The following is a 144,179-nucleotide window of genomic DNA, read 5'->3' on the forward strand; positions in this document are numbered from 1 at the left end:
CCTTTTGTTTTAAATCATGCTGTTTTGCCAGAATGGTTAGTCTCATTGACCAGAAATTTGGCACTCGTTAATTATCTCAAATCAACAACCTAAAAGGAGCTTCAGTCTCCCAAAAGGGGACTCCTCTTCCTTTGTTCAGTGAAAGGGGCCACAGGACACAGCTGAGAGATTTTCGGCACCAAATGTATAGATTCATAGATTTATGGCCTGGAAAGGCCCTAAGGTTATTCCTCCAAAAGGTTCCACTTATTTGCTTTGTGTGTCCTTTGCAATGTTTGCTGCCTGGTACACTTAAAGGCACCATCTTTGGCATCAGTCTCTTCGTTTTATGGCTTTGAGGAATTTCCAGGATTAAAAGGTTGGGTTTTCCTGGATTCTAGTCATTTTGCATAGCAATTGTTCGTTCTTCTACATATACTACAGGCCACTATAAATAAAATATGGTTAAAAATGACACAGCACTGATTAATCGTCTACGAGTTTTAATTCCCTTGTTAAGTGATGTGGAACACATTTACAACACATTTATTTTTTAGTATGAGACTATATATTCAGCACATTTAATTCATATTTGCTTACTGATGACAATGATGCTCATGCTAACTTTAAATGAAAAATATAAATCTAAAATAAGGGCATAAGGGTCTCTACAACTAGACTTCTACAAAAATGGATGGAGACTCTTACAAATCAACAATTCAAACTGCTTTTCAAAGGTCTTGTTTAAGTTGTTCTAGTTCAAGTTAGTTTGCCAAAAAATGACAAGTCAGTCATCAATTACCCTCATGTTGTTCCAAACCCATATGTCTGTCTTCCATAGACAACAAAAAGAAATGTTAGGATGAATGTTCATGCTGCTGTTTTCCGTACGATGAAAGTGAACGGGGACAGAGGACAAATCCAAATCCAATGAAATCCAAAAAAGCACCTCAAAAGTACCATAACAGTAGTTCATATGACTTCTATGCTACTGTACATTTCAAGTCTTCTAAAGTCATACAATAGCTTGGTGTGAGAAAGAGACAGAAAAGTTGTTATTCACTGAAAATTCTCCCCTCCGCTATACCTGTCAAATCTCATGTGTGGTTTGAATATGTGGATATTCAAATTTGGCATGATGATCAAATGGTTGTTTATGAGACACCTATGAGATTCACCATCATTGACATTAAACGTAGCTTAACGTGGTGATGTGCCATATTTGAATATTTGTGAATGTGAATTTGAGAACTGTGGTAGAGGACAAGACAAAATTTTTGATCTTTTCTCATGATAAAGAAATTGTATGGCTTCAGAAGACTTGTACTGTATATAGTGCATGAGTTTTCTGGACAACTTTTATGGAGCTTTTTGTAATTTTGAGGAGCTTGGCAGCCACTGGTCACCATTCATTTTCACAGTATGGAAAAGAATAGTGGAAACATTCTGCTAAACTTCTCACTTTGCATTTCAAGGAAGAAAGTCATTCAGGTTTGGATGACATACGGGTGAGAAAATGTGATGAAATCATTGATGTTTCACTCCACACAAAGCACTCAAAATTATCTGAAGTCAAACGCCATGGCTCTTCATGTGTCGTTTCAAGTGTGTGCGACACGTATAAGCCTTCGGACACAGGGGGCATGGAAAGGGCCTCTTTCCAATATGAGTGTACATGTGTTTGCTCAAGTCATATCGTCGAATGAATCTTTTCCCACACTGTAAGCAGCAGTGTGGACGCTCTCCAGTGTGAAAGCACATATGTGCCGTCAGGTGACTCGAAACCACAAATTTCTTGCCGCAGATTTTGCACTGATATGGTTTTTCTCCTGTATGAGAGCGTATATGCACTTGCAAGCATCCGGTGGATACGAATCCCTTTCCGCACTGGCGGCAAACATACGGCTTCTCTCCAGTGTGAATTCTGATGTGGATCTTCAAATTCCCAGACAAGGTAAACTGCTTCTCGCAGTAAGGACAGATGTGCGGCCGTTCACCCGAATGACATCTCATATGCGATTTCAATTGGATCTTGCTATAAAAACGTTTTCCGCATTGCGAACAAAGGAGAGGTTTCTCACCCGTGTGGTTGGAGAGGTGGGCGAGTAGACTGCTGTTTGTGGAAAAGCACTTTCCACACTGATCACATATATATGGCCGGAATTCCGCATGAATTTTGAGATGGCTACGTAATTCGCTGTCAACGCTGAATGTTAAGTCACAAAAGCGACACTTTCCTGGCTGGCGTTCCGGTTTAGATGTTTGAGCATCTTTAGAGTTATGGATCTTCTGGTGGATTAAACTATCTCGATATGACCCAAACGTCTCGTCGCATTCTTTACAATCGTAGCTCTTTTTAACGGCAGGAGCTCTGTGAGTTCGCCGGTGACTGACCAGTTGTGATAGACTTGTGAAAATCCGTCCACATTCAGGGCATTTGTGGGTGGTTTTCTCTTTGTGTACTCTATTGTGTCTGTACAGGGTCTTGAGAGAAGTGAAGTGGGCTGAACACTTGAGGCATTTAAAAACTCTGGACTTACAGCCTTTGCTGTGTGATGCCGGTTGAGTTGAGTTATCAAAAGCAAGCCCGCACTGAGGACACTTGTGTGCCTTTGCCGGGGTGTGAGTTTCTTGGTGCTTTAGAAGATCAGAGCGATAGATGAAATATTTGGTACACTGTTGACATTTGTGGATGGTCCTGCCAGCATAGTGGAAGCCTTTAGAAGGCATCTTTAGAAAGGTGTCTATACTGGGGTGCTGGATGGGCACAGCTGCCTTAAAAATGTAATCTCCTAAAAAGGAAACATGGGACAAAGAAACAGATTCAGTCTAAAGATGAGGCAAAATAAGAATGTTGACAGAAATGTTGAGAGGCTGTACCTCCGTGGGCATCGCTGGCTGATGAGGGTACACTTGGTTCTTCTGAGTTACTACTGTAAAAAGAATAAAGAACATATTTACATATGCTCATATGCAAATATTTACATATTTAGCATATAAAACTTAAGGATGCACAATTAATTAATAATAAATTGAGATGTGTAATTTCCGAGTTACCAAAAATGCAAAAAATAATCACCTATTTGAAACTGATTCCAGAATGAGATAGTACCCACATTCAAAGGAGCAAATGTGTTTTCATAGTCCGGATACAATTACATAAGCAGTGAATTATGTTATGAGGTTAGGCCACAGTCAACTGTTGTTAAAGCGCTGTGTTGCGGGTTCTGATCGCATCTCTCTTTTGAGAGTGGGACTTTTATCCAGAGAAAAATGCTTGATACTTTAATATCTTACAGATAGATGCCAATTGTTAGGTTATTGTTTTGACAAAGGGGCAGCTTTTTCCAGAGATGTTAACCTGGAGCTTCCAGAGATAGGTTCAGTAAAGTGTTGTCACAATACCAAAATTTCAGTAGTTGGTACCGAAACCGGTGAAATTTCATGGTTCTCGATACCAATTTTGATACCACAGCAAAAATTTGCTAATATGGTAATGTGCTATTGAACAATCCTTTAGCCTATTTAAAGTTACATTTCAAAGTATATAATACATTAAAAGAAATGCATGTTTCCTTTATGTGTTTCTCAATTCATTGCTTAAGTGTTTTTAAGCAGGGCCCAAGTGAAATCTGTTTTATTTTTTCCTGTTTTATATTATGAGTTCCTTGTTTTAAAGTTTAATTTAATTTCATCATCAAAATGGTGTCTAATCAAATTAATTCCTAAAACTTTTAACAAGTAAAAACAGAACAAATACTTTAACATGGCATTGTATTTTTAACAAACATTTATTCACTAAAAATGCACTCTTGCTTGTGATATATTGCTTTATTATTATTATTATTATTATTATTATTATTATATCATTATTTTTATTAACATTACTACAGTGAACATTACATTTTACTTTACAGATGTAATATATTTGCGTTGCAATTTCTTCAAATTCAGATGCCTAGCTTTTACTTTGAATTCTGCTTTTATTTTGACGTGTGGTTTTGATGGAAGCTTCAATTCTTCTGATGGATAAACTGTTTGCTTCATGGCACAGTGTGATCGTTAAAGCATAAATAATGGGAGTATAAAATATATAGTCTACATGCAATATGCGCTTCACAGGCTCTGTCATCTCGTTCAATGCAAATGATTATCAATGTTTGTGAAGTTTTCAGTGTATGAGCTTGAATAAAGACTAAGACTGCAGCAAAAAATGTGATCTCATCTTCATCAAAGTCACAAGAATAGAGAAAACAAAATGTGCTTAAGCTGACAACACAAACAATTATAATCTTTCATGTCTTTATTGAACACATCCCATTAAACATTGAGTGCTGTGGAAAAAGTAAGTGAACCCTTGGATTTAATAACTGGTTGATCCTCCTTTAACAGCAATAAACTCAACCAAGCGTGTCCGGTAGCTGCGGATTAGATCTGCACAGCGTTCAGAAGGAATTCTGGACCATTCTTCCTTTCAGCTATTTTCTATTTAAGCCCTCAGAGCAATGCACAATGAGCACTTCACACAAACAAAATCTCAGATGTAGATGCTCAATAGTTTGTTAAATAACGCACTTGGAACAGCTCCAGAGGAGCATTTCACCAGACGTGAACTAACCTACATATAGACACTTACAGGACTTCCTGGAATATTCCAACTGTCAAAATAAAAGGGTTTTAAAGTCAAAGGTGCATGACTTGTTCAGAACTGGTTCCATTCTTTAAAAAATACTGGAATCGTATGATCTTCGTGACTTTCGATTCCGTTAACGGTTCTCCAGCGTGCAATTTTCCGCCAATGTGGCTGGAACACCATTCTGAAATACTCTGACAGTGTTTCCAGCAGCACATCTCTGCAGCAGCGCTGACCTCTACTGTCTCTACAGCATAAAACACACAGCTCTACCAGTGCCGGCTCTTTTGGATCTACAGGATGAAACATACATGCTTCCAGTATAGTTAGATTCCAAAAAGAATTTGTCATGGGAGGATTCATTCTGTCGGTTTGTTTCTGTGTGTCTCCCTCGTGTTGTTGCAGGCACGGGATTAATCACTCCGTTGCTCAGCAACGCTTATTCCCAGCTGCTGCTTGATTAGCTCGGCATCTGCACACTATTTGCTCTTCCCTTTATAAGCAGTCCTTTTGTGTGAGTTCAGTATCGGATCGTTCTCGTGTTGTGTGCTTTGTTACTCATGTTTCTCACGCTATTCTTTTGTATTTTTCTAGTCTGGATATTTTTGCCTATTTTTCCTGTGCTCCAGGCATTATAATCTCCTGTTTCTCTTTGCTCCAGTCGCCGCCATCTCACACCACTCCTTGGAATATATTATCTCTACTCTCTCCCTGCTGCAGCTATCGCCGTCAGAGTCCTCCACTATCATCTTCACCCACCTCATCTCTGGACTGATCTGTTGTTGTGCTACTACATATTTTCATCAGTTACCTGAACTTCTCATTCATTAAACATTGTTATATTTTACTCCTGTGTCTGGGACCTATTAATCACAACAATTATTCAAAGGAGCTGGGTTTTTTTTAATCTACAGCGCAAAACATACGGTGCTTCCAGTATAGTCAGATCCTGAAAGAACCATTCTAATGAGTCGGTTCTTTTGAATCTACAGTGCGAAACATACAGCAATTCCATTTATAGACCAGTATACAAGTAATCTTATATTGATGTTTAAGTTATGAATGTCCAACAAAAAAATTAAATAAGAACTGTTGAAGTCTCACAAGCCTGAAGTATAACATTAGGCTACATGACAGTCTAAACTGTCTCTGGAACTCTTACTGTTTATTTAATGATGACCTGTGTCTCTGTTAAATCAAGCAGAGCTGCATTTCCCAAAAGCATCACAAACTTAAGTTGATTGTAGAGACCATTGGCACCAATGGTTTCTATGATCTACTTAGGCTTACGATGCTTTTGGGAAACGCAGCCCAGGGCAGTTACTGACTGGTTGTACATATGACAGTGTATAATTAAAGATACACAAGTTTTGTTGTAATAAGTGGAATTTTATAAAATAATAAATGTATTAATGAAATATGCCATCACATTTCTTGTTGGTTTAGATTTGTTTATTTAAAACAGTTATGATATAATTTATGTATCTAAAAAGTCTGCAAACACACCTTTTACATGAACTGTATTAAACTTATTTCTGATTTGTTATATCTGCTCTGTAGGAATCTGAAATGATCTCATTATTTGGTAACAGACAGCAGAGGGTAGTAAATGCAGTATAAGAATTGCATTTCTCATTTCCAAATAATTATAAAAAAATAAATTAAAAAAAAGTACTAAAAGAATTACTGGATTCGTTACTGGAACCGTTAAGGAACTGGAATCGTTAAGAGGAATTGGAATCGTAAAATTCCTTATGATTCTCAACCCTATGCATGATTGAAATATATTACTATTGTTTTATAAAATTCTAAAAGTCAATAATAATAATTTATTATTATCATTATTATTTGTTTACAAATTACAACAATATTTAAGTTTACTGGGTTCCAAAAAATAACTGTGTGAATGTGAATAAAAAGTGGACTGATATATTACAAGTAAGTGAAGAAAAAAAGAGATCTGAATCCTTTAATGTCCAGATACAAGTTGAAAAAAAAAAAAGTGCAAAGAAAACTGGCTTCTTTTCTACTGAAGACTTTCACTGGAATTTCTGTTAATTTTGCTGCTACAGTATCCAGTAGACTAGTTAACAATAAAGTTTTGCTTAATAGGCTATTCATTTATATTGAAATAATGTGTAGTTAAAGGTTTGTGTTTCTTTACATGTAAAAGACTACCCCCAGTTAGTATCACAGAGTGAGGTATAGATATTGTAAACTGATTATGAAAAAAACAAAAAAAAAAACAACAACACTGGTAATGGATAAGGATCGGTACTGGCCAATGCTGAGATTTAAGGTATCAGAATCAGATCGGAAGAGAAAAAGTGGTATTGGTGCATCCCTAGTCCTGCCTGTTTAATGTTTTCTGTATAGTAGACTTAAGAACAGATATGTTAACCGTTCCAGTGATTGCTTTGAGAAATTAGCTGTCACTCTCAGGCAGGGTTTCTCAGCTGGGGGTCCGCTGACCCCTAGTGGTCCGTGGTGTAATTGCATGGGCTCCGTAGAATCATCTAAAATATATTAGAAAATGGCATTGTTCAGAGAGGGGAAAAAAACTAAAAGGCCAAAACATACTTCACACAAGTACGCAAACACAGATGCAAGTGCTTGGCCAACGCATGGATATCCATAGCTAGTTGTGGCATCTCCTCTGCGGATGCCTTTCCATTTCTTCCTAGCTCGGAAAAAATCGGTGCTGTAGTTGTTTAAATTTTCTCTTTACAGTGTCGTTATAAGAATTTAGGGAAGCTGCAATTTCTTGCCAAGCAATTTCAATCGCTGTTTTATTTGAATGGAGAGGGGACGAGGGGTCTTAAATATGTTTGTATAACTTGATCAGCAAGACTCTCCTCAAATTGCTGCTCCGCCAATGACAGTTGTTGACTGAAAACAGAAAATCCATTCTTGCACCCCTTGCGGCAATGCAGAGAATGCAGTGCGTACTTGTGTTGGGTTATGAATTGAACACTGACACATTTCACAATGCAATGACGCGTGAAATTGAGATTGCGTAGCAAGGTGCATCTGCATACTTGCGTGAAGTATGTTTGGGCCTTAAAGTGTTAGTTCACCCAAAAATGAAAATTATCTCATACTTTACTCACCCTCAAGCCATCCTAAGTGTATATGACTTTCTTCTTTCAGCCAAACACAATCTGAGTTATATTAAAAAATATCCTGGCTCTTCCAAGCTTTATAATGAGAGTGAATGGTACCTTAGATTTTGAAGCCCAAAAAAGCACATCCATCCATCATAAAAGTAATCCATACTGCTCCAGGGTGTTAATAAAGGCCTTCTGAAGCGAAGAGATGCATTTTTGTAAGAAAAATATTCATATTTATAACTTTATAAACTATAATCAATGGCTTCCAGTAACGGCCCGTCTGCGCGTTCACGAGAGAGTCGAGTTTCGGCGTATGACATAGGTGTAGCGTAAGCTCCGGTGAGAAGTGACGAACGCGGAAGCGCACATTGTTTACAGCAAAGGAAAATGCGCGGACAGCCGTTACCGGAAGCCAGAGATTATATTATAATGTTTGTGTATAAGCATGTTGTGTGCAGCGTGTTTGAGCGGCTGACATCAATTATAGTTCGAATCATATAAATAAGTAGCTTTGGACTATATTGTAAGTCGCAGGACCTTAACGAAATAAGGATGATGAAAGTAAATAAAATAGACTAAAAACGGAAAATATGGTACCTAGGCCTATATTTTTTTTACCATGGCAATATTATTTTCAAAAATAGATGGGGCCTTGAAACTGGTTTGAGATATGATGGGGGTCCATTACTCAAAAAAAGGTTATGAACAACTGCTCTAGGATTCTTTTTTACCTCATTGAGCATTCTGCAATGTGTCATTTTAGTCATTTTGGCTGGACAGCCACTTCTAGGCAAAGTAGCCACAGCACTAAATAATCTGATGACAGATGAATATCTAAGCTCTTTGAGATAACTTTGCAACCCTTTCCATTTTTGTGCAAAGCAACAATTCTCTTTTTTGGGAGGCATGGTCAAAATCATTAGATGCTTCTTGTGAATAGCAAACTCACAATGTTTGAGTACTTTTTATAAATCAGAGTAGCTCTAATCCACACCTCCAATCTCATTTAATTCATTGGATGGCAGGTTTGCCAACTCCTGACTCTAACTACTAGCTTTTGTTGATGTCATTAGCCTTAGGGTTCACATACTTTTTCCAACATACACTGAGAATGTTTGAATGATGTATTCAATATATACAAGAACAATACAATAATTTGTGTTTCTTCATTATTGTCACTAAAATGAAGATCAAACCAGATTTTAAGACAAATTTATACATAAATGCAGGTAATTCCAAATGGTTCACATACTTTTTCTTGCCACTGTATTTATTTTTCTTCAATTTAGTTAACATTGGTTTTATGTTGAAAAAAAGTTTAATATACAGGTGCATCTCAATAAATTAGAATGTCGTGGAAAAGTTCATTTATTTCAGTAATTCAGCTCAAATTGTGAAACTCGTGTATTAAATAAATTCAATGCACACAGACTGAAGTTGTTTAAGTCTTTGGTTCTTTTAATTGTGATGATTTTGGCTCACATTTAACAAAAACCCACCAATTCACTATCTCAAAAAATTAGAATATGGTGACATGCCAATCAGCTAATCAACTCAAAACACCTGCAAAGGTTTCCTGAGCCTTCAAAATGGTCTCTCAGTTTGGTTCACTAGGCAACACAATCATGGGGAAGACTGCTGATCTGAAAGTTGTCCAGAAGACAATCATTGACACCCTTCACAAGGAGGGTAAGCCACAAACATTCATTGCCAAAGAAGCTGGCTGTTCACAGAGTGCTGTATCCAAGCATGTTAACAGAAATTTGAGTGGAAGGAATAAATGTGGAAGAAAAAGATGCACAACCAACCGAGAGAACCGCAGCCTTATGATTGTCCAGCAAAATCGATTCAGGAATTTGGGTGAACTTCACAAGGAATGGACTGAGGCTGGGGTCAAGGCATCAAGAGCCACCACACACAGACGTGTCAAGAAATTTGGCTACAGTTGTCGTATTCCTCTTGTTAAGCCACTCCTGAACCACAGACAACGTCAGAGGCGTCTTACCTGGGCTAAGGAGAAGAAGAACTGGACTGTTGCCCAGTGGTCCAAAGTCCTCTTTTCAGATGAGAGCAAGTTTTGTATTTCATTTGGAAACCAAGGTCCTAGAGTCTGGAGGAAGGGTGGAGAAGCTCATAGCCCAAGTTGCTTGAAGTCCAGTGTTAAGTTTCCACAGTCTGTGATGATTTGGGGTGCAATGTCATCTGCTGGTGTTGGTCCATTGTGTTTTTTGAAAACCAAAGTCACTGCACCCGTTTACCAAGAAATTTTGGAGCACTTCATGCTTCCTTCTGCTGACCAGCTTTTTAAAGATGCTGATTTCATTTTCCAGCAGGATTTGGCACCTGCCCACACTGCCAAAAGCACCAAAAGTTGGTTAAATGACCATGGTGTTGGTGTGCTTGACTGGCCAGCAAACTCACCAGACCTGAACCCCATAGAGAATCTATGGGGTATTGTCAAGAGGAAAATGAGAAACAAGAGACCAAAAAATGCAGATGAGCTGAAGGCCACTGTCAAAGAAACCTGGGCTTCCATACCACCTCAGCAGTGCCACAAACTGATCACCTCCATGCCACGCCGAATTGAGGCAGTAATTAAAGCAAAAGGAGCCCCTACCAAGTATTGAGTACATATACAGTAAATGAACATACTTTCCAGAAGGCCAACAATTCACTAAAAATGTTTTTTTTTATTGGTCTTATGATGTATTCTAATTTTTTGAGATAGTGAATTGGTGGGTTTTTGTTAAATGTGAGCTAAAATCATCACAATTAAAAGAACCAAAGACTTAAACTACTTCAGTCTGTGTGCATTGAATTTATTTAATACACGAGTTTCACAATTTGAGTTGAATTACTGAAATAAATGAACTTTTCCACGACATTCTAATTTATTGAGATGCACCTGTATAACATGTGAGAACTGCTCAAGGGTCTCAATACCTTTGCAAGGCACTGTATACCGTGATGGAAGATTTTGGTCAAAGTGTAAACATGCATTACTGTAAGTGAATTTTTCAGTGATAATAATCTATTCTAAATGTTAATAACAAATTAGATTTTAATGCTGTTAAGAGGACCTATGTGAAGTTGACCATTAGGCTCTTTCTTGATTTATTTATGTAGAAAATTGCAAATAAGTAACTCTGAAATCCAGTTTATGTTTTGGATGATTAGCCTACATAAAGAAAATTACATCAAATTGCTCACAAAATAAGTACATTAGGCACTTTGAGTGCAGTGTCAGAAAAGCACAACGTCTAAAATTAATTAATTAATGTAACTTATATGTAAAATACTAAATTCAATAAATACGATTATAATATCAAGGGAAAAAGGAAAAATTCCGATTTTTAATTTAGAAAGAGTAATAAACAAATGTTATGTGGTAACTTACTGTTGCAGTTCATCTACATTAATGTCTTTTTCTCCATCACTATCTCTTTCTGATGAGTCATTGGAGCTGCAATCCACATCCTGGACATTTTGATCTTCTGTCTCAGTCTGCTTGACCACACTGGGTTCCGGGATTGGCAGGTTTTCAGAATCAACAAGCAGCTGTAACTTGTCATCATCGCTGTGCTGGTTTATAATGGCTAAGTCACCAAGAGGAGGCAGCAACAATGAGGACACGATTCGATCCTCCACTATTGATGGAAGAACTTGGAGGAAAATGTAAAACATTTTGAAATGAATAAACAAAAAAACATTTTTTATTGTGCACAACTATATTTCTGTAGAATTTTAATTAATTTTAACTTGTTAATTGAATTGTGTACAACAGTATTTTTCTAATATTTTTCTATAATAGATCTGGGTCCTGATCTTTAAGCATTGGTTAGCTGAAGTTTCGGCATACTGCCTCTTGGCATAAATGTGGGATTTTCTGTTCTTCAAAGCAAATCTTAAATGGATAGTTCACACAAAAATGAAAATTCTCTCATCATTTACTCATCCTCATGCCATCCCATATGTGTATGACTTTCTTCTGCAGAACACAAATTATGATTTTTTGAAGAATATTTGAGCTCTGTAGGTCCATACAATGTAAGTGAATGGGTGCCAAAATTTTGATGCTCAAAAAAGCTCATAAAGGCATCATAAAATTAATCCTTATTACTCCAGTGTTTTACTCCATATCTTCAGAAGTGATATGATAAACAGATCAATATTAAAGTTATTTTCTGCAAGAAATTGTTCAACCTGCCCAGTAGGGGGTGATATGCATGAAGAACGTGAATCACCAAAAACACAAGAAAAATGTGAAAGTCAAGTCATTTTTATTTGTGTAGCGCTTTTCATAACACACATTGTTTCAAAACAGCATTAAAATCATGCATTAACAGAAAATGAAACTGTAATATCTATAAATTCTTAGAGTCATCATTGTGTAGTTTGATTACATATGACTGAAAATTGTGTTTAAAAATAAACAATTAAATAATTAAATAATAATTGTATTTGGAACCCCAGTGCGCAAGCCAAAGGCTACTGTGGCAAGGAACACAAAACTCCATAAGATGTTGGTGAAATATAACCTTGGGAGAAACCAGGCTCACTGTGGGGGCCAGTTCCCCTCTGACTAAACAGCATGAAAATAATGCCAATATTAGTTATTTATGTGCAGTGCAAGTCATGGTTTAAAATGAGTAAACTAAGTAAGTGTTAAGGTCCAGTGTTTAAACAAAGATTTTGTATGAACTGTAAGATTGTTAAAGTTAAAGTGGATATTTACTGAGCAGGGAGGAGTAAAAAGGACTTAAATTTTTATCTGTTTCTTACCCACACCTATCATATCGCTTCTGAATACACTGATTTAACCACTGGAGTCCTATGGTTACTTTTATGTCACGGTCCTGCCACTATGTCAGTCTGGGTCTTGGTCTGACGGGACCGTGGCATTATCGTCCCATGTCTGTCACTGTGTCTTTGGTCTGTCTTGTTTCATGTCGGGATTGTGGTGTCTGGATCCTGACTTCCTGTCTGGTTCAGTTTCGGTCGGTGTTGGGAGTCATGCTCCATGTCTGTCTGTCTGTCTATTGACGTAGGTGCATCGCATTTATGTCATCGTGGCAGCATGTACTCACGTCAATAGTTTGTCTGTCTCTTGCGAACATAGCTGCACTTTGTGCTCGCGTTGCACACCCAGGTCACGAGCTGTCTTCATGTTGTGCTGAGGTTCGGTCACTTCGGTAAGGTGTTGGGTGTGTGTGTGGCCGAACTCTCACACAGGTGTCCTGTCTTGTTGTCGCCTGTTGCGTGCATCATGTGGCATTTGCCTTGAGATGTACCCTCAAGTTCTCATAAGTGTGAGAATACGTGGCATCGCTTTGTTTGGCATTGCTACGCATTCTCTCGTCTTGTTTGTCAGTTGGCATGGGCGTATACTGCCTTATTTTCTTGGCGATGCGCACTCATGCCATTCGGGTGTTTTATTGTCTTGTGAGAGCACGTGGCTTTGTTGTGTTTGTTTCGCCACGTGTCTCTCTGTTTTACATCATATCCTGCCTCCTTGTTTGCCCATTATTAGTTCATTTGTTACACCTGCCCTGTGTTAACCCATTTTATTTCTCTCCCTATTTTAGTCTCCTCGTGTTTGCTGTCCAGGGCCAGTTCCTCTTGTTTCCAGTCTTGTGTGTATTCCAGACGGTTCTGTTGGTTAGTCTTGTTGCCCAACTCATGTTGTTTCCGTTTATCATCCCATCCCTTCCCGGTCGGTCCTATATCATTGTGCCCTGTTTTCCCTACCCCAGCCTGGATACCCTTTTTCCCCTTCAGGTTAGTTTATGTTTATTGTTTTTCCCCCTTGCGGGAGTTTGAGTTATTTTCCTTTTTTTGTATTCAATAAATTCCCTTTTTTGAACTCTGCTATTGGGTCCTGCCTCTACATCTCTGACACTTTTATGCTAACTTAAGTGATTTTTGGAGCTTCAAAATTTTGGCACCCATTCACTTGCATTATTTGGACCAAAAGAGCTGAAATATTCTTCTAAATATCTTCATTTGAGTTCAGCAGATGAAAGAAAGTCATGCACTACTGGGATGGCATTAGGGTGAGTATACAATGAGAGAATTAAAATTTTTGGGTGAACTATTTCTTTAATGTTTATCCAGCTATGTTAAAAGAGCAATATCGGTCTTCTCAACCCGTTTGCTGGCGGATAAACTATTCCAGTATATATCTCAGGCTTTTTATGGGAAGTTGTTCTAACTAAGTCAAGTTCATTACTGAAGTTCAAGAACAACATTTTACCGATGTACAACAATGTATTACAAAATGCTGGTCATTGGGTAAATGCCACAGAACGTATCCATAGACGTGCATATGAAATCTTTTTAGGAAGATTTTAGGTTAAAAATGTTATGAATGTATATGGGAAAGTGTATATCTTAGATCTTGTATATCTTTATACCATTTTTAATCACCCATTGGCCTTCATTAATTTATTTAAAGCCCTGCAAAATAGTACAAATAGTCATTGGTAACAATCATTTAAAAACGTTCATTAATAAATCATTAACAAGCATTATACAATGCTTAAATTTCATTAGTTAATATATAATTAAATAGTTAGAAATATGAGATAATGTGCTTGCTACTGTTCACTAATGAATTTAATCTAACATTAACTAATGATCTGTTAAGATTTAGGTAATGTCAATTCAAATATTTATGTTAATAAAATTTAATTCCTAAATAGCTTTGCACTTTTTAACATCTACAAATGATTTTAACAAATGTTTTATAATGATTAGTAGATCATTTGTTAATTTACATTTGAATGCTTACACATGTGATTACACTTTTTCATAAATGAGCTCATGCACTTTTTTTTTTTTTTTTTGCATTTACAAATGTTTTCAGAAATTATTCATATTTTTCACCACTTCACACACTATCCATGTTTACAAATTATTCATTAATGTCCAGCTAATTAGTATCCAAGGTCTGTCAAAGTCACACATTTGCTGTTTGTTTGTTGATGTAAGCATTGTTTTTTTGTTTTTTTACTATTTACACATTTCTACAAATAATTAATTAATTATTTGCTTATACTTTTGAAGTACCCAAACTAAATTTGAAACTATTAATCTATTGTAAATGCTTATAAAGGATTACAAATAATTATTTAGTACCTTTATGGGCATTGGACTTCAAGCTACTGTAACTAAGTTTGTGTGAGGGGTGGTTTGTTATATTTAGTTGTATAATTGCTAAAGACATCAACAACAACATTAAGGGGGAAACTGTGTATTGCCTCAATAACAGATTTGTGATTTAAAAACAAAAAAACAAACAAAAAAACAACAGGACTCAATTGTGCCTAAGGTTGCTACTTTGGGTGGATAATGTTTTCAGATGGTCCTTACTACACCCTCCACAGTTTTAGCATGTTTTAGCACAATTTGTGAACTTTGAGATGGCCTCTTACCCACCGTAGGTAAAATTAAATACAGGATAAATCATGTCCTGTATCATTTCGATACGGGACGGGTGTCAATCCTAATTGTTCCAGGGTTGATGGGTGATCAGGCCTGGATGTGTCTAGTCCAGCAGAACTCCATTATGAATGCAGTTTCATAGATTCGGGGATTTAGTAACTAAGGGGCTAATACCTTTTCACAAAGGCTCAGTTGGTATTGGATAAATGTTCTTTGCTTCAGTAAATAACTATCATTTACAAACTGTATTTTGTGTTTACTCAGACTGCCTTTATGTTTTGAATGTTATGAATGTTTGAAAATTTAATATGAGAAAAAACATATAGTCAGGATATAGTCATATAGTCACAAATACAGAAGAAATCAGGATCAGGGCAAATACATTTTCACAGCACTGTGTGTGTGTGTGTATATGTATATATATATATATATATATACACACACACACACACACACACACACACACACACACTGTTGAAGTCAGAAGTTTACATACACCTTAGCCAAATACATTTAAACTTTCATCATTCACAAATCCTGACATTTAATCGTAGAAAACATTCACTCTCTTAGGTCAGTTATCACTACTTTATTTTAAGAATGTGAAATGTCAGAATAATTGTAGAGCGAATTATTTATTTCAGCTTTTATTTCTTTCATCACATTCCCAGTGGGTCAGAAGTTTACATACACTTTGTTAGTATTTGGTAGCATTGTCTTTAAATTGTTTAACCTGGGTCAAACTTTTTGGGTAGCCTTCCACAAGCTTCTCACAATAAGTTGCTGGAATTTTGGCCCATTCCTTCAGACAGAACTGGTGTAACTGTGTCAGGTTTGTAGGCCTCCTTGCTCGCACATGCTTTTTCAGTTCTGCCCAGACATTTTCTAATGGACTGAGGTCAGTGCTTTATGATGGCCACTCCAATACCTTGACTTTGTTGTCCTTAAGCCATTTTGCCACAACTTTGAGGTCATTGTCCATTTGGAAGACCCATTTGCGACCAAGCTTTAACTTCTGGCTGATGTACTGAGATGTTGCTTCAATATATCCACATCATTTTCCTTCCTCATGATGCAATCTATTTTGTAAAGTGCACCAGTCCCCCCTGCAGCAAAGCACCCCCACAACACCCCCATGCTTCATGGTTGGGATGGTGTTCTTCGGCTTGCAAGCCTCACCCTTTTTCCTCCAAACATAACAATGGTCATTATGGCCAAACAGTTCAATTTTTGTTTCATCAGACCAGAGGATATTTCTTCAGAAAGTAAGATATTTGTCCCCATGTGTACTTGCAAACTGCAGTCTGGCTTTTTTTTATTGCAGTTTTGGAGCAGTGGCTTCTTCCTGGCTGAGCAGCCTTTCGGGTTATGTTGATATAGGACTCGTTTTACTGGGAATATAGATCCTTGGCTACCTGTTTCCTCTAGCATCTTCACAAGGTCCTTTGCTGTTGTTCTGGGATTGATTTGCACATTTCGCACCAAGCTACGTTCAGGCGTTTGGAAATTGCTTCCAAGGATGAACCAGACTTGTGGAGGTCCATGATTTTTTTTTCTGAGGTCTTTGCTGATTTCTTTTGATTTTCCCATGATGTCAAGCAAAGAGGCACCGAGTTTGAAGGTATGCCTTAAAATAAATCTACAGTTACACCTCCAACTGACTCCAATTAGCCAATTGCCTAAAGGCTTGACATAATTTTCTGGAATTGTCCAAGCTGCTTAAAAGGCACAGTTAACTTAAGTGTATGTAAACTTTTGACACACTGGAATTGTGATATAGTCAATTAAAAGTGAAACAATCTGTCTGTAAACAATTGTTGGAAAAATTACTTGTGTCATGCACAAAGTAGATGTCCTAAACGACTTACCAAAACTAGTTTGCTAATATGGAATCTGTGAAGTGGTTAAAAATTAGTTTGAATGACTTCAACATAAGTGTATATATATATATATATATATATATATAAAATATATAAAATAAATACAGTATATAATACAGATTGAAATTCAGTTGAAATAAATTGCAATATTGTGGCAGATGAATAAAGCATTGATTAGAAATACAAAAAGTGGCTTAAGAACTGTTTTGCAAAGAGTTTGTCCAGTTCTCACAGTATGTGTTCTTGCCAAAGCCCGATCTCTGTTCTTGCGTTCTATCTGCGCTCTTTAAATTGTTGCTCTAAGTATATGTGCATGATTTTGGAGTATCTCACTGGTATTCCACATCTTAAACTCTGCATTTTTAGGACGCTGTGTCAAGTTAAAAGTAGGGGAAACTTTAAAAAAAATCGCATCTCAAGATTCCTGTATTCTGTTGTGCTTCCTCAGTGAGTAGTTCTCATTCTCTTGCTGTGCTGCTTGTGAGATTTGAGGTTTCAGATATGAAAGGAAAATCCATACTTTTATTACAGAATGTACGTACTTATCAGGGGGCACGATTAATTGCGTTATTTGTTATACAATCAATTGCACTAAATTAACGCTTAAAATTTGCACACACACACACACACACACACACACACACACAGTGGATATAAAAAGTCTACACACCCGTTATAACAGTAGGTTTTTGTGATGTAAAAAATGTACGATAAATCATGTCACAATTTTTGCACCTTTAATGTAAAAATTACAACCTATGCAATGCCACTGAAAACCAAAGTGACATTTAAAAAAAAAAAACTAAGAATAACCTAACTGCATAAGTGTGCACATACCTGAACTAATACTTAGTTGAAGCACCCTTTGATTTTATTACAGCACTCAGTCTATTTGGATAAAAGTCTATTATCTTAGCACATCTTGACTTGAGAAAATTTTCCCACTCTTCTTTGCAAAAACGTTCCAGATCTGTCAAATTGCGAGGGCATCTCCTGTGTATGGCCCTCTTAATGTCCCCCCACAGATTTTCTATAGGAGTCAGGTCTGGGCTCTGGCTGGGCCATTCCAAAACATTAATCTTTTTTTGCTGAAGCCATTCTTTTGTTGATTTGGATGTGTGCTTTGGATCATTGTCATGCTGAAAGGTGAAAAGCTCTTCATTTTCAGCTTTCTAGCAGATGCCAGAAGGTTCTGTGACAAAATTGACTGGTACTTGGAGCTATTCATGATTCCCTCCACCTTAACTAAAGCCCCATTCCAGCTGAAGAAAAGCAGCCCCAAGCATGATGCTGCCACCACCATGCTTCACCGTTTGTATGGTGTTCTTTTGCTGATGTGCCGTGTTGTTTTTGCACCAAATATACCTTTTACAATTTTGGGCAAAAAGTTCAATCTTGGACTCATCAGACCATAACACATTTTTCCACATGGTTTTGGGAGACTGAATATAGGTTTTTGCTGGGTTTGGGTGTTTTTTTTTCCATCAGAAAAGGCTTGGTCTTGCCACCATGCCCCATAGCCCATACAGATGAAGAATACGGGAGATAGTTGTCACATGTAGGGAGCAACCAGTACTTGCCAGAAAGAGCTGCAGCTCCTTTAATATTGCTGTAGGCCTCTTGACAGCCTCCCTGACCAGTTTTCTCTGTCTCTTCTCATCAATTTTGGAGGGACATCCTGTTCTTGATAATGTCACTGTTGTGCCATACTTTCTCCACTTGTTGATGACTGTCTTTACTGTGTTCCATGGTATATCTAATGCCTTGGAAATTTTTTTGTAGCCCTCACCTGAGGGATACCTTTCAACAATGAGATCCCGTTGATGCTTTGTAAGCTCTTATATGGCTCTTGTAGTAGCATGCAACCAAGAAGATGTCAGAAAAATCCTACAAGAACAGCTGAGATTTATTTGGAGTTAATCAGAGTCACTTCAGGTGAAGACAGGTGTGTACTATTTCACATGAGCTTGATGATTGGTTGATTCTGAACACAGCCACATACCCAATTATAAAAGGGCGTGCACACTTATGCAGTTAAGTTATTCTAAGTTTTTTTGTTTTTTCTCACTTTTCTCACTCACTATGGTTTTCAGTGGCATTGCATATGTTGTAATTTTTACATTAAAGGTGCAAAAAGTCTGATTTGATTTATCTTTGTTTAATTTTGTACATCACAAAAACCTGCTGTTTTAACATGGGTGTATACTTTATATCCACTGTATATTTATATTTATTTATATTTAAGCAATATCAAATGAGCAAGAATGCGATATGGCCCTACATCAGCACTGCTGTGATTCAGCCGCAGGCAAGTGGCCGCGGGCCGAGTTCCGTAGGTAATCACAGCAATGCTGATTTAGGGCCATATTGCACGATTGCGAGTGTGATATTGCTACTATACAACAGTTCAATGAACAATTACATTTTTAAGAATTACAAAAACGCATTTGTGCAAGGAACTACTTCATTATGCGATGGATCAGAATCTGCCATTGCTGGTTCAAACCAAATGATGCGTACAAGCCTCTCAAAAACATTACTTCAGAACTACTAGTATTAAAGCTTGGGCTGTTTCTAACATGTTATTGGAGAAACAATGACATGTGTGTGTTCTAGATTTTAAATTCTAGAGACTGTAGTGTGAATATACCAGGAAATCCCAGTTACAGAAATACTCAAACCAGCTCACCTGGCACCAACAATCATGCCACGGTCCAAATCACAAATTAATTCTGATGGTTGATATGAACATTAACTGAAGCTCCTGACCTGTATCTGCCTGATTTTATGCACTGCTGCCACATGATTGACTGATTAGATAATCGCATGGATGATTGTTGGTGCCAGACATGCTGGTTTGAGTATTTCTGTAACTGGGATTTCCACACACAACAGTCTCTAGAATTTACTTAGAATGGTGCCAAAAACTTCCAGTGAGCGGCATTTCTGTGGACGGGGGGGTTCTACAGTCTGAACTCCTTGGTTCTACCGTATAACAGCGCCCTCTAGAGGTTAAATAAAAAAAAACAATCACTGACCCCGCCTGGAGTTTGTTGTGCAACATGACAAGGCTATTTATAGAGACGGACGTTTTAAATGCCAATTTAAAACATGGACAGAGCAAAGGCTAGGTATGTATACAATGCACGTTATTATCATCATGGTACAATAAATCAGTAAATTAAGACAACCAGTTTTAATGTGGTTTGATAATTAATTTGTTTATAACTAATCACTGCACTGGAGAATTGCATCAATCAATCAATCAATGTATTTTTATATAGCACATTTAAAAACATCTTTGTTGACCAAAGTGCTTCACAATCAAGAATCTAGAAACAGTTAAGAGATTAAGAATAAAGGAAACATCACCACTCATAACATACATATAAACAATATAGATTCCACAGGAAAGAATATATATTAAAAAGGACAGCATATGTGCATATAACTCCAGTTTAAGTTTCCCTATATTCAAAAGCAAGAGAAAAGAGATACCTTTTCAATTGACACTTGAAGACCTCAACAGATGGGGCCAAACGAATATAAAGGGGAAGATTATTCCATAGTTTAGGGGCAACTACCGAAAAAGCTCGATCCCCCTTAGATTTTTGCTTGGACCAAGGGACAGCCAACAGCATTTGGTTTGAAGATCTCAGTAGCCTAGAAGATTTGTGGTGGCTTAGGAGATCACTAATGTACTGAGGAGATTGTGTAGTGCTTTAAAACCAATAATAAAATCTTAAAATCAATTCTGTAGAGGATACCATAGGAGTAATATGCTCCCTTTTTTTTTGGTGTCAGTCAGTAGCCTGGCTGCAGCATTCTGCACGAGTTGCAGATGGGATAGTTGCAGCTGACAGACCCCTGCGTAGTGTTACAATAGTCTAGTCTCTAGAAAATAAAAGCATGAAGATCTGTCTCTAAATCTTTTAAACTAAGCAAGGGTTTTGGCCTAGAAATCACTGAGCTGGTAAAAGCTGTTATTAACAACAGAATTTATCTGATTCTCAAAGCAGAAGTGCAGAATCAATTATGACACCGAGATTTCTCACCTTATCTTTCACAGTTATCACCAAGGGAGCAAGAATACCTGCCATCCTCTCAGTATTTAGGAGGCCCAAATATAATAATCTCTGACTTGTTTTCATTTAGCTGGAGAAAATTATTAGACAACCAACTTTTAACCCCTTCCAGACAGACCATCAGGGAATTAAGGGACTGATCATTCCCAATATTCAGAGGTAGATACAGCTGTGTGTTGTCTGCATAAATATGATAAGAAATGGCATGTCGGTGGCAAATAGAGCCTAGAGGTGGTATGTATAATGAAAACAGAATTGGGCCCAAGATAGAGCTTTGAGGGAGGCCATATTTCAGGGTAACAGAGGAGGATGAACAGTTTCCAATGTTCACAGAAAATGGACCCATCATGAAGATATTAATCAAACCACTTCAGTGCAGTCCCTCGGATGCCAATATCACACTCCATGCGATCCAAGAGAATCAAGTGATTGACAGAGTTGAATGCTGCACTGAGGTCTAACATAATCAACACTACAGCCATCCCAGAGTCAACAGCTACTAATAAATCATTTGTAACTTTTAACAGGGCAGTCTCTGTGCCATGACCGGCTCTAAATCCAGACTGGAATATGTCTAGGATGTCATTTTCTGATTTAAAAAAAATGGGTGATTTGAGATAAAACAACTTTCTCTAACACTTTTGATAAAAATGGTAACTTTGAGATTGGATGAAAATTTTCCAGCACTGTGGGGTAAAGACCTGTTTTTTTGTTTGTTTTTTTATTAAAGGATGAACCGCTGATTGTTTAAAACAAGGCAGGACAATACCATTAGTCAAAGAGCTGTTTACAATGGACTGAACACTAGGGCCTATAATGTCAAACAGGTCTTTCACAAATCGAGGAGGGATAGCATCCAAAGGACTGGATGTCAGTTTCATATGTTTAATTATGAGAGACAGGATCAAAATGGTTGAATATCCAAGAACTTGAAATGGGAGACGATAATTCAATATTAGATGAAGTAATGTGTGATCTGATAAGATCAATCTTATTTCCAATAAGTTTAAAAAGTCTTCACAGGCATTTGGAGTTGAATTTAATGGTGTGATAGCCGGGTTTAGCACCTTGTTTATGTGCAAAGCAGGACTTTTTGGCAGTGAGCATTTCTATTTATTAAGTCTGAGAAGTATTTTGTTCTTGGAGCTTTGGCCACACACTGATAATTACTGAGTGAGTCTCTTAAAATTTCATAAGAAATCTGAAGCTTGTCTCTCTTCCACCAGTGTTCAGTTTTCCTACAGATCTGCCTAAGAGCACATGTCTCATTATTGAACCATGGTTGAGGTTGAGAAGTGGGGCACCACCATTCATAATGTCCAGGCATGAACAGTACAGTCAACTCCTCTGTACCTAGAGAGGGCTCTGGGGTCTCAATAATATTGAGCTCAGAATAAGCTCAGAATAAGCTCACCTTTAAACGAGAGGCAGTGGAACATGCTTTTACATCAATGAAAGTTGGTGTACAGATGTAACAACGTTAAAGAGGATGTGCTGTCCTAATTTGGAAGCGCTCTTTATTAACTGTAAGCCTTTCTACTCGCCGCGGGAGTTTTCCTCGTTTATTCTGGTGAGTGTGTATATCACGCCAAACGCGTGTTTGAACACAGCGCTGCAACAGTTGGCTAATCAAATCACAGACACAGAACAACAATACCTGGACTCAGTTATTATTCTTGGGGATTTTAACAAAGCAAATCTCACACGTGAACTGCCCAAATACAAACAGCACATTACATGCCCCACCAGAGACAGGAACATACTGGATCATTGTTACACAACAATAAAGGATGCATATCGCTCTGTCCCTAGAGCAGCTTTGGGACTCTCTGATCACTGTCTGGTTCATCTTCTTCCAACCTACAGGCAGAAATTAAAATCAACCAAGCCAGTAGTAAGGACTGTAAAGAGATGGACCAATGAATCAGAGCGAGAACTACAAGCCTGCTTCGATTGCATGGCTTGGAGTGTTTTTGAGGCTGCAGCCACAGACCTGGACGAGCTCACAGATACTGTAACATCATATATCAGTTTCTGTGAGAATATGTGCATTCCTACTAGGACTTATTTAAAGTTCAACAATGACAAACCGTGGTTTACAGCAGAGCTCAGGCAGCTTCGTCAGGCCAAAGAGAATGCTCACAAGGGTGGGGATAAAGTCTTGTACATTCAAGCCAGGAACACACTGAACAAGGAAATCAGAGTGACTAAAAGAAGATACTCTGAGAAGCTGAAAAACAAGTTTTCAGCTAATGACCCTGCATCAGTGTGGAGTGGTATGAAACAACTCACAAATTACAGGACTCCTACCCCAAACCAGTAGGGAATCAACAACTAGCTGATGACCTGAATGTGTTCTACTGCAGATCTGAAAGGCTCAATCTCACACCCCACACCCACTCTGACCTTCACTTCACACAAACACCAACACCTCCTGCAACCCCCCTCCTGCTACTCAACCTGCACTTAAGATCTGTGAAGATGATGTGAGCCGTGTCTTTCGGAAACAAAAGACGAGGAAGGCTTCAGGCCCAGATGGCATCTCACCAGCATGTCTTCGATCCTGTGGTAACCAGCTGGCCCCCATCTTCACACAGATCTTCAATAGATCACTGGAGCAGTGTAAAGTCCCATGCTGCTTAAAACGCTCAATCATTATTCCTGTCTCAAAGAAACCAAAAATCACTGGACTTAATGACTACAGACCTGTCGCCCTGACGTCTGTGGTCATGAAATCATTTGAGAGACTGGTGTTGGCCCACCTGAAGAACATCACTGGACCCTTTCTAAATCCCCTTCAATTTGCTTATCGAGCAAACAGGTCTGTGGATGATGCAGTCAACATGGGATTGCATCATATCCTGCAACATTTGGACAGACCAGGGACATATGCAAGGATCCTTTTTGTGGACTTCATTTCGGCTTTAAACACCATCATACCAGCTATACTCCAGAATAAATTACACCAACTCTCTGTACCCATGTCTATCTGTCGGTGGATTACCAGCTTTCTGACGGACAGTCAGCAGCTTGTGAGACAGGGGAAACTCACTTCTAGCACCTGTACAATCAGCACTGGTGCCCCCCAGGGATGTGAGCTCTCCCCACTACTCTTCTCCCTCTACACCAATGACTGCATCGCCAAGGACCCCTCTGTCAAGCTCCTGAAGTTTGCAGACGACGCCACTGTCATCGGCCTCATCGGAGGTTGAACAGCTGGGTGTCTGGTGCAGTCAAAACAACCTTGAGATGAACACGCTCAAAATGGTGGAGATCATTGTGGACTTTAGGAGGAACACCCCAACATTGACCCCCCTCACCATTCTAAACAGCACTGTGGCAGCAGTGGAGTCGTTCAGGTTCCTGGGCACTACCATCTCACAGGACCTGGAGTGGGAGGCACACATTGACTCCATTGTGAAAAAGGCCCAGCAGAGATTGTACTTCCTTCGCCAGTTGAGGAAATTCAACCTGCCACAGGCGCTGCTGATACAGTTTAACTCAGCAGTCATTGAGTCTGTCCTCTGCACTTCAGTAACTGTCTGGTTTGGTTCAGCTAAGAAATCAGACATCAGAAGACTATAAAGGACAGTTCGGACTGCTGAGAGGATTATTGGTTGCCCCCTGCCCCCCCTTCAAGAACTATACACTTCCAGAATGAGGAAAAAGGCTGGAAAAATCACTCTGGACCCCACTCACCCTGCCCACTACATTTTTTAACTGTTGCCTTCTGGCCGATGATTCAGAGCTCTGAGCACCAGAACCGTCAGGCACAGGAACAGTTTTTTCCCTCAGGCTATCCATCTCATGAACAGTTAAGCTGCCCCATTGAGCAATAACTATGTGCAATACACAGTTTAGTCTTTTTTATATTTATCCAACACATCCAACCTCTTCTGCTATTTCATTCCTCTGGAAAAAAAATAAAAAATAAAAAAAAACATTTGCACTGTACATAACAGATAACAGATTGTAATAGATTTGCACTACCTATGTGTATGTACGTATGTGTATAATTTTTTTAAAATTATTATTATTATCTACAGTGCATCCGGAAAGTATTCACAGCGCTTCACTTTTTCCACATTTTGTTATGTTACAGCCTTATTCCAAAATGGATTAAATTCATTATTTTCCTCAAAATTCTACAAACAATACCCCATAATGACAACGTGAAAGAAGTTTTTTTGAAATCTTTGCAAATTTATTAAAAATAAAAAACAAAAACAAAAATCACATGCACATAAGTATTCACAGCCTTTGCCATGACACTCAAAATTGAGCTCAGGTGCATCCTGTTTCTACTGATCATCCTTGAGATGTTTCTACAACTTGATTGGAGTCCACCTGTGGTAAATTCAGTTGATTGGACACGATTTGGAAAGGTACACACCTGTCTATATAAGGTCCCACAGTTAACAGTGCATGTCAGAGCACAAACCAAGCCATGAAGACCAAGAAATTGTCTGTAGACCTCCGAGACAGGATTGTATCGAGGCACAGATCTGGGGAAGGGTACAGAAAAATTTCTGCAGCATTGAAGGTCCCAGTGAGCACAGTGGCCTCCATCATCCGTAAATGGAAGAAGTTTGGAACCACCAGGACTCTTCCTAGAGCTGGCCGCCTGGCCAAACTGACCGATCAGGGGAGAATGGCCTTAGTCAGGGAGGTGACCAAGAACCCGATGGTCACTGACAGAGGTCCAGCATTTCTCTGTGGAGAGAGGAGAACCTTCCAGAAGAACAACCATCTCTGCAGCACTCCACCAATCAGGCCTGTATGGTAGAGTGGCCAGACGGAAGCCACTCAGTAAAAGGTACATGACAGCCGCCTGGAGTTTGCCAAAAGGCACCTGAAGGACTCTCAGACCATGAGAAACAAAGATTGAACTCTTTGGCCTGAATAGCAAGCGTCATGTCTGGAGGAAACCAGGCACCGCTCATCACCTGGCCAATACCATCCCTACAGTGAAGCATGGTGGTGGCAGCATCATGCTGTGGGGATGTTTTTCAGCGGCAGGAACTGGGAGACTAGTCAGGATTGAGGGAAAGATGACTGCAGCAATGTACAGAGACATCCTTGATGAAAACCTGCTCTAGAGTGCTCTGGACCTCAGACTGGAGCAAAGGTTCATCTTCCAACAGGACAACGACCCTAAGCACACAGCCAAGATAACAAAGGAGTGGCTACGGGACAACTCTGTGAATGTCCTTGAGTGGCCCAGCCAGAGCCCAGACTTGAACCCGATTGAACATCTCTGGAGAGATCTGAAAATGGCTGTGCACCGACGCTCCCCATCCAACCTGATGGAGCTTGAGAGGTCCTGCAAAGAAGAATGGGAGAAACTGCCCAAAAATAGGTGTGCCAAGCTTGTAGCATCATACTCAAAAAGACTTGAGGCTGTAATTGGTGCCAAAGGTGCTTCAACAAAGTACTGAGCAAAGGCTGTGAATACTTATGTACATGTGATTTTTTTTTTTTTTTTAATAAATTAAAAAAAAGCAAAAAGCAAAGATTTCAAACAAACTTCTTTCATGTTGTCATTATGGGGTATTGTTTGTAGAATTTTGAGGAAAATAATGAATTTAATCTATTTTGGAATAAGGCTGTAACATAACAAAAAGTGGAAAAAGTGAAGCATTGTGAATACATCCGGATGCACTGTATGTCTTGCTGCTGTTTTTGTATTGTTTTTGTATTGTTGTACACTTGAAGCTCCTGTCACCAAGACAAATTCCTTGTATGTGTAAGCATACTTGGCAATAAAGCTGATTCTGATTCTGATATGTCACTGTTACAAAAGCAAGGGCATAACAAAAAAATACATTTGCAAAGTTCAAATATTGTTAGTCAATTAGTTGGTCCAAAACGAGTACTTGACTAGTCAATTATGAGTACACATCCTTAATACACATAGCACCTTTAAAAATGTAAAATAAATTTTGTTGAAAAGATTCATCTCCGGTAAGCACACTTAAGACATCTGAGAAAGACCGCATCATGTGAAAGCATCACATTCTGTTTTAAAGGCCCCCATATACTAAGAGAGAAATCAAAGAATGAATGAGTGTGACATCATTTAAACAAAATCTGGACAAAACGAAGGAGTCTGAGTTTGTTTTGGTAGTTTGAAACAGGTCGCCAGCGTGAACTCTCAGGAAAACTTCATACTGGCTGCTAAACACCTTTTTAATATTATATATTTATTTTCTCCCATTTTTCTCCCCAATTTGGAATGCCCAATTCCCAATGCGCTCTAAGTCCTCTTGGTGGCATAGTGACTCAATCTGGGTGGCGAAGGACGAATCTCAGTTGCCTCCGCATCTGAGACCGTCAACCCATGCATCTTATCATGTGGCTTGTTGAGCACGTTACCGTGGAGACATAGCGCCACGTGCCCCACCGAGAGCGAGAACCACATTATAGCAACCACGAGGAGGTTACTCCATGTGACTTTGGTTGCTTAGGAGACCTGGCTGGAGTCACTCAGCATGCCCTGGATTTGAACTCGTGACTCGTGACTCCAGGTGTGGTAGTCAGCGTCTTTACTCGCTGAGCTATCCAGGCCCCCGCTAAACACCTTCTTACCACCATTGGTCCATGTCATCGCTGATGTGACCTGGTGCACCACATACCTTGAAGCAAAATCCCTTTCAAGGCAAGTCAGTCCACTTGGCTGCCATCTTGGGAACGCTCCTGGGCAGCTAATTTCTATGGATACAAGCGGCATCTATCTACTCCAATGGAGAAAGACCAAAATATCCAAAATGGTTGGTCAAGATAACGACAATAAGGACATATTTCAAAGCAGCAGTAAAATCTGATAACAACGGTATCATAAATTGTGCGGCTTTAGCTCAAATCATGCTAAAAAAAGCACTATTTGTCAGGCTGGCCCAACTAATGTGCATATGTGTTCTCAAGCTGATTGAAAGTTAATGTCTGCATCTAAAAGGCTCTTTTACCTGTAAGGCGGGACTTCCTTTTCTGCATTTGCCATATTGGGTGATCCAATTTTTCCCATTAATTTTAATATCAGTGCTCCGTTTGGGCTAAATATTCTCTGCTCGAGGCCAACAGCTAATTCTGGTTTCATTCTATAGTCAGTCAAGATTAGTCAACATGAACTCACTGGCATGCAAACTTTCCTACATCTGTACAATAGAGACATTGAGTCATTTCCAAGACCATGTTGTTTAACTTTTTTTATTAGTCTACAAAAGGAACCAAATCTACTCAAATACTCTTATGTACCCAATCATTTAATGCTGATATGACTCAGGCAGGTTTGTGACAGGACAAGTTAACGTGGTGCCTACAATGTTTTTTGTTTTTTACTTCCACCGTCTAAATTTAGCTTCATTACTCAGCATGTTACGAGCCTTTCATAATAAACTGATCTTTGTTCTAATTTTGTGAAAATTAAAGATGTCAATTTCTGGCATGGACGGCAAAGACAACCAAAACTTTGAAATTACTAGTTATCTTAGTAGAGTTCTCTGCTGTTGAAAAAGTTTCCATTATTTCATAGTCAGCCTATTTATACCTACAGCCTATATATCAATATATATCAAACCGTATGTTTATGCTTCACTGTTATGTAAATTGTTTGTGTTAGTAGATTGTCACTTTAAGGAATATATAAAAATGGTCCCTTCAGACTTAAATTTTATACATTTTCTTTCAGGGAACACCCCTGAACCCCCATACAGTATTTTATGTTCTATCAAAAGGCATCCTATGTCCCATACATACAGAAGGTATGTATTCTGTATGTAAAAAAAAATATATTCAAACACAAAAACTGGACTGCTGTCATTAAGATTAAAAACAAACTGCTGATCTTATCTTTTAATCAGGGACTAAAAACTAAATGTTTTTCATTTTGGTTCGTTCTGAGCAAAAACAGTATTTTTTCGTTCCGGTTCAAAAGTTCCACAACCTCCTTTCCAAATGGTTACCGGATAGAACAATATAGAAGAATGGTTAATAATGTTCTTTTTAAAATTACAGCGCTAAGGGGTGGGTGAAATACAAATTGCAGTGTTGCCAGATCTCAATCTGGCAACGCAATCTGGTCTGGAAAAACAAGCTCAAAATAAGCCACAAACAAAAACAAAAAAAATGCAATTTATCACAATAGAAATCGTAACAAGCATACAGTTAATAAACAGTTAAGTAAAATGTAATTAAAAATCTGTTTCTCAGTCTAAACTGGGAAGCATCATACCTGTATTAATGCATCATATCTAACAATAATTCAGTGAACACTTGGAAACAACTGAGAAAATTACCTTTTACATCTAATAATGTTTTCATTGTATCTGAATTAGCCGTGCATGTATATGTAGTAATTATACATAGCTGTCAAAAAAAGGTCTTCATTCACGGAATATGGTATCCACAATTAACAATTAGACAAAGAGATGTGTGATGCAGAAGTTTCCTTCAGGTTCAAAGCACGTTTCATTTTTTCGGGCAACATGAAGTGGTGTAGTTCCAAAAATATACTGTGATAAACCCTTTGGCCTTTAGTTTCATGAAAAAATTATCAGAACAAAATTAACAACACTTTGGCTGCTCTGGGCCCCCCCAATGTCCTTATCCCCGCACAGTTTTGAAGAGGCTATTGTGAATGTTTAGGATTTTTTTTTTTTTTTTTTTTTACAGAGTGTTATTGCTGCCAAGTGCCAACGTAAAGTTATAATAACTATTTAAAATAAATATTTTACTTTGCTGGGAAGGAAATGGAGAGATCGGTCCTCATGGAACTTTAATTGAATATCCCTGCAATAGAGTATAATTCAATAAGAACCAAAATATTACAAGGATTGCCACTTGGCTTTGCTTTCAAAAGCACAGACGCAATTCGAGATGCACTGATATGGAATTTCTGGGCCATTACAGCTAATCAATAATTCACAGCTCATTGTAGCTGATACCAATAACCAATTTTTTTCTTTTATTTTTAATTTTTAATCCTTTAACCTAGAACTGCTAGCAAATACATTAAAAGCTAATTCTATTTAAAGCTTTATTTGGACTTACATTCCAGAAATTTGGACAGCCTGCAATTTAAGGTTTACTTTGCTGGCGTAACATGAATCAGACGTAACATGAATCAGAAATGTGCCTATATTACAGATATATGCTGATTTGAATGAGGAATAAATGACAATACATTTGCATAAATGGTATGGTGCACATTTACATGAGTGTTGTATTTACAACATTTACAACAGCTGTAATAATGTATTAAAGGGGTCATGACATATGAATATTTGATTCCTCGATCTTTTCACATATAAGACAGGGCTCGACATTAAGCATTGTCATGAGCTTGTCCTTCGGACAAGTAAACTGGTCATTCACTTGTCCAAGTAAAAAAGTGACTTGCCCGGAGAAGAAAAAAAGGATGAAAGAAAGAAAAAAAAGCCTCCATCACAATTATTACAGCTTGTAGGGATCACATTAAGAACAAAGTGCAGAAAGACGGTTAAATTATTACTCGCCCTCAAGCCTGTATGAATGTCTCTCTTCTGAGGAACACAAACTTAGATTTTTGTCAGAATATTAGTCACAGCCACTATTCACTGTGACTGCATCTTTACAATAAGGTTACATTCAAGGTGCACTCAGTAGCTTTTGTCTTTGTATCATCTTGGACTTACAATGACACCTAGCGGCTTGGATGCAGCATAATTTAAAATCAATAGTTTTCAGTTTCAGATGCCATTGTAGAAATGTAGTATTCACAGTCAGTCATGATTACTTTAATCAATGAGTAAAAGTGTCAAATAACAAGATGGTTACTGAAATCAAGCGAGTAGTTTTCGGCTGGTCGTGTGATTCTAACATGGCAACCCCCATGTGCGGACCCTATCCATGTAGAATAACACAGCTTTTATAAGGTTACACATATGACTGTGGTCTTCATTTTAATGTGAGTGGTCATGATTTCCTACATACAGTATATTGCAAAACTACAATTCATGTCTTTGAGCTAAACATTTTTTATGAGGAACAAATTACTGAGTGCACCTTTCATTAACATTAAATAATGCATTAGCAATTATGAACTTACAATGAACAAATATATATATATATATATATATATATATATATATATATATATATATATATATATATATATATATATATAAACACTCAGCAAAAAAAAGAAACATCCCTTTTTCAGGACACTGTATTTTAAAGATAATTTTGTAAAAATCCAAATAACTTTACAGCTCTTTATTGTAAAGGGTTTAAACAATATTTTCCATGCTTGTTCAATGAACCATAAACAAATAATGAACATGCACCTGTGGAACGGTCGTTAAGACACTAACAGCTTACAGACGGTAGGCAATTAAGGTCACAGTTATAAAAACTTAGGACATTAAAGAGACCTTTCTACTGACTCTGAAAAACACCAAGAGAAAGATGCCCAGGGTCCCTCCTCATCTGCGTGAACGTGCTTTAGGCATGCTGCATAGAGGCATGAGGACTGCAGATGTGGCCAGGGCAAAAAATTGCAATGTCCGTACTGTGAGTCGCATAAGACAGTACTACAGGGAGACAGCTGACCATCCTCGCAGCGGCAGACCACATGTAACAACACCTGCACAGGATCAGTACATCCGAATATCACACCTGCGGGACAGGTACAGGATGGCAACAACTGCCATAGTTACACCAGGAACACACATTCCCTGCATCAGTTCTCAGACTGTCCGCAATAGGCTGAGAGACGCTGGACTGAGGGCTTGTAGGCCTGTTGTAAGGCAGATCCTTACCAGACATCACCGGCAACAATGTCACCTATGGGCACAAACCAACCTTCGCTGGACCAGACAGGACAGGCAAAAAGTACTCTTCACTGACGAGTCGCGGTTTTGTCTCACCAGGGGTGATTGTCGGACTCACATTTATCATCGAAGGAATGAGCGTTACACCGAGGCCTGTACTCTGGAGCGGGATCGATTTGGAGGTGGAGGGTCCATCATGGTCTGGGGCGTGTGTCACAGCATCATCGGACTGAGCTTGTTGTCATTAGAGGCAATCTCACTGTGCATTACAGGGAAGACATCCTCCTCCCTCATGTGGTACCCTTCCTGCAGGCTCATCCTGACATGACCCTCCAGCATGACAATGCCACCAGCCATACTGCTCGTTCTGTGCGTGATTTCCTGCAAGACAGGAATGTCAGTGTTCTGCCATGGCCAGCGAAGAGCCCGGATCTCAATCCCATTGAGCACATCTGGGACCTGTTGGATCGGAGGGTGAGGGCTAGGGTCATTCCCCCCCAGATATATCCGGGAACTTGCAAGTGCCTTGGTGGAAGAATGGGGTAACATCTCACAGCAAGAACTGGCAAATCTGGTGCAGTCCATGAGGACGAGATGCACTGCAGTACTTAATGCAGCTGATGGCCACACCAGATACTGACCGTTACTTTTGATTTTGACCCCCCCCTTTGTTCAGGGACACATTATTCCATTTCTGTTAGTCGCATGTCTGTGAAACTTGTTCAGTTTATGTCTTAGTTGTTGAATCTTTTTATGTTCATAAAAACATTTACACATGTTAAGTTTGCTGAAAATAAAAGCAGTTGGAAGTGAGAGGATGTTTCTTTTTTGCTGAGTTTTATATATTATATATATATATATACACACACACACGCACACACACATATAAATACATACACAGCATTTACTAATATTTGTCAATGTTAGTTAGTAAAGAAATACAATTGTTCTTTATTTTTTCATAGTGCATTAACGTTAACATATAAAACTTTTTTTATTTTAAAAATGGATTAATATATGATGGAATTAACATTAAGATATAGTATAAGTAATAAGAGATAAGTACATTTTAGCCATCTGCATTAAAAATGGCTGTTTAAGATGGACAAAGTGCATTGAAAATGTTAACATAAAATCCTGAGAGAACCTTGCTGCTAAATCAGTTATGATGTATATTAAACACAGATATATATTAAGGACAGATAATATATTTAAATTGTATGTATTTTTAATGCTAAAGTACTAATGTAATTAGTTTGAAGGTCTTACAGTCAGACAGACAGAAGGAACATCATACAGATATACAGCCAGCTACAAAGAAGTCCTATGCAACCCTACCCCTTGCTTGTTTTTCTGAATGGCAAATTGGTTGCTAGGGTAACCCCATTTGGTTGCTAGGCAGTTACCAAGGTGATACTGCAAAGGCTCCTTGCTACCCTGAGTCCAACAAATGAAACCAGAAGTCTCTACGATGTTCTGGTGCAGAGATATCATTTGTTACTTGGTTGCTAGGGTAACCTCATCTGGTTGCAAGGCAGTTACCAAGGTGATACTCTAAAGGTTCCTTGCTACCCAAAGACAAATGAAAGAAACCCAAAGTCTCTACGATGTTCTGGTTCAGAGATATGTAATTTCATACTTGGTTGCTAGGGTAACCCCATATGGTTGTTAGGCAGTTACCAAGGTGATACTCAAAAGGTTCCTTGCTACCCTGAGTTAAATGAAAGAAACCCAAAGTCTCTATGATGTTCTGGTTCAGAGATATGTCATTTGTTACTTGGTTGCTAGGGTAACCCATCTGGTTGCTAGGCAGTTACCAAGGTGATACTTAATATGGCTCCTTGCCATCCTGAGTGAAATAAGTCAACCCGGAAGTCTCTACGATGTTCTGGTGCAGAGATATTTGATTTGTTACTTGGTTGCTAGGGTAAGCCCATGTGGTTGCTAGGCAGTTGCCACTGTGAAACCAAGAAGGCTGCTTACTGATCTGAGTCATACAAGCCAACAATGAAGTCTCTACGACATTCTGATCCTGAGATACCATCTAAGCAATTTTACATGGAAGTCAGTGGGGTTTGGTTGCTAGGGTGCTCTAAATGGTTGCTAGGGCATGGCTAAGTAGTTTCCATGATTATACTTGAAGACTGATTGCTCACCCAATTCAAACAAGCCAACTCATGTCTGTAGGACATTCTGATCTAAAGATATCCATCTAAGCCTTTTTGAATGGCAGTCAATGGGTTTTGGTTGCTAGGGTGCACTAAATGGTTGCTAGGTTGTATGCAGTTGCTAGGGTGTTAAAGTGATGGAGTGAAAGAAAGAATAAAAAGAGTGGAGTGATGGAAAGATAGAAAAGAGAGTGATAGAAAGTATGAGTGGTAGAGTGATAGTAAGTAGATTGAATCCTCTAAAGGAGTTATTACAAGGAAAAGTTTTCACACCTTGAATGGTCAATTTAGGTGATACTGAAGAATATTATTCTTCATTTAGCACAAGGCTTGCTTTTGGGAGTACATGTTCAGTACTTGTACAATAAACTGTGTAAAACATGCAATCACCAGCACGCAAGAAGAAGCGAAAGTGATCTCTCTTTGAGGCGTGTGCATTGTCTGAGACGCGACGCGGCACTCTGTGTCACACAAAACAGGTCGCGAACACTGAACTGAGTTGTTTTGCCTGTTGATGCGCTTGAATGGTGTAAAATCGCTTACCAACGGCCACGTACACGCTGCAAAGTTTCGGGAATTACATCCGCATATAAATGCGGGATTCACTCTTTAAATAATGACTGACATATTGATAACCACAGCATTGTTTGATCATGAATAAAGCAGCCTTTTTGACTGAATGGTTGAATAGTCTGCTGACTGACTCACTCATAACAGTCCCTTACCGCCACCTACTGACGTAACAATGTAACTGCACTGAAATCGTTGAAAAATGCCTGTCTTGTCACAATTTATATTTTTAATATCTAATAAACTAGTTTCATGCATTTAAACAAGTCTTTTGGAACAAACATTATTATCAAAAAGTGTCACATCAATCATCCTGTTGTTTTTAAGGTAGTAAATACTACATTGGTAAATAATGCTAGAATTATTCTGTTGAATGTACACTACTGTTCAAAAGTTCAAAAGTCTCTTCTGACTGTTCTTTTATGTAAGCCTGTTTTTAATAAATAGTATATAGTTATGCATATTATGATCAAATAAATATATTGTATATTTTGTATAAATTGTATATTACGAGACTAACCCCCCCCAACAACCAATAAAGATGTAGACAATCACAACACTGAAGCCATATCCTCTCTGTTTTCTAATATTATTACCATTAATGCAGATGATTACAAAAAAAAGACACACGAACAGGTGAGATGAAAGGGCAAGCTGCCCCATTTAAAGGAGACAAACGTGACCTTAATGTTACACTACAGATTACTATTGGTGCACGAGTGATGCTCACCAGAAATATAGATGTTGAAGATGGCCTGGTTAATGGTACTTTTGGCAATGTGGCTAAAATAACAACTCAGAACCGAGACAATGTTTCATATGTGCACTTAATTGGTCTGCATTTGGATAATGTAAATGCTGGACAGAAACATTGCAACAAAGCACCTGATGGAGATGACAACATTGTCTATACTGGAAGGTCAGAAGGACCGCTAAAAAGAAAGGCAACAGTTTGCAGACAATTTCCCATGAAGCCTGCTTTCATATGTACCATCCATAAAGTGCAAGGAATGACAACTGACTGTGCTGTTGTATCTATGGAGCGTATATTCGAACCAGGCATGGCATACGTTGCACTCAGCAGAACATCATCACTCAGCGGACTGCACATCGAGTTTGATGAAAAGAAAAATTTCTGTGATATGGAAATAAATGCCTCCTTACAGAACATGCCAAAAGATGACTTTAACAATGTCCAGCCCATCCTATACATATTACATGATTCAAGCCTAAACTCTTTAAACACATACAATTGACAAACTTTCGCGAGGACGCAAGCGAAAGTGATCTCTCATCGGGGCTCACGCGTTGTCAGAGACACGACGCGGCTTGCGCGTTGTCAGAGACACGACGCCGCTTGACGCTCTGTGTCTATGGCAAGCCAAAAGGCTCACAATACGCTACAGACTAATCGCGTATTCATCCAAAATTTAAACGACCTTGGCGCTGTAAAATACGCCGTAGTGACTGCAAACAGCGTAAAAAAAATAAATAAATAAATAAAAAAAAAAACGTACGAAAAACGTTAAAAACGCCGTATTTCACGCCGTTTTCCTGTGTGTGAAATGCGCCGCTTTAAACGCTTTTTGGATTGCCACACGACGCCTTTTAAAATGCCGTTTTGGTTGCACAAATACGCGCGTTATTTGCAGCGTTTTCCTCATAGTTGATTTCCACAGCCAGTAAGTTTGAACTGTTCTCATCCAATCTACAAAGAACTGAGTCAGACCAGACAAGTTAATCGCTGCCAAACAAATGTGTCTGTGTGAAGTAACTTTGATATAGCCTATTCACTTCTACTAACATGAAAAATATTGTTAGTCTGCTTTCCAAATGAAATGCTTGCACCTCTTTGTCAGGGACATTTCTTGGATTTCTTTAGTCTTAGGAAGTTTAGCCCCCAATGAGGGTATATGATGAAATTATTTAATATCCATTACAGTGTTCCACTTAAATGCATAGATTCACTTGTGAGCAGAGGCGAGTTTATGATTTCACCATAAGACTTGATAGACATGCTCGTTAAATGTAAAACGACTGTGGTTCAGGGGTTAAGTCCTATTCCTTTAGTGTGAGACTGTGCGAGAGCACAGGTATGAATCTAGCTTGACTTTTTTTTTATTATTATTAATAAATTACAGTGTTTGTCAGTTGATGTATATCGGTAAGCATTCTGTATTTGGTTGCATTTTATTTTGTGATTTTACTATAATGGAGAGCGTTAGAATAAGTGATAAAGAAATGAAGCAAACCGTTTCTGTTCCGAACATTTACTCATAGAGTGAAGGATAATAATCTAGGCTAATGACTTTGTAACATGTTTTTTTTTAACTAAGTAATATATTTTATATATATATATATATATATATATATATATATATATATATATATATATATATATATAATACAGGGTCTAATTTACTGTAGTCTCTGTTTTCAGCAAATGTGAAGAGAGAGATCACATAATCACAGCTTTTTAAGGGAGCTTACTGAAGAGCCCATCGCAGATTTTTAGGGATGCTAAGATGAAAAACAGGGCGGCAATAAAAAAAAAAAAAAAAAAAAAGGGGTCTAGCTACACCTATGAGCGCTAGGATTATTGAACTTGTTATACAGTTATACCCTATTGAAATTAGATATACATGCCAATAGAGGGAGCCAAAATGTTTTCACTGTATAACATTTATTACAGATAGGCTACTTATTGTTTTCAAACTTTCATTGTAATTCATATTACAAAAATGTATTGAATATAACCATTGTCGATAATTGTCTACCTTTTTTCGTATTTAGACCAAATGTTTAATGGACACTCATTTTTCTCAACTATCACAAACTTTTCTTAATTTAACACGAGTAGGCCATAGGAAGAATTAGAAATGTCAAAACCTCTTGTTTTGATTAGAAGTAAGAAAAAACATGAATTTATTAAATAAATAATCAAAACAATATCTAACCATGCATTTAAAGTAGCCAATAGCCTACATTTGGAAAATATCACTATTCTTACCCTCATTTCAGATTCAAATCCCCCAGTCCTTTTTACTGGATATGTGTGGTAAACGACTGGTCCGTTAAAAACAAGAATAATGGAATTTCAACAGGAACAAAACTTATGATGCTAAACTGCAGTTGGCACACTTTGTTTTAAAAATAATCCACAATTTTGGGGTCACGTGACGCCATGCAAGAAGCAGACGTGTGAGCGACGAGCTCTACGCACTTTGCAAAATTTTTTATTATTTTCATGTTATAATTTGGTGAATTTTGATACACCCTGTTACACAATTGCTCTTTGATGCAAAACATGGCAAAAAAAGTCAAAATCCTTGGGCTCTGGAGACATTACAAGACACTTACGTGTTCAGGATGAAAGCCCCGACAGGCCTACAGACCGGGGACTCAATTTGGATGGCGTGGCGGGAGAGGAGATCCAGCGTCAGTTGTCCAACATGTCGGTGATGTTGACGAAGGTTCTTGCTGACTTGGAAGATCTCGCTGTAATACGTCGATCGATTACGGCGATGGAAACAAAATTCTCTGAGCCAGTTACAAGAGTGACATATGTTGAGAGACGAATCGATTGTCTGGAATCTTCAGATTGGGAATTAACCGCTAATCCGCTCATGACTAAAGTTGATTTGGAACATCTCCTTGAAAAGCTTGAAGATCTTGAAAATAGAAGCTGCAGGAATAACATTTGAATTGTTGGAATTCCTGAGCATGAGGAGGGCAGAGATATGGTGAAATTTCTAGATGAGCTTTTCCCGAGTCTGCTCGACATAACAGGCCACAAGCTGGAAATCAAGCGAGCTCACAGAGTACCAGCTCACAGATTTGCTGAGGGAGGAAGGCCCTGATCGATTCTGGCCAGATTTCTGAGATCATCTGATAAAGATCTTGTGTTGCACCAGGCGAGGAGCAAAGGGAAGCTTTCTTGGACGAACCATAATATTTTCTTGTTCCCGGACTTTGCGAACTTGACGAGAGAAACGCGATCGGTTCAAGGAATGTAAGAAGCTCTTACAAGATCACTTTTGCTCTGATGTTTCCGGCCAAACTGAGAATAGAAACGAAGGTCTGTCGCAAAGTATTTACATGTGCCAATCAGGCAATATCTTTTATTGAATCAATGGGTGAGTAAACCATTGGGTGTTTCTCATGTGAGTGGGTCGACTCGCTGTACTTACTCTGGCTTTTGAGGAAGCTGGGCGTTTCTTTTTTCTTTTTGCGTTGGCTCCGCCGTGCGGCTGGAGCTTGTTTTGTGAATAACACTTTTCCTTAAAGAAACTTTTGCATTGACGAAAGATTACATTTGCATTGAAGTTCCCGGCCAGCTTGAGAGTGGACACTACAGATGACTGCAAAATATCTACATGCTCACACAAAGGATGTCTTTTATAAAGTTGACGGATTGTGTAAGTCATGGTATATACGTTTATGCGGCCTCCGAGTGAATTGACTCTCCATCCGGGGAACCGGGATGCCGGATTTGTTTCTTTTTGTATTGGTTCCGCCTAGCGGCTGGAGCTTGTTCTATTAAATAACAGTCCTTTGGAATAGCTGTGGATTAATCTGTTTGTTCTTCATGCTTATTCCTCCTGCTGGCTGTAGTTTTTTTTTTTTTTTTTTTTTTTTTAACGGGACATTGGAATAATTACGTCATCCGTTGAACTCATAACAGCCAGCTCACTGAACATATCTGAACGTTTTATATCAGCTGGAATTTGTTTTGTGGAAGATCACATCTTTGAGACAGTTCTGTGAATGAATCTACATGTTCTTTGTGTTCATTCTTCCTATTGACTGGGTTTATTTTACAAAGTATTTTCTGTTATGTAATTTTGCCTCACAAATTTGTGAGGCAAAATTGTGCAATCCGATGGCAAAATTGTTGTGGGGGCTCGTGGGCGTTCATGGACCTTTTGAGTTTAGAGGGATTGTCGCCGGTTGGCGCTGTCGTGCGCGGGGTTATTGCGCCCGTTTTTCTTTTTTCTGTTTGTTTTGTTCGGGGGGAAGTTCAGGGTTTGATTGTTTCACTAATGGGGAATGTGGTCTGTATAATTTTGTTTTTGACACAATTTATTTTTTCTACTATATCAAAATGTCAAATGTTAATATGAGTATACTATCTCTCTCCACATGGAATGTAAATGGGTTGGGGCACCCCATAAAAAGAAGGAAGGTTATTACTTTTCTTAAACGTAAGAAATATGATATAGTGTTTCTTCAAGAAACATTTCAAGAAACACTTCTCAAAAATTTGGGAAGATATGGGGTGGACATGTTTTTTTTAGTGCTGGCTCAAGTAAGAGCAAGGGAGTCATTATATTGGTAAATAAACATCTACAATTCAAATGTCTCAAACAGACTAAAGATAAATTAGGAAGAGTCATTATTTTAGCTGAAATTCAAGGGCAAAGGTTGATTTTGGCTAATATTTACGCACCTAACGCTGATGATCAGGGCTTTTTTTAATAGATCTTGAAGGGATGTTGCAAACTGCTGGCACTCCTCATGATATAATATTGGGAGGAAACTTTAATCTTTTGATGGATTCAGTCCTTGATCACAGTGAAGCAAAAGTGTGTAAACCCCCTAGAGCAACATTGACGCTTCACAGGATGTGTAAAAAATCTTGGTCTTATGGATATTTGGAGACTTTTGAACCCATCTGGTAGGGACTATAAATTTTTTTCATCAGTTCATAAGATTTATTCTAGAATAGATTTTTTTTTATATCCAAATATAATCTGTTGTGGATTGCTCAATTTGAAACATTTTAGTCTCAGATCACACCCTGGTGAGTTTAGAGGTGATGCCACATACAGAGAAAAAGAAATCATATAGTTGGCGCTTTAATGTATCCCTTTTGCAAAATCCTGATTTCCAAGAAATGTTAAAGACTGAAATCAATGTTTATATGGAGACCAACTGGTCCTCTGTATCCTCTGTGTGGCTTGGGAGGCACTTAAGGCAGTTCTTAGGGGCCGGATCATACAGTATGTCTCATTCATCAAAAAATCCAAAGCACGAGAACTCGTGGATTTGGAAGAATCAAACCACATGAAATCACAACGTTTACCCCCGAACATTCATGTGGTTTGATTCTGCATTTTCTGTCTATTTGATTTGCTGCATGGAATCAAGAAAAATTGTTAATAAAAATAAAAAAATTTTAAAAAAAAGAACCGCTCAAACTATTACATCACAAACATAATGTAAAAAGCATAACTTAATGAAGACTCAAGCACCGATATAAACTCCAAAAAAAATAAAAACATAATCCACAGTTTTGAAATTGAACAAAGTACTTGGTCTCCACAAATCTTTATTTCACTGTTAATATTATAGAACCTTTGTATTTTATTCAGAACACAATATATATCCATTTAAATCAGAAAATAATCTGAAATGGTTTTCTTTCTTTTGTTTATGCTCACTGCGGTACACACATGTGACACAAAACAGGAGAATGAGTCACTTTATCTATTCAAACTGACTGAAAACATAATTTTTATACTGCAGGCACTGTCAACTCACCACAGGTGAGTTCATTTCCAAAGTAAATGAGAATCACTAGAAAATTACTACTTCTAAAAGGTGCCAATTTAGTACATGCAGATGTTGTGGTTTGTTCAACTATACACCGAAGACACACATACCAAAATGTGTTTAATTTCAACAGTTTTCTGGAAGAAATTGTGTATTATATGAAAAAAGTGCAAGTGTATGGCAATACTTTTGGCCACGATTGTAGATAATAATGTCAAATCGACAATTAGCCTATGCATCTTGTAAGAACCTTAAATTTTCTTGATTTTAAAATATCTCGGTGGATCCTGCTCTTTTTGCTTTGGAGAATTACACAGACAAATATTATATATATATATACAGAGAGAGAGAGAAACATACATGAGGAATTGTTTATTTATTCATTTACTTTAAATGCGTTTAAAAGCAACATCTTGCGACAAAGAAATACATTTGCTATCATTATCTCTCACTTGCGTAGCCTATGCCATGCAAGCCAACACTATAGAGTGTTCATTATTAAATTATTACCCGTTTTCGGTAGACAAAACATTTTTATTCACTTTTCATCCAGCGTATATTTTTTGATTGCAACATTCCAACATTTCTTCACTTATTTCATATATTTATTTGTTTTATTTAGTCCTCTACATTTATTTCAAGGTGTATTTCATGTCGTATTTCATGAGGTTTTTCATTTTAAGCCATATCTCACGTGGCATTTCACATCCTTTTTCATGTTATATGAATAAATAAATACATTCAACTCCTTATTTATTTATTTAACAGGGTATGTACAGAGTCTTGAAAGTTTGAAAAATGCTTGATTTTAATCATTGTGCTTTCAAGGTGTGCTTGAATTTTTTTAATGCTTCTTGAACATGCTTTATTTATTTTGAATGTCCAGTTAACACTTCTAATTTATAATTTAGTTTATAATTATGAAATTATTTTACATTTCATATGTCAGCGATCCAGTTCTTATTTGTGGTTCGGTTGCATATCTCGTGAGTCCTTTTGTTGTGATGTATAAGCGCATGTAAGTATTTTTGCCATCTCTCAGATCACCACACCAAGAAATTTCTTCAATATTCATCAGCATACCAGGTAGCAATATCAAAAAACGACTGGCTGGAAGGGGAGATATATAAAATATGGTGGGGCCAAGTGCATAGATTTGGTTTGAACATGGGGGGGGGGGGGTTGTGTTGTATTTGTTCAATTGATCATAGTATAAATATTGGGGGGGGGGGGTTGCAATAGGTTATAATTGCTAGTTTTTATTGGGGGGGGGGGCTGAGTGGGGCCATATGATTTCATTTCTGTAGTGGAATCCATTAATAAAAATGGATTAGCTATAAAGCGCATCTTTTCGTGGAATGTGTGAATCAAAATTAACGAATCAAAATAGGCTGCAAAATGAATCGAACTTAAATCACGGTATGGACTGACTATACCGCAAAAGGCTGGGTTGTCTGTGCTTAATTATGATCAATTTGCAATCCCACACAAAGAGAAGTATTCCTGATCAGCAGGTACCAGCATGTAATGGTATAGCCTTAATTATAATTCATATAATTAATTATAATTCAACCACAAAATTATACACACACATACATACACACACACACTTCTACTCCCTCCCCATAGTATTTTCACCTAATATTTTGGGTCAAGATACCTCCGGGTGCCTTTTTTTTTACCCCAAGGGTACAACTCTAACTCTATATATTATATTATATATAGATATATATGATATATTTTTTCCTCAAATCTAACTTAATTATTCTGCCCTTAAGTCTCCAATGAACAAATATACATATACACTATATTGCCAAAAGTATTCGCTCATCTGCCTTTAGACGCATATGAACTTAAGTGACATCCCATTCTTAATCCATAGGGTTTAATATGACGTCGGCCCACCCTTTGCAGCTATAACAGCTTCAACTCTTCTGGGAAGGCTTTCCACAAGGTTTAGGAGTGTGTTTATGGGAATTTTTGACCATTCTTCCAGAAGCGCATTTGTGAGGTCAGACACTGATGTTGGACGAGAAGGCCTGGCTCGCAGTCTTCGCTCTAATTCATCCCAAAGGTGCTCTATCGGGTTGAGGTCAGGACTCTGTGCAGGCCAGTCAAGTTCTTCCACACCAAACTCGCTCATCCATGTCTTTATGGACCTTGCTTTGTGCACTGGTGCGCAGTCATGTTGGAACAGGAAGGGGCCATCCCCAAACTGTTCCTACAAAGTTGGGAGCATGGAATTGTCCAAAATCTCTTGGTATGCTGAAGCATTCAGAGTTCCTTTCACTGGAACTAAGGGGCCAAGCCCAGCTCCTGAAAAACAACCCCACACCATAATCCCCCCTCCACCAAACTTCACAGTTGGCACAATGCAGTCAGACAAGTACTGTTCTCCTGGCAACCGCCAAACCCAGACTCGTCCATCAGATTGCCAGATGGAGAAGCTTGATTCGTCACTCCAGAGAACGCGTCTCCACTGCTCTAGAGTCCAGTGGCGGCGTGCTTTACACCACTGCATCCGACACTTTGCATTGCACTTGGTGATGTATGGCTTGGATGCAGCTGCTCGGCCATGGAAACCCATTCCATGAAGCTCTCTACGCACTGTTCTTGAGCTAATCTGAAGGCCACATGAACTTTGGAGGTCTGTAGCGATCGACTCTGCAGAAAGTTGGCGACCTCTGCGCACTATGCGCCTCAGCATCCGCTGACCCCGCTCTGTCGTTTTACGTGGCCTACCACTTCGTGGCTGAGTTGCTGTCATTCCCAATCGCTTCCACTTTGTTATAATACCACTGACAGTTGACTGTGGAATATTTAGTAGCGAGGAAATTTCACGACTGGACTTGTTGCACAGGTGGCATCCTATCACAGTACCACGCTGGAATTCACTGAGCTCCTGAGAGCTGCCCATTCTTTCACAAATGTTTGTAGAAGCAGTCTGCATGCCTAGGTGCTTCATTTTATACACCTGTGGCCATGGAAGTGATTGGAACACCTGAATTCAATTATTTGGATGGGTGAGCGAATACTTTTGGCAATATAGTGTATGTTTTGCTATTTGAAAATGGTGAACTGTGTGTTTATATTACATTAAATGTTAAAAGTGAGATACTCACTTTTAATATTCAATGTAATATAAACACACAGTGTGAAATACGGAATGCTTACCGATATTCATCAACTGACAAACACTGTAATTTATTAATAATAATAATATATATATATATATATATATATATATATATATTAAAGTCAAGCAAGATTCAAACCTGTGCTTTCTCACAGTCTCACATTGAAGGGATAGGACTTAACCTCTGAGCCACAGTCATTCTACTCTTAGACTGCATGTCTATAAAGCCTTATCCCATCTAAGGTGAAATCAAAATCAGCTCTGCTCACAAGTGATTACCCATCTATGCATTTTAGTGGAATACTGCAATTAAATATTTTCATCTTATACCCTAATTGGGGGCTGAACTTCCTAAGACTGAAATCCTAGAATTGTCCCTGACAAAGAGGTGCAAGCATTTCATTTGGAAAGCAGACTAACAATGTTTTTCATTTTAGTAGTAGTGAATAGGCTATATCAAAGTTACTTCACACAGGCACATTTGTTTGGCAGCGATGAACTTGTCTGGTCTGACTCAGTTCATTGTTGATTGGGTGAGAAAAGTTCAAACTTACTGGCTGTGGAAATCAACGGGCGGGACTCATTATACTATAAGGAAAGCGGCGCAAATAACACGAGTATTTGCGCAACCAAAACAGCATTTTAAACGGCGTCGTGTGGCAATCCAAATGCCATTTAAAGCGGCGCTTTTCACACACAGAAAAACTGAGTGAAATACGCCGTTTTTAACATTTTTTGCGTGTCAAGCCAACATAATAATAATAATACGTTTAAATAGTATAACAATATGTTGGCTTTCTCAAGCCAACATAATAATATTATTTATGTATATTGGTACGCTTATTAAAACTGACTGTTTCACATGGCAGAGAAAATAGCTCAGATGCATACATCAGATGGAGCTTTAGAGAGATGAGAGGTGTAACAGGTCTTCAGGATGATGCATAGGTCTGTTTTAAGTGTTTCTCTTCACTCTACAGATGGTAACACAAAGCATTTTTGCAGTTTCTGCCTTTCTTGCTGTATTCTTAGGAAGCGCCACGATATAACGACAAAATTATCACTCCAATGTTGCGCACTGCGATGAAGACAGCTTTGTTTGTTTATAAACAGGAGCGATAGTTTTACCGCATCGCTCGCTTGTGTACAACACAATTCGCATGTCCAGTTAACAGGTTTATACCCATTAATATATGTAATATCTAAGGTATTACACGAGAGAAGGGGAGATGAAGAGACAGTGACACAATAGGGGAAATTCCCTGCATTATGAACATGAAATGGGAATTATTAAAATTGTGCTCAATCCCCTCAATCCTGCGCTAGAGCTAATTTTTGTTATTGAGGTTTAAATCAGGCAACTTGTCCGGTCGGGCAAGTAAATTTCTCTTTAACTTGCCCCTTCAAAATTCCACTTGTACCGGACAAGCTATAATGTTGAGCCCTGTAAGAGGTCATTGTACTATAAAAACCATACTGTAATTTTTAGAACACAAAACTCACTCCAAAAAAGGGCATTTGTTGAAACCAAGCTGCCAAAACGACTCAGATCAGCCAAGAGCAGAGAGCCAATCATAATAGTGGGCATTTACTGTCAAGTCTTAAAGGAGAAACAGCAACAAAACCAAATGTTTCTGATTCTGACAAAACTGATTCTGAGAGTCAGAATGAGGGTGGAAAATTATCATGTTTTACAATTATATGACACACAAAAAAAAAAAAAAAAAAAAAAAAAAACTTCAAGCAAAATTTTCAAATGATTAAAAAAAGGGCATGTCATGACCCCTTTAAACTAAAATGAGGAGATAAACAGCATGTAACAAACTTTAAAAAACAAAACAATACAAACCCTAATCACTGCAGATCTGGTGTAATATTGATGCAACAAAGTGGTAGCTCATTCAAATCATCAATCTGTTTCACACAGTAGATACTCTTTAATATCTTTCAAAGATTCAATGCCATAAACTTTGCAAATTTTAACAAATCTAATAAAAAGTTTTAGACTAGTTCTCCCGAGGTGCTCATTGTAACAGTCTGGTAACTTTTAAACAAACTTTGTTACCTGATGATAGGGCAGCACGATAATGGTGAAAACGATCATCACGATTATTTTGCTCAAAATTGTAATCATGATTAATAATCATAATTATTCTGTCATTTGAAAACCTTTTTTTTATTAAAGTGCTGCACAATTAAATATATATATATATAACTGTTGCCACTGATTAGATATCGATTCTAAAAGAACAAAAACATAAAATTACATTAAATAGTAGCTCTCAAGTTGAACAAGTTGTTAGAACTACAGACTAGTAAATTATTCCTTTTGACCAAAATTAAGTAATGTTTTGCCCATTCTTTACTGCTAATTGAAATAGTTACTCTGTAGGGTGTTTACACTCGAGTCCTCTTAAGATATATTTATGGGGCCAAGCATAGAAGGTGCTGGAACCCTATTGTATTTGTAAGGATTTTCTTATTATTAGGTGGCCAAGCAGCGAAGCTGCTGGAACCCTATTGTATTTGTACTGATTTTCTTTTTCTTATTTATTTTCTGCCCTAAAACTGTCTGAACCCAGAAGAACATTAAGGCTCATCTGAATTTTGCCAAAACACACCTTGTTGCTCCTCAAACCTTTTTGGAGAATATCCTGTGGACTGATGAGTCAAAAGTGGAACTGTTTGGAAGACAGGGGTCCCATTACATCTGGTGTAAATCAAACACAGAATTCCACAAAAAGAACAGTCATCACTGACCTACGGTCAAGCATGGTGGTGGTAGTGTGATGGTGTGGGAATGCTTTGCTGCTTCAGGGCCAGGGCAACTTGCAATAATTGAGGGAAACATGACATCTGCTCTCTACCAGAAACACAAAGTTCGTGAGTTGAAGCTCAAGTGCATTTGAGCTTCAACTCACGATTAAAATGTTTGGAGTGACCTAGTCAAAGTCCTGACTTGAACCCGATTGAGATGCTCTGGCAGGACCTTAAATGGGCAGTTCATGCTCGAAAACCCTCCAATGTGGCAAAACTAAAGCAGTTCTGCAAAGAAGAGTGTGCCAAAATTCCAACATAAGCATTGTGAAAGACTAATATCCTGTAATCGGAAGTGTTTGGTTGCAGTTGTTGCTGCTAAATGTGGCACAACCAGCTATTAAGTTTAAGGGGGCAGTTCATTTTTCACATGGGTGATATAAGTGTTGGATAACTTTTTTGCTTCAATAAAATATATCTATATATTTGAAAACTGTATTTTGTTTACTCAGGTTGCCTTTGTTTTATGTTATATCTCGTTTGAAGATCTAAAACCATTTAGTATGAAAAATACACAAAAACAGAAGAAATCAGGATGGAGGCAAATACTTTTCCACAGCACTGTATGGATATTTCTGATATTTGGAACCTTCTTCGATAAGCACTTATTATCCAGTTCACAGACATTATGCTTTTGATCTGGCTCAAGATGGCACCAAGTATGGCTGCTGCGTTGCGAGCTCCGACACAACAAAGTAGTGTTTTGTTTGTTTTGTTCACAATTCTTATGTTTTTTGTCTTGGATGTTGTCTGCCTTATTGTCTACGACAGACAAACACTTTTGGACATTGGTTCAGCAATTTCACACCGTAAACCGGACTTCAAATTTCTCAATGCCGACCCGCTGTTTACAAACACACAAGCGGAGCCCTTTGTCTGGGCAGCATGGCCGCGGAAACGCAAAAGGAAAAGGGGAAACAGAGCCGGCGTTCTCATCAGAGTAAGACGCCGTGCAAATCGACCCCCACTACTCACTATTCTACTGGCAAATGTTCAGTCTCTGGATAACAAGCTCTGCGAGCTGAAAGCACGGATCTCTTTCCAACGAGACACAAGGGACTTCTGCATTATCTGCCTTACAGAAACTTGGATGTCTCCGGAGATTCCAGACTCAGCCATTGAACCCGCGGGGTTCTCTGTGCAACGAGCGGACAGAGCGAAAGACCTCTCATGTAAAATAGAGGTGGTGGAGTATGTTTTATGATCAACAAATCCTGGTGTGATCAGAGGAACCTATATTCTATCAAGTCTTTCTGCTCTCCTGATCTGGAATTTCTCATGCTTCTGTGTCGACCATTCTAGCTACCGAGGGAGTTCACAGCGCTCATTATCACAGCTGTGTACATTCCCCCACAAGCCGACACACACAGGGCACTCAAGGAACTGTATGGGATTATAAGTGCCAGAACAATAAGGATCTATCCAAATCAGAAACCTTGGATTAATAGCGATGTTCGCGCGGCACTTACTGTGCAGACCTCCGCTTTTAATTCCGGGAACGCGGAGGAGCATAAACAAGCCAGTTATGCCCTCCGAAAAACAGCAAAACAGAACAGCAAAACGTCAGTACAGGAGCAAGATTGAAGGACAGTTTAACACCACCAAGTCTAGAAGCATGTGGCAGGGAATTAACATCATCACGGACTTTAAAGGGAATAAAAACTCCGTCAAGAATACCGCTGCCTCTCTCCTGGATGAGCTAAATACTTTTTATGCTCGTTTTGAGAGAAATAACACCGCCCTCGCGGAGAGAGCTCTCGCGGCTGTAGCTACAGAGGTTAGTTCACTCTCCGTCTCTGTAGCGGATGTAACACGATCCTTCCGACGGGTGAATATCCGCAAAGCCGCGTCATCAGAGCGTGCGCGAACCAGCTGGCTGGTGTTTTTACGGACATTTTCAACCTTTCCCTCTCTTTGTCTGTAGTCCCCACATGCTTTAAAACATCCACCGTTGTGCCTGTTCCAAAACAATCAAAAATAACTTGCTTAAATGACTGGCATCCTGTTGCTCTGACCCCCACAGATGCCATTGCATCTACAATACACACTGCTCTCTCCCACCTGGAAAAAAAGAACACTTATGTGAGAATGCTGTTTGTAGACTACAGCTCAGCATTCAACACCATAGTGCCCTCCAAGCTAGATGAGAAACTCCGGGCTCTGGGCTTAAACAGCTCGCTGTGCAGCTGGATCCTGGACTTCCTGTCAAGCAGACGCCAGGTGGTTAGAATGCGCAGCAACATCTCCTCATCACTGACCCTCAACACTGGAGCCCCGCAGGGCTGTGTTCTCAGCCCACTACTGTATTCCCTGTACACACATGACTGTGTGGCAACACATAGCTCCAATGCCATCATTAAGTTTGCTGATGACACGACGGTGGTAGGTCTGATCACTGACAATGATGAAACAGCCTACAGAGAGAAGGTGCACACTCTGACACACTGGTGTCAGGAGCACAACCTCTCCCTCAACGTCAGTAAGACAAAGGAGCTTGTGGTGGACTTCAGAAGAAAAGACAGAGAACACAGCCCCATCACCATCAATGGAGCACCGGTGGAGAGAGTCAGCAGCTTCAAGTTCCTGGGTGTCCACATCACTGAGGAACTCACATGGTCCATCCACACTGAAGTCGTTGTGAAGAAGGCTCATCAGCGCCTCTTCTTCCTGAGATGGCTGAGGAAGTTTGGAATGAACCGCCACATCCTCACACGGTTCTACACCTGCACTGTAGAGAGCATCCTGACTGGCTGCATCTCCACCTGGTATGGCAATAGCACCGCCCACAACCGCAAAGCACTGCAAAGGGTGGTGCGAACTGCCAGACATATCATCGGAGGTGAGCTTCCCTCCCTCCAGGAAATATATACAAGGCGGTGTGTGAAAAAAGCTCGGAGGATCATCAGAGACTCCAGCCACCCGAGCCATGAGCTATTCTCACTGCTACCATCAGGCAGGCGGTATCACAGCATCAGGACCCGCACCAGCCGACTCCATGATAGCTTCTTCCCCCAAGCAATCAGACTTCTGAACTCTGGATCTCCCACGATCAAAACACATCAGCACTGCACTTTATTACCCTTACTCTTATATCTCACACCGGACTGTCATAAATTATATCATTATTATATTATATTCTCTCTTAACAACTGACTATCAACGTACAGCCTGAATGTCAATACAGTACAATACTGTACATTCTATATATACTTTTTTATACATTTTTATTTTTTATTTTTATTGAATAATGTGTATCTATATAGTGCGTATTGTATACTGTACAGTGTATGTTATTATTTGTATATTGTTGAGTGTAATTATGTGTATATCAGATGTTTAAATTGTGCTGTGTTAATTTGATGTTATTGTAAATTGGTACTGTCTCATCACTGTCACGACTGCTATGTTGATCAGAACTGCACCCAAGAATTTCACACACCATTGCACTTGTGTATATGGCTGTGTGACAATAAAGTGATTTGATTTGATTTGAACACACCAACACATAACTATAAATGAAAACCACCATGTTGGCCACTATGCTGAACCTATAGCAAAGGTTCGATGCAGAAGTATAAACCAGCCTTATGGCCTACACTAATTACGCCCTATGTTGCTCAAATTTTTATTCGTAAAAAAATTGAATAAAGCTAACACTACATGTTATTAAAACATTTTTGTATAACTCCTACAAAATTAAATTTTTTATTTCATTTTAAAAACAAGTTTTTGAATGGATCTCAAAAAAGCCACTGACCTGAAAGAAGTGTTGTCTTTTGAAGGAGTCTTCCAGCAAGCTCAAGACAAGCTGAAGTACACTGTCCTGTAAACTCTCCATGTCTGAATCACTCACCTGACGACACAGTTAAAAGGACATTGCAATCATCTACTAATGTTCTCAACTTTTACTTGCAAACAAACCCCTGTCAAATTCAGTTGTAATAGTTTCAATAATAGGTCTGACTGGTTCATTATGGCTGACTGGAATGTGTGAATTAAAACCGTTTAATGCACAGGTAGTTCCAGTTAGGGCTGGGCGATATGGATCAAAAATCATATATCGGGGGGTCTGGGTAGCTCAGTGGTAAAATACACTGGCTACCACCCCTGGAGTTCGCTAGCTCAAATCCCAGGGCGTGCTGAGTGACTCCAGCCAGGTCTCCCATGCAACCAAATTGGCCCGGTTGCTAGGGAGGGTAACCTCCTCATGGTCGCTATAATGTGGTTCGTTCTCGGTGGGGCGCATGGCGAGTTGAGCGTGGTTGCCGCGGTGGATGGTGTGAAGCCTCCACACGTGCTATGTCTCCGTGGCAATGCGCTCAACAAGCCACGTGATAAGATGCACGGGTTGACTGTCTCAGACGCGGAGGCACCCGGACTGAGGCGAATCACTACGCAACCACGAGGACTTAGCGCGCATTGGGAACTGGGCATTCCAAATTGGGAGAAAAAGGGGAAAAATACAAAATAAATAAATAAATAAATAAATAAAAATCATATATTGGTATTTTTAGGCTGAATGGCCATACACGATATATATCTCTGTATTTTCTACAAAGTGGGCAAATGTTTAGTTGTAAGTCAAAGCTACAAGTGAGATGGTAAATAAAGCTTGCAACGTGCTTTGTTTCAGGGTAGAAGACTTTTTGGTCTACAGAGGCTTCGCGGCTGGGGTTGCAGCAGCAGCACAAAATGTAACATACTCTTCATACTGCAGTTTATGTTAGCTCCCTAAAAAATACCACAATACACTGTAAAAACCAGGGAGCATCATTGCTCACTATGGCTGCGTCCTCCGGAGGTCGCATTTGTCGGCCGCATACGTCATCGTGCTGTATCGTTTCAGAAAAGCGAGTAGGACACTTCGAATGCAGCCTTCAAATGCGACCTTCTTTTACAGGAATTCGGAGGATGCATGAGGGGTATCCTTCGTGGGCACTCACAATTCTTTGCTTCAGGAAATGTCTAAAAAAAATTACGTCAATTTGCCCGTAAATATGACGTTCAAACGCAAGGAATGTTAATTCCCAAGTTGAGGTACCTCAGTAGATGGGTGCAGAGTATATAATATGTATCATTATATTAATATATAATTAAAATAAATTATTAGACTAAAAGTACATCTGAAAAATCTATTTTCTTTTCTCTTTACATCATTATAACTCTCCTAAAATGTACCTCGTACATTCCCTTCCAAAGGGACTTTGTTCCCTTCTCACTCAAAGCACTTGTGCTTGTTAAAGAGTGGTGTGCTGTCATAACAACCATGTTATGTTCTGTTTGTCCTACGAAGGCCGTCTCGTTTAAACAAGACTTGTTTAAAGGAGGACACTCCGTATACTGCAGCCTTCAAAGGACGCATCCTACCTAGCATGCAGCCTTCCAAACGAGACACAGCCTATGTTCCCTTACCGGAAACGTCCTCGTGTCTTCTGAAGTCTCTCAAGTTGTTAGATGACGAGCACAAGTGTAAAACATTATTTCCTCTTAAAAAGAGATGCTGTTTGTAATGTCTTTCATAATTACCATGAAAGTGAAACAATCTTTTAAATATTTAAGTTGTTAAGAAAAGGTTTAAAATACACTCCTTTATATTTTTTATTTCTTTATGCCATTTATCCGTTTTAATAGACATTTTTCACAGACTGTGATGACGCATTTCCGCATTATTTAGAAGCATAAATCTCGCATTTTTTTTTATTATACATTTTTTAAATATTATGTAAAAAAAAAAAAACAACAACAACAAACAAAAACAAAAAAACATTATGCTTTGTGTTATATTACTCTGGAGTAATAGTTTTAAAAGATAAATTACCACAGCTGCTGAAAGAGTGACAGTAAATTTGGCTTCTACTCCCATTTTACTCTCTTAATCCACCTATCTCTATTTTTTATTTATTTTTTATTTTTGTTCTCTCTTCTGGAAAGTCATTCAAACGAAATAGTTGATTTTTTTCTTTTGGTCTTGGAGCAAATAGTTAAATGAAAAAAATATTTGATGTGATCTCCCATTCACCGCTGTCGAAGCTTACCCTGCAAACGTTTACTTCCGCATTCTAAACCCGGAGTGAACACTGTACGTTTGAATATCTTCAACGAAAATGAATGATTTATACAGCTATGGTACTGATTTATAACAGCTGCGCTACAATGCGCGAGCTCGTTAACGTGTCGCAGGTGTTTGAGTCATAGGTGTCGCAATATTCAGTGGATCAGTACCCTTAACAATTCGTGTTCACGATATACTGATTTACGACATAAGACCGGCGCTTTGTCTCCCTCCATGTTGCAGGAGAACTTGTGAGCGAGAAGGGCCGGGTTTGTGCGCAGACGCTGAGGCAGAGTGGGGGCGGGGTTGCGGAGAGTGTGAGAGAGGAGAGATGCAAACATTGGCACGGCTTTTCGGAAGAAACGGGTTATGTAGCCTAATGCAACATCAAACTATTTCGATATAAATGGTATTGTGTCATCCTATATCTCGTTTGAATATATATATCTTAAAAAGCTGATATACCGCCCAGCCCTAGTTCCAGTCAGTTTTAATTGCCATCAGTGGCGTCAATTCATTGATTTTTTTAATGCTTTATTGATTCAGTGCCACAAGAACAAGAGGTATTACATATCCACATAATCAAATTAACATTAGCTGCCAGAGAGAGAAAAAAAAAGGGAAGAAAATTACATAAATTTTAATGCTTTCAGAGCATTACATGTTTTCAGTGCTTTTTTGTTTTTTGTTTGTTCAAAGAGATTTACATATAATTTAAAGTCATTTATAAAATGTGCAAAATTTGGTTTACATTGAGCCCACTTCTTTTTATGTATATGGAATTTCCCTAACAAAATAAACAAATGTATAATATGTTGTTCTTTACAATTCAAATTTTCTTTTTCTGTATAAAAAAGTACATCAAATATACAAATTTCTATCATACACTCCATTTTTCACACAGAACAAAGAGCATTCCTTATCATCTTATTGCTACACTGTTGTTTTAAAACATCAGCATTTTCAATGAGAATGTTTCCACAAAGATTAACCATGCTGATTTCTTCTGATTTACAGTTTTTCACAAGTAACATCACACTCTTTGGAATTGCGTCAAAAACAATAGCAAATTCTCTTGGTTTAACTGGTAATTGAAATTTCTGAAGAAATTCAGTATATGACAGCAAGTACCCATGGGAATTAACTAACTGTCTTACTAAATGAATACCTTCCTTGAACCAAGTATGATAGAATAAAGATTTGTTTTTAAATAATATGTCCTTGTTATTCCATATGAAATAGTTGTGGGGTGAAAAATTGTGCTTATACACCAATTTCCATGCTAACAGGGCTTGTCTGTGAAAACCGGCCAATTTAACAGGAATTTGTCAACAGAAAAATTACATTTCAACAAAAAGTCTATGCCTCCAAGAGTATTAAATATATAATTAGGAAATGTATTCCAAGGACTTTCTCTATTCTTCATAAACTCTATCAACCATTTAATTTTAAAAGTGTCATTGAGAGTATTATAATCTAAGACCTCCAGTCCCCCTTGCTCTTTAGGATTACAAATTACCTCCTTTTTTAAATAATGTGTTTTTTTCCTCCAAATAAAGTTATAAAGAATCTGATCTAAATCTTTAATAGTCTTGGGAGGCACCTCTAACGATAATGACATATAGACAGATCTAGATATACCTTCCGCCTTTGACAATAATACCCTCCCAAATAATGAGATGTCCCTCATTAACCACAAATTAAATTTCTTTTTAGTTTTCTCAGTAATTGGTTCAAAATTTAATTGACTCCTTTGTTTTTCATTTTTACAAATTATTATACCTAAATATGTTAATTTATGTTTAACTGGAATGTTCTCTATTTCTGAAGAGGAGCAATCTTTGAGGGGAAATAATACAGATTTATCTATATTCATTTTTAGGCCTGAAACACCAGTGAATTCCTCAATATATCTAATTATTTTTGGTACACAGTGGCGTCAATTCACCAAAAGGCATGGCAAGTTCCGATGACGTCATCCAATCTTACTTCATCATGTGACAGCATCAGGTCAAGTCCCAAATATTTTAATTAATTCCTGACAATATCAAAACGTGCTACAAAACACAAAATCATGAAGTCATGCAGTGCTGTCTTTAAATCAACTGTGAAGTCCTACAGCACAAAAAAAACGGGGAAAACACCAGGTGTTCATCAGCCTTATTTTACTGACCTGGAGATAATTAGTAATGCTCCTGCACTTTCCCTTTATCCAGCTGAAGAAACTAATGTTCTAATTTGAGTTTTTAAAGGCAACTTGTTTGCACGTACCTTCAAGAGAAACATACACCGATCAGCCACAACAGTAAAACCACCTGTCTAATATTGTGTAGGTCCCTCTCATCCCACCAAAACAGCACCAACCTGCATCTATTCTTCTCATCACAATTGTACAGAGTGGTTATCTGAGTTACCATAGACTTTGTCAGCTCGAACCAGTCTGGCCATTCTCTGTTGACCTCTCTCATCAACAAGGCATTTCCATCCACAGAACTGCCGCTCACTTGATGTTTTTTTAATTTATTTTTTTGGCACCATTCTAAGTAAATTCTAGAGACTGTTGTGTTTGAAAATCCCAGGATATTAGCAGTTACAGAAATACTCAAACCAGCCTGTCTGGCACCAACAGAGATTCAATTATTTATTATGTTCGAAGAACACGGAGAGTGACAAAAGAGTGGTGAAGGATACGCTATTAAGGCTGCCAGCTGTCTTAACTGTCTCATGTTAGCAAGGACGTCCTGTATTTTGCCCGAAAAAACATGCCAGGACGCCCTTTGTCCCGTGATTAAGCAGCTATTCAATCATGGGAGACCCCCTCTCCGGGTCGACAAGGAAATTGATCACACGAGGGAATCCCCATCAGGCGAACATCTAGTATTTGTCAACATGGGAATAGTGTAAATGTGGAGAGAGACAGTGGAAATCCACAAATCCAGCATCTCTTGGAACTCTTTTTACAGTTGCAAACAGATTAATTAACCTTTCAAATACACCTTTTTGTCTGGACTATTTTCACTGTTGTCAGCTTTACATAGCATTATTTTATCACCAAATCTTGAATGCTTGATACTATAAGTATTGGGAAGCAACAGTGTACCGACTTTTTCAGTTATTCAACTGAACAACTGTTGTAATTTGATTGGGTGCTTTACATATATTGGGACTAGGGATGTGCGAGACTAGTCAACTAAACAGTACTGATGCTGCTAGTAGACACTGGAATTACTAGTTGGTTAATATTTTTCCCCATTGATCTGTTGAACATTTTTTACACATTTAAGTTTGAAAAATACAGTTCCACACTTGTAATGGCAGAAGGGCATTGCTCTGCAAAGATTTTAGCCAATCAGGAACGTGGGCATGTCTTAAAGCTGTTTTAGGAGTATAACAGAGCGTTTCAGACAGAGGTCTAAACACAGAGTAGAAAAAGGTCATGTAATACTACATTACAACTTTTTTTTCAAGAAAATTTTATTAGCATAATAAATGAACCTCAAGGAATAAAATAAAATAAAATCCATGACCCCTTTAACATCAAGGGATGATGTTCTGAAGCAGTCATTTTCTTGTTCTTTGTCTTTTGCTTGGTATAACTTATTAAACTTGTGCTGGTCAGACAAAGTCAGACTGATCATTGAGAAAGATGCAAAATTTTTACCCTGACTTTGTCTCCTGACTTCTGCTATATTTCCTGTTGACTCTGCCTAACTCTTGGGCTGGTAGAAGAGTGAGTTAACATAGGCTGTTTATCATTTTCCAATATCATGCATATTGCCTTTCGGCCATTTTGAATTTTCATATAAAGTGATATAAAGTCTTTTAAACCCTTTTTATTAAAAATGTATATTTGAATGCTTCATTCAGATCATGTCCTGAGGGTACCTGATCAGTTTGGAGACAGAATCACCTTTAGTTCATAAGAAAATGGTCTGTTTGGCATGATTTTCATGCTACATGCTATGAATCGATTAGCATGTTAACGCTGGGGTATTCCATCTTTAAAGGCAATCTGATCACAACGCTATCCATAGGTAGCATTAGCTTATCATGCTTATTGGTTAGCATGCTAACCAGCGCTTTTGTGTGCTCAATCTGAATCCATCATGCCTCTTTGGCAGTGTTCAGATGTGTCAACAAAATGGCCCAGTGGTTAAATCATAGGAATATGTCTCAAAATGTTATGAGTTCGAATCCAGCAAAGAATGTGTTTAAAATCTGTAATTCTGTTGACCACTGAGTCTTCATGCTGTGCGTCCTACTACATGGGCTGTATTACACTGCATAATTCCTGCTTGAATTCAAAACCACTTAGCGGTTCTGTTCTAAAAACTTTTCTCTTTGGCATAAATCCATTTTGTCGATCGAGTGGTGCAGTGATTAGAGCTCTGGGCTACATTTTCAAAGAATGTGAGTTCGACTCCAGCAAAGAACATTTTTAAAAATTGTACTTCTGTGTCCTGTGTCTGAGTCCTAATGTTGTGCTTACTATAATGTAGGCCATACTTCACTGCATTAATCCTGCTTCAATTCAAAACTTCTGTCTTTGTTTTTTACTGACGTTTTGAACTCTCAATTCAGAATGTCTCTTTTGTATCATGTAGTGTTGTCAGTTGTGTGGCGCTGTAGTCAATGCTCTTAATTGCAATACAGAAGGCTGCAACTTCAAGCACCAAATGGGCAAGTGCTTCTGTTGATCTAGAGCTCTCAGCATTGTTCTTAGTGAATCTGCCAAATAATTTTTTTCATTTCTAGAGAGCTACTCACAAAGCTATTCACAATCTGCTTTACAGAATATTGTACAGTAATGTCTTAAAGGAATGTTCCAGGTTCAATACAAGTTAAGCCAAATCAACAGCATTTGTGGCATAATGTTGATTTATTTGAAACAGAGTTCTCAATCAAACTGAGAGAGATAGACAGAGGAGGCTGAAGGCAGCTACAGTCACACTGTGCCCTAACCTGATGGCAAACGACACATAAAAAAAAGGTATATTGGAGTCGCGTGGCGCCATGCGAGGAGCAGAAATGTGAATGGCGAGCTCTGCGCACTTTGCTAGTTTTATTACTATTTGTGTCATAAACCGGTGAGATTCAATACACCCTGATTCTTAACTATTCTAGGAAGACAATATGTCAAAGAATTCAAAATCCTCTGGCTCTGGAGATATTAAAAGACACTTACGTTGATCCAGCGTCAACTGTCGAACATGACGGCAATGCTGATGACGGTCGTTGCAAACTTGGGAGGATCTTACTGTAATACGTCGATCGATCACTGCCATGGAGATGAAATTCACTGAGAAGAGTGTCGGATGTTGAGAAACGGATCGATTATCTGGAGTCATCGGAGAGGGAATTAGCTGCTAACCCGTTAACGACCAAGGTGGATTTGGGGAAGCACATCTGGAAAAACCGGAGGATTTGGAGAATTGTAATCGATGAAACAACGTCCAAATTGTTGTCCTGAGCATGAGGAAGGCCGCGATATGGTAAAATTCCTAGACGGGCTCTTTCCGAGTCTGCTCGACATAAGCCATAAGCTGGAAATCGATAAGCTGTAGAAGTTCACAGGGTTGTGGTTCGGGGATCCACTGAGGGAGACAGGCCCAGAGCAATTCTGGCCAAATTTGTGAGATCATCTGATAAAGGTCTCATGTTACGTGAGGCGAGAAGTAAAGGAAAACGTTCTTGGAAGAACCACAACATTTTCTTGTTCCCAGACTTTGCGAATTCCACAAGACAGAAACGTGAACGATTCAGGGAATGCAAGAATCTCTTACATCAATGCTTCTGCTCTGATGTTTCAGGCCAAACTGAGAATAGATACGAAGGATGGCCGTAGAGAATTTACATGCCCACAGCAATCATTGTCCTTCATAAAGACAATGGAGTGAGTAAGCCATTTGGTGATTTTCATGTTGCTGCCTAGTGGGCCTGACTCACTGAACATACACTTGACTGTCTGAGGAAGCTGGGCACCTTTTTTAGTTTCTTTTTGTGCTGGTTCAGCCTAGCGGCTGGAGTTTGTTTTGTGTAATATCATTTCTTCGGGACAGTTTGTGGATGAATCTGCACGTTTTTGGCATTTATGCCTCCTGTGGCCCGGAGTTTGTATTATGGAATATCTCTTGCAGGACATTGGAGTGACTGGATCTTTTGTTGCACTCATGTAGCAACCGAATGGGCTGGCTTACTGAACATTCGTTTAACTGCCCGAAGAACTGAACAGCCCTTTTTTTTTGGTTCTGCTAGCGGCTGGAGCTTGTTCTGTGGAGGAACACACCTTCGGGACAGTTATGTAGATGAATCTACAATCTTTTTTGTGTTTATTCCGCTTATTGGCTGGAGTTTGTTTTATAGATTCTTTTTTGCTGTGTGATTCTGTCTCACAAAATTTGCATAGAAGCACCGGACTTGAGCAATCCGATGGCAAAGTTGTCGCGGGGGCTCTCATAGGCGTACATGGACTGTTTGAGTTTAGAGGGATGGACATCGGTTGGCTCTGTCATGTGCGTGGTTAATGCGCATGTTTTTTTTTTCTGTTTGTTTGGTTCGGGGGGAAGTTTGGGGTTTGATTGTTACACAAATGTTGGAATGTGGTCTTTATAATCTTGTTTTTGACACACAATCTATTTTTTCTAATAGTCAAATATTAATATGAGTGGATTATCTCTCTCCACGTGGAATGTGATGGGCTGGGGCACACTATAAAAAGAAGGTTATTTATTTTCTAAAATGTAAGAAATGTGATATAGTGTTTCTTCAAGAAACGCATCTTTACCCGCAGAAAGCTGAAAAATTTGGGAAGATATGGGGTGGGAATGTTTTCTTTAGTGCTGGCTCAAGTAAGAGCAGGGGAGTCATTACATTGATAAGTAAACATCTACAATTCAAATTGAGTCATTATTGTTTTAGCAGAAATTCAGGGGCAAAGGTTGATTTTGGCTAATATTTACACACCTAACGCTGATGATCAGGGCTATTTTATAGATCTTGAAGTGATGTTGCAAGCCACTGGCCCTCCTCATGATATAATATTGGGAGGAGACTTTCATCTTTTGATGGACTCAGTCCTTGATCATAGTGAAGCAAAAGTGTGCAAGCCCCCTAGTGCAACATTGATGCTTCACAGGATGTGTAAAAATCTTGGCCTTACAGATATTTGGAGGCTTTTGAACCCATCTGGTAGGGACTATAAATTTTTTCATCAGTCCATAAGATTTATTCTAGAATCGATTTTTATTATATATAAGTCCCTCACGTCATCTGTTGTTGATTGCTCAATTGGAAACATCTTAGTCTCAGATTACACCCTGGTGAGTTTAGAGGTGTTGCCACATACGGAGAAAAAGAAATCATATAGTTGCCGCTTTAATGCATCCCTTTTGCAAAATCCTGAATTCCAACAAATGCTAAAGGCTGAAATCAATGTTTATATGGAGACTAACTGGTCCTTAGTATCTTCTGTAGACGTGGAATGGAAGGCACTTAAGGCAGTTCGTAGGGGTCAGATCATACAGTATGCCTCATTCATCAAAAAATCCCAAGCATGAGAACTCATGGAGTTTGAATGGAATATTAAAAATGCTGAGAACTGACCCGATTGAAATACAGATATAATACTATTTTGTCGCAGATGGTGGAGTTTTGGCTATTCAGGGCAAGACAGTCATACTTTGAGTCAGGGGACAAAGCAGGGAAGCTTTTGGCTAGATATATAAAGCAGACAGAGTCTTTTTCTACCATTCCCTCAGTGAAAAACTGTTAGTGGTGAAATATTTACCTCGGCCATTGATATTATTAATGCTTTTAAAGAATTCTATCTTGATCTCTATAGTTCCACGTCTTCGTCTACTGATACTGATCTCCCTAAACTGACGACTGAGCAAAAAAATTCTCTTGATTCTGAGATAACCTTGGAGGAGTTTGACGAGGTAATTAAGGCCTTACCTGCAGGCAAGGCTCCAGAGCCAGATGGCTTTACCGCTGAATTTTTTAGATCTTATGCTACAGAACTGGCTCCACTTTTGTTAGAAGTTTATACCGAACCATTAAAGAATGGAAAGCTTCCGTCAACCATGACACAAGCCCGAATCAGTCTGATTCTTAAAAAGGACAAAGATCCAAGCGAGTGTAAGAGTTACAGTCTAATTTCCATGATACAGCTAGACGTTAAAATTTTGTCAAAAATTTTGGCTAACCGATTAAATAAAGTTATGACATCTCTTATACATATAGATCAGGTGGGGTTTATTCGGGTCGTAGCTCTTTGATAACATTAGGTGTTTCATCAATATTATGTGGTCAGGGCGAATGATCAGACTCTGGTCACTGCCATCTCACTTGACACTGAATAGGCATTTGATATGGTAGAATGGGATTATTTTTTTAAGGTTTTGGAAATATACAGGTTCGGAAATACTTTTATTGAATGGATTAAGTTACTTTATAGACACCCGTTAGCGGCGGTACAAACAAATGGATTAATTTCAGATTATTTTACTCTGGATAGGGGCACTCGGCAGGGTTGCCCTCTTTCCCCATTATTGTTCTGTCTTGCCCTGGAACCATTAGCAGCCACGATAAGAGAGGATGATTTTCCAGGGGTGATGGCAGGAGGTGTGGGCCATAAGCTTTTGCTTTACGCAGATGATTTTGTTATTCATCTCTGACCCCATTAGATCTATGCCTTGCCTCCACAGGATTATTAATTCCTTCTCTAAATTCTCAGGATACATAGTCAATTGGTCTAAATCTGAAGCTTTGGCTCTGACAACGGCTTTTCAACCGGTTGCCTTCCAGTGGCCCAAACAGGGCATTAAGTATTTGGGGATTTTATTCCCAGCAAATATGTGTGACTTAGTTAGAGTTAATTTTGACCCTTTAATAAAAAGTTTTTCAAGTGATGCGAGTAGGTGGACGTCATTACATTTATCTATGATTGGGAATGTTAATGTTATTAAAATGCATTGTATTCCAAAATTCAACTACCTGCTACAGTCTCTCCCTGTAGATGTCTGCCTCTCTTACTTCAAGTAATTTGATAGCATAGCGAAGACCTTTATTTGGAATGGTAAACATCCCAGATTACATTTCAACAAGTTACATAGGCCGAATGACAAATGTGGGCTAGGCCTACCCAAGATTTTATTTTATTATTATGCATTCAGACTCAGACATTTGGCTCATTGCTCGCTTCCACCTGAGAGAGCCCCTCCCTGTTTTGTATTGAACAGGAAGTTCTGGCCCCTATTTTGCCATTGCAAAGCCTTTCTATCAAACTAACCGGAGAAGTTACACCCCGTTGTTGCGCATTTGCACTCGGTGTGGACAAAAGAGTCCAGAATGTTTAATTCGGACATTTATTTAAATGTTGCCTCGAGCATATGGCTGAACCCCAAATTATGTATCATCAAGTCCCCTTTGTGCTGGTCAGAGTGGATTGGAAGGGGGGTTACAACACTCTGTGACCTATATGAGAGTGGAGTGTTGAGATCCTTTGAAAATTTGGTTCAACATTTTGGGATTCCCAGATCGCAGTTCTGTAAGTATTTACAGCTGCGCCACCTGCTCTGTACTGTTTTTGGGAGTAGTTTATACCTCCCTAAAGCGGTGGATACTCTGGGAGTGGTGATTACTGTTTTTGGAAAAGGTCATGAGGCATCAGTGTATTACTGCCTGCTAATTCAGAGTCTGGGGGACGGAACTTCAAGTTCTCTCAAGAGATTATGGGAGAAAGATTTAAACTTGGTATTGGAGGAATGAGTGTGGCTAGGATTCTAAATAACATCAAGTCTGCATCTAGAGATGCAAGGGTGTGCCTTATGCAATTCAAGATTTTACATAGAGTCTATTGTAAATAGCCCCCAGATTGTATAGGCTTGGTTTTAAAGACACACCCACCTGCTGGCGATGTCAATCAGAAGATGGAGACACAACCCATGTCTTTTGGGGATGTGTTAAGATCCAAGAATTTTGGTGATGGGGTGGTCATTAATATGGAGAATAAGCACATAAAAAACTGGGTTCTAACTAGCGTTATGATTGCCAGACAGATAATTTTAAGGGGTTTGAAGTCGGCTGGAGTCCCCCCATTTCAGGAGTGGTGTTCGGAGATGGGCAGGGTGGCAGCTTTTGGAGAGGGGTCATCCAGAAGACTGGGGAATTTAGACTTGTTTGTGGGGAAATGGGGCAAATATCTGGCTTTTTTGGAGGGGTCGCGGAGAGGGACAGTGTAGAGAGAGGTGTAGTGGATGTGTGTAATTATTATAATTTTTTTTTGTTTTGTTTTGTTTTTTTGTTTGTTTGTGTGTCTATAATTATGTGACCACTGGGGTGCTGTTGGGGGTCAGGCTGGGGTTGGCAATAGTGAGGGTTATATATTGATTTTGTTTGTATATGTTTTGCTTTTCTTTGTTTAATAGATGACTCAATAAAAAAAATGTTAATCACAAATCCTTGTGGGTAAACTTGCGAAGAGCTTTTTACAGAAAGAAGAGTCAATGTTGTTCCACTCAATGCTGATGGCTTCAAACAGTTGATGAGACCAAATATTATCTATAGGGTTTAAATCTGGACTCTGACCAGGTCAAAACATTAGCCTGATGGGCTTGTTCTCAAGCCACTTCTTGGTGGTCTTTGCAGTTTGGGCAGGAGCATTGTCTTGTTGAAAAATAACATCTGATCGTTCCTCTTTAGAAAACAACTTTTCAATTGTGGGAAGCCTTTCTGTAATATTCTTCTGTACTCCAAAGCATTAATTTACTTTTCACAGGTAAGCAGCTCACCAGTACCAGCATCTGAAAAGGCTCCCCACCACACCATGACACCCTTTCCTCCATGCCTCACTGTGATAGAGATACATTCACTATTGTGTTTCTCACCAGATCTTTGAAGACACCTCTCTGGAGCATCACCATGCAACTCAAATTGTGATTCATCACTCCACACTCTGAACCATTCTGAATCAAACTTGTATATTCTGCCAAAAACTTAATTCTATCATTGATGTTTTTCTAAAACAGCAATGGCTATTTAACACATCTTCTAGACGTAAAACCTGCATTAGATAACCTTCTAGTTATTGTTCTTCTCGAAAGAGTCTTGTTTTCTGAGGTCTTGAATTCTGCTGACAGTTTTTGTAGGCTTTTTTTCCTGTCTTTGAGAACTGTAAATTTCAGCGGGTGGTCATTGCGCAACGAAGAGGCTTTGGGCCTTCCAGATCCTTTCTTTCTGGCAACATCACCTGTTGTTTCAAAGCGTTGACCTATTCTCTTAATAGCTGACATAGAAACAGGGATTTTCTCTGCCTTTAGGGTCTTGTAAACTTCCAGCTATGATACAACCCCTGCATGATATTTTTAAAATGTATACACTGCATTTATATTTTTTGGAGCAGATTTTCATTTCCATTAACATAGAGATCCCAGGATTCATCCTGGGAAAAGTCGTTCCTGCAACTGTTCTGGGGACTGCAAAATTTGTTCATTCACACTGCAAGAGCTTTCCCGTAATCTGTGCTCGCATTCATAAACATCCCAGGACATTCCCATAAAGACAAAAGTGGCATTGCTGTGTGACGTTTAATGTACAGCATCTTCAGTTTACTGATAACCTCGTCTTTTCCCTTGAGAAGCCTGCTCCATCCTCTTGTAAACAAATAAACTGCGTACGGTACAACTAAACTGATGTTTAATTTCATCATCTGCATGGATGGCAAGTATCTCCCTGGTCTCTGTGTGAGATTTGCATGATAATTTGATTGATTTTATTCTGGCAGTTAGGCCTACTTTAATTAATAGCTCAAAATAATTTTTGTTTTGTTCAATGTTAATTGTTTTTGTGTTATTAGCTGCTGTCTATCGACTGAAATGCCTCCTAAGGACAATAAAGTTTGAAAGTGATAACCGTCAAATAAAAAAAAATAAAAAAAACAGTATCAAGGTGCATTGCAATATTATGAATATTAAACAATACAGTACACCATATGAGGGGGAAAATAAAGTTCAAGCTCCGACATTCAGTGTGCTGTGGTCTGAATGAAAAATAAAATCCCTTTATTGTCACTCAACCATATACACAAGTGCAACAGTGGGTGAAAGTCTTGTGTGCGGTTCCAAGCAACATAGCAGTATGACAATTACAATAAATATCTGATTTACACATAACACAGTTTACACATCTTGTAACACAACACAATATACATCTAATAATATACAGTATACACAAAATAAGACTGTACACAATAAAAATACACTGTACCCCCTGCCCCCTCCCCCATGTAATCAGTGGAAATATGAAGTGTTGTGTTGACATTCAGCTGTCAGTTGATAGTCAGTTGCCAGTGTGTTATTAAGTGAATTATAAAATGTTGGTCCAGTCTGAGGCTAATAAAGTGTGGTGCTGATACATGTATCGTGAGCAATCAAGAGTTCAAAAGTCTGATTGCTTAGGGGAAGAAGCTGTCATGAAGTCGGCTGGTGCAGGTCCTGATGCTGCAATACCACCTGCCTGATGGTAGCAGTGAGAGCAGCCCATGGCTCGGGTGGCTGGAGTCTCGAGTCTCTGATGATCCTCTGAGCTTTTTTTCCAAACACCGCCTGGTATAGATGTCCTGGAGCGAGGGAACTCACCTCCACGTCAGGTTTGTAAAGCTGTAAATGTAGCTGATTGTTTTTATTATTATTATTATTTATTTAACTGATATTTACAATGGAAACATTAATTTATTTTATATTTTAAAAAATAAATAAATCAGAAAAAATCCTGACACAAAATGCCATGAATGTAAAAAATGGCAATGGTTTAAGACAGCCGTATGTTTTTTAAACCATTACACCGTTAAACTGTTGAATCTCTATTCTGATTCTAACTCTAACTTTCTCCTTCACATGATATGTCATCACTACAACACACTCTTTACGGTATCTGCTCTGCTTTTGTTCACACTGACACATCCCTGGATTGATCCCAGCAATGTTACAGGGTCTGATCATGGGATACAATTCTGGCATTCCGACACTGGCTTGCGTTCACACAGAAGGCTCCCGGCAATATGCTGGGATCAGATCCAGTGTGAATGAGGTTATTGTGTCTCTGTGGCACTATAAAATTCCTCTGTTTTAAGTGGCCCATCTCACAAAACACAACAACACTGACTCAACCAATGGCGTAAGTAGGGAACGGCACCGTTTCATTTTTCGTGGCACTGGTGGCACAGAAATTACACACTTCAGCTTTTAAAAAAAAGACTACATAGAAAAACATCATCCAGGCTTGGCATACCTTTAATAAATCAGTGGTCTGAAGGCGGTGAATGTGTGATTTGACAGTCTGAACGTCTACTGGAAGTTCACCTCGACACATCTCAAGAATCATCTAGATAAAGATTTATTGCAGTTAGTAGAGAGAACGCATGTCAGACTAAATCACTTCATGTGCCTTGATTGATTGGACTGCCATTTGATTGCAAATATAACTGGCAATTAGGGTTTTAAATTTTGCAGTTACTCGATTTGTCTCATCCACAGTTGCTCTTAAGTGTGGACTGTGGGGCTCCCAAACTGGCATATGCTGACATACAGTTGGTACTCATCCAGTTTTTTTGCTGCTGTGATTGCATTTAAGTCAGGGTTTCTCAAACTTTGTTGAACCAAGGACCCCCCTTTTGAACCCCTCTCATAACCTCAAATTCTTCACATACACCCGCCCTACCACCACCATCACAACAAATATGATATTATTTAATGAAAGTATAAAACTGATCTCAATAATGAGTTCCACTGAGTTTAAATATGTATGATTTGAAGCTTGCAGTACGGCCAAGCACTACTTATCTGTTGTGTGAAACTGAAATTGAAGCGTTTCAATTACACTGTCATTGTGGTCGATATAACTTAAAATACATGTTGTAAAACGAAAAACGTCTTTTTTACTGGATGAAGCAACAGCTCTGTGTCTCAATGTTTGTTTGCTACTGTCCAGTCATCCACAGAAACTCCCGTAAATAGCATGTGTAAGTAATACACCCCCCCCCCCCCACCACCACCAATCAGAGAAGTCACTGTGGCTGTAACCATGTGAATGAGCAGATTTTCCCACACCTAAATTTCCGGGCCAAAATCTTTTTTATATAGGCTGTTTGAATACAGTGGATATAAAAAGTCTACACTCTCCTGTTAAAACAGCAGGTTTTGAGGTCACGTGACGCCATGCAAAGGGCAGACGTGTGAGCAACGAGCTCTGCGCACTTTGCTAAATTTTTAATTATTTTCATGTTATAATCTGGTGAATTTTGATACACCCAGTTACACATTTGCTCTTTGATGCAAAACATGGCAAAGAAGTCAAAATCCTCGGGTTCTAGAGACATTAAAAGACATTTACGTGTTCAGGATGAAAGCCCCGACAGACCTACAGACCGGGGACTCGATTTGGATGGCACGGCGGGAGAAGGAATCCAGCGTCAGTTGTCCAACATGTCGGTGATGTTGACGAAGATTCTTGCTGACTTGGAGGATCTCACTGTAATACGTTGATTGATTACGGCGATGGAAACAAAATTCTCTGAGTTAGTTACAAGAGTATCTGATGTTGAGAAACGAATCGATTTTTTGGAATCTTCAGAGAGGGAATTAACCGCTAATCCACACGCGACCAAAGTTGATTTGGAACATCTCCTTGAAAAGCTTGAAGATCTTGAGAATAGAAGCCAAAGGAATAACGTTCGAATTGATGGAATTCCTGGGCATGAGGAGGGCAGAGATATGGTGAAATTCCTAGAGGAGCTTTTCCCGAGTCTGCTCGACATAACAGGCCACAAGCTGGAAATCGAGCGAGGTCCCAGCTCACAAATCTGCTGAGGGAGACAGGCCCCGACTGATTCTGGCCAGATTTCTGAGATCATCCGATAAAGATCTTGTGTTGCGCCAGGTGAGGAGCAAAGGGAAGCTTTCTTGGAAGAACCATAATATTTTCTTGTTCCCGGACTTTGCGAGCTCGACAAGAGAGAAATGCGATTAGTTCAAGGAATGTAAGAAACTCTTACATCGGCGAAAGATTACTTTTGCTCTGTTTCCGGCCAAACTGAGAATAGAAACGAAGGTCGGTCGCAAAGTATTTACATGTCCAAATCAGGCAATGTCTTTTAATGAATCAATGTCTGAGTAAACCATTGGATGTTTCTCATGTGAGTGGGTCGACTCCTGTACTTACTCTTGAGGAAGCTGGGCGTCATTTTGGTTTATTTTTTCTTTTTGCGTTGTTTTGTGAATAACACTTTTCCTTAAATAAATTTTGCATTGAAGTTCCCGGCCAGTTTGAGAGTGGACACTATGGATGACCGCAAAATATCTACATGCTCACACAAAGGATGTCTTTTATGAAGTTGCCGAATTGTGTAGTCATGGTATATACTTTTATGTGGCCTCCGAGTGAATTGACTCGACCACCCGGGGAACCGGGATGCCGGTTTTGTTTCTTTTTGTGTTGGTTCCGCCTAGCGGCTGGAGCTTGTTCTATTGAATAACACTTCTTTGGAACAGCTGTGGATTAATCTGTTCGTTCTTCATGCTTATTCCTAGTGCTGGCTGGAGTTTGTTTTGTTGAGTATTTTTACAGGACAATGGAATGATTACGTCATCCGCTGAACTCATAACAGTTGGCTCACTGAACATTTGTTTGTCTGTCCGAGGAATCTGAACAGTTTTATATCAGCGGAATTTGTTTTGTGGAAGATCACACCTTTGAGTCAGTTCTGTGAATGAATCTAAATGTTCTTTGTGTTCATTCTTCCTATTTGCTGAGTTTATTTTACAAAGTATTTTCTGTTATGTAATTTTGCCTCACAAATTTGTGAGGCAAAATTGTGCAATCCGATGGCAAAGTTGTCGTGGGGGCTCGTGGGCGTTCATGGACCTTTTGAGTTAAAAGGGATTGTCGCCGGTTGGCGCTTTCATGTGCAGGGTTAATGCGCACGTTTTTCTTTTTTCTATTTGTATTGTTCGGGGGGAAGTTTGGGGTTTGATTGTTTCACTAATGGGGAATGTGGTCTGTATAATTTTGTTTTTGACACAATTTATTTGTTCTACTTTATCAAAATGTCAAATGTTAATATAAGTGTACTATTTCTCTCCACATGGAATGTAAATGGGTTTGGGCACCCCATAAAAAGAAGGAAGGTTATTACTTTTCTTAAACGTAAGAAATATGATATAGTGTTTCTTCAAGAAACACATCTCTCCCCGCAGGAAGCTGAAAAATTTGGGAAGATATGGGCTGGACATGTTTTCTTTAGTGCTGGCTCAAGTAAGTAAGGTAAATAAACATCTACAATTCAAATGTCTCAAACAGATTAAAGATAAATTAGGGAGAGTAATTATTGTTTTAGCTTTAATTCAAGGGCAAAGTTTGAATATTTACACACCTAACGCTGATGATCAGGGCTTTTTTATAGATCTTGAAGGGATGCTGCAAACCGCTGGCACCCCTCATGATATAATATTGGGAGGAGACTTGAATCTTTTGATGGACTCAGTCCTTGATCATAGTGAAGCAAAAGTGTGTAAGCCCCCTAGAGCAACACTGACACTTCACAAGATGTGTAAAAATCTTGGTCTTACAGATATTTGGAGACTTTTGAACCCATCTGGTAGGGACTATAAAGTTTTTTCATCAGTCCATAAGATTTATTCTAGAATAGATTTTTTTTTTTTTATATCCAAATCCCTCATTTCATCTGTTGTTGATTGCTCAATTGGAAACATTTTAGTCTCAGATCATGCCCTGGTGAGTTTAGAGGTGTTGCCACATATAGAGAAAAATAAATGATATAGTTGGTGCCTTAATGTATCCCTTTTGCAGAATCCTGATTTCCAAGAAATGTTAAAGACTGAAATCAATGTTTATATGGAGACCAACTGGTCCTCAGTATCCTCTGTGGGCGTGGCTTCAGGAGGCACTTAAGGCAGTTCTTAGGGGTCAGATCATACAGTATGCCTCATTCATCAAAAAATCCAAAGCACAAGAACTTGTGGAGTTGGAAGGAAATATTAAAAGTGCAGAGGCGCTGTATGTCAATGGCCTCAGAGAATTGACCCGATTGAAATATAGATATAATACTATTTTGTTGCGGAAAGTTGAGTTTTGGTTATTCGGGGCAAGACAGTCATGCTTTGAGTCAGGTGACAAAGCAGGGAAGATTTTGGCTAGATATATAAAGCAGAGAGAGTCTTTTTCTACCATTCCCTCAGTGAAATCTGCTGGTGCTGAAATTTTTACCTCGGCCATTGATATTAATAATGCCTTTAAAGAATTCTATATTGATCTTTATAGTTCCATGTCTTCGTCTACTGATGAAGATATTAGAAACTTTGTGGAACCATTAGATCTTCCTAAACTGACAACTCTCTTGATTCTGAGATAAACTTGGAGGAGCTTGACGAGGTAATTAAGTCCCTACCTACTGGCAAAGCTCCGGGGCCAGATGGTTTTGCCGCAGAATTTTTAGATCCAATGCTACAGAACTGGCTCCACTTTTGTTAGAAGTTTATACTGGATCATTAAAGAATGGAAAGCTTCCTCCAACCATGACACAAGCCCAGATCAGTCTGATTCTTAAAAAGGACAAAGATCCAAGCGAGTGTAAAAGTTACCGTCCAATCTCCCTGATCCAACTAGATGTAAAAGTATTGTCAAAAATTTTGGCTAATTGATTAAGTAAAGGTATGACATCACTTATACATATAGATCAGGTGGGATTTATTTGGGGCCATAGCTCTTCTGATAACATCAGGCGTCTCATCAATATCATGTGGTCAGTAGCGAATGATCAATCTCCGATCGCTGCCATCTCACTTGACACTGAAAAGGCTTTTGATATGGTAGAATGGGTTTATCTTTTTAAGATTTTGGAAATGTATGGGTTCGGGAGTACATTTAATGGTTGGATTAAGTTACTTTATAGACACCCTGTAGCAGCGGTACAAACAAATGGATTCATTTCAGATTATTTTACTCTGAAAAGGGGCACCTGGCAGGGTTGCCCTCTTTCCCCATTATTGTTCTGTCTTGCCCTGGAACCGTTAGCAGCCGCGATAAGAAAGGAGGATGATTTTCCAGGGGTGGTGGCAGGAGGTGTGGCGCATAAGCTTCTGCTTTACACAGGTGATATTTTATTATTTGTCTTTGAACCTACTAGATCTATGCCTTGCCTCCACAGAATTATTCATTCCTTTTCTAAGTTCTCAGGATACATAGTCAATTGGGCTAAATCCAAAGCTTTGGCTCTGGCAGCGTACTGCCCAGTAACGGCTTTTCAGCCGGGCGCCTTCCAGTGGCCCAAACAGGGCATTAAGTATTTGGGCATTTTATTCCCAGCAAATTTGTCTGATTTAGTTAGTGTTAATTTTGACCCTACAATAAAAAGGTTTTCGAGCGATGTGGGCAGGTGGGCTTCATTACATTTATCGATGATTGGGAAGGTTAATGTTATTAAAATGAATTGAATTCCAAAATTTAACTACCTGCTACAATCTCTCCCTGTAGATGTCCCCCTCTCTTATTTCAAGGAATTTGATAGCATAATGAAGTCCTTCATTTGGAATGGTAAACCTCCCGGATTGCATTTTAATAAGTTACATAGGCCGATAGACAAAGGAGGGCTAGGCCTACCCAAGATTTTGTTTTATTACTATGCATTCAGTCTCAGACATTTGGCTCATTGGTCACTTTCACCTGAGAGAGCCCCTCCCTGGTTTGTTATTGACCAGGCAGTTATTGCCCCTATTTCGCCATTACAAAGCATCTCTATCAAACTAATCGTAAAAGTTAAGTTACACCCCGTTATTTCGCATTTACACTCGGTTTGGACTAAAGTGTCCAGATTGTTTAAATCGGACACTTATTTAAATGTTGCCTCGAGCATATGGCAGAACCCAAGACTGTGTATTGGCAAGTCGCCTTTCTGCTGGCCAGAGTGGATTGTGAGGGGGGTTGCTACACACGGTGACCTAAATGAAAGTGGTGTGTTGAGATCGTTTGAAAACTTGGTCCAACATTTTGGGATCCCCAGACCCCAGTTTTATAGGTATTTACAACTGCGCCACCTGCTTTGTACTATTTTTGGGAGTAGCACATATCCCCCTAAGGAGGCAGATGCTTTGGGAGAGGTGATTGCGGCTTTTGGAAAAGGTCATGAGGCATCAGTGTACTACTCCCTGTTAATTCAAAGTATGGGGGACGGAGCCTTAACTTCTCTCAAGAGAGTATGGGAGAAAGATTTAAACTTGGCATTGGAGGAAGGAGTGTGGGCTAAGATTCTTAAAAACGTTAAGTCTGCATCTAGTGATGGAAGGGTGCGTCTTATACAATTCAAAATGTTGCATAGATTTTATTGGACCCCCTCTAGACTGTATAGGCTTGGTCTTAAAGACACACCCACCTGCTGGAGATGCCAATCAGAGGATGGAGACATGGCCCATGTTTTTTGGTGGTGTGTTGAGATCCAGAAATTCTGGTCGAAGGTTCAGAATTTTGTGTGAGACGTGGTGGGCACTCAGGTTTCGTTTTGCCCCAGATTTTGTGTTCTGGGCGATGGGGCAGTCATCGATGTGGGGGATGGCCATATAGAGAACTGGGTTCTGACATGTGTGATGATTGCCAGGCAGGTTATTTTGAGGGGTTGGAGGTCAGCTGGTGCGCCCCCATATCTGGAGTGGTGCACGGAGGTGGGGAGGGTGGCAGCTTATGAGGAGGTGTCATCGGGAAGATGGGGTGGCTTGGATAAGTTTATTTGGAAATGGGGCAGGTATTTTGAGTTTTTGGAGGGCTCTGTTGAGAGAGTAGTGTATTATAATTAGTATGATTATTATGTGTGTGTATGTATGTGTGTAATATATATATATATATATATATATATATATATATATATATATATAAAATGTATTTATGTTTGTGTATATATATATTTATTTATTTTTTATTATTTTTTATTATATATATATGTATATATGTGTGTCGGTTGGATTTTTATTTCTATACATTTTCTTATGTTTGACCACAGGGTTGTTTTTTGGGGGGGCGGGGTCGGGGACGGGGGGTTGTGGGGTTTAAATGTTGATTTTATATATGTTTACATTTCATAGCTAGTGTATGATTGAATAAAAAATGTTAATTACAACAAAAAACAAAAAACAGCAGGTTTTTGTGATGTAAAAAATTAAACAAAGATAAATCATATCAGAATGTTTGCACCTTTAATGTAAAAATTACAACCTATGAAATGCCACTGAAAACCAAAGTGACATTTCAGAAAAAAAACCTTGCATAGGTTGTAATTTTTACATTAAAGGTGAAAAAGTCTGATATGTTTTATCTTTGTTTCATTTTTTACATCACAAAAACCTGCTGTTTTAACAGGGGTGTGTAGACTTTTTATATCCACTGTATGTTGTTCTAAACTTCTGTTATTTCTTATTTTTATTCTACTCAATAGCTTTATATTGAGTAATTTTTTATAGCTTTTTTTCATGCTTATTTGATAACAACATTGCAACACAACGGTCACGATTCAGGCATTTTCCACGGACCCCCTGGCGATTTGAAAAGGACCCCCGGGGGTCCCTGGATCCCAGTTTAAGACAAATTTAAGGAATAAGGCATGAGAGGCCATGCTATATTGTGAATATATTCACAGCTAAAGGGTCGACGTGAAGCCTTTGCCTTAGCGTTTAATCTTAATTGAGTTGCCTTAAATTTTTTATTTAATGAATATCGCAGCATCTTTGTCGTTGTATCACCATTTTTTAAAGAAACAACATTACAGCTCTCAAGAGTTTTTCTTCACCACACCTGCCAATGACGAGGACCAATGACAGTAATAAGGTGTTTAGCCGGTACAAGGTTTTCCTGAAATTTTGCACTGGGCAGCTGTTATGAACCACTGAAACAAACTCAAAGACACCTTTGTTTTGCACAGATTTTCTTTTAAGTTACTTCACACCCATTTGTTTTTCACATGAAGTATGCCTTTAGCAGTGGTTTTCACCTCACCACTTTTCCATGATGCCATTTTTGCACAGTGTCTTTCTGATAGTTATGAACAGTGACCTTAATTGAGATGAGAGAGGCCTGTAGTTCCTTGGATGTTGTCCTTGGCTCTTTTGTGACTTCCTGGATGAAGTCACTGGCTACTGGGTGAGACCTTTTGCAACTTCATGCTGCTAAAAAAGTTGTATTTAAAGGGATAGTTCAACAAAAATGGAAAATTCTCTCATCCTTTCATTCACCCTTATGCCATCCCAGATGTGTATGACTTTCTTTCTTCTGCTGAGCACAAACAAAGATATTTAGAAGAATGTATCAGCTCTATAGGTCCATACAATCCAAGTGAATGTGTACCAAAATGTTGAAGCTCCAAAAGCACATAAAGGTAGCATAAAATAATACATACGGCTCCAATGGTTAAATACATATCTTCAAAAGTGATATGATAAGTGTGGATGAGAAACAGATCAATATTCAAGTTCTTTCTTTACTATAAATCTCCACTTTCACATTCTTCTTCTTGTGTTTTTAGCAATTCTCATTCTTTGTGCATATCACTATAGAAGCGAACGTGACAATATTAAAAATAGATAAATATATTTTCAAAGAAATGTAAAAATTAAAAAAAAAAAAATTACTTAGAAATAAATAAATAAATATTTTAATCGGACATAAATAAGTATCTCTATTGAATGAATGAAATGGAGGTTGCAGAGCTTGCACTAGAAAAAGTCTGTATTTTTTACTTTGGCGGACTTGGATCTAAATATTCCGTCTTGCTCTTTAGCCGTCATTCTTGTTTTCGTTTCATAAGTACTGGGGCTACATCCATTGATGGCATATAAATGACAATGGATATATGTAATAAAAACAAATAAATAATAATACATCTTATGTTCAAATTTGATAAAACCAATGTGACAGACAAAACTAGGGTGACAGTTCTATCTGTCAATCAACCGATGCTCTAAAACAGTGTTTCTCAACTGGTGGGTCACGACCCAAAAGTGTCGCAGGTCTATTCAGACTGGGTCACGGACAGCAGGGAAAGAACAATGCCATGGTTCTCCCTTGAAGATTTTTCGGCGGCTGCCCAAGTGATAGCCTATTTAGGACTGCCGAGGCAAATTTAATGATAATCTCGCAGCTAAAGGCTTTTCATCTGCACTGCGATATTTTCGAGGTGCGATTTATAGCTTTCGTGCGAATGTAACGGAACCAGCTTGCGATTATGATCTGCTCTGCTCTCTGGCACTCACGCAACAACTGTGCTTCTCTCGATATTGCGGTGCACAGACCTCAAAACTGATGAGATCAATTTCAATTCTAGCGAGACTTTTCTAGTTTAAAGCGTTACGGAGAAACTCAAGTCAAACCTCTCAAACAGTAAGCAGCCCGGACATGCCAAACAGCACTGAGGAGGAAAAGAGCAACACTGTGCTATGTTCTACTTTTTTTTTTTTCATTACACATCACCTTTACAAAATTGTTTTATGATTTTACATGAGTAAAAGTAACTGATATATTTTTACAAAATGTTATAGCTTCATATGAAATAAATCTATAGGTAGAATCTATTACACATCATTTTTATATCAACAGTGGCAGTTGTAGTTAAAGTTTCAATGTGTTTAAGCTAGTATGTTTTTCATATATACTACAGTTTATTATTATTATTATTATTATATATACACACAACAGTTAGTTCCAGTCCTCGAATCTGAGTGGACGAGAGACGTTCCATGAGCACTGATGGTCTCACACCATCAGCACTCGGACGCTTCACTGTGTGTATCACTCCGCTTGTGTTCGTGCTAAACTAAAGTGTAAGAGCAGTGCAGATGTGTTAAGAGCTACTGTATGTGTCTCTTTACATGTAGTATTTTTTTTTTTTTTTACATTGCATATGTTAGCCAGCAGGTGGTGGCAAAAGATAATGTTTGTGTGTAATATGAGCCAGTTAGGTGACGTGAAGTGAATCCATGTCAGTCAGTGTTTACATCCAACAGCACTCCATGATCGCTTGTATTACTACTACACTACTAAAGCTAGGAAATAGCTTTAAACGGCTTTAAACGAACAACTTCAGCATTAAGGCTCATCACAGCTGAGAGACACAACAGACTGATTAATTACACAACTCAAGGCGCTTACCTTTTATCTGACTTTCCACATTGGGGAGGACGTGCTGTTTTCTATAGTGAAAGACTTTTGTGCACCGGCTACCGCGAAATAGGGAGAAATACCCCCGCTTGGACGGCTACTTTTCCACTGAGAAAGCTGATCTTCAGAAAGCTGACAGCATCTCTGCTTGGGAGTGGCAACAGGTCTCTCTCTCTCTCTCACACACACACACGTATACATCCTTGTTTATCCAATAACTTGTTAGAAACAGCACAAGCCGTGACACTATTTCTGAAGTGACATTTTTGAATTACTAACGAAGGCTTGGATGCATCATTTGGTTTAAACCAGCAACGGCAGATTCTGATCCATCGCATAAGAATGTAGTTCCATGTGCAAATGCATTTTTATGACCGTACTCAGTTTTTCCCAATTTTTTACAATTTACTTGTTCATTGAACTGTTGTATATAAAAGCAATATCACACTCGCAATCGTGCTATATGGCCCTAAATCAGCATGACGAGGCCTGGAAATGGCAAAAACAGAGCAAAAATTGAGGAGAAAAATAAAAATGGCTGACTTCCTGTTGGGTTTAGGATATGGTTCTAAGAGACTTTTTTGTACGTGTTGACGTTACATACGTCTACCGATTTTCTCATGTGTAGGTGAAACGTGGCGCAAGGGCCCTTCGTTGAAATTGTGTAGGTGGCGCTATCGAGCCATTTTGCAACATTTAATTCTAAAACCTGCATCAGATGTACATTTTTGCCACTTTTGAGGTGTGTGCAAAGTTTCATGATCTTTCGAGCATGTTTAAGCCTCAAAAATATGATTCGCTTCACATCTAAATTTGTCAGGCCGCCACGGACATGCCCTTCAACAAAAACTCAAAAGCTTCGCAATTTATCATCACCAAGGCCTTTAGATTAAGACTGACCAAATATAATGTTGATCTGATTAAATCTCTGGGAGGAGTTTGTTAAAGTACAAGACTTGGAATTGGCTGTTGCCAGTAGGTGGCGCTATGACTAGAACAGAATATGGGCACGTAGATGTATTCAGATATGATGGCATTAATACAGACTTAATGCAGCCGGGTTTTGACTCAAAGGCAGATCTTTAATAAAAATTTTACTTAACTGTTAATTAACTGTATGCTTGTTAAGATTTCTATTGTGATAAATCTCAAATTTTTGAAAAATGTGGCTTATTTTGAGCTTGTTTTTCAAGACCAGGTTGCTTGCTTCTCTTGTGAGATCTGTCAACACTGCAATTGGTATTTCACCCACCCCTTAGCACAGAGTACTGTAATTTTAAAAAGAATGAAATTAACCGTTCTTTTAATTTGTTCTAACCGTTAACCATTTGGAAAGGAGGCTGCAGAACTTTTGAACCGGAAAGAAAAAACAGTACAAACCAAAACGAAAAACATTTTGGTTTTAGTCCCTGCTTCAGACAATGCACTGACTAGTCCATTGGTAGTTTTAAATTGATAGGTTTACACATCCCTACCTTTTACCTGCAAATTATACAGTGGATATAAAAAGTCTACACACCCCTGTTAAAACAGCGGATTTTTATGATGTAAAAAATTAAAGATAAATCATATCAGAATTTTTGCACCTTTAATGTAAAAATTACAACCTATGCAATGCCACTGAAAAACAAAATGACACATTTCAGAAAAAAAAAAGAAAGAAAAAAACACGTAGAATAACCTAACTGCATAAGTGTGCACATCCCTAATACTTATTTGAAGCACCCCCAGCAGTCTGTTTGGATAAGAGTCTATTAGCTTGGCACATCTTGACTTGGGAATATTATCCCACTCTTCTTTGCAAAAACGTTCCAGATCTGTCAAATTGTGAGGGCATCTCCTGTGTACGGCCCTCTTCAGGTCCCCCCACAGATTTTCTATAGGATTCAGGTCTGGGCTCTGGCTGGGCCATTCCAAAACATTAATCTTTTTTTGCTTTTGTTAATTTGAATGTGTGCATTGGATCATTGTCATGCTGAAAGGTGACAGATCTCTTCATTTTCAGCTTTCTAGTAGACGCCAGAAGGATCTGTGGCAAAATTGACTGGTACTTGGAGCTATTCATGATTCCCTCCACCTTCACTGAAGCCCCAGTTCCAGCTGAAGAAAAGCAGCCACAAAGCATGATGCTGCCACCACCATGCTTCACTGTAGGTATGGTGTTTTTTTGCTTATGTGCTGTGTTGTTTTTGCATCAAACATACAGACTGGATATATAGGTTTTTGCAAAGTTTAGCCGGGATTGGATGGTTTTTTTTTTCATCGGAAAAGGCTTGCATCTTGTAGGGATCAAACAGTACTTGCCAGAAAGAACTACAGCTCCTTTAATGTTGCTGTAGGCCTCTTGACAGCATCCCTGACCAGTTTTCTTTTGTCTTCTCATCAATTTTGGAGGGAAGTCCTGTTCTTGATAATGTCACTGTTGTGCCTTTCTCCACTTGTTGATGGCTGTCTTCACTGTGTTCCATGGTATATCTAATAACTTTTATTTTTTTATTTTGCAGCCCTCAACTGAGCGATACCTTTCAACAATGAGATCCCGTTGATGCTTTGTAAGCTCTTTGTGGCCCATGGTTCTTGTAGTAGCATGCAACCAAGAAGATGTCAGAAAAATCCTACAAGAACAGCTGAGATTTATTTGGAGTTAATCAGAGTCACTTCAGGTGAAGACAGGTGTGTACTATTTCACACACCTGCTTGATGATTGGTTGATTCTGAACACAGCCACATACCCAATTATAAAAGGATATTTTATGCACTTATGCAGTTAAATTATTCTAAGTTTTTTATTTTTTTTCTCTGAAATACAGAGAACACTCATTTAAAAACAAAAAGGAGTGATTTGTAAATTATATTCACCCTTTGCTACATTGAAAGCACCACAACTACACGTAATATGATGTTTTACCTTGTGAAATTTATTGTATTTTTGAAAATGTACAGTAATTTCAAATCAGATGACTGCAACACAAAAAAAGTTGAGACGGGCAATTTAAGACTAATAACAATTTGACCAGTTGAAATAACAAGGCGATGTGAAACAGGAGATGTTGAACAGGTGAGGCAACTGTGCCATAGTACTGTATATTGTATAAGGAGCCTCCAAAAACAGGATTCAAGGAATCTGGTCAAATCTCTGTGCGTAAAGGGCAAGACGAAAACCACTTCTGAATGTACGTGCTCTCTGATCCTTCAGACGTCACTGTCTTAAAAAATGTCATTCATCTCTAATGGATATCATGAACATGGGCTTGGTATAACTTTATTTAAGACACAGCCGTCGTGTTATCCGGGCCAAAGAGGAAAAGTTGTTATTTGCATCAGGTCTAAAAGCCAGTGTCAGTATGGGCCAGGGGTGTGTCAGTGCCCATGGCATGGGTAACTCGCAAATCTGTGAGAACACCATGAATGCAGACAGATATGTACAAATTTGGAGCAACCTATACTGCTATCCAGCACCACCTTTTCCAGGGACGTCCCTGCATTTTCCAGCAGGACAACTTCAAACCATGTACTGCCCGGATTACAAGTGCATGGCTGTGTAAGCAGAGCATGTGGGTGCTAGATTGGCCTGCCTGCAGTCCTGACCTGTCTGAAATGATAAGTCAACATTATCTTCAACGACAACAATAAAAAAATTGTCAACAAAAATGTTCATTGTCGAATAGTTGTTTTATCTAATTTAATGAAACATGGGATCATATGAAACTAATGATGCTGTGCAAGAGGAGCACTGCAGCTCGTGCCTGATTGAGCAGAGGAAGAAAACGCAGCTCACAGTCAAGACGCACTCCAAACTTTCCAAACAGCTTAAGGTGATATAGATTGCAAAGTATCAGGAAATTATACAAAAATACAAAATAAGTAAATACGGAAGCACTCTCGTTGTGAAAAAGCAGATCCGGAGCTGCCGTTTTGCTTAAGCAACACTTGCATGCTCGCATCTTTAAAGGAAAAACTCTGCCATTATATCTTTAATGCATCCTTTATTAAAGTTCAAAAGGAAGCAGGTCATGTAAATAAGTACAAGCTCTGAAACTGGCATTTCTGTGTGCTGTCAGCACTGCTTTTATGAGTCGCAAGAAGTGACCCGATTTAAGGGGAAGAGGAGAGATTGAAACTGCATCCCGGCTCATGCACATTCTGGCACGGGGACACTCGTCCCTCACTTACTGCAGATAGATTATTAAGTGATGGCTCACAACGTAGTGAATCATAATGCATGTGTTGCAGTGTGTATCTTATCATGAAGAAAATTGGCGATACGCAGCTCTATTAAGAAGAGAGAGTTTGTTTTTTGCGAGTTAAAGATGAATCAAAGTGAACAAAAAAGGTGAGAGAGGGTAGTCTCTTAGCCAGTTGTACACTGCAACAAAATACGTTTTTGATTTGTTTTGGCTTGTTTTCCAAATGTACATTTAATTTAGGAGCTACACTGCAGAAGAAAAATGTGTTATCTGAGAATGTTGAATATAAAAACATTTTAATAGTTTAAAATATCTAAAAATCTTATTCAGAAAAAGATATTTAGACTTGCTTTCAGAAAATAATATCTTGAATACAAGTATATTTTGTCTTTTTTTTTGTTTTGTTTTTTGTAATCAACACTTTTTATTGATTCCTTCAAAACATATATACAAGAGCAAAAAAAAACAAAAAAAAAACATATAAACTCAGCAAAAAATTAAATATCCCTTTTTCAGGACACTGTATTTTAAAGATAATTTGGTAAAAATCCAAATAACTTAACAGATCTTTATTGTAAAGGGTTTAAACAATGTTTTCCATGCTTGTTCAATGAATCATAAACAACTAATGAACATGCACCTGTGGAACGGTCGTTAAGACCCTAACAGCTTACAGACAGTAGGCAATTAAGGTCACAGTTATAAAAACTTAGGACACTAAAGAGACCTTTCTACTGACTCTGAAAAACACCAAAAGAAAGTGAGAGGACGTTTATTTTTTTGCTGAGTTTATATATGGAATCAATCAAACATTTAAACCCCACAACCACCCCTCCCCCTCCCAATCAACAACCCCGCCCTGACCCCCAACAAACATCCCTGTGGTCACATAAAAGTATATATACAGTTGTGCTCAAACGTTTGCATACCCTTGGAGAATTGGTAATATATGTACCATTTTTACAGAAAACATGAGTGAGCAGGCAAAACACATTTCTTTTATTTCTTATGGGATTCATATTCAACTGTAGGTTATAACAGAATGGCACAATCATAAATCAAAAAGTTGGGCCTCATGTATTCAGATTGAAGACAAAGGCAGGCCTAACACAGTCGTAAAAACATAACTCAAGCCCCCACCTACTAAGTCGTAAATTTTACTGATAAAAATCATGGCAAAATCAAACAAAGGGAGTCCAAAACAGACTACAGATCCATGAAGCCTTGCTCACTAAAGGATCGAGCTCTCAACTCCTATTGGATGAGGCACACAACAGAACGTCCCTCAAACATGACATCATCAGGAGTTGAAATAATTCTGAAATGCATCCAGAATTCGCTTCCAGCGACTTTGTTCATCGAATATAGACGTAGCTTTTTTTGCTGCTCTCCGGTGCAACCTCGTGGCACAAGGAAGTAACGTCCGTACAATCTCCATCTCACTGGACGAGCTGAGATTACTCTGTGTTCAACCAAACACTCTAACGGATCCGAAGGAGACCGCCGAGCAATTCGCATCTTCATCCGTTTGCCTACAGAAGTGAAGAGATTAAAGATTTCTCTTCCATCTTCAATCAAGTCGACATTTCTGAGTTCTCCGCCAGCCCGCCGAGAATCAACAGCCGTACCGCCCGCCGACAGAGCGAGGAAATGGCCTCCCGTCATCACACGAGCCTCAAGGAACCGGGTCAAAGTTAAAGGACGGAGGAAAACACATTCTACCTGTGTCCTCATGCGATTCAAGTAAGAGGTTACGTCTGGGCAGAGATAGAATATTATAGCGTGTTATTCTTGCGTTTCAAGGTTTTTGCTTGTACAGTTTACGGACCGCCATGTCCGCTCATTATTAATACTCGGGTATTAATTATCACAAATTTGTTTTGCTGTATTGTGGTCCAACTAAATTGGATTGTGCAATTTCGCCATCGTGGGTGAAACAGAAACTGAGTTCATCCATTAAAGAGTCAAATAACGCAGGACTTTTACGAGCCCCGCTCATAAAACCGCGTCTCTGAGTGATGAACACAGCTGCTTTCCCTCCCGCTATCGCGAAATCAGCTTTAGGGCAGTCACTTAATCGTCTCATCTCTCGCTCTCTCTTACTAATCACACACACACACACACACACACACACAGTCACACACACACCTTGTGTTATAGGATTATTTTATTTCCATATCTAATCATATCACTGTTTAGTTTGTAGTTGTAAGTCGGAAGTTTATTGACTTCATTGTATTAATTATAAATTGATATTACTGCATAAATAAACTTTGTTTATATTACAAAGAGAAATGTTTTGGTTTGTTTTGCATACGCCTGTGTCATGCTGATGGGATGTCAGTGCTCGGATTCAAACCTTCATTCATTGTTTTTTTTCTGAAAATCGATATTCTTCGGATGTCGATTTTCCTAAGAAAACAATCTAATATTGAGACTGTTTTACTATTTGGTTATTAGTCCCTAATTCCAGGGTGGTGCCCCGTCAATGTTAATCCTTATTAATATTCTATTGATTTTTGATAATTGATAATTATCTTTGATGATTGTTGAATCTGAATGATCAATAAGCTAGTGTTAATTTTAATTAATGTTTCATCGATGTTAACAATTAACAATTACTTTTGATAATTGTTGATTTAAAGGATAAAAAAAAAACTAACATTGATTCTCATCAATGTTCTATTGATTTTAATAATTAATCATTATCTTTGATAATGATTAATTATTGCTAATAACCAAACTTGCTCCTAAACGTAGCACACTACATTTACTGGAGTCCCATATGTGGTTTTAATGAGTTAGATCCACTAAATTAATTTAAATATTAGTTAATAATTACAGAAATAATTATTAATTATTTCTGATAGTAACACTGATCTAAACAACCGGTAAAGCCCTACAAAAATATGGCAACAAAGAAAAAAATGAAATGACCCCTGTTCAAAAGTCTGCATACCCTTAGTTCTTAATACTGTGTATTGCCTCCTTTAGCATCAATGACAGCATGCAGTCTTTTGTAATAGTTGTCTATGAGGCCCCAAATTCTTGCAAGAGGTATAGCTGCCCATTTGTCTTGGTAAATTGCCTCCAGGTCATGCAAAGTCTTTGGTCGACTTGCATGAACCGCACGTTTGAGTTCTCCCCAGAGTGGCTCGATGATATTAAGGTCAGGAGACTGTGATGGCCACTCCAGAACCTTCACCTTTTTCTGCTGTAACCACTGGAGGGTCAACTTGGCCTTGTGCTTAGGGTCATTGTCATGCTGGAAATTCCAAGAGCATCCCATGTGCAGCTTTCGTGCAGAAGAATGCAAATTGTCTGCCAGTATTTTCTGATAACATGCTTCATTCATCTTGCCATCATTTTTCACAAGATTGCCCATGCCTTTATAGCTTTATAGTTCTTTTCTGCTCCCCATGGCTCAGTATCTAGCCTGCTCAGTGCATCCATGTGAGAGCTAACAAACTCATTGACTATTTATACACAGACACTAATTGCAATTTTAAAAGCCACAGGTGTGGGAAATTAAACTTTAATTGCCATTTAAACCTGTGTGTGTCACCACTTGTCTGTAACAAGGCCAAACATTCAAGGGTATGTAAACTTTTGATCAGGGCCATTTGGGTGATTTCTGTTATCATTATGATTTAAAAAGGAGCCATACAACTATGTGATAATAAATGGCTTCATATGATCATTATCCTTAAATAAAAGACAGTTTTTTTGCATGATCAGTCATATTTTCAAAATCAATACCAAAATTTCACAGTTTCTGCCAGGGAATGCAAACTTTTGAGCACAACTGTACATGATTATAGACACACACACAAATAAAAAGATAAAAAAATAAAAAATAATAATAATAATAATAATTACACGTCTAGTTAATGTCAGGTATATGCCCCATTTATCTATAAACAAATTAAATTTTCCTAGCCTTCTAAACAACCCTTCTTCAAAGGCCACCACTCTCCCCATCTCTGAGCACCACTCATTAAAATGAGGGCACTCCAGCCGACCTCCAACCCCTTAAAAGAAACTGTCTGGTGATCATGACGTTAGTTAGGACCCAACTCTTTATGTGCCTATTCTCAATGTCGATGACTGCTCCATCACCCAAAATACAGAGTCTGGGGCAAAATGAAAGCCAAATGCCTAATACATCACATACAAGACTCTGAACCTTCAACCAAAACTCCTGGATCTTAACACCCCCCCCCCCGAGAGAAGTTGAAGCTCTGTCCCTCAGACTCTGAATTAGCAGGGAGTAATACACTGATGCCTCATGACCTTTTCCAAAAGCAGTAATCACCACTCCCAGAGTATCTGTCGCTTTAGGGGGGTGTATGCTACTCCCAAAAATAGTACATAGCAGGTGTCGCAGCTGTAAATACCTAAAGAACTGAGATCTGGGAATCCCAAAATGTTGAACCAGATTTTCAAAGGATCTCAACACTCCACTCTCATATAGGTCACCGAGTGTAGTAACCCCCCTCAAAATCCATTCTGACCAGCAGAAAGGGAACTTATTAATACATAATTTGGAGTTAAACCATAAGCTCGAGTCAACATTTAAATAAATGTCTGAAATAAACACTCTGGACACTTTTGTCCATACCGAGTGTAAATGTGAGAGAACGGGGTGTAACTTAACTTCCCCGGTTAGTTTGATAGAAAGGCTTTTCAGTGGTGAAATAGGGCAAGAACTTCCTGTTCAATACAAAACCAGGGAGGGGCTCTCTCAGGTGGAAGCAACCAATAAGCCAGATGTCCGAGACCGAATGCATAATAAAACTAAATCTTGGGTAGGCCTTGCACACCTTTGTCAATTGGCCTATGCAGCTTACTGAAATTTAATCTGGGACGTTTCCCTTTCCAAAAGCACTTTGCTATGCTATCAAACTGCTTGAAATAAGAGAGGGTGGACATCTATAGGGAGTGACTGTAGCAGGTAGTTGAATTTTGGAATACAATTCATTTTTATAACATTAACCTTCCCAATCATCGATAAACATAATGAAGCCCGCCTGCCCACATTGCTCGAAAACTTTTTTATTAAAGGGTCAAAATGAATTCTAACTAAATCACACAAATTTGCTGGAAATAAAATCCCCAAATACTTAATGCCCTGTTTGGGCCACTGGAAGGCGCCTGGCTGAAAAGCCATTATCGGGCAGTATACTGTCAGAGCCAAAGCGTCGGATTTAGACCAATTAACTCTGTAATCCCTTAGAAAAGGAATTAATAATTCTGTGGAGGCAAGGCATAGATCTCGTAGGGTCAGAGACGAATAATAACATATCATCTGCGTAAAGCCGAAGCTTATGCGCCATACCTCCTGCCATCACCCCTGGAAAATCATCCTCCTTTCTTATCGCAGCTGCTAATGGTTCCAGGGCAAGACAGAACAATAATAGGGAAAGAGGGAGTCACGTGGCGCCATGTGAGGGTCGGACTTGTGAACGACGATCTCTGCGCACTTTGCTAGTTTTTAATTATTTTTATGTTATAAACCGGTGAGATTCGATACACTGCAAAAAATTATTTTCAAGAAAAGTATCTTTGTCTTGTTTTCCTGTAAAATTATCTAAACATTCTTAAAACGTGAAAAAAAAAAAATCTGCCAATGGGGTAAGCAAAATAAACTTGTTTTCACTTTGAATTAAGTTTATTTTGCTTACCCCATTGGCAGATTTTTTTTCTTGTTTTAAGTCGTTCACAAATTTTGTCAGATTTATCTTAAAACAAGACTTAATATCTTATCCCATTTTGCTTGACAAGTAAATAAATCACGTTTTAAGAATGTTTAGATAATTTTACAGGAAGACAAAAATACTTGTCTTGAAAATCATTTTTTGCAGTGTATAACCTGCTACATAACTGTTCTAATAAGTCAACATTTCAAAGAATTTAAAATCCTCAGGCTCTGGAGATATTAAAAGACACTTTTAATACTGCAGACCAGGGACTCAATTTGGACAGTGCGGCGGGAGAAATCCAGCGGCAAATGGCGAGTATGTCCGTAATGCTGACGAAAGTCATAGCAGACCTGGAGGATCTTTCTGTAATACGTCGATCGATTGCGGCGATGGAGGCGAAATTCTCTGAACTGGTTACAAGAATTGGGGACGTTGAGAAACAGATCGATTATCTGGAGTCATCGGAGAGGGAATTAGCTGCTAATCCGCTAGCGACCAAAGTAGATTTCTAGCGCATTTGGGAAAAGCTGGAAGACCTTGACAATTGTAATCGACGAAACAACGTCTGAATTGTTGGAATTCCTGAGCATGAAGAAGGTCGAGATATGGTGAAATTCCTAGATGAGCTCTTGCCGAGTCTGCTCGACATAACAGGGCATAAGCTGGAAATCGAGCGAGCTCACAGAGTTCCGGCTCGCAGATCCACTGAGGGAATCAATTCTGGCCAAATTTCTGAGATCATCCAATAAAGATCTCGTGTTACGCGAGGCGAGGAGCAAAGGAAAGCTTTCTTGGAAAAACCACAGCATTTTCTTGTTCCCAGACTTTGCAAATTAGACGAGAGAAACGTTATCGATTCAAGGAATGCAAGCAACTCTTACATCAACGTAAGATCACTTTTGCACTGATGTTTCCGGCCAAACTGAGAATAGATACTAAGGATAGCCGCAAAATATTTACATGCAAGCATTGTCTTTCATAGAGACAATGGGGTGAGTAAGCCATTTGGTGTTTCTCATGTGGCCCTCAAGTGAACTTGAGTCACTGAACATACACTTGACTGTCTGAGGAAGCTGGGCGCCATTTTGTTTCTTTTTATATTGTTCCGCCTAGCAGCTGCTTCAGGGGCTCCTTCGGGACAGTTGTGGATGAATCTGCTCGTTCTTTGTGCTAATGCCTCCTACTGGCTGGAGTTTGTTTTGTGGAGTATTTTTTGCAGGACATTGGAAGGATTATGTCATCTGCTGCATTCATGAACTCACTGAATATTCGTTTGACTGTCCAAGGAAACTGAAGTTTTTTGTTGTTTTTTTTTTTTTTGTGCTGGAAGAGTCATTATTGTTTTAGCAGAAATTCAGGGGCAAAGGTTGATTTTGGCTAATATCAACGCACCTAACGCTGATGATCAGGGCTTTTTTTATAGATCTTGAAGGGATGTTGCAAGCCGTTGGCACCCCTCATGATATAATATTGGGAGGAGACTTTAATCTATTGATGGACTCAGTCCTTGATCATAGTGAAGCAAAAGTGTGTAAGCCCCCCAGAACAACACTGATGCTTCACAGGATGTGTAAAAATCTTGGTCTTACAGATATTTGGAGACTAGTTTCAGATCATGCCCTGGTGAGTTTAGAGGTGTTGCCACATACGGAGAAAAATAAATCATACAGATGGTGCTTTAATGTATCCCTTTTCCAAAATCCTGATTTCCAACAAATGTTAAAGACTGAAATCAGTGTTTATATGGAGACCAACTGGTCCTCAGTATCTTCTGTGGGCATGGCTTCGGAGCCACTTAAAGCAGTTCTTAGGGGTCGGATCGTAACAGTATGCCTCATTCATCAAAAAATCCAAAGCACGAGAACTCGTGGAGTTGGAGGGGAATATTAAAAGTGCAGAGGCAGAGCTGAAGCACATAATGTCACCTGACGGCCTCAGGGAATTGACCCGAATGAAATACAGATATAATACTATTTTGTCGCGGAAGGTGGAATTTTGGTTTTTCAGGGCATGACAGTCATACTTTGAGTCGAGGGACAAAGCAGGGAAGCTTTTGGCTAGATATATAAAGTAGAGAGAGTCTTTATCTACTATTCCCTCAGTAAAATCTGCTGGTGGTGAAATATTTACCTCGGCCATTGATATTAATAATGCTTTTAAAGAATTCTATCTTGATCTCTATAGTTTCACGTCTTTGTCTACTGATGAGGATATTAGAAAGTTTGTGGAACCATTAGAACTTCCTAAACTGATGACTGAGCAAAAAATTATCTTTATCTTTATCGGATAATCTCAGAAATTTGGCCAGAATTTGGCCTGTCTCCCTCAGTGGATCTGTGAGCAGGGACTCTGTGAGCTCACTCGATTTCCAGTTTATGGCCTGTTATGTTAACCAGACTCTGAGCCCGTCTAGGAATTTTACCATATCTTAGCCTTCCTCAAGCTCAGGAATTCCAACAATTCAGATGTTGTTTTGCCAATTATGATTCTCAAGGTTTTACAACTTTTCCCAAACACGTTCCAAATCTACTTTGGTCGCTAGCGTGTTAGCAGCTAATTCCCTCTCCGATGACTCCAGATAATCGATCCGTTTCTCAACATTCCCGATTCTTGTAACCAGTTTTTTCATCTCCATCGCAGTGATCGATCGACATATTACAGCAAGATCCTCCAAGTCCACCACGACCTTTGTCAGCATTACAGACATTCTGGACAGTTGACGCTGAATCTCTCCCACCGCACCGTCCAAACTGACTCCCTGGCCCCTGTCTGGGGCTTCAGCTTGAGCACGTAAGTGTCTTTTAACATCTCCAGAGCCCGAGGATTTTGAATTCTTTGACATGTTGATTCTTAGAACAGTTATGTAGCAAGGTGTATCGAATCTCACTGGTTTATGACATAAAAATAATTCACCACAAACTAAACTTTGACTATATAAATGTGATCAGTGAGCAGACATTTGCTTTGACTAAAATCACTCACTTGCTACTCCATACAGCTTTTGAATGCCAGATAGTGTTCTATTTAGGGATTGATTTTTCAGGCTGTTCTCAAGGGAACTAATGACAAAGAAGCTAAAACACTGCCTAAAACCTAAACAGAAAGTAAGTAGATTGGTTAGAAATAGGCAAATAACATGTTGATCTGGCAAATAATTCCAAAGGAATAGCTGTGCGTCTCTCTTTCTTCACCCTATTGCCTCCCTCGTTGGGCTGCTGCCCTACAGCTAGCCTATATGTACCTAACTGGCTCTGAATAAATGCAAGCTTTTATCACCAACATCCACTGAGTTTGGCCTCTTTTGCTGTTGTTTTGAACACAATTGTTTTAAAATAAATACTGTTACAAAAGTTAGGCAATGATGACATAGACATAACGATTGCTAGTCATATCAGACAAAGTCAAATGGTGGAAACTATTATAACTTAGCTAGAAGGCAAATACACCAAGGTAGTAACTACTTTAGAGATTGGCATTGTTACCAGTATAAAGTAAAAAAAATTCCATTGTCATTCCTTCCTTCCTCGAAAATGAAATTGAAAGCACTGCAGTACCACAATCCATAATATAACATTAGAGTGGCTAACGCGATCTAACGAACTACCATGCTAAGAGAGCTACTTGGCTAACTATCGGAAAAAAAAAATATCTTACATATCGAGCAAGAAAAACTATCTCTGGGTCAGTTTTAAATCCTTTGAGATCCCAGAGTTGTCGCCACCTCTGAAAAGCCAATCCAATGTTGTTTCATGTTTTATTACGGGCTCTGACACTTTCCCTTTTTGCTTGCAGACTCTTCTCAGTTCAAGGTTTCTTTATTTTGACTTTTTGAATGATCCATGGTCAATGTCGCTCATTTGTTGCGGCTACAATCTTTCAGCTTCAGACTACTACCACACCTTCCACCGCACATACACGGGTGCTGTAGCTGGACCTTCTGTTCTTTATATTTATGGACATGAAGTAAACAAAAAAAAAAAGCATGCAATTTCCTGCCAAATCCGTCCCGACAGCTCTAAAATATAAATCATTATTATAGGCTTACCATAGTGCATCGGGGTAAGGCAAAAACATGGTTTGGAAGACAGATTATTGGTGTACGTGCTTATTAATGAAATTTTGCTCATTTCTAAACAAAAATCTTACATAGTGTAGCTTTAAACTATATGTTGTCATATGAATGAACAGAAATTAACTCTGAGTCTCATGAGCCTTAAGTACACATAACACAGTAACAGCTCTTGGTTTACTTGGAGTGAGTCTATTTATTCAGTCAGCTCCAAGGAATTCATAAGTCTTTTTGATTCACTAAAAAGACCCAGCTCATAGAATCGTGCATTTGGGAATCAGGCAACAGTTGTTGATTCACTAAAAAGGAGTGGTGGTGACGTAGTGGGCTAAAGCATATAACTGGTAATCAGAAGGATTGATCCCAAAAGCCACCACCATTGTGACCTTGAGCAAGGCACTTAAATCCAGGTTGCTCCGGGGGGATTGTCCCTGTAATAATTGTATTGTAAGTCGCTTTGGATAAAAGCGTCTGCCAAATACATAAATGTAAATGTAAAAAGAACCGGCTAAAAAGAGTAATTTGTTTGGGAATCGGTCCCACTTTATGTCTCGTCTCACGCTTTAGATTCAGTAGCAGTGTTGCTGTGATGCGAAATAGTAACACAGGAAACACTGTATTTTAGTCCTGTTTTCTGTCCGCATCACCGGAAGACTAAATGTTCAAGAACCGTTAACGAAACCGAACGTCATGAAAATCACTCGGTTTGTATTATAATACAATCATTACCATATTTATTAACTGGAAATCCAAGAGTGGTCTTCCCTTCATCCCTTTGGCATGAACGCTCCTGAACATTACTTTCATCTTGCATCGAGATTTATTGCTAACTGTAGGTGTCCACTGGCGTGGAAGAAATCTGCTTTCTCAATAGAAAATTTACCCACATTTGGCACTTGACAGGTGTTAATTTTGGACCCTGGCTGAAATATTCTTCTAAAAATCTTTGTTTTTGAAATGATTAGAAAATGTTCACTTTTGGGTGAACTATTCCTTTGGTGATGATTTGATTGAACAGGACTGGCAGTAAACAGGCCTCTGTGTGTCTAGTCCAGCTGAACCCAGCAATGAATGCAGTTTCGTAGATTCAGGGATTTAGTAACTAATGGGGAAAAATACTTTTTCACATAGGCCCAGTTGGTATTTGATAAGTTTCTTGCTTCTATAAATAACATTACCGTTTAAAAGCTGTATTTTGTGTTTATCAGCTTGCCTTAGTTTTATATAAAATTTTGTTTGAATATCTGAAACAATTTAATATGAGATATGGCACACAAACATAGAAGAAATTAGGGTGGGGGCAAATACTTTATCACAGTACTGTAGGTATCGCCCATAACATTAATTAGTTATCAGTTATCTGTGTCTGCCAAGAAATTCCATATTGTTAGGATCGCAGACCAAAGCATCAAGAATGCATTTTACCTTTGCTCGCAGCCCTACTATCAGAGTTGCCCTCTGCCGTTTACTCAACAGTTCTGGCATCAGGTTTGTCATCACAGACACAAATTCCTCCAGTTTTCCAAACTGCTCCACATTCTGATCCTGAACAACTTGCCACATGAGTGCGGAAGTGAGACGCAGAGGAGGAACCAGCAGGCGTAGAGAAGAGAGCGGCAGGACAGACTCTGTACAAACATGAGCAAGTACACACACACACATGCTAATTTCAATTATGGACACTTTTGACCACAAGAAATCTTGGAAAACAATTAAACTACTTTAAACTGTTTCATCGTTTAATTTTTTTTTTAACTTTTACACTGTAATACAATTCTGATCAAGGCCTAGATCAACCTTCAAGTGGATTTATAGGCTTAAGCCTAAATGCTAAGTGTACTGTATGCATATATTCGAACTCTCAGCCTTTCAAAGTATCCTCCATTTGACTGTGCGTGCATACCCTGGATCTGGTGACCAGAACTCAGAACGTCCAAAAAGGACAAAGTCAGCATAAAAGTAATCCATATGACTCCAGTTGTTTAATCAATGTCTTCTGAAGAGAATCCATTTGGGTGAGAACAGACCAAAATGTTATTTCTTTGTCACTATAAATCTTGACAGCAGTCTCCTTGGCGATCATGATTTCAAGCTCCATTACTCTTCATATAGCAATATCTGGTGCTCTGTGCATGCGTTAAGCAGAAGTGTAATCGAACTTGAAATCATGATCGTGTCCAGACACTGCAATGGCAAGATGCACAGGGAAAAAGGAGTAATATTTTGGTTTGTTCTCACCCAAAACTGACTGGATCACTTCAGAAGACATTGAGACCCCTGGAGTGGTATGGATTATTTTTACGATGTCTTTGTGGTATTTGGACATTCAGAGTTCTGGCCACCATTCACTTGCATTGTGAGAACCAACAGAGCTGAAATATTACTTTAGAAATCTTAATATGTGTTCAGCAGAAGAAGAAAAAAGTCATACACATCTTGGATGGCATGAGGGTGACTAAATGACAGTGTTGTAGTACTTGAGACCGGACTCGATATTTTCATGGTCTTGGTCTTGTCATGGACTCGGCCTTGACTCGGACTCGAACAAGTGTAGACTCAGACTTAACCCCGAGTCCCTTTTCAAAAAATATACATTGACAGCTTCAACTTATGACAAATATTTTTGACTGACAATATTAGAGACCTTGACGTTTGTCACGCATTTCAGTCTGCTGCGTAGAATCAGAGCTAGTAATGGCCAGTTCACAAATAAATCATTCTATTGAGTCGGTTCTTTTCAGCGAATTGGCCAAACAGGTTAGCAAAAAGGTCTGAATCAATTAGTTTGGATTGTTATCTCACTTTATAATTTGCAGCAGTTTCTCACTCATTAAAACAGCATTGGGATATTTTAGAAAACGGAAAACAAAGAAATCATTGGATAAAATGGATATCTACCTACAGTCAACAAAAGACTGCTTTTTTAGATGTAACTTTGAGAAACTTCCAGTGGTGCTGTGTCTCGTTAGTAAGATGCTGTTCACACCACACACATTGTTGCATCCATCCATGCTATTTTCAGTTGTTTTTCAATGTAAACATGCTAAATGGATGTCTTTGACTGCTGCATTATATATTACTGTGTTTTTGGCGTCTCGTGCAGGAGTACCACCAATTTTAAGTTCTTTCGTCAAGTTATAAAGAACATCAACTGTAAAAAAAAATGTGTCTCGAGACACCTGTTATACTCTTCATTGCACTTGCGTTGGTCTGAACGGCCTCGCTTTTAGAAATGCTTTTGCCATTAGTTACATGAATGCTACACAAACCGAAAATGTATAAATACTTCTCTCAATGTCATCAGAATTAAATGTTTTCTAAAAAAAAAAAAAAACATTTCTGTGCATACCCTGAGATTAAATCTTGCAGGCAAAGTAGGCAGAAATGCTTACTTGACTTACAATTATTAAATATAGTAGTAAAAGAGGAAATTGTTAAATTGAATGTAAATGTTTATATTCACTTGCATAAACTCTGCATAAACAGTCACATTTAATACATTATTGTTTGGTTGTTAGGCCCATTTTAGTTATAGTACAGTAATACTGCATTTTGTAAAGCAGAAATGTTTACTTGAATGGAATATAATAATACACAGAAGCTGGTAGTTTGTATTTCCATGTTAAGTCTCATAGGCACTTTGAAGCTTTAATTTTAGTTTTTCACTGACATGTTGTAATTGTAATACCAATTTGTTCACTTAACCTGGGACGTGTCATTTATTTAAATTTTTATTCTCGACTGGTTTAACCAACAAAGCTTGAGAAAATAAATTAGGTTTATTTGATATATGAGCCTAGAGTCAATAGTTCTTTAAAATATACATTTAATACTTTCATATAAAAATCTTGTCTTAGTCTCAACTTTTACTGGTCTCGGTCTCTCCGGTCTTGGTCTTGACTCAGACTCAACCCTCTTCTGGTCTAGGTCTTGACTCGAACTCGACCTACTCTGGTCTTGGACTCAGATGAGCTGGTCTTGACTACAATCCTGCTAAATGATAGGTTCCATTTTTGGGTGAACTATTCATTTCAGGAGTTTAGACCCACAAAGATGTCTTTCTACAGGGCCTGAAAATTGGCGCGGGATTGCAGGGATTGTGCAAAATCTTTATAATTCCCGCAAGCTCCAAGTTCATAGCGCGGGAAATTCCCGCACACTTTTATTCACTTTACAGTGCAGCTGCAAATTATTAAACCAATAGATACAGATGAACAAATCAATTCACTTTTGTACCAAACTGTAATTCCAGAAGATGCGTGAGTAAATCCACTCTCTCTCCCTCTCTCCCAAGTGCAGCTGTCAGCAGCGCATTGAGCTCTTATTGAGTTTAGTGTAATCGCACGCAGTGAGGGAGCGCTTTGTACCATAGTTAGTGAACTTAAGATATTACAGACGTATAAACCTTTCTAAACCTGTTAATTCAATATTCAAATGCCGATATACTGTTCATAATAAACAAAGCTGTGAACATTGCAAGCGCGTGACGTTGGAGTGATCTATAATTTTTACGCCTTTCATATTTTGGCGCTCCATCATTAGTCATAATGCAGCACATTTGACAAGAAAGGCAGAAATAGCAAAAAGGCTTTGTGTACCAGCTGCATGAAGAGAGACAGTTAATCACCAGGGTAGGGTTGCACCAGCTGTGCGTAATTTCTCAGCGTAAATTGGGAGTAAAGTTCACACTAAGGGTTTAGTTACTACTAGTTCATTTGTAACTAAGTCAGTGCTTAATTTGTCTGCACCACCTGTTCTTAAGGCAAGACTTAACTAGTAGGTCGTAAGCTCTCCCTAAAGTAATCTGTAGTCGCATAATATGACGATTACCAGTATTTATCCAATAAGCAGCCTTCAAATTTGTACACAGAAGTGTTAAAATCAGCTTCAATTTGATCTTGTTACGGTTGATGTTCAAACATTGTTTGCTCACGTAACTGTCAGCTGTAATAAATTATATCCCCATTGAAATAACATTTAATTAATGGTATATTTAGCCTATGTAAATAACAATATTTAATAACTGTATCTAAAATGAATAAGGGGCAATAAATAAATAAGTACTAATACAACAGGCTGGAAAAATAGACATTTATTTATTTTAATATCTATTTCGTATGTTGAAATTTGACACCAGGCGGCGTACACAGGAAGTACACCGCTAGATTGGGTTCATGCTGAAGAAGTAAGTTTTTTACATGTTTTCTCCCGTAAATTTAAACGCGTTTTATATGTCGAGAAGCCTGTCAACCAAAACATGAGCTCATTGATGTCATTAAATGAGTCTGCTTGTTTATTCCATCCATTACTCTTGGTCGGAGGCTTCCATAAATATTTAGTTTATACGTAGGGTTAACTCCTTCCTAAGTTTAATGGTGCAACTCTCAAATATTTAGTAGTGCGTAAATTGTGACTTAGTGCCCATTTACGCCACCAACTAGGCTAAGTTGTAACTTACGTATAGCTGGTGCAACCAGCCCCTGTTACATCTCCATCTCTAGTGTTCCATCCAGGGTCAGAAATTAATGGGGGCTCTGGGCAAAAATGCCCCCGTAATTCAAAATATAGTGGCCGCAAAAATGCTTTATTAATAACATCTGATATAGGCCTAGTCCAAATACACACATCGCAATCTTCATTTGAATTTTCACTTAACATTATTTGTTTCGTGCCGTCCGTTGTGCAGATGTTGCCATGTCAGTGGTGGATGCTCGTGCCATAAATGTGCACAGACGGGTACTCCGCTTCTCATGCTCCGCATCAGTTCGGTGTCGTGCTCATGTGTTAAATCACGTGACAGTTTGGACTATTTATTCAAAATATTCTATCCTAGTGAGTAACACTATCACTCCCTGTGTTACTTCCCTGCCATCAGCTCATCTCACGTATCTGTCTGTTTGAAAAGCCTCCTCATCTGCTAGAAGCCAAAAGTGCGGGATGGATGTTAAACTGTATATTTATTAAGTTAATCAGGTCTGAGAGAACACAAAATCTAATGTAACCAAATGCTACAATGTAGTTCATAATAATCTTAACAAAAATAATATCTGGATAAATCATCAGAATGAGCTTTATTAACAAGTATGCATACATAAGGAATTTGTCATGGTGATAGAAGTTTCCAGTGCAAGACAATTCAGAATTCTGAAGCGTTGGCCAGAAGGCAACAGTTCAAAAAGGTAATGGGCAGGGTGAGTGGGGTCCAGAGTGATTTTTCCAGCCTTTTTCCTCACTCTGGAAGTGTATAGCTCTTGAAGGGGGGGCAGGGAGCAACCAATAATCCTCTCAGCAGTCCGAACTGTCTTTTGTAGTCTTCTGATGTCTGATTTCATAGCTGAACCAAACCAGACAGTTATTGAAGTGCAGAGGACAGACTCAGTGACTGCTGAGTAGAAATGTATCAGCAGCGCCTGTGGCAGGTTGAACTTCCTCAGCTGGCGAAGGAGTCAATGTATGTCTCCCACTTCAGGTCCTGTGAGATGGTAGTGCCCAGGAACCTGAATGACTCCACTGCTGCCACAGTGCTGTTTAGAATGGTGAGGGGGTTCAGTGTTGAGGTGTTCCTCCTAATGTCCACAATCATCTCCACAATTTTGAGCATGTTCAGCTCAAGGTTGTTTTGACTGCACCAGACAGCCAGCTGTTCAACCTCCCTTCTGTATGCAGACTCATCGTCATCTCGGATGAGGCCGGTGACAGTGGGGTCGTCTGCAAACTTCAGGAGCTTGACAGAGGGGTCCTTGGTGATGCAGTCATTGATGTGGAGGGAGAAGATTAGTGGGGAGAGCACACATCCCTGGGGGGCACCAGTGCTGATTGTACAGGTGCTGGAAGTGAGTTTCCCCTGCCTCACAAGCTGCTGCCTGTCCATCAGAAAGCTGGTAATCCACTGACAGATAGACATGGGAACAGAGAGTTGGTGTAATTTATTCTGGAGTATAGCTGGGATAATGGTGTTAAAAGCCGAACCGAAGTCCACAAAAAGGATCCTTGCATATGTCCCTGGTCTGTCCAGATGTTATAGGATAAGATGCAATCCCATGTTGACTGCAACATCCACAGACCTGTTTGCTCGATAAGCAAACTGAAGGGGATCTAGAAAGGGTCCAGTGATGTTCTTCAGGTGGGCCAACACCAGTCTCTCAAATGATTTCATGACCACAGACGTCAGGGTGACAGGTCTGCAGTCATTAAGTCCTGTGATTTTTTATTTCTTTGGGACAGGAATTATGATTGAGCGTTTGAAGCAGCATGGGACTTCACACTGCTCCAGTGATCTATTGAAGATCTGTGTGAAGATGGGGGCCAGCTGGTTAGCACAGGATCGAAGACACGCTGGCGAGATGCCATCTGGGCCTGAAGCTTTCCTCGTCTTTTGTTTCCGAAAGACCCAGCTCACATCATCTTCACAGATCTTAAGTGCAGGTTGAGCAGCAGGACGGGTGAGGAGGGGGGTTGCAGGAGGTATTGGTGTTTGTGTGAAGTGAAGGTCAGAGTGGGTGTGGGGTGTGAGATTGGGCCTTTCAAATCTGCAGTAGGACACATTCAGGTCATCAGCCAGTTGTTGGTCCACCACAGAGCTGGGGGTAGGAGTTCTGTAATTTGTGAGTTGTTTCATGCCACTCCACACTGATGCAGGGTCGTTAGATGAAAACTTGTTTTTCATCTTCTCAGAGTATCTTCTTTTAGCCACTCTGATTTCCTTGTTCAGTGTGTTCATGGCCTGATTGTACAAGACTTTATCCCCACCCCTGTAAGTATCCTCTTTGGCCTGACGAAGCTGCCTGAGCTCTGCTGTAAACCACGGTTTGTCGTTGTTGAACTTTAAATAAGTCCTAGTAGGAATGCACATATCCTCACAGAAACTGATATATGATGTAACAGTATCTGTGAGCTCGTCCAGGTCTGTGGCTGCAGCCTCAAAAACACTCCAATCCGTGCAAATCGAAGCAGGATTGTAGTTCCCGCTCTGCTTCATTGGTCCATCTCTTTACAGTCCTTTCTACTGGCTTGGTTGATTTTAATTTCTGCCTGTAGGTTGAAAGAAGATGAACCAGACAGTATCAGAGAGTCCCAAAGCTGCTCTAAGAACAGAGCGATATGCATCCTTTATTGTTGTGTAACAATGATCCAGTATGTTCCTGTCTCTGGTGGGTCAAGTAATGTGCTGTTTGTATTTGGGCAGTTCACGTGTGAGATTTGCTTTGTTAAAATCCCCAAGAATAATAATAACTGAGTCCGGGTATTGTTGTTCTGTGTCTGTGATTTGATCAGTCAGCTGTTGCAGCGCTGTGTTCACACACGCATTTGGCGCGATATACACACTTACCAGAATAAACGTGGAAAACTCCCATGGCGAGTAGAATGGCTTACAGTTAATAAAGAGCGCTTCCAAATTAGGACAGCACATCCTCTTTAACGTTGTTACATCTGTACACCAACTTTCAATTATGTAAAATCATGTTTTCCCCGTTAACTCCACGATGCGATCCACTCTGAACAACTGAAAGCCCGGCAGATGTAGCGCGCTGTCCGAAATGGCTTCACTCAGCCAGGTTTCTGTGAAGCACAAGGCAGCAGAGTTTGAAAAGTCCTTGTTTGTACAGGTGAGGAGATTCGCAAGATGAATACTCGGCAGCGCTGTTCGAAATCCATGCCAACGCAGCCTGACCAGCGTGCCTGCTCATCTCCCTCGCCTGCGTCTCCTAGCACATTTAAACAACACAGCTGCGCCTCCGACTAAAATGTCCAGCAAAACATCTGAATATTCAAAAACTGGGAAAAGGTTGTCTGGTATATGCTGCCGAATGTTCAGCAGTTCGTCCCTGCTAAAACTGACCGGAAAAATATTACTAAACACAGGACAAACAAACAAAAACAACAAAAGAACAGAAGAGTTACACACCGAGGCGGCCATCCGCGGCGCCATCTTGATGCAAAGATGATGCATCTTTTGCACTGATGTTTCCGGCCAAGCTGAGAATAGGTACTAAGGATGGCCGCAAAGTATTTACATGTCCCCAGCAAGCACTGTCTTTCACAGAGACAATGGGGTGAGTAAGCCATTTGGTGATTTTCATGTGGCCCTCAAGTGAGCTTGTCTCGCTGTACATACACTTGACTGTCTGAGGAAGCTGGGTGCCATTTTGTTTCTTTTTGTGTTGGTTCTGCCTAGCGACTGGAGTTTGTTTTGTGGAATAACACTCCTTCAAGAAACTTTTGCATTGACGGAGGATCGCTTTTGCACTGATGTTCCCGGCCAAATTGAGAATGGATACCAAGGATGGCTGCAGGGTATTTGCATGCCCACAGCAAGCGATGTCTTTCATAAAATTGATAGACTGAGGAAGTCATGGTGTGTTTCTCACATTGCCTCCAAGTGAGCTTGTCTCGCTGAACATACACTTGACCGTCCGAGGAAGCTGGGTGCCTGTTTCGTTTCTTTTTGTGCTGGTTCCGCCTAGTGGCTGGAGTTTGTTTTGTGGAATAACACTCCTTCGGGACAGTTGTGGATGAATCTGCTCGTTCTTTGTACTTATGCCTCCTATTGGATGGAGTTTGTTTGTGGAATATTTTGTGCAGGTCGTTGGAAGGATTAGGTCATCTGCTGCACTTGTGAAACAGCCAGCTCACTTTACATTTGTTTGACTGCCGAGGAAACTGAAAGGCCCTTTTTTTTCCTATTCCTTTTTTGTGCTGGTTCTGCTAGAGGCTGGAGCTTGTTTTGTGGAGGAACACACCTTCGAGACAGTTCTGTGAATGAATCTACACATTCTTTGTGTTTATTCTGCCTATTGGCTGGAGTATGTTTTATAGATTATTTTCTGTCGTGTAATTATGCCTCACAAAATTTGCACAAAAGCACTGCACTTGAGCAATCCGATGGCGAAGTTGTCACGGGCTCTCTCATAGGCGTACATGGACTGTTTGAGTTTAGAGGGATGGACGCCGGTTGGCGCAGTGGCGCACGTTTTTTTCTTTTTTCTGTTTGTTCGGTTCGGGGAGGGAAGTTCAGGGTTTGATTGCTGCACTAATAGGGAATGTGTCTTTATAATCTTGTTTTTGACACACAATCTATTTTTTCTAATATGTCAAAATGTCAAATGTTAATATGAGTTGACTGTCTTTCTCCACATAAAATGTGAATGGGTTTGGGCACCCCATAAAAAGAAGGAAGGTTATTTCTTTTCTCAAGTATAAGAAATATGATATAATGTTTCCTCAAGAAATGCATCTTTCCCTGCAGGAAGCTGAAAAATTTGGGATGATATGGGGTGGACATGTTTTCTTTAGTGCTGGCTCAAGTAAGAGCAGAGGAGTCATTACACTGATAAATAAGCATCTACAATTCAAATGTCTCAAACAGAGTAAAGATAAATTAGGAAGAGTCATAATTGTTTTATCTGAAATTCAGGGGCAAAGGTTGATTTAGGCTAATATTTACGCATCTAACACTGATGATCAGGGCTTTTTATAGATCTTGAAGGCATGTTGCAAGCTGCTGGCTGCTGATATAATATTGGGCGGAGACTTTAATCTTTTGATGGACTCAGTCCTTGATCATAGTGAAGCAACAGTGTGTAAGCCCCCTAGAGCAACACTGAAGCTTCTCAGGATGTGTAAAAATCTTGGTCTTGCAGATATTTGGAGACTTCTGAACCCATCTGGTAGGGACTATACATTTTTTCCCATCAGTCCATAAGATTTATTCTAGAATAGTTTTTTTATATATATCTAAGTCCCTCATTTCATCTGTTGTTGACTGCTCAATTGGAAACATCTTAGTCTCAGATTACACCCTGGTGAGTTTAGAGGGGTTGCCACATATGGAGAAAAATAAATAATATAGTTGGTGCTTTAATGTATAACTTTTGCAAAATCCTGATTCCAACAAATGCTGAAATCAATGTCTATATGGAGACCAACTGGTCCTCAGTATCTTCTGTGGGCGTGGCTTGGGAGGCACTTAAGGCTGTTCTTAGGGGTCGGATCATACAGTATGCCTCATTCATCAAAAAAATCCAAAGTACGAGAACTCGTGGAGTCGGAAGGGAATATTAAAAGTGCAGAGGAAGAGCTGAAGTGCCGAATGTTGTCTGATGGCCTCAGAGAATTGACCCAATTAAAATACAGATATAATACTATTTTGTCGCGGAAAGTGGAGTTTTGGTTATTCAGGGCAAGACAGTCATACTTTGAGTCGGGTGACAAAGCAGGAAAACCTTTGGCTAGATATATAAAGCAGAGAGAGTCTTTTTCTACCACCATCTGCTGGTGGTGAAATATTTACCTCAGCCATTGATATTAATAATGCTTTTTAAAGAGTTCTATCTTGATCTTTATAGTTCCACGTCTTCGTCTACTGATGAAGATATTAGAAACTTTGTTGACCCTCTAGAACTCCCTAAATTGACAACTGAGCAAAAAATTATCTTGATTCTGAGATAAACTTGGAGGAGCTTGACGAGGTAATTAAGGCCCTGCCTACAGACAAGGCTCCGGGGCCAGATGGCTTTGCCGCTGAATTCTTTAGATCTTATGCTACAGAACTGGCTCCACATTTGTTAGAAGTTTATACGGAATCATTAAAGAATGGAAAGCTTCCGCCAACCATGACACAAGCGCAGATAAGTCTGATTCTTAAAAAGGATAAAGATCCAAGCGAGGGTAAGAGTTACTGTCCAATTTCCCTGATCCAGCTAGACGTTAAAATAATGTCAAAAACTCTGGCTAACCGATTAAGTGAAGTTATGACATCTCTTATACATATAGATCAGGTGGGGTTTATTAGGGGCCATAACTCTTCAGAGAACATTAGGCGTTTCATCAATATCATGTGGTCAGTGGCGAATGATCAGACTCTGGTCGCTGCCATCTCACTTGACGCCGAAAAGGCATTTGATATGGTAGAATGGGATTATCTTTTTAAGATTTTGGAAATATACGGGTTTGGGAATAATTTTATTGGATGGATTAAGTTATAGACACCCGGTAGCGACGGTACAAACAAATGGACTAATTTCAAATTATTTTACTCTGGATAGGGGCACCCGGCAGGGTTGTCCTCTTTCCCCATTATTGTTCTGTCTTGCCCTGGAACCATTAGCAGCCGCGATAAGAAAGGAGGATGATTTTCCAGGGGTAGTGGTGGGAGGTATGGCGCATAAACTCTTGCTTTACGCAGATGATTTTTTATTATTTGTCTCTGACCCCAGTAGATCTATGCCTTGCCTCCACAGAATTATTAATTCCTTTTCTACATTTTCTGGATATAGAGTCAGTTGGTCTAAATCCGAAGCTTTGGCTCTGACAGCGTACTGCCCAGAAACGGCTTTCCAGCTGGGTGCTTTCCAGTGGCCCAAACAGGGCATTAATTATTTGGGTATTTTATTTCCAGCAAATTTGTGTGATTTAGTTAGAGTTAATTTTGACCCCTTAATAAAACGGTTTTCGAGCGATGTGGGCAGGTGGACTTCATTACATTTATCTATGATTGGGAAGGTTAATGTTATTAAAATGAATTGTATTCCAAATTTCAATTACTTACTGCAGTCTCTCCCTGTAGATGTCCCCCTCTCTTATTTCAAGCAATTTGATAGCATAGCAAAGTCTTTCATTTGGAATAGTAAGCGTCCCAAATTACATTTCAATAAGTTACATAGGCCGATTGACAAAGGTGGGCTAGGCCTACCCAAGATTTTATTTTATTATTATGCATTCGTTCTCAGACATTAGGCTCATTGGTCACTTCTACCTAAGAGAGCCCCCCCCCGGTTCTGTATAGAACAGGAAGTTCTTGCCCCTATTTTGCCACTGCAGAGCCTTTCTATCAAATTAATCGGAGAAGCTAAGTTACATCCCGTTATCTCGCACTTGAAGGTATGCACAAAGGTGTCCAGACTGTTTAATTCTGACAATTTTTTTAAATGTTGCCTCGAGCATATGTGGCTGAACCCCACACTATGCACCAACAAGTCCTCTTTTTGCTGATCAGAGTGGATTGGGAGGGGGGTTACCACACTCTGTGACCTATATGAGAATGGAGTGTTGAGATCCTTTCAAAATTTGGTTCAACTTTTTTTCCTAGATCTCAGTTCTATAAGTATTTACAGCTGCGCCACCTGCTCTGTACTGTTTTTGGGAGTGGTTTACCCCCTCCTAAAGCTGCAGGTACTCTGGGAGTGGTGATTACTGCTTTTGGAAAAGGTCATGAGGCATCGGTGTATTACTCCCTACTAATTCAGAGTCTGGGAGACAGAACTTCAACTTCTCTTAAGAGATTATGGGAGAAAGATCTAAATTTGGTATTGGAGGAGGGAGAGTGGGCTGGGATTCTAAAAAATGTCAAATCTGCATCCAGAGATGCAAGGGTTCGCCTCATGCAATTTAAGATTTTACATAGAGTCTATTGGACCCCCTCTAGATTGCATAGGCTTGGTCTTAAAGACACACCCACCTGCTGGCGATGTCAATCAGAAGATAGAGACACAAGCCTGTCTTTTGGGGATGTGTTAAAATGCAAGAATTTTGGATGAGGATTCAGAGTTTTATGTGTGAGGTTTTGGCCTCTCAAATTTTATTTTGCCCCAGACTCTGTATCTTGGGAGATGGGGCAGTCATTAATTTGGAGAATAAGCACATGAAAAACTGGGTCCTAACTAGTGTTATGATCACCAGACAGATCACTTTGAGGAGTTGCCCGGGAACTTCATTGTAAAAGTGATCTTCCGTCAATGCAAAAGTTTCTTTAAGGAAAAGTGTTAATCCACAAAACAAAACAAACTCCAGCCGCTGGGCGGAGCCAACGCAAAAAGAAATAATCATTTTTAACTAAACGTTTCTATAAAAGGCGCCTGTGACCATGTTTAAGCTAAGGAAGCCTGCACCTTATATAAGACCCATCCATCCCATATTCCATGTTCATGTGAAAGTCTGTGTAAAGATGACATTAGACAAAGTTTGCTATTGAGATTTGATTTTCTTTATCACTTTTATTATGAATCATCTAGCATGTCATGTGTAATGTATGTACTCACATACAATCAGAATCAGAATGAGCTTTATTGCCAAGTACGCTTAAACATAAAAGGAATATTTCTTGGTGACAGAAGCTTCCAGTGCACAAACAATAAAACAACAAGAAAGAGATAAAAAAAAAAACACAAAAAATAAAATATAATAAAAATAAAAAGCAAATAGAAAATATAAGTATATATAGAAATACACAAACAATGATGTAATGTTTAATTTTGTAAGTCTATTATTTTCTCTATCCCACTATGCTCCCACATTGTCAAGAAAACTATTATTTTTTTAATTTAGAGCGTATGTATTTTGCTGCTAAGCGTATACTGTAATTAAATTGTATTGCTCTGTAGTTGATATCTTATGATAAAAGAAAGCCAATAATATAGGCATTGGCCAATATGTCTACGATGCTCTTGGGTTCATAACTAAAGTCATCTTAAAGCAAGTGTAATGGTAATATTATCTACATTTATCACATTTTCTACATCACAGCTTGGTGCCATATTTAATAAAGCCTTTAAAATAGCGTGGAAAAGTCGGAGTTAGTTACTGTATGTGAGTATTGTTACACATGATATGTTAGATGATTCATAATAAAAGTGATAAAGAAAATCAAATCTCAATCGCAAACTTTCTCTAATGTCATCTTTACACATACTTTCACATGAATATGGGATGGATGGGTCTTATATAAGGTGCAGGCTTCCTTAGCTTAAACATGGTCACAGCGCCTTTTATAGAAACGTTTAATTAAAAATGATGCTCTGAAAATAATTTTACAAATGTATGTCTATAGTCTATTCAAATACCTGCCGACCGCAGCCTCAGATTTTCAGTGCAGCTGTACCTTTAAAAAATACAGCCAATGAGATTAAGTGGGAGGTCCTACATGCCACCCACCATTTTTTTAAGGTGGAACGGTTATTTCAACTAATAAGGAGCTGGATTCAGCCTCGTCAATAACCTCTCAGATTATGATGTAAAATTCTTGATTACATTTCTGAACTCTGCAGATTTGCTCTCTTGTCACTTTTCATTTTCATTCTAAGAAAATATAAACTATTTTGGCAAAACTTTATAAATGCTTGGCGTGCTCATAATGGGGGGGGGGGGGGGGGGGGTGTAGTCTATCATTATTATCTAGAACGATTGCTTGTTTTTCAGGGTTTGGACAGAAATCCAAGGGGACGGTAAAGTTGATCAAACATTTGCACTTAAGTCACAGCTGATAATTACAACATTATATTTAATATATGTATGATGCATTTGTTTGTGTATGTGTAAAACATGTCATATGTATGATACAGTAGTGTACACAAACACACACCATACATGTATTAGATTATTATGTTATAAATATCAGCTGCAACAAAACACAACTACAAGCACAACTAATAACATGATAAAGATTAAAATAAATAATTTAGCAGTATCACATGACGTATGATGTATTTGTACATGTGTACATCACACCGATATTGTACATTAGCAGCCTATCTGAGCGAACATTAACTGTGGACATTAAAAATGAAACATCAAATCTTTGTTATGATTATAAGATATACCTGTACATACCCATTTCTTTCCTTTAAAATATTCGGCTTTACAAACAGTATTGCTTCCAACTTCGACCGTTGACTCGCTGAGCTCAACTTGTTTGCGCATGCGCTGTAACAGGCATAGAAATATACTGAGAAGTAGACTGGCAATAAGCGCGATCTGGACATCAAACAGGGCGGCGCTTATCGGTTCAGAAGTTGTCTCTAATTGGTCAGGTACGATGAGTCTAAATTAGGTATTTTGTAGTTTGGAATTTGTAATTTAGTTTTTATTTCAGTTTTATTTTCAGTTTGTCCTTTCCAGTTTCGTAATTTTCAGTCTATGACAGTTTTAGTTACGTTATAGTTTTTGATGTCTTGTAGTTCATTTTAGCTTTAGTTTTTAAGTACAGCCTATATAGTTTGTATTTTAGTTTTAGTATCTTATGGCTGCCACAGTTACATTAACTGATATCATATAAATAGCCTATGTTTAACACTGTTACATTTATCAGGGTTGTCATGTGTTTTTGCTATCTAGTGACATTTTCATGTTTAATCTTTATCTAAAACAAAAATTGTGTTTGTTTATTTTTATTTTAACAAAAATGTTTTCAGTTATTTTGCTTGTAAGTTTTATACATTTTTCTATCAATAATAACACTGGTCTAAATAATAGGCTTAATTGTTCTATTTTAACTTTTCACAGTGTAAAGTTTGTCAGTGTCATTCAGGCGCAATTGATGTGATGTCTGTTGCTTTTCTCAGAGCTGGTCATGATGGACCAATCACAGTCATCTGTAAATAATAGATGAGCATTATGGGCGCATTTAAACGAGTGTATCCTATAGATATTGCTTGGGCGGATATGCTTATGTTAGAGACAATTTCTTGCATGTATTTGATTTAAAATATTATACAGTGAATCTACAAATGTCTTAATGAGACAAAATCATCCTGAGATTTGATTGTGGTTCAGTGGAGGATCCAGTGGATTTTCTTTTTTAATAGATGTAAATCAAATAAACCAAATTTTACACACTTTAAAATAGAAATAGGTCAAACAGGAGTAAAAAAAAGCCAAAGCCATTAAGAGTGTGAATTTTTGTAAAGCCTTAATCTGCCTTTTTTAATCTTATTATTATTATGTATGCCTTGTATATTTTTTTATTTGAAAGCCTTCAATAGGCCAACAATTTTAAACATTTGAAAATGTTGATACACCCTTTTTCAAAGTTATTTTTTCTGTTTTTTTATTTTTTTATTTATGTTTTCTTTTAGTTCTTTTTGTCGTATGACTGTGCTGTCATGTTGTGCTTATTACAGCAAAAACAAATGGAGGATATGGCCTATGCTGCGTTCATTTATTGTTCAGTGGCGGTCTGTGGATTTTAAGTCTTTCAGGGCTTTCAGTGTGATTCATGCCATTAAGAAAACATAGTTTCACAATTAATAAGACACCGTATACCTCATATATTACGTGGCAGTCAACTAATGATACCAACTGACATTTTAAAAACACGTCCATGCAAGAAAGCCAGAACCAAGGAGGTCTAATACGAAGAAAAATCTCTCTAATAATATTTGCGATTTAAATGTTGCTTGCAATAAATTTTGTTTCGTAAGGTTACACAGTTACTTTTCAAAACTTGATCCGATACTGAATGCTCCAGCAGCCTAATTTACACTTATAAAACTCCTGATGTTGCTACAAGTCAAGTCATTTTTATTTTTATAACTCCTTTCACAACACACATTGTTTCAAAGCAGCTTTACAGAAAATCATGCATTAACAGAAAATGAAACTGTAATATCTATAATGTCTTAGAGTCATCATTGTGTAGTTTGATAAATTATGATTGTGAATTGTGTTTAAAAATTTGTAATTAAATAATAATTGTATTTAGAACCCCAGTGAGCAAACCAAAGGCGACTGTGGCAAGGAACACAAAACTCCATAAGATGTTGGTTAATGGAGAAAAATAGCCTTGGGAGAAACCAGATTCACTGTGGAGGCCAGTTCCCCTCTGGCTAACATCATGAATATAATTCCAAAATTACTTATGTATAGTGCATGTCATGGTTTAAAATGATTAAACTAAGTAAGTGTTAAGGGTCAGTGTTTAAATAAAGATTTTGTATGAACTGTAAGATTAATGACTGATGTCTTTGAAGTCCATCCTGGATTAACTGCAGAAGTTCACATAGATTCACTGTCCTTGTTAGTTGGCTGATGAAGGGTTTTGTTGGCAATTAATTGATAGTCTATGTATTCCATTTTAAGAGTGTAGTCCATCATTAGACCGAGGTGATGCAGGCAGAGATCAGTGAGTTGCATTGCAGTTCAACCAGCCCGTAATTTCAGTGAGGTCTATCCTAAATCCAAGTTTCAGGCAATGGCATATGATGTATCCCATGTCTTATGGTTGGAGTTGGCATCAGTTCATCCTCTGAAGTCCATAGTAATAGACTGAAGTGATGTTTGGCTGGCACCGGCTGCTATTAGTTGTCATCACTCAGAGACACATAGCAGTGGAGTCCAACACGAAGCAGTGGAGTGGAGCTGGATCCAGCCGGTTCTGGTGACTTCAGATTAGGAGTCCCGAGGTTGAGACAGGGAAACAAATAGAATAATTTTAGCATAGATGCCATTCAATTTATTGCAGAGTTATAGATCATGATCAATGTTTCTGGTTTCTGGTTCTGGCAGAACTAACTAAAGCAGCCTAATTGTGAGTTGAAGGATAAATTAGGTGTATGCCTGGCTAAATAGATGAGTCTTTAGTCTAGACTTAAACTGAGTGAGTGTGTCTGCATCCTGAACTGTGTTAGGGAGACTATTCCATAGTTTAGGAGTCAAATAGGAAAAGGATCTACCTCCTTTTGTGGATTTTGATATTCTAGGAACAATTAACAGACCAGAATTTTGTGATCATAATGAACGTGATGGAATATAGCGTGATAGAAGGTCACTTAAGTACTGCGGAGCAAGACCATTCAAAGCTTTGTATGTAGTTAACAGAATTTTAAAATTAATAAGAAATTTAACAGGTAGCCAATGTAACGATGATAAAATGGGGCTAATATGATCATATTTCTTGGTTCTAGTCAGCACTCTGGCTGCTGCGTTTTGAACCAATTTAAGTTTATCTATTGATCTTGCTGGACATCCTCCCAGTAATTCATTACAATAATCTAGTTTTGAGGTCATGAACACATGAATTAGTTTATCGGCATCAGCAACAGAGAGCATGTGTCGTAATTTAGCAATATTTCATGGGTGGAAGAATGCTGTTCTACAAACATTGGTAATTTGATTTTCAAAGGACAGATTGGCATAAAATATAACACCTATGTGCTTCGCTGTTGAAGACGACGTAACAGTACATTCATCGAGAGTCAAATTATATTTTAGCGGCTTGTTTTTAGAGGTTTTTGGTTCAATAATTAGTACCTCTGTTTTGTCGGAATTGAGTAGAAGGACATTTCTGGCCATCCAATCTTTTATTTAATAGATACACTGCTAATTTGAAGAATTGTGAAATTTCGTCAGGTTTTGAAGAAATATAAAGTTGGGTTTCGTCAGCATAACAGTGGAAACTTCTTCCACGATTCCTGATAATATCTCCCAGGGGAAGCATATTCAAGGGGAAATGCAGAGGCCCTAAATCTTATCCCTGTGGCACTCCATACTTTACTTTTGTTTGGTTTGACAATTCCTCATTTACATAGGCAAAGTGGTAGCGGTCTGCTAAATAGGACCTTAACCATGCTAAACAAGTCCACAAATGCCAATATAATTCTCTACCCTATTCAAGAGAATGTCATGATCTGTCGTGTCGAATGCAGCACTAAGATCTAAAAGCACTAGAAGTGAAATGCAGCCATGATCAGATGATAAGAGCAAGTCATTTGTAACTCTGATAAGTGCAGTCTCTGTACTGTGATGGGGCCTAAATCCTGACTGAAATTGTTAATATATACTATTTCTCTGTAGAACTGAACATAGTTGGGAGGATACTACCTTATTTTGTATTTTCGACATAAACAGGAGATTTGAAATCGGTCTATAATTAGCCAGTTCTCCAGGATCAAGTTGTGGTTTCTTAATAAGCGGTAAACTATAACATGACAACCAATGGAAAAACTGAACTAATAACAAGATAACTAGGCAATGAAACAAGAACCAATGATAAAACAGAACTGATAACAAGACTCATGAACATAAATCAATGAAAAGACAGGACTAATAAACATGGTGAAACAAGAGGGCCACATGACAGTCACATGGCAAGGAAACCATATGACATGAAACAGGAACAGGAAACAGTGATCTACTTTTCAAAATAAAAGACTTGAAATAACAAATGAACAAAAACACACAAAAACGTGACATGTAACATGCCTAATAAATAAATATTTTTCATCCTTTCATTCTCATTCAACCTTTTTGCCTGTGTATTTTAAATAGCTTTCCACTCCTAATTCATCTACAAATGAATAGCAAAAAAACGAAAAGTTTATCCAATCAGAATTAATCCCTTGATGCTTATAAGCAAAGCGTGTCAGCTGTTTTACAAATCGCATGTTCCTTAACCGAAGCACCACGTGAGTCTGAGCTCCACCCTGTTAAGCCTTCCCATTGGTTGTCATGGCTTAAATGAGCCTTTATGCTCCATGATGCCTGGAGGCTAAATTCAATGGAATCTGGCTCAGTTCATGGACTATGCCCTGGTGCTGAGCGGTTCGTCTTTCACTGTGGGAGTGGCTGATGAGGTACTCAGCACTCCCACAAAGGCTGCCACATCTGAGAGCTAGTTTCCGAAGCTGTGTCCATCACAGGGCCAGTGCCTGAAGCCTCGTCCGTCCCAGGGCCAGCGCCTGAGGCCTTGTCCGTCCCAGGGCCAGCACCTGAGGCCTCGTCCGCCACGTCTACCACATCATACCATGTTGCCACACCTGCCATTCCTACCTCATCATGCCATGTTGCCATGACTGCCACGTCATGCCATGTTACCACACCTGCCATGCCTAGTCAAGAGGCCCTGCCTTGCCATGTTGCCATATCATCTACGTCATGCCATGTAGCCACATCTGCCTTGTCATGCCATGCTGTCCCACCTGCCATGCCAAGCCATACCGCCACACCTGCCATGTTATCACGTTAGCCCCGCCTTGTCAAGTCGGCACACCTATCCCATCATGCCAAGTCGCCACGGTTCCGCCCTCAAAACCTGTCACAGCAGTGCTCCCGACCATGGAGATCATTCCCCAGTCACTGCCCGTGTTTCTGACCACGGAGGTCGTTCCCCAGTCACTGCCCATGCTCCCGACCATGGAGGTCATTCCCCAGTCACTGTCCGTGCTCCAGACCATGGAGGTCGTTCCCCTGTCACTGCCAGTGTTCATGGCCATGGAGGCCGTTCCCCTGTCACTGCCTGTGTCCACAGCCACATAGGCATTCCACTGACACTACCTGTGTCCACGACCACAGAGATCATCCCTCTGTCCCTTCCTGTACTCACAGCCACAAAGGCTGTTCCCCCGTCAATGCAAGTACCCAGGACCACGGAGGTCGTTCCCTCATCACTGTCTGTGCTCACGACCATGGAGACTGTTACTCTGCCACTGCCTGTGCTCACAGCCACTAAGACTGTTCCCCTGTCGTGGCCAATCCCTGAGACTTCCACAGCTCTGCCCTCTGAACCACTCTCTCCTGAACCCTGTCCAGCGGCCACAGCCCAGAACTCTGTCCTCTCTGCCTCATGGCCGCCTCCCAGGCCTCCTGACCCTGTCCCTGCCCTGTGGTCACCCCCCAAACCGCCGGACCCCGCTCACTTCCTGGAGCTGCCACCAAACCCACCACCGGCTCCGCCCTGGTCTCCTGCTCTACGCCCTGTCTCACCAGGCCATGCTCCATGCCCTGTCTCGCCAGGCCATGCCTCAAGGTCCCCACCTCCCGAGCTCCCTATTGAACTCTATTGGTAGTTTTGTTTATGTTTGGGCATCGGGAGCCACCCCTTGTGGGGGGGATATGTCACATTTTTGTGTGTCTTTGTTCATTTGTCTCAGACTCATTTCATGTCTTTATTTTGAAAAGTAGATCACTGTTTCCTGTTCCTGTTTCATGTCATGTGGTTTCCTTGTCATGTGACTGTGATGTCATTGTTTCACCATGTTTATTAGTCCTGTCTTTTCATTGATTTATGTTTATGAGTCTTGTTATCAGTTCTGTTTTATCATTGGTTCTTGTTTTATTGCATAGTTATCTTGTTATTAGTTCAGTTTTCCCATTGGTTGTCATATTACCCTTGTCTGTGTATTTAAGCATTAATGTTTGCCATTGTTTTTTGGTCAAGTATTGTGTTGCTGTAAGGTTGTGTCAGTTTTCATGCTGTCAAGTCATTTATGTTTGTTTTGGATTCACATGTTTGGATACCAGCACTTTGTAAATAAAACTGCTCTTGGGTTCTCACATCATCATCGTCCTCGTCCATTCCTGTGTTCAGCCTGTCCTGCCTTGCTATGTAACGTTACATTACACCAGCAGAGAAGGCTTTGCTGGCCCTGAGAAATCGCCACTGGTATTGTTATATGTACTCGTTTGTACAATTTGCATTGTTCTAAAAAATAAAATAAAAAGTTGCTTCAGAATTTCTACTCAGAGACTCATGTACAAAGGTGGCTCTGTTTGTTCCTGGCAGGAATTAGGTACCCTAACCCCGCCCCCACCCTAATCTTAACCATATGGAGCCTGTAGAGCTGAGTACCAGCAGCTTAGCTAGATCCTGGCTGATAGGGCTGAAGCTCCGTATCTTTTGTTAATAGTTCTGAATGTTTTTTTGTGATGAAAAAAGTAAGGCTTAATGTTCATTACAACAGGGTACAAAAGCAACAATGCAGGCTGCAATTCTGTCTTCAAATGTAAATTAATTCTGATCAGTGAGCTCAACAGTTCGCACTTTGACTTTTAACTGCTGTTCATGCTCAAGTTCACCAGACATATTATGAACGTCTCAAGTGGGAGCTTTCTGTTTTCTCTCATGGGGGTGCAGCATTTCTGTATCAGAGGCACTGAGATTTTATTATGCAAACCTTATTTCTATATATATACTGTATATATAATCTATAAGCCTCATTTCTAATCTTTATTTGTTTTTAAAAATCCACACACAAAGTAGATTTTAATGCATGCGCCAGTCAACTTGTTCAGTTATTCGGGTTTAGTCGAGAGTCGGGACGCAAGAATAAAGCCTGTTTATTGCAATGGAATTTATTTAAACGCAACTCAAAATAGCAGCACAGTGAGCTATAAGCATAAATAGCACTATACATAGGTCATAAAATGATACAGTAAATCTCACAAAAGTCAAACAAAACGTCAATCAAAAATGATCAAACTGTTACTGCTTGTATATGCTCTGCCCGTGCTGGTCCACATTTCCATGTCACGTGCGTGGAGTTAAACTGCTGCGTTTAAACTGCTTAGATTTTAAATGGTTTCAAATCAAATGACATTGAAGTTGTCTAATTATTGTATTTAAGTCTGCACACCAGAGCAAAAGGGGAAAAAACACTGTCTTACCATTTATCAAGTGTTGAAACTGTGCTTTGTTAAAAACAATCTGGAATCATGTTTAATAGCAGTCATGAAACCCAACGCAAGTGTTTCGAGATTTTTAACTTTACTTGGTGATCCCACGATGGCGTTTTATTGCCACGTTAAATAAAATGCAAAAAAAAAAAAAAAAAAAAGATTTAGACAATAAAGTAGTAATATTTTGCAAATAAAGTACAAATTACGAAAATAAAGTTGTAGCATTAAGAGATTAAATTTCATATGAGAATACAGTAAAAAATATTAGAATAAAGTCATAGCATTGTGAGAATAAAGTAGTAGCCTATATTGTGTGAATAAAGAAGAAATATTAGAGAAACTAATCTCAATATTAGGCTAAACAGAGCGTCATTATCACAACGATTGAACGGACGCAGAGCCAGCAGCTTCGTTAATGCAAGAGATGGATGTGGAGGATGTAGTTAAATCATACTGTAAGACTGGCACAAAATTGTCTGCATCACTTCCGGAAAAAGTCAAAGAACTCTGCGAGAACCAACATCATAAAACTCTCACACAGAATACATCTCCACCTGAGACAACACCCCCCACTGATTAGGAACCATAAAACACAAGTCACACTCACATCTGCTCTCTCTCTTTCTCACCTCAGGTCACTTTAAGGACACCAAAATCTATGTTATGACTTATCCTGTTCTGTAATGTAAAAGGTTTTTTGATCATGCATATTTGGTATCATTTGAAAGATCTCATTGTGACTGGTAGCACCGTCTCATTCCTTTCCACAAAATCAAGTCACTAGTAAGCTTTCAGAGTTTAGTAAAATTCTAAGTATCAGTATGTCCCTCCCACAGGAACCATATGGAATTCTTTGTAAACATAAATGCAAGCTTCAAAGAACTTGCTTGCAACCCCCCTAAATTGTAAAACCAGATCCTAAATAACATCAAACACACACATCTGAAATAACAATATAATTGTTTGGTATTTAGGGAGAGATGACAAAGGAATCAGGATCTCTGTAGCCAGATGACCCACACAGAAAACCTTGTGTGTAGTTACCAGGTAATTGCAATTTGAATTTCTTATGTTTTGATAAAATGTCTAAATTTGACTTATTATTGTCTAATTGGAATTGATGAATAAATTATTTTACCAGGTAAATACATTGTTTCATTTGAGTTTATTCTGATTTACTCTGAAACTATTGTCTTTAGTAGATTACGTTAAGTCCATGTTTCCGCAAATCTACGACCAGGTTAGTAGCAGACTAAAGCTCAGTTCTGAGTGGAGCATGGGGCACACCGACTGAGACTTTAGAGCGCCGACTAACAAATTGGCATTAGTTCAGATGTACTTAAGAGTGTACAGGCTTGTTATGGAATTTCCATTTAGGACAACATGAAGTTGTCGGCCAAGCCTAAATAGGGTGAAGTCTAAACCTGTGGTTATTGTAATATTTTCTAGCTAAGTGTACATAGGAAACTATGGCATGATCATATAAAGCTATTTTAACTTAGGTATTGTTGGTCTACCTTTGTAAATTTAGTGGTCATGACCTCTGTGTAGAGATAATGTTACTCTAATTAAGTGTTTACTATCTAAGGGGACTAAACATAATACTTTTAGATAAAAAGGCAAGCATGAGCAGCCATCTAATTAGTATTTAGTCAATTACTGTTTTAATGACCAATACTGGCGTATTTGTGACCGTGAGATCCGCGTACACGGCCGACGCGAGACTCTCTAAGCGACAGGAATCCGAATGAACGAGTATAATATAAAATAGAGTTAAATACGATGATCAAATGTTAAACCAAATTTAATAATAATAATTAAGATTTGAACAATAATATATCCTTGGAAACTTTTATAATTGGAGTAAGATAAAATAAACGGGGATCATAAAACAAATAATTAGTTATTTAATTGGAACAAAATAACTTAAACTTAATGCACACGAAAAGACAGAACACGCAGGAGACCTTCAGCCACATCATTGGATGCCGCCATTGGACCAGTGGGTGGCCCCTTACAATACTTTAGGATAGGATTTAGCAATAAAGAAATCCGGACTCTGCAGCGGTTATGTAAATTTTATTTATTCAGGAGAAAGAACCAGACAATTTCGCGCAGTCCCGATAGGCATTGGGTTTTCCTCTCTAAACAATACTGTAACCGAGGGGATGTTACCACATCTTGATATGGACTTACACTATATTGCCAAAAGTATTCGCTCATCTGCCTTTAGACGCATATGAACTTAAGTGACATCCCATTCTTAATCCATAGGGTTTAATATGACGTCGGCCCACCCTTTGCAGCTATAACAGCTTCAACTCTTCTGGGAAGGCTTTCCACAAGGTTTAGGAGTGTGTTTATGGGAATTTTTGACCATTCTTCCAGAAGCGCATTTGTGAGGTCAGACACTGATGTTGGACGAGAAGGCCTGGCTCGCAGTCTTCGCTCTAATTCATCCCAAAGGTACTCTATCGGGTTGAGGTCAGGACTCTGTGCAGGCCAGTCAAGTTCTTCCACACCAAACTCGCTCATCCATGTCTTTATGGACCTTGCTTTGTGCACTGGTGCGCAGTCATGTTGGAACAGGAAGGGGCCATCCCCAAACTGTTCCCACAAAGTTGGGAGCATGGAATTGTCCAAAATCTCTTGGTATGCTGAAGCATTCAGATTTCCTTTCACTGGAACTAAGGGGCCAAGCCCAGCTCCTGAAAAACAACCACACACCATAATCCCCCCTCCACCAAACTTCACAGTTGGCACAATGCAGTCAGACAAGTACCGTTCTCCTGGCAACCGCCAAACCCAGACTCGTCCATCAGATTGCCAGATGGAGAAGCGTGATTTGTCACTCCAGAGAACGCGTCTCCACTGCTCTAGAGTCCAGTGGCGGAGTGCTTTACACCACTGCATCCGACGCTTTGCATTGCACTTGGTGATGTTTGGCTTGGATGCAGCTGCTCGGCCATGGAAACCCATTCCATGAAGCTCTGCGCACTGCGCAATCTACGCACTGTTCTTGAGCTAATCTGAAGGCCACATGAACTCTGGAGGTCTGTAGCGATTGACTCTGCAGAAAGTTGGCGACCTCTGCGCACTATGCGCCTCAGCATCCGCTGACCCCACTCTGTCATTTTATGTGGCCTACCACTTCGTGGCTGAGTTGCTGTCATTCCCAATCGCTTCCACTTTGTTATAATACCACTGACAGTTGACTGTGGAATATTTAGTAGCGAGGAAATTTCACGACTGGACTTGTTGCACAGGTGGCATCCTATCACAGTACCATGCTGGAATTCACTGAGCTCCTGAGAGTGGCCCATTCTTTCACAAATGTTTGTAGAAGCAGTCTGCATGCCTAGGTGCTTCATTTTATACACCTGTGGCCATGGAAGTGATTGGAACACCTGAATTCAATTATTTGGATGGGTGAGCGAATACTTTTGGCAATATAGTGTTTATAATTCACAGCTGTTCCAATTATTTTTTAATAAAATAATTTTTAGTGGTGTTTTAAAGACCCAGACGCTCCACTGTGCTGTTATCCACCACATCACTTTGATGTTACTTTCCTTTCAGTTTATTCTCAAAATATTACGAATTACATCTCATAATGCCTCGACTTTCTTCTCGTAATTTTTAATTTATTCTCAAAATATTATGATAAATGACAGTTGCAAATTTAAATCATTAAATTACTTTGATTTATTTTTAGCGTTAGTTTCTGCACAATGAACTATGAGCCAACAATTTGTAATTCTCACTCTGATCCTCTGCAATTTAAATTAAAATGTGTTTGATTCGTCGTCAATTTTATTTGTTAGCGCTTTTCACAACACACAGTTTCAAAGCAGCTTCACAGAAAATCATGCATTAACAAAAAATGAAGCTGTAATATCTAAAAAGTCTGAGAGTCATCATTGTGTAGTCTGATTAAATATTACTGTAAATTGTGTATACAAATAAATAATTAAATAATAAAATAATAATTGTATTTAGAACCACAGTGAGCAAGTGTGGAAAATGAATTTTTATTCATTCTCTATGCTTTGTTTCTTTTCTATTATTTCTTATTAACTGTAAATTGCTTTCTGTAAATGAACCAAACATGTTCAAATGCTTAGATAAATAGTTTCTCTTTTTGTAGCTACACAAGTTTTCTTTGTATGGCCATCTCTGCCAAGGTTAGAGAGGAAAAGGGAGGCAAAGAACTGTGTCTTATCAGGGGACACAGCTGAAGAGTGAAAATCTCTTATTATGGAATGTGCTTAGGATGACTAGTGTGGATGAAGAATAGAGCATTTCAGGACAGGAACCTGTCCATGTAAGGTGAGGAAAGATAAGAGGTTCTATGGTAATTACTTTTTATATTTAGCCAATCATTTAGTTGATTCTTTGTCTTCTGAAAAATATGTATGATTGTGTTGGATAAATATTCTGTATTTTGAAACTAACCCTTGTAGTTCTCTGAGGTACACTTGGTAGTAGGAGAGGCTACCCGGGCTTGTGAATAAAGATTCTCTTTGTTTAAGCTTTACCATTGGAGTGACCTGATTCATTTTACAGGTGAATTTCCAGCATATTTCTTGGCATCCCATGGGTGGGCTCCAACATCTCAGCAGAGTGACTGATGACAACTAGACCAAATTTGAAGAGATCTCTGAAAAATTGGACGAGTGGACTTCTCAGAAAACGAGACACTCACCTAGCTACAGCAAATGCTCATGATGAGTGACGGAGCCGACGACCCGGTGAGTTGATTTTACGTATTTGGCTACTTGGTTAAATTAAGCAGTCGTTTTATATATACAAATTATATATATATATATATATACTGTAAAATGTAATAGTTTTCCTTACTTAAAATTTTTTAGTATGTTTACTTGAATTTACCCAAAATGTTGAGTTTACTAGAAAATTGTAATTGTTGCTGACATTTTCGAACACATAGCTCCCATAACTAACGTAATTTAAGTAAAATTACTAAAAATGTTCAAGACGTGCTGTTAAGCATGCACACTGGATGGCAATTTCCTCTCCCCCACACAGCGCAGAAGCACATGGACTGAGGATTCGATGTTCTTCTTCGGTAAATGCAAGGTAATATCTTTTAATTTAAACCTCATTTTCTTCTTTATTTTGTTTATACTCTTTTTTTTTTGTAATTAACATTTTTTATTGATTCAAAGAAAAAACACAACAGAGAAAAACACAACATATACACACCGAATCAACATTTAACTTTTAACCCTCATTAACATCCCTCCCCAAACACCAACCCCACTCTACCCCAAAGAACACCCCTGTGGTCACATAAAATAATACACACACACAAACAATAAAATAAAAAATAAATACAAAAAAATAAATAAAAAATAAAATATATAATAAACATGCATAATTAAACTAAATGTCCCTCCTCATCCCTTCCCCTAGAGTCCTCCAAAACTGCCAAATACCTACCCCACTTCCTGAAAAATAAGTCCTCCAACCCCAGCCTTCCATCTATCATCTTCTCATAAGCTGCCACCCTCCCCATCTCCGCACACCACTCCGGAAATGGTGGCGCTCCGTCTGAATTCCATTCCCTTCAAATAATTTCTCTGCCAATCACGCCAGTCAGAACCCAATTTTTTACATATTTGTCCCCCGAATTTATAACTTCCCCATCACCCAAAATGCAAAGTCTGGGGCAAAGTAAAATTTTAGTGCCCAGAATGTCACGCAAATAATTCTGAATCTTTAACCAAAAATCTTGGATCTTAATGCATCCCCAAAAAACATGGGTTGTGTCTCCAACTTCTGATTGGCATCGGCAGCAGGTGGGTGTGTCTTTAGGACCAAGCCTATATAATCTTGAGGGGGTCCAATAAAATCTTTGTAAAATCTTAAACTGTATAAGACGAACCCTTGCATCTCTAGATGCAGACTTGACATTTTTCAGAATCTTAGTCCACACTCCATCCTCCAATACCAAATTCAAATCTTTCTCCCATAATCTCTTAATAGAAGTTAAAGCTCCATCCCCCATACTCTGAATTAACAGGGAGTAGTACACTGATGACTCATGACCTTTTCCAAAAGCCGCAATCACCTCTCCCAAAGCATCTGCCTCCTTAGGGGGGGTGTGTGCTACTCCCAAAAATAGTACAAAGCAGGTGGCGCAATTGTAAATACCTATAAAACTGAGGTCTGGGGATCCCAAAATGTTGGACCAAGTTTTCAAACGATCTCAACACTCCACTTTCATATAGGTCACCGAGTGTAGCAACCCCCCTCACAATCCACTCTGGCCAGCAGAAAGGGGACTTGCCAATACATAATCTTGGGTTCTGCCATATGCTCGAGGCAATATTTAAATAAGTGTCCAATTTAAACAATCTGGACACTTTAGTCCACACCGAGTGTAAATGCGAAATAACAGGGTGTAACTTAATTTTTCCGATTAGTTTGATAGAGATGCTTTGTAATGGCAAAATAGGGGCAATAACTGCCTATTCAATAACAAACCAGGGAGGGGCTCTCTCAGGTGGAAGTGACCAATGAGCCAAATGTCTGAGACTGAACGCATAGTAATAAAACAAAATTTTGGGTAGGCCTAGCCCTCCTTTGTCAATCGGCCTATGTAACTTATTAAAATGCAATCTAGGACGTTTACCATTCCAAATGAAGGACTTCGTTATGCTATCAAAGTGCTTGAAATAAGAAAGGGGGACATCTACAGGGAGAGATTGTAGCAGGTAGTTACATTTTGGAATACAATTCATTTTAATAACATTAACCTTCCCAGTCATCGATAAATGTAATGAAGCCCACCTGCCCACATCGCTCGAAAATCTTTTTATTATAGGGTCAAAATTAACACTAACTAAATCAGACAAATTTGCTGGGAATAAAATCCCCAAATACTTAATGCCCTGTTTGGGCCATTGGAATGCGCCCGGCTGGAAGGCCGTTACTGGACAGTACGCTGTCAGAGCCAAAGCTTCGGATTTAGACCAATTAACTTTGTATACTGAGAATTAGGAAAAGGAATTAATAATTTTGTGGAGGCAAAACATAGATCTAGTAGGTTCAGAGACAAATAATAAAATATCATCTGCGTAAAGCAGAAGCTTATGCGCCACACCTCCCACCACCACCCCTGGAAAATCATCCTCCTTTCTTATCGCAGCTGCTAATGGTTCCAGGGCAAGACAGAACAATAATGGGGAAAGAGGGCAGCCCTGCCGAGTGCCCCTATCCAGAGTAAACTAATCTGAAATTAATCCATTTGTTTGTACTGCTGCTACAGGGTGTCTATAAAGTAACTTAATCCAACCATTAAATGTACTCCCGAACCCATACATTTCCAAAATCTTAAAAAGATAATCCCATTCTACCATATCAAACACCTTTTCAGCGTCAAGTGAGATGGCAGCGACCGGAGATTGATCATTCGCTACTGACCACGTGATATTGATGAGACACCTGATGTTATCAGAAGAGCTACGGCCCCGAAAATCCCACCTGATCTATATGTATAAGAGATGTCATAACCTTACTTAATCAGTTAGCCAAAATTTTTGACAATATTTTTCCATCTAGTTGGATCAGGGAGATTGGATGGTAACTTTTACACTCATTTGGATCTTTGTCCTTTTTAAGAATCAGACTGATCCAGGCTTGTGTCATGGTTGGAGGAAGCTTTCCATTCTTTAATGATTCAGTATAAACTTCTAACAAAAGTGGAGCCAGTTCTGTAGCATAGGATCTAAAAAATTCTGTGGTAAAACCATCTGTCCCCGGAGCCTTGCCAGTAGGTAGGGACTTAATTACCTCGTCAAGCTCCTCCAAGGTTATCTCAGAATCAAGAGGGTTGTTTTACTCAATCGTCAGTTTAGGAAGATCTAATGGTTCCACAAAGTTTCTAATATCTTCATCAGTAGACGAAGACATGGAACTATAAAGATCAAGATAGAACTCTTTAAAGGCATTAACAATGGCTGAGGTAAAAATTTCAGCACCAGCAGATTTCACTGAGGGAATGATAGAAAGAGACTCTCTCTGCTTTATATATCTAGCCAAAAGCTTCTATGCTTTGTCCCCCGACTCAAAGTATGACTGTCAAAATAGTATTATATCTATATTTCAATCGGGTCAATTCTCTGAGACCATCAGCTGACATACGGCGCTTCAGCTCTACCTCTGCACTTTTAATATTCTCTTACAACTCCACGAGTTCTCGTGCTTTTGATTTTTTGATGAATGGGGCATACTCTATGATCCGACCCCTAAGAACCGTCTTAAGTGCTTCCCAAGCCACACCCACAGTGGAAACTGAGGACCAATTGGTCTCCATATAAACATTGATTTCAGTCTTTAACATTTCTTGGAAATCAGGATTTTGCAAAAGGGACACATTCAGGTGCCAACTATATGATTTATTTTTCTCTGTATATGGCAACACCTCTAAACTCACAGGACATGATCTGAGACTAAGATATTTCCAATTGAGCAATCAACTTCAGATGAAATGAAGGATTTGGATATAAAAAAAAATCTATTCTAGAATAAATCTTATGGACTGATGAAAACAATTTATAGTCCGTACCAGATGGGTTCAAAAGTCTCTAAATATCTGTAAGACCAAGATTTTTACACATCCTGTGAATGTTGCTCTAAGGGGTCTACACACTTTTGCTTCACTGTGATCAAGGACTGAGTCCATCAAATTATTAAAGTCTCCTCCCAATATTATATCATGAGGGGTGCCAGCCGTTTGCAGCATCCCTTCAAGATCTATAAAAAAGCCCTGATCATCAGCGTTAGGTGCGTAAATATTAGCCAAAATCAACCTTTGCCCTTGAATTTCAGCTAAAACAATAATGACTCTCCCTAATTTATCTTTTGTCTGTTTGAGACATTTGAATTGTAGATGTTTATTAATCAATATAATGACTCCCTTGCTCTTACTTGAGCCAGCACTAAAAAAAACATGTCCACCCCATATCTTCCCAAATTTTTCAGCTTCCTGCGAGGAAAGATGTGTTTCTTGAAGAAACACTATATCATATTTCTTACGTTTAAGAAAAGTAATAACCTTCCTTCTTTTTATGGGGTGCCCCAAACCATTTACATTCCATGTGGAGAGAGATAGTACACTCATATTAACATTTGACATTTTGATATAGTAGAAAAATAAATTGTGGGTCAAAAACAAAATTATACAGACCACATTCCCCATTAGTGAAACAATCAAACCCCGAACTCATATATATATATATATATATATATATATATATATATATATATATATTTTGTTGGTTATTCATCATTCAAACTGCATCCCTCTCCATGTTCATGAGTGACAAAGGGCCAGTTACCCTCTGGCTAAACAGCATGAATATAATGCCAATAGTAGTTATTCATGTGCAGTGTAAGTCATGGTTAAAAATCAGTAAACTAAGTGTTAAGGGTCAGTGTTTAAACAAAGATTTTGTATGAACTGTGAGATTAATGAGTAATGTCTTTGAAGTTTATCCTGGATTAACTGCAGAAGTTCACATAGATGCATTGTCCTTTGTCAGTTGGCTGATGAAGGCTTTTCTTGGCAATTAATTGATAGTCTATGTATTCCATTGTAAGAGTGTAGTCCATTATTAGACCAAGGTGATGCAGGCAGAAATCAGTGAGGTGCATTGCAGTTCAACCAGCAGGTCATTTCAGTGATTTCTATCCTAAATCCAAGGTTCAGGCAGTGGCATACGAAGTATCCCATGTTTTATGGTTGGAGTTGGCATCAGTTCATCCTCTGAAGTCCATCGTAATAGACTGAAGTGATGTCTGGCTGTCACCGGCTACATTTAGTCATCATCACTCAGACATGTAGCAGTGGAGTCCGATACCAAGCAGGAACGGAGCTGGATCTGGCTGGCTCTGGTAACCTTGGGATGTGAACAGGGAAACAAATAGAATAATATTAGCGTAGATGCCATTACAATTTTTGCAGAGTTATAGATCATGATCAATATTTCTGGTTTCTGGTTCCGGTAGACCTAACTAAAGCAGCCTAATTGTGAGTTGATGAATAAATGACGTGTATGCCTGGCTAAATAGACGAGTCTTTAGTCTAGACTTAAGCTGAGTGAGTGTGTCTGCATCCTGAACTGCGTTAGGGAGACTATTCCATAGTTTAGGAGCCAAACAGGAAAAGGATCTACCTCCTTTTGTGGATTTTGATATTCTAGGAACTATTAACAGGCCAGAATTTTGCAATTGTAATGAACGTGATGGAATATAGTGTGGTAGAAGGCAGTACTGTGGAGCTAGACCATTCAAAGCTTTGTAGTAACAAAAATGTCAAATTAATAAGAAATTTAACAGGTAGCCAATGTAACGATGATAAAATGGGGCTAATATGATCATATTTCTTGGTTCTAGTCAGCACTCTGGCTGCTGCATTTTGAACCAATTGAAGTTTATTTATTGAACTTGCAGGACATCCTCCCAGTAATGCATTACAATAATCTAGTCTTGAGGTCATTCAGTTTCGTTTTTCGGCATCAGCAACAGAGAGCATGTGTTGTAACTTTGCATTATTTCTGAAGTGGAAGAATGCTGTTCTACAAACATTGGAAATTTTATTTTCAAAGGGCAGATTGGTATCAAATATAATACCCAAGTTCTTTGATGTAGAAGATGATGTAACAGTACATCCATTGAGAGTCAAATTATATTTTAGCGGCATATTTTTAGAGGTTTTTGGTCCAATAATTAATCTGTTTTGTCTGAATTGAGTAGAAGAAAATTTCTGGCCATCCAATCTTTTATTTCATTGATACTGCTTATTTGGACAACTGTGAAATTTCACTGTGTTTCGAAGAAATATAAAGCTGGGTATCATCGGCATAACAGTGGAAACTTATTCCACGATTCCTGATAATATCTCCCAAGGGAAACATATATAAGCAGAGGCCCTAAAACTGATCCCTGTGGCACTCCATACTTAACTTTTGTTTGATTTGACAACTCCTTGTTCACACAGACAAAGTGGTAGCAGTCTGCTAAATAGGACCTAAACCATGCTAATGCAAGTCTACGTAGAGGAATAAGCAATGCTAAGCAGGCTAGAAAGCTACAAACAAACACAGAATCGTGCAGCATGCCGACAGCAACTAGAACAGCCCTAAACAGATTTGTTTATTGAGCTGACATTTGCTCATATAAAGTTCTGAACCGGTGTCAGTGTTGCACTTAAAAATTGACCACCCTACCTGTCAAATAATAATTATATTAAGTTATGGAAAGAAGGATTCTGTGGAGATGGAGGCATGGTCGAGCGACGTTCTGTGGAGAGCGAGACCGGGAGAGGATGGCGGTAAGGATTGACACCTGGGGGAAATTATTTTTAACAGCTGTTTTGTGTTGAAGTGAGAGGGATATAGGGCAGTCCAGACCACCGGAGGGGGGAGAGTGTGACGCAGGAAGCCATTTGTGTGTGTGTTAAATATTCTGCTAAAACGCACTATTTTGTGTGTGTAACGCTGAAAAGTGTTGTCAATAAAAGACTCATGTGGACTGTTCACCCGGCCGCAGTCCAGAGCAACATTGCCAACACTTCCGCTCACTGACACTCGGAGAGCACGGCCGCCCGTTCGCATTTACCCAACAGCTCCGTGACACCTGCCGAAGGTGGCTGCTGGCTGAGAAGGTGCTCAATCTCGTGGTACTGGAACAGTTCATTGCCTGGCAATTGAAAGGAAGGGCAGAGTGAGTCAAGTTCCACCGACCGGCGTCGCTGGATGAGGTGGTCCAGCTTGCTTAGGACCATATGAAGGCGTATCTGGGGGCCGGTGAGCCCTCTTCTTCTGTCTTTCTCTCTCGTTCTACCTCTCTTTCCTCCCCCTCCTCTATCCCCCTTTCTTGTTCCTATTCCCCGGAAACGGGGAATAATGTCCTCAAAACCGTTTCCCTGGTCCTGGGGAACTTTCACCATGCCGGTTCCCCATATATCTCTCCACTCTCCCCCCATGGATGGTGAATCCACTGCTGTGGGTGTGGGCATGAAGTCTGGGCTGGTCTGCTGGAGCTGTGGGGAACTTGGGCACTTCCAGGACTGATGCCCCGTGATGGAGGTGGAGACGTTGGTCCAGATCCCTGACGCGGCACTGGCTGCTCCCGATCGAGCTGGAACATACCAGATAACTGTGGGTATTAAGGGGGTACATACCAGGCCTTGGTGGATTCAGGCTGCAACCAAACCTCCATTCACCAAAGCTTGGTTCAAGCTGAGTCTTTGGTGCAAGCTGTCGGGTGAAGGTAAGATGTGTGCATCTTAGTCCCCGCCTCTCCTATCCACTAATTTTGGGTATGAATTGACCAGCATTTATGACTTTATTGAGGAGAATATGTGTGGATGGTCCTGCAATCAAGTGTATCTGTGTGTGGTTTGTGATTCACTGGCTGGGGAGGTGGTGCCGGGACCATCTACGTCAGCTCCACATCAGAAGGATGCAAGGGAGGAGGAAGTCTCAGCTTCCCCAGCCCTTAGAGGAATCCCAGTAGGGGATTTCCCTCTGGAGCAGTAGCGAGGCACACCTTTAACCAGGTGAAAGTGATTGATGTTCAATGCCTCTAGCAGTGCATTGTCTCTCATACACATTTTTTTCGATTATCAAGGATCGGTTGTATCGAGTGATGCAAGACACTCAGACAAAAGAGGATACAACACAATTGTTAGTACCAAAAAGCCATCGGGAAATTTTATTCCAGACGGCTCATTATAATCTGATGGCGGGTTACTTAGGGTAGGAAAAAACTCTTAACCGTCTGATGGCCCGTTTCTATTGGCCAGGCATTCGTGGGGATGTTCGCTGGTGGTTTGCCTCATACCGTGATCTTTGTCTATTTTAAGAATCAGACTGATCCGGACTTGTGTCATGGTTGGCGGAAGCTTTCCATTCCTTAATAATTCCGTATAAAATTCTAATAAAAGTGGAGCCAGTTCTGTAGCATAAGATCTAAAAAACTCAGCGGTAAAGCCATCTGGCCCCACAGCCTTGCCTGCAGGTAAGGCCTTAATTACCTCGTCAAGCTCCTCAAAGGTTGTCTCAGAATCAAAATAATTTTTTTGCTCAGTCATCAATTTAGGGAGTTCTAATGGATCCACAAATTTTCGAATATCTTCATCAGTAGACGAAGACGTGGAACTATAAAGATCAAGATAGAACTCTTTAAAGGCATTATTAATAACAATGGCCGAGGTAAAAATGGCTGAGGTTCACCACCAGCAGATTTCACTGAGGGAATGGTAGAAAAAGACTCTCTCTGCTTTATATATCTAGCCAAAAGCTTCCCTGCTTTATCCCGACTCAAAGTATGACTGTCTTGCCCTGAATAACCAAAACTCCACTTTCCGTGACAAAATAGTATTATATCTGTATTTCAATCGGGTCAATTCTCTGAGGCCATCAGATGACATTCAGTGCTTCAGCTCTGTCTCTGCACTTTTAATATTTCCTTCCAACTCCTTGAGTTCTTGTGCTTTGGATTTTTTGGTAAATGAGGCATACTGTATGATCTGACCCCTAAGAACCGCCTTAAGTGCCTCCCAAGCCATGCCCACAGAAGATACTGAGGACCAGTTGGTCTACATATAAACATTGATTTCAGTCTTTAACATTTGTTGGAAATCAGGATTTTGCAAAAGGGATACATTAAAGCGGCAACTATATGATTTCTTTTTCTCCGTATGTGGCAACATCTCTAAACCCACCAGGGCATGATCTGAGACTAAGATGTTTCCAACTGAGCAATCCACAACAGATGAAATGAGGGACTTAGATATATATATATATATATATATATATATATATATATATATATATATATATATATATATATATATATATATATATATATATATATATATATATATATATATATATATATAAATCTATTCTAGAATAAATCTTATGGACTGATGAAAAAAATGTATAGTCCCTACCAGATGGGTTCAAAAGTCTCCAAATATCTGTAAGACCAAAATTTTTACACATGCTGTGAAGCATCAATGTTGCTCTAGGGAGCTTACACACTTTTATTTCACTATGATCAAGGACTGAGTCCATCAATAGATTAAAGTCTCCTCTCAATATTATATCATGAGGGGTGCCAGCGGCTTGCAGCATCCCTTCAAGATCTATAAAAAAGCCCTGATCATCAGCATTAGGTGTGTAAATATTAGCCAAAATCAACCTTTGCCCCTGAATTTCAGTTAAAACAATAATGACTCTTCCTAATTTATCATTAATCTGTTTGAGAAATTTGAATTGTAGATGTTTATTTATCAATATAATGACATGTCCACCCCATATCTTCCCAAATTTTCCAGCTTTCTGCGGGCAAAGATGAGTTTCTTGAAGAAACACTATATCATATTTCTTACGTTTAAGAAAAGAAATAACCTTCCTTCTTTTTATAGGGTGCCCCAACCCATTCACATTCCATGTGGAGAGAGACAATCCACTCATATTAACATATTAACTTTTGACATTTTGATATAATAGAAAAAATAAATTGTGTGTCAAAAACAAAACTATAAAGACCGCATTTCAGCATTAGTGCAACAATAAAACCCAGAACTTCCCCCCAAACAAAACAAACAGAAAAAAGAAAAACGTGCGCATTAACCCAGCGCACGACAGCGCCAACTGGCATCAATCCCTTTAAACTCAAAGAGTCCATGCACGCCTATGAGAGTCCCCGAGACAGCTTTGCCGTCGGATTGCTCAAGCCCGGTGTTTCTATACAAATTTTGTGAGGCTAAATTACATAACAGGAAATACTTTGTAAAACAAATTCCAGCCAATAGAAGGTATAAGCACAAAGAACAAGCAGATTCATCCACAGCTGTCCCGAAGGTATGTTCCTCCACAAAACAAACTCCAGCCGCTAGGCGGAACCAGCACAAAAAGAATCAAAACAGACGTCCCGGTTCCTTGGACAGTCCAGTGTATATTTAATGAGTTAAGTTGACTCAGAGGCCACATAAGAAACACACCATGATTTCCTCAGTCCATCAACTCTAAAAAAGACATCGCTTGTTGTAGGCATGTAGATATTTTGCAGTCATCCTTATTGCTGGCCGGAAACTTCTGTGAAAAAACGATCTTCTGTCAATGTAAAAGTTTCTTGAAGGAGAAGTATTATTCCACAAAACAAACTCCAGCCTCTAGGCAGAACAAACTCAAAAAGTAACAAAAATGGCGCCCAGCTTCCTCAGACAGCCAAGAGTAAGTACAGCGAGTCAGTCCACTCACATGAGAAACACCAAATGGCTTACTCACTCCAATGTTTTTATGAAGTACAGTGCTTGCTTGGGGCATAAAAATACTTTGCGGCCATCCTTAGTATTTATACTCAGTTTGGCCGGGAACATCAGTGCAAAAGTGATCTTCCGTTGATGTAAAAGTTTCTTGCATTCCTTGAATCGATCACGTTTCTCTCTTGTCGAATTCACAAAGTCTGGGAAGAACAAAATTCTGTGATTCTTCCAAGAAAGCTTTCCTTTACTCCTCGCCTTGCGTAACACAAGATCTTTATCGGATGATCTTAGGAATTTGGCCAGGATTGATCAGGGCCTGTCTCCCTCAGCCGATCTACGAGCCGGAACCCTGTGAGCTCACTCGATTTCCAGCTTGTGGCCTTTTATGTCAAGCAGATTCGGGAAGAGCTCGTCTAGGAATTTCACCATATCTCTGCGCTCCTCATGCTCAGGAATTCCAACAATTCGGATGTTATTCCTGCGGCTCCTATTCTCAAGATCTTCAAGTTTTTCAAGAACGTGATCCAAATCAACTTTGGTCGCGAGTGGATTAGCAGATAATTCCCTTTCCGATGATTCCAGATAATCGATCCGCTTCTCAACATCTGCCACTCTTGTAACTAAGAATTTTGTTTCCATCGCCGTAATTGAATGACATATTACAGCGAGATCTTCTAAGTCAGCAACAACTTTCATCAGCATCACAAACATGTTGGATAGTTGACGCTGGATTTCTCCTGCTGCACCATTCATACCGAGTCCCTGGTCCGCAGGCCCGTCAGAGGTATCACTTGAGCACGCAAGTGTCTTTTTATATCTCCAGAGCCCAAGGATTTTGAATTTTTTGTCATATTGACTTCAAAGAGCAAATATGTAGCAGGGTGTGTCAATTCTCACCGGATTATAACACAAAAATAACTAAAAACTAGCAAAGTGAGCAGAGCTCGTCGCTTAAATGTCCGCTCCTTGCATGGGGTTACGTGACTCCCCCAAGGTAGATGTAGGGCTTTACCGGTTGTTTAGATCAGTGTTACTATCAGAAATAATTAATAATTATTTCTGTAGTTATTAATCAATATTTAAATTAATTAATTGGATCTAACTCATTAAAACCTCATATGGGGCTCCAGTAAATGTAGTGTGCTATGTTTAGGAGCAAGTTTGGTTATTAGCAATAATTAATAATTATCAAAGATAATTACTAATTATTAAAATCAATAGAACATTGATGAGAATCAATGTTAGCTTTTTTAATCCTTTAAAATCAACAATTATCAAAGATAATCATTAATTGTTAACATCGATGAAACATTAATTAAAATTAACACTATCTTATTGATCATTCAAATTCAACAATCATCAAAGATAATTATCAATTATCAAAAATCAATAGAATATTAATAAGAATTAACATTGACGGGGCACCACCCTGGAATCAGGGACTAGTAACTGAATAGTAAAACAGTCTCAATATTAGATTGTTTTCTTAGGAAAATCGACATCCGAAGAATATCGATTTTCGGGAAAAAAACAATGAATGAAGGTTTGAATCCGAGCACTGACATCCCGTCAGCATGACACAGGCGTATGCAAAACCAAAACAAACCAAAACACCTCTCTTTGTAATATAAACAAAAGTTTATTTATGCAGTAATATCAATTAATAGTTAATATAATGCAGTCAATAAACTTCTGACTTACAACTACAAACTAAACAGTGATATGATTAGATATGGAAATAAACATAATTCTATAACACATAGGGTGTGTGTGTGTGTGACAGTGTGTGTGTAAGGAGGGACGCGCACAAAATAGCGGACGTGATTCTCGTGGAGAGTATGTCACGCGAGACTTCCGGCCAGGGAATATGACCACGAATGGGGCCTAGATGGTGTCTACCAGTTTCCGCGTATATCCGCTTGTTCGATAGCTTGGGACAAAGCTGGGCTTTAGCATTTAAGCTATCTACGAGCCAAAATGTGTGCCAGAATGTTTGTGAGAGGTCGCGTGCCTGCATGTGTGTGTGTGTGTGTGTGTGTGTGTGTGTGTGTGTGTGTGTGTGTGTGTGTGTATGTGTGTGGTTAGTACGAGAGAGAGAGAATTGACAGCCCTAAAACAGATTTCGTGGGAGAGAAAACAGCTGTCAGTTTATCACTCAGAGACGCGGTGGATGGCTCGTAAAAGTCCTGCGTTATTTGACTCTTTAATGGATGAACTCAGTTGCTGTCTCACCCACGATGGCGAAAATGCACAACAATCCAATTTGGTTGGACCACAATACAGCAAAACAAATTTGTGATAATTAATACCCTGAGTATTAATAATGAGCGGACATGGCGGTCTGTAAACTGTACAAGCAAAAACCTTGAAACACAAGAATAACACGCTATAATATTCTATCTCTGCCCAGACGTAACCTCTTACTTGAATCGCATGAGGACACAGGTAGAATGTGTTTTCCTCCGTCCTTTAACTTTGACCCGGTTCCTTGAGGCTCGAGTGATGACGGGGGGGCCGTTTCCTCGCTCTGTCGGCGGGCGGTACGGCTGTTGATTCTCGGCGGGCTGGCGGAGAACTCAGAAATGTCGACTTGATTGAAGATGGAAGAGAAATCTTTAATCTCTCCACTTCTGTAGGCAAACGGATGAAGATGCGAATTGCTCGGCGGTCTCCTTCGGATCCGTTAGAGTGTTTGGTTGAACACAGAGTAATCTCAACTCATCCAGCGAGATGGAGATTGTATGGCTACAGTTTCAAGTCGGACATTACTTCCTTATGCCACGAGGTTGCACCTGAGAGCAGCAAAAACAGCTACGTCTATATTCGATGAACGAAGTCGCTGGAAGTGAATTCTGGAAGCATTTCAGAATTATTTGAACTCCTGATGATGTCATGTTCGAGGGACGTTCTGTTGTGTGCCTCATCCAATAGGAGTTGAGAATTCGATCCTTTAGTGAGCAAGGCTTCATGGATTTGTAGTCTGTTTTGGACTCCCTTTGTTTGATTTTGGCGCGATTTTTATCAGTAAAATTTACGACATGGAATGTGTGGGGGCTGAGTTAGGTTTTACAACTTGTGTTAGGCCTGCCTTTGTCTTCTGTCTGAATACATGAGGCCCAACATAGAAGTAGATTGAGGAAGTGGAATCGTGTCATGAATGGAAAAACCTGGTTCTCTTCATGGCTACTTGCAGATGGTAAACTGTAATGGGCTTTGCTGAAGTCCTGCATAATTCCAGAGTTCAACGGTCTTTGAACATGCGTATGGTCATCACGACTAATTTTGGTGTCAAGTTGCACATCATGTCTTTTCAAGCAGTTTATAATGGATTGACCGAGTTCCTGGACAGAAATTTCCACTGTTTTTCTGACTCTCTCACATTCACGTTCCACACGATACACTAAACGTTCTTCTAAGGTCTTGCACTTGTTTTGTAATCACATTGAGAAACACAGTCGATATGTCAACTTATGAGAACTATGCACTTAACATTCAGGTCTGAGGATAACATAACATGCATGCTTCTGTCCAGGTGGACAACATCTCTTGTGTTTTCTATGTCCTCGCGAACAGAGGCTTACAGCATTCCTGAAATAAAGATAATATATCAAACATCAATAACGGTTATTACGAATGTATCACAATATGACAGTTTTAAAGTCTATTCATCCTCTCTATGATGCAGCATTACCATCTTCAGTAGGCACCCAGACAGTTTACTTCAGTTAACATTTAGAAACTATGTAAGTGATTATGGTGAAGTTGATAGTTTTAAAGTGGCAAATTTAAAACATTGAAAGGGAACTATATACATTTACCTCAGATTTTACAGTTACAGAAAACTGCCAGTGTGAAAATAAACCAATGCTGATTTTCTTACTTTTTTTTTATTTTATTTTTTTTAACTTTAAATCACAACACATTACTCTAACATAACTCTCAAGTGACATTTAACGTTAGATAGACAAAAACTACATAATACAACTAAAATAGATTTGTATTACCTACCTTTTCCTCAGTTTACACCCACTGGTTGACAGTTATGAATTCAAAAGTGGTACATGCGCAGTACTCTGAATCTCTGTGAGGGAAAGATTTATCTAAATGGTAAACTTAACACACCCCTAGAAATGTTTGGTTCAATACAGCATGACAACCAACATAAGCGTCAACAACCTTAACATGAAACATGTCTTAGCAGTTAATGAGTAAATGCCTCTGTCCATACACCTACGTCAACTGTGGTGACATGACCAATGGAAATGCTGCTGGTCATTTTTTAATATATATATAAAATAAGAATAACTAACTAACAGTGGACCATTGAGTTATCCAGTTTTCCTGAGCAACCACTGGTCGGCGCCATGATGATTCTAATTGCCTGTTTTTTGTTTCTGGTCTCGAATCGCAATGTAAAAACTATTGAAACGAGCGATCCAGACAGAGAACAACAACCATTTAAGTGTTAATTGGAATAAAACTGTATTTCATGCTCAATTTGTGCAGTTGTTGGCTGTCATAACTCAAAGTAGTTAATGATATCAACTAACCTCAGACCATCGCTTCAAGTCATCTACTCACTCAGATGAGGCAATGTAAAAAAAACCTCATCAGCACATGTTTTTTGACAATTTTTACAAATGTACATGTAGCAAAGTTCATTATGGTGTTCGAGGAAGCGGGTGTCGGCGAGTTCCAACACAAAAGGTATTTATTTTGTAACACAAAATTAGCTTTCTAACACTACACTCTTTAAACTTTCACACATGTCTCTCTGGGCGCGTGGCAGCCTCTCTCTCTCACTGGCATCTGGCTTGCTCTTAAATCCATCTCCATCTCTCACTGCAATGACAAACAGCTGTTAGAGACAATCATTGGCAGGTGATGATCCTTACTGTTCTCATCTCCTGATCTCACTCTCAATTCATAAGCACTCATCCACGCCCACGCCCCCACCACCACATATCCCCACCACCTGACTCAGGTCAGGGAGCCATCCGGCCTGCCCAACAGCAATCTGCACCCCCGGACTGTGGACCCCCTCAAACTTAAAAGGCTGAAGAGCCAGATACCAACGGTTGATCAGCGCATTGGTACCCTTCATGCAATGGAGCCACTGGAGGGGGCGTGATCTGAACAGAGGGTGAAAACCCATCCCAGGAGGTAGTACCGAAAGGTGAAGACCGCCCACTTGATGGCCAGACAATCCTTCTCAATGGCACTCCTCCCCCTCAACCACCTGGGACAACAAGGCTCCCAACCCCCTGTCCGATGCATCGGTCTGTACAACAAAAGGGAGAGAAAAATCAGGAGAATGTAACAACGGCCTGCCACAAAGCGCAGCTTTCACCTGCATTAAAGCCTGTTGGCACAGCTCCAACCACTGGTTCGGGTCTGGGGCTTCCTTTCTAGTGAGATCGGTCAGCAGGCTGGTGACATCTGAATAATTAGGCACAAAACTTTTATAATAGCCAGACAGCCCCAGGAACTGTCCCATCTCCTTTTAGGTCTTAGGTCTCAGGCAGGCCGCAACCACTGTGGTCTTATCAATTTGGGAACGCACCTGAGCGTGACCCAAGTGGAACCCCAGATACCGTACCTCCACCCGTCCAATTGCGCACTTCTTGGGGTTTGCCGTGACTCCCACCCGTCGAAGCGACCTCAGAACTGCCTTCAGATGCTGCATGTGCCGCTGCCAATCATTACTGTATATAATATTGTCATCCAGATAGGCAGCGGCGTACGCAGAGAGCGGTCTGAGGACTCAGTCCATAAAGTGCTGAAAAGTAGCCAAACAGAAGGGTCACAAATTGGTGTAATCCAAACGTGTGGAGAATGCCGTTTTCTCATTGGACATTAGTGTTATTGGTTGCCCCCTGCCTTCCCTTCAAGAACTGTACACTTCTAGAGTGAGGAAGAAGGCTGGAAAAATCACTCTGGACCCCACTCATCCTGCCCACTACCTTTTTGAACTGTTGCCTTATGGCAGGCACTACATAGCACTGAGAACCAGAACTGTCAGGCACAGGAACAGTTTTTTCCTTCAGGCTATCTATCTCATAAACAGTTAAAATCGCCTCATTGAGCAATAACTAACCGGCAATACACAGCTTAGTCTATTTATATTTATCCAACATACCATACCTCTTCTGCCATTACATTCCCTTGCTTCTGCAAGTTTCTCCCATCTCCACACATGATCTCTGGAGCTCAACCAGAGTGACCATCGAATTCTTAGTCACCTCTCTTACCAAGGCCCTTCTCCCCTGATTGCACAGTTTGGCCAGGCGGCCAGCTCTAGGAAGAGTCCTGGTTGTTCAAAACTTCTTCTATTTAAGAATTATGAAGGCAAATGTGCTCTTGGGAACCCTCAATGTAGCCAAAAAATGTTGTAGCCTTCCCCAGATCTGTGCCTCGACACAATCCTGTCTTTGAGATCTGCAGGCAGTTCCTTTGACCTCATGGCTTGGTTTTTGTTCTGATATGAAAGAATAAAAAGAGAGGAGTGATGTAAAGATAGAAAAAGAGTGATGGAGTGATAGAGAGAAAGTATGAGTGGTGGAGTGATAGATGTAGCTTGAATCCTCTAAAGGAGTTATTGCAGGGAAATGTTTTCATACCTTGAATGGAGATCAAAGTGAAATGAGGCATGTTCAGAAGTCCGATATGGGAGTACCATAATTCTGATCAGTTAGAAAAGATTTAGCACACTATTCGTGATTAGTCTGAAGGTCTGTGGTGAGTTTGGCTCATGTAGCTTGAAAGCTCTAGGAGGAGTTAGAGTCAGAAATTTAGTTTCAGAATAATAATAATAACTAGACAGTAGGGGAGAGGTCACATGACGCCATGCAAGAAGCAGACATGTGAGCAACGAGCTCTGTGTACTTTGCTAAATTTTTAATTATTTTCATGTTATAATCTGGTGAAATTTGATACACCCAGTTACACATTTGCTCTTTATAATTTCAATCTCCGGTCACTGCCATCTCACTTGACGCTGAAAAGGCATTTGATATGGTAGAATGGGATTATCTTTTTAAGATTTTGGAAATGTATGGGTTCGGGAGAACATTTATTGGTTGGATTAAGTTACTTTATAAACACCCTGTAGCAGCGGTACAAACAAACAGGTTAATTTCAGATTATTTTACTCTGGATAGGGGCACCCTGCAGGGTTGCCCACTTTCCCCATTATTGTTCTGTCTTGCCCTGGAACCATTAGCAGCCGCGATAAGAAAGGAGGATGATTTTCCAGGGGTGATTGCAGGAGGTGTGGTGCATAAGCTTCTGCTTTACACAGATTATATTTTATTATTCGTCTCTGACCCTACTAGATCTATGCCTTACCTCCACAGAATTATTAGCTCCTTTTCCAAGTTCTCAGGATACAAATTAAATTGGTCTAAATCCGAAGCTTTGGCTTTGACAGCGTACTGTCCAGTAACGGCCTTCCAGCCAGGCGCATTCCAGCGGTCCAAACAGGGCATTAAGTATTTGGGAATTTTATTCCCAGCAAATTTGTCTGATTTAGTCAGAGTTAATTTTGATCCCTTAAAAAAAAGGTTTTCGAATGATGTGGACAGTTGGGCTTCATTACACTTATCGATGATTGGGAAGGTTAATGTTATTAAAATGAATTGTATTCCAAAATTCAACTACCTGCTACAGTCTCTCCCTGTAGATGTCTCCCTTTCTTATTTCAAGCAATTTGATAGCATAGCGAAGTCCTTCATTTGGAATGGTAAGCGTCCCAGTTTAAATTTCAATAAGTTACATAGGCCAGTTGACAAAGCAGGGTTAGGCCTCCCAAGATTTTGTTTTATTATTATGCATTCGGTCTTAGACATTTGGCTCATTGGTCGCTTCCACCTGAGAGAGCCCCTCCCTGGTTTTGTATTGAAAAGGAAGTTCTTGCCCCTATCTCGCCACTGCAAAGCCTTTTGATTAAACTAGCTGGAGAGGTTAAGTCGCACCCCGTTATTTTGCATTTGCACTTGATATGGACAAAAGTGTCCAGAGTGTTTAATTCTGATATTTATTTAAACGTAGCCTCGAGCATATGGCTGAACCCTAAACTATGTATTAATAAGTCCCCTTTTTGTTGGTCAGATTGGATTGTGAGGGGGGATAATACATTTGGTGACCTATATGAGAGTGGAGTATTGAGACCTTTTGAAAATTTGGTTCAACATTTTGGCATTCCCAGATCTCAGTTTTATAAGTATTTACAGCTGCACCACCTACTCTGCACTGTTTTTGGAGTGGCATGCACCCCCCCCCCCCAGTGCGGCAGATACTCTGGGATTGGTGATTGCTGCTTTTGGGAAGGGTCATGAGGCATCAGTGTATTACTCCCTGCTAATTCAGAGTCTGGGGGACAGAACTTTGAATTCTCTCAAAAAAATATGGGAGAAAGATCTTGAAGAAGGCGGTGTGGGCTAGGATCCTAAAAAATGTCAAGTCCACATCTAGAAATGCAAGGGTTCGCCTTATGCAATTTAAGATTTTACATCGATTTTATTGGACCCTCTCCAGATTGTATAGGCTTGGTCTTAAAGAAACACCCACCTGCTGGCAATGTCAGTCAGAGGTTGGAGACATAACTCATGTCTTTTGAGGGTGTGTTGAGATCCAGGAGTTCTGGTTGAAAGTTCAGAGTCTTATATGTGATGTATTGGGCACTTGGCTTTCACTTTGTCCCAGACTCTGTATTTTGGGTGATGGGGTGGTCATTGACGTTGAGAATCGGCACATAAAGAGTTGGATCCTAACGAGCGTCATGATCGCCAGACAGGTTATTTTAAGGGGTTGGAGGTCAGTTGGAGCGCCCTCATTTCATGAGTGGTGCTCAGAGATGGGGAGGGTGGTGGCCTTTGAGGAAGGATTGTATAGAAGGCTGGGAAATATGGGGTTATTTGACAGGAAATGGGGCAGATATTTGGCCTTTTTGGAAGGATTTCGGGGAGGGGTAGTGGAGAGGGATCTTTAGTTTTAAATATGTGTGTGCAATTTGATTGTTTTTTGAAAATATGCTTTTTATTTATTTATTTTTTGTGTGTGCGTGTTTTGTGTTTTTTTTTTTTTTTTTTTTTTTTTACGACCACTGGGGTGTGTTTGTGTCCGGTGGGGGTGTTCGGGGGGAAGGGTTTAATTGTACATAATTTGATTCAACATTTTCTGTGATGTTTATTTAATTTGTTGGATGGAATCAATAAAAATGATTAATAACAAAAAATAAATAACTAGATAGTAAAGTGTGAAGACAAACTTTATGTTTGCTTGACAAAGCCTTGTCTGAAAGTTTAAAATAGTTTGAAAAGTTGGAAGTTTGTATGTCTTAACATCAGACAGACAGAAGGAACATCATACAGATAGACAGCCAGCTGCATGAAGTCCTATGCAACCCTAACCCTTGCTTGTTTTTCTGAATGGCAAATTGGTTTCTAGAGTAACCCCATCTGGTTGCTAGGCAGTTACCAAGGTGATACTCAAAAGGCTCCTTGCTACCCTGAGTCAAATTAATAAAACCAGAAATGTCTACAATGTTCTGGTGCAGAGATATGTGATTTGTTACTTGGTTGCTAGGGTATCCCCATCTGGTTGCTAGGCAGTTACCAAGGTGATACTCACAAAGCTCCTTGCAACCCTGAGTCCAATGAATGAAACCCAAATTCTCTACGATGTTCTGGTTCAGAGATATGTGATTTGTTACTTGGTTACTAAAATAACCCCATCTGGTTGCTAGACAGTTACCAAGGTGATACTCAAAAGGCTCCTTGCTACCCTGAGTCAAATGAAAGAAACCGAAAGTCTCTACGATGTTCTGGTTTAGAGATATGTGATTTGTTACTTGGTTACTAAGATAGCCCCATCTGGTTGCTATGCAGTTACCAAGGTGATACTCAAAAGGCTCCTTGCTACCCTGAGTTAAATGAAAAAAAAAAATTCTCTGTGATGCTCTGGATCAGAGAAATGTGATTTGTTTCTTGGTTGCTAGGTTAATACCATCTGGTTGCTAGGCAGTTACCAAGATGATAAACACAATGCTCCTTGATACCCTGAGTCCATTGAATGAAACCAGAAGTCTCCACGATGTTCTGTTTCAGAGATATGTGATTTGTTACTTGGTTGCTAGGGTAACACCATCTGGTTGCTAGGCAGTTACCAATGTGATACTCAAAAGGCTCCTTGCTACCCTGAGTCAAATGAACAAAACCAGAAATCTCTACAATGTTCTGGTGCAGAGATATGTGATTTGTTAATTGGTTGCTAGGGTAACCCCATCTGGTTGCTAGGCAGTTACCAAGGTGATACTCAAAATTCTCCTTGCTACCCCTGAGTTAAATGAAAGAAACCCAAAGTGTCTACGATGTTCCGGATCAGAGATAAGTGATTTGTTACTTGGTTGCTAGGGTATCCCCATCTGGTTGCTAGGCAGTTACCAAGGTGATACTCACAAAGCTCCTTGCTACCCTGAGTCTAATGAATAAAACCCAAAGTCTCTACGATGTTCTGGTTCAGAGATATGTGATTTGTTACTTGGTTACTAAAATAACCCCATCTGGTTGCTAGGCAGTTACCAAGGTGATACTCAAAAGGCTCCTTGCTACCCTGAGTCAAATGAAAGAAACCCAAAGTCTCTATGATTTTCTGGTGCAGAGATATGTGATTTGTTACTTGGTTGCTAGGGTAACCCCATCTGGTTGGTAGGCAGTTACCAGGGTGATACTTATCAAGGATACTTCCCATCCTGAGTGAAATAAGTCAACCCGGAAGTCTCTATGATTTTCTGTGCAGAGATATGTGATTTGTTACTTGGTTGCTAGGGTAACCCCATGTGGTTGCTAGGCAGTTACCAGAGTGATACTTAATGAGGCTCCTTGCTCTCCTGAGTGAAATAAGTCAACCCGGAAGTCTCTACGGCATTCTGATCCTGAGACACCCATCTTAATGATTTTGAATGGAAGTCAATGGTGTTTGGTTGCTAGGGTGCTCTAAATGGTTGCTAGGGTGTGGCTAAATAGTTCCCATGATGATAGTTGTAGACTGGTTGCACACCCAATTAAAACAAACCAACTGTCATGTCTCTAGGACATTCTGATCCGAAGATATCACACTCTGAGTGAAAGCAATAATGTTGGTTGCTAGGGTACTCTAAATGGTTGCCAGGGCGTGGCTAGCCAGTGAAAAGAGAGATTCTTATTGGCTGCTTACTAACCTGACTCATAAGAGCCAATCCCTAAGGGTTTACGACATTCTGTTCTGAAGATATCCTTCTGAGCCATTTTGCATGGAAGTCTATGGGGGCGGTTGCTAGGGTGCTCTAAATGGTTGCTAGGGCATGGCTAAGTAGTTTCCATGATGATACTTGAAGACTGATAGCTCACCCAATTCAAACAAGCCAGCTCTCATGTCTGTAGGACATTCTGATCAGGAGATATCCATCTAAGCCATTTTGAATGGCAGTCAATGGGTTTTGGTTGCTAGGGTGCACTAAATGGTTGCTAGGTTGTATGTAGTTGCTAGGGTGTTAAAGTGATGGAGTGAAAGGGAGAATAAAAAGAGTGGAGGGTGTTGTGAAAAATGTTGAAGATTCTTTCCCTTTTTGCAAGGAATCTCTCAGCGTCAGGGGTTTCAGATGCCAAAGGTAAAAGTTTATTGAGCAACCAATAAACCTGAGAAGGCCAGCTGTCCATTCTGCCCTCTCAGTTCCAAGCTCCTAGTCTTTATACATTTCAATTATCTCTTCTGAACCCATAAATCATTCATTCTCATTATCTCTAACCAATGGGCTTGCTTGCCACCATTGTTTCTCAGACCATCTGACTTCTTTCTAATGGTGGAATCTTAGCAACCCAGCAATTTTATTTAAAACAGAACATTTTGGTCCCATTTACTTGGAAAGTGTACATTCTGGGTAAACAGGTTAAGGTGATTATGTATTATGAGTATCCCATCTAATGGGTTAACATAAGCATAGTAAGTATCTTGTCTATTGGGTTAACATGACGCCCATCCTATATACTGGCTATATTGTACCTTATGAATGCCTTTTCCACTCTGTATATTGTTGAGTGTGACATCATACATACATTTCACATGATACAGCCTTCTGGCTCATACTTCTTCTATATTTGATATTGAAAATATACTATATATCCCCTTTGAGATTTGTCACAGTCTCACCCCTATGGCCCTCACCCAGAGTGCAACCCCACAAGTCAGCCTCCTTTATTCCCACCAAGTGACCAATGTAAGTCAAACATTTCTCACACCGGGGTGAACTGTTTATGTTTTGAACTCACCTCCGGTCCGAGCTCCACCTTCTCGGGAACTACCGTAGCCAACGTCACGGGAACCGCCTCCCTCCACAATTTCAGGAGATTGAGGTGATATATTTGACGTGTGCCCCCTCTATCGGTTCGTTTAACCTCATAATCGAGATCTCCCACTCGTCATGTGACCTCAAAGGGCCCTTGCCACTTGGCGAGTAATTTAGAGCTCGATGTGGGAAGCAATACAAGCACTTTATCTCCCAGTGCAAATTCCCTTAACTGAGTTCCCCTGTCATACAGTCGGCACTGTCGTTCTTGGGCTTGGAGCAAATTCTCCTGTGTTAGCTGTCCCAAAGTGTGGAGTTTTGCTCTAAGATCAAGAACGTATTGAATTTCATTTTTGCTGTTTGAAGGTCCCTCCTCCCAGGCCTCTCGCAATATATCAAGCACGCCGCGTGGGCGTCGCCCATACAGCAGCTCGAATGGGGAGAAGCCAGTGGAGGCTTGCGGGACCTCTCGTACTGCAAATAACAGGGGGTCTAGCCATTTATCCCAATTTCTAGCATCGTCGTGCACGAACTTACGAATCATGTTTTTGAGGGTTTTATTAAATCGTTCTACCAGGCCATCCGTTTGAGGATGGTATACGTTGGTGCGAATCGATTTAATATTTAACAACTCGTACAGTTCGCGTAGTGTCCGTGACATAAACGTTGTGCCCTGATCGGTGAGGATTTCTTTCGGAATCCCCACCCGGGAGATTATTTTGAAGAGTGCCTCCGCAACACTGCGTGCTGAGATGTTGCGAAGAGGCACTGCTTCCAGATATCGCGTTGCATAGTCCACTAGGACCAATACAAAGCGATGTCCGCGTGCTGACCATTCTAATGGCCCGACAAGGTCCATTCCAATTCTCTCAAAGGGGACCTCGATCAAAGGGAGAGGGCGCAATGGCGCTTTTGGGGTGGCCGGTGGGTTAACCAGTTGGCATTCGCGGCATGCTGCACACCACCTGCGGACATCACTGCCAATGCCCGGCCAATAGAAACGGGCTATTAGACGGTTCAGTGTTTTCCTTTCTCCTAGATGACCCGCCATGGGATTATAATGAGCCGCCTGGAATACCATTTCCCGACGGCTCCTTGGAATCAAAAGTTGGGTTGTATCCTCTTTGGTCCGAGTGTCCTGTGTCACTCTATACAACCGCTCATTTATAATTGCAAAATAGGGGTATGAAAGGGCGATGTCAGGCTGGAGTCGTTGACCATCGATGACTCTCACTTGGTCAAAGGCGTGTTTGAGGGTTTCGTCTCGAGACTGCTCCAAAGGGAAATCCCCCTCAGGGAATTCCCTGAGAAGGGGAGGGGCTGCAGCCTCTCCCCCTCTCTTGTCAATATGACGTGGAGCTGTCGAGGACGGCCCCGGCTCTGCCTCCCCTGCCAGATCATCGCACATTGCACATCTCCCTAACTTCATACAGGACCCATCCGTGCAAATTCCCTTTAATAAAGCTCTAAAGTCAGGCCAATCAGTCCCCAAAATCAGCGGATGGGTGAGGTGGGAACTAACCACGGCCTCCACTCTATGCTTTTTCCCCTGGAATTTAATCGTCAGGGTCACCACCGGATACTTGTGAATATCCCCGTGTACACATTTCACCTTCACCGTTTTAGTTGTGACCAATGCTTCGGGTTGAACCAAGTGTTGGTGGATAGTGGTTTGATTACACCCGGTGTCCACCAACGCTTGGTGAGTACCCCCCTTGACACTTACTGGTATCCGGTATGCTCTGGCCCGGTCGGGGGCAGCCTGTGGGAGGTCAGAGACCCGCACCACCGTCCCCAGCTCCATCAGAGGGCACTGATCTCGGAAGTGGCCCGGGTCTCTGCACCTCCAGCAGGCCGGCCCAGGCGCTATGCCCGCTCTCCCCCTCGGGGACATTGGAATAGGGGAAGATGTCGCCTCCCACACCCGGGGAACTGGTCTCAGTGGCTGAAGTCCTCCTCATCTGCGTGGGGCAGGAACGGGACCTGGAGAGAGAGCAGAACGAGAGGAGATGACTGATGACTTTCTTCCAGACTGCGACCAACGCGTTGCAGGATGGCTTTCTTTAAGTCTCCGTAGGCCAGGAGGCTTATCGCTGGTAGTTGTTGAGCCACGAGTTGGGCTTCCCCGGACAGTAGCAGAATGAGTCGGGCTCAAAGAGATCCAGGAACACCTCTGGGTCGTCCGCCGCCCCCATCTTTTGTAACGCAGGTGGGGGTAATGGTGTGTGGGTGTCTGGGGTTGCGGCTGGGGATGCCTCCTGGCTGAGAAGTCTCCAGATCGCCTGTCGGTCCTCTGCTTGAGCATGCATCAGCTCCACAAACCGGCGGTCTTGATCTTGCTGGAGCTCAAGCAGGGATTGCTGGTGGCTTCGATGGAGGCCAGCGAGGGCTTGGAGGATCTCCGCCAACTGGGAGGACTCTACAGGGCGACTTCCATCCATCTTCAACCAAACTTCAAATCCCGGGTTTCGGCACCATTGTAGCACTTCTCAGTGGAAGGAGGAGGCGAGAAGCAGATTTCCTGGTTCAGGTAGGCGTTTTTATTTTCCTCACTGCAGCACATACACACTCTCAAGGCTTTACGTTGTTCGATAATACAGTCTAAAAACATCCACAAACTAGTTCACAAAATAAACTCTCCACTTTGTAATAATAATAATAACTTTTGGCTTCACAGTCCGTGCCCAGGCTCTCTCTCTCATCTAACTGCTGTGTGGCTCTATTTATGCCGCACTCCCCGTGCTCACTGAAATTAGAGACAGGTGTTAGACATAATTTAACTCAGGTGTAAGCGCCCTTAACGCTTTCTCTCTCTCCGGAGAGATGCTTGACCACGCCCCCGCTCCACAAATGCCTTTAAAGAGTTCCATCTTGATCTTTATAGTTCCACGTCTTCGTCTACTGATGAAGATATTAGAAACTTTGTGGAACCATTAGATCTTCCTAAACTGACGATTGAGCAAAAATATTCTCTTGATTCTGAGA

The 144,179-nt window shown here is 39.5% G+C and overlaps 1 protein-coding gene across 22 annotated transcripts; it reads right to left on the reverse strand.

Annotated features, from left to right (window-relative positions):
* Positions 1-465: 465 nt before the first annotated feature.
* LOC127437016 (zinc finger protein 239-like) lies at positions 466-106,105 on the reverse strand. 22 transcript variants are annotated; one of them, XM_051691620.1, is made up of 8 exons: positions 106,006-106,105; positions 91,828-92,030; positions 66,524-66,616; positions 50,942-51,037; positions 11,120-11,384; positions 7,834-7,911; positions 2,860-7,128; positions 466-2,771 (listed from the first exon to the last, which is right to left on the reverse strand). In XM_051691620.1, the coding sequence occupies exons 7-8, from the start codon at positions 2,948-2,950 to the stop codon at positions 1,552-1,554; spliced, it is 1,311 nt and encodes a 436-aa protein (XP_051547580.1). In that variant the 5' UTR covers positions 2,951-7,128; positions 7,834-7,911; positions 11,120-11,384; positions 50,942-51,037; positions 66,524-66,616; positions 91,828-92,030; positions 106,006-106,105; the 3' UTR covers positions 466-1,551. The 22 variants fall into 22 exon arrangements, with proteins under 22 accessions (XP_051547580.1, XP_051547578.1, XP_051547585.1 ...); XM_051691618.1 differs by having other exon boundaries at positions 7,834-7,914; XM_051691625.1 differs by lacking the exon at positions 7,834-7,911 and having other exon boundaries at positions 2,860-2,912.
* Positions 106,106-144,179: the final 38,074 nt, after the last annotated feature.

This window comes from Myxocyprinus asiaticus, chromosome 47 (genome assembly GCF_019703515.2).
Source record: "Myxocyprinus asiaticus isolate MX2 ecotype Aquarium Trade chromosome 47, UBuf_Myxa_2, whole genome shotgun sequence".
In the NCBI taxonomy this organism is placed as follows: domain Eukaryota; kingdom Metazoa; phylum Chordata; class Actinopteri; order Cypriniformes; family Catostomidae; genus Myxocyprinus; species Myxocyprinus asiaticus.

Coding starts and splice junctions, on each gene's coding strand:
- LOC127437016 (XM_051691617.1), bottom strand. CDS start 2,950: ATGAGCATATGTAAATATGTTCTTTATTCTTTTTACAGTAGTAACTCA. Junction 2,772..2,859: donor AGCCAGCGATGCCCACGGAG/GTACAGCCTCTC, acceptor TTTCCTTTTTAG/GAGATTACATTTTTAAGGCA.